This window comes from Simochromis diagramma, unplaced genomic scaffold (assembly GCF_900408965.1).
Source record: "Simochromis diagramma unplaced genomic scaffold, fSimDia1.1 OVJJ01000208.1, whole genome shotgun sequence".
NCBI classification, from domain to species: Eukaryota; Metazoa; Chordata; class Actinopteri; order Cichliformes; family Cichlidae; genus Simochromis; species Simochromis diagramma.
Window position 1 is genome coordinate 4320055 of NW_024386789.1, and position 144179 is coordinate 4464233.

General features: G+C 39.4%; 4 protein-coding genes across 7 annotated transcripts; all 4 read left to right on the forward strand.

Moving 5' to 3' along the window:
* The first annotated feature begins 634 nt into the window (after positions 1 to 634).
* On the forward strand, positions 635 to 21360 carry LOC120728560 (transient receptor potential cation channel subfamily M member 4-like). The gene is given in 29 exon segments (XM_040023576.1): positions 635 to 882; positions 1859 to 1920; positions 2004 to 2181; positions 2690 to 2870; positions 4312 to 4481; positions 4817 to 4994; positions 5215 to 5279; positions 5379 to 5618; positions 9288 to 9390; positions 9480 to 9601; positions 9779 to 10075; positions 10198 to 10299; positions 10403 to 10531; positions 11459 to 11588; positions 13878 to 14023; positions 16382 to 16494; positions 16581 to 16697; positions 16823 to 16863; positions 17004 to 17236; positions 17753 to 17868; positions 18116 to 18131; positions 18133 to 18246; positions 18415 to 18589; positions 18754 to 18919; positions 19010 to 19191; positions 19548 to 19680; positions 19771 to 19843; positions 20626 to 20719; positions 20892 to 21360. Coding segments are annotated over 29 exon segments (3804 nt in total). The 5' UTR covers positions 635 to 786; the 3' UTR covers positions 20924 to 21360.
* Positions 21361 to 29672: 8312 nt separating this feature from the next.
* LOC120728558 (transient receptor potential cation channel subfamily M member 5-like) lies at positions 29673 to 107583 on the forward strand. Of its 3 annotated transcripts, XM_040023573.1 has the most exons (32): positions 29673 to 30130; positions 66888 to 66949; positions 67038 to 67215; positions 67740 to 67920; positions 69638 to 69807; positions 70193 to 70370; positions 70864 to 70928; positions 71034 to 71267; positions 80155 to 80257; positions 80347 to 80468; positions 80590 to 80889; positions 81001 to 81102; positions 81216 to 81344; positions 94001 to 94130; positions 94300 to 94445; positions 94610 to 94722; positions 94798 to 94911; positions 95020 to 95060; positions 95152 to 95384; positions 95751 to 95863; positions 96172 to 96304; positions 96394 to 96574; positions 96761 to 96920; positions 97020 to 97201; positions 97555 to 97687; positions 97773 to 97836; positions 98706 to 98799; positions 106122 to 106240; positions 106403 to 106474; positions 106583 to 106637; positions 106720 to 106756; positions 106852 to 107583. In XM_040023573.1, the coding sequence occupies exons 1-32, from the start codon at positions 30035 to 30037 to the stop codon at positions 106871 to 106873; spliced, it is 4062 nt and encodes a 1353-aa protein (XP_039879507.1). In that variant the 5' UTR covers positions 29673 to 30034; the 3' UTR covers positions 106874 to 107583. The 3 variants fall into 3 exon arrangements, with proteins under 3 accessions (XP_039879507.1, XP_039879508.1, XP_039879509.1); XM_040023574.1 differs by lacking the exons at positions 66888 to 66949; positions 67038 to 67215; positions 67740 to 67920; ... (26 more) ...; positions 106720 to 106756; positions 106852 to 107583 and adding exons at positions 32897 to 32958; positions 33047 to 33224; positions 33699 to 33885; ... (22 more) ...; positions 56643 to 56736; positions 56890 to 57984 and having other exon boundaries at positions 29856 to 30130; XM_040023575.1 differs by lacking the exons at positions 29673 to 30130; positions 66888 to 66949; positions 67038 to 67215; ... (27 more) ...; positions 106720 to 106756; positions 106852 to 107583 and adding exons at positions 30171 to 32043; positions 35335 to 35504; positions 37068 to 37245; ... (20 more) ...; positions 56643 to 56736; positions 56890 to 57984.
* Positions 107584 to 117607: 10024 nt separating this feature from the next.
* On the forward strand, positions 117608 to 121594 carry LOC120728309 (putative carbonic anhydrase 5). The gene is made up of 5 exons (XM_040023104.1): positions 117608 to 117613; positions 117704 to 117802; positions 118956 to 119037; positions 119133 to 119296; positions 121322 to 121594. Exons 1-5 carry the CDS (start codon positions 117608 to 117610, stop codon positions 121505 to 121507), a joined length of 537 nt encoding a protein of 178 aa, XP_039879038.1. The 3' UTR covers positions 121508 to 121594.
* Positions 121595 to 131777: 10183 nt separating this feature from the next.
* On the forward strand, positions 131778 to 134854 carry LOC120728568 (carbonic anhydrase 4-like). Of its 2 annotated transcripts, none has more exons than XM_040023592.1 (9): positions 131778 to 131867; positions 132176 to 132248; positions 132329 to 132355; positions 132444 to 132614; positions 132838 to 132986; positions 133122 to 133217; positions 133413 to 133491; positions 133628 to 133791; positions 133905 to 134854. In XM_040023592.1, the coding sequence occupies exons 2-9, from the start codon at positions 132176 to 132178 to the stop codon at positions 134082 to 134084; spliced, it is 939 nt and encodes a 312-aa protein (XP_039879526.1). In that variant the 5' UTR covers positions 131778 to 131867; the 3' UTR covers positions 134085 to 134854. The 2 variants fall into 2 exon arrangements, with proteins under 2 accessions (XP_039879526.1, XP_039879527.1); XM_040023593.1 differs by lacking the exon at positions 131778 to 131867 and adding an exon at positions 131913 to 132024.
* Positions 134855 to 144179: the final 9325 nt, after the last annotated feature.

A 144179-nucleotide genomic window follows, 5' to 3' on the forward strand; every position in this document is an offset into this window, starting at 1 on the left:
AGTTCGGAGTGTGACTGTTTGAGATTGTGGACAGTTGTCTTTTATACTGATAACGAGTTCAAACAGGTGCCATTAATACAGGCAACAAGTGGAGAACAGAGGAGCCTCTTATAGAAGAAGTTACAGGTCTGTGAGACCCAGAAATCGTCTTTATGAAGTTATGCTTAAGCAAGTGGAATCCATGCACATATTGGGCTAACTTTCAGCTGAATAATAATTCTAGTAATAATTTTCTGACTGAAATTGGCCTTTAAAACAAATATATTTGCCTTTGCATGATTATTGCAGGCAAATCTCTGGCTTTTACTTCTTGTGGGAATGAGCACCACAGAGACGCATAACTAACAGTCTCTGTTGCAAATGTGTGATATTTTTAGTTTCTAATAACAATTAGAGAACCTAAGTTTGCTGAGCTGTCAGTCTGCTACAGTGGTGTCTAAATGTGTCATTGAGGGTGTTCAGTTTCCTCACGTGAGATGCCAGTGACCAGGTAAGGTGATGAGGAAGGATTGGAATAAACACTAGACAAACTCAGACTCCATGTCTGAGTAGTTTGTGGTTTTGACCGCATTTTCCTGTTTTCAGAGTTTAGAGGAACTGTTTGCCTCTGTGAAACCACACCCATACCTTAGTGCTGGCTGCACCTACTTTTATTGTGGACACTGAGAGACGTTAGTGGCAGGGAATAGGGTTTCAGCAGTAAGCCACAAGGTGAAGTATGGTCAGAAAAAGTCACTTTTAGTTCTTCTGCACACATTTCTCACTGAGCTCGACTGAAAGGGAAGCATGAATGACACTGGAGCAAACGTAGAAGGAGGGAGAATAGAAGAAGCCGGCAGAGATAACAACACAGACATTATCTGCCAGACTGAGAAGAGCCAGGTAAGTCAGCTTTCGCTAAAATCTTTCAGCTGCTGTTACGATATCATAGTGGCATGTCGGCCAAAAGAAAACAAAACAAAAGACAAAGTAAAGAACCAACAAAAAAACCCTACATTTAAAGATTTTTTTTTTTAAAGTGCGAGCTATACTTGAAAAAAATCCTCACAATGAAGTTCCAAGTAACAGTGAATGTGAGCCATCCACAAACTTCTTGGAAAACTACGCACAACAAGCTTTGTAAACGTGCCGGTGAACTAACATCTACTATTTCAGCCACAATTTGTTCATACAAAACTTGTCTAACTGGTTGGACGTAAAACAAGCTTTAATAAGTAGAAACAGGTTCAGTGCCACATTTCTATAGCAGTTCACTGACTGTTACTTAACAGAAAAAATTGGAAAGCTGACTTATGTCTACTAGTCTACATACAGCATCCTAAACATAAGCATGTAGTTAAGCACTTCATCATGTTTACTAATAACGTTGATGATGGCTGCATTCCATTCCATTTAGCTGCTGAGGTGATGCGTTCACATTAGCGATGAGTAAAGCAAAGCTTTTGTGAAACAATGAAGCTTTCAAAGCAACTGTGCTATAGTTGTATTAAGGTTTAAAAAGATTTCTCACACTCGTCTCCACACCGACACCTGCTATTTTTGCAGCCTGAACACTGAAAAAAGGCTACTTATCACAGAAAGAAATATATGCACTACAAATAATTATGATCAACATATATTTGGGAAAAATAATTGTTCAAGTAAGGAAAGAAAAACATTGAGATTGTTAAAGACAGCAATCAGTAGATGTAAAGACCAAGGCTAATTCAAAAGCTTAATAGAAAAACATGTTTTTTGGCTTGTGGGTTGTGTTCTACTACAGAATATGTGCATACACAGACTCACTGTTAAACTATGTTAAACTAAGAAATATGTAGATGTTCGTCACTATTTAACAACATTTTAAAAATCCTTTCAGAGTTGCTTCCCCAAAATCATCAAGAAACGAGTGTGCAGCACCTTTGTAGAAGATTCCTTCAGGTACTGTGACCTCAGCCTTTTGATAGTGACATGTCTGTATTTTAAGTTTTCTTGGTGACGTTTTATGCTTCCACCTCTCTCAGTAATGGTGCATTGTGTCAGTGCGGGGCTGCGAGAGATGACCATGCCTCTGTGGCTCTTGAAGACTATTTCAGCACAGCCATCGTGAACCAGTGGAAAAGTGTGCAGCACTCCTCTGAACAACCAACTGATGCCTTTGGAGAGGTGCAGTTTGCAGGAGCCAGCAAGAGGCACAGCTATGTGGGTTTTTTTTCTTCATTTTGTCCCATAACGCTTTATCTCTACAGTTTTTGAAAATGTGAGCACGTTATTAAAGGAAAATTCTTGTAAAGGTGGGTTAAATAAAAATCAAGATAAATCCGGAGCTCTGGTAGCCAGTAGTTTTCCTGACCTTCAACCTACTACTGCTACACCTGAGTAAACAAAGTCAGTAAAGATAAAGTGACAAGATTAAAACCCATAAGAACTCAATGTTGACACAGGTATCACTGCCACTTTACACCCTTTTTTTTTTTTTAAACATCGACTTTCCTATAGTTTGCCAGACAGTAAAAATGATTCTGGGCTCTTTTGGGTCACTCTTTCAAGTGTCATTTTTATTTTCTAAGTTTTAATTACAAATTAAAGGTTCAAACAACTTAGGCATCATTTTAGCTTTAATACTAGATCACAGTTTATTACTTTTCAAGTCTTCGTGCGTTGCTGACATGTGCTTGTTTCCTTTAATTCATTAAATCTCTAAACTTAGTTCCTGCGCCTGTCATGGAGCACTGAGCCTTCTGTGATGTACAACATATTGACAACTCATTGGGGTCTTCCTCTGCCCAACCTGGTTGTTTCTGTTGTGGGTGGAGAGAGCAGGACACAGGTGAAGACCTGGGTACGGGAGGTTCTCAGGCAGGGACTTGTGAAAGCGTCACAAAGCACAGGTAAAACTTTATGCATTACAAACTCATCTATGATGTTAACAGTATGATTGGAATGTCTGTGAGCCATTTGCTGAAATATTTTATTGTTGGTTAGCAGATGCCATCATATTTTCCAGACGGTTCCCTATGCCATAAAAATGTCTAAAATACTCTCAACACATGCCTTACCTGAACTTAGTTTCTAGATTTTAAAACTGATTTTAAAAAAGATGCCCCAAAAAGCAGATTCTGTTCATCTGGACGTAGCATTTTGAGCTTCGAAAACGCTTCCTTACCTGGATAATTGAGCATGCATCAAGATATACAAGTTGTCTTAATGCATCCATCCATCCATCATCCATCCTAAACATGAGCCTGGGTACGGCTTAAATGCAGCAATCTGAGCATCTGCTCCTGCACTGGCCACTGGAAGGAAAAGGACTCCATCAGAGGCCATGCAGCAAGCAAAATCTTTTCTCGGTGTAGAGCTACAGTTTTCAGTTACCTCTACAGGAAAAATAAAAACATGGATATGGGACAAGTTGACCAATGTGGCACAAGGCTTCATACACCAGAGAAGAAAGCTGGTAATTGAGCAGGTCCGACACCAATACAAAGTAAAAGGATCCACAGAAGCAAACTCACAGTCCAACAGGCTAACCTGGAACACAGTAAGCTCACCTGGAAGGATATCTGGGAAATGGAAGGAAGCAGACTCAGAGCCAGCAATGATGTCCATTCAACAAACCAAAACATCAGTAGGGAAGAGAAGGTCCTATGTGTGCTCTCTACCAAACTCCGGCAATTCTGAGGCATCTCCTTTATCAGCTGCAACACCAGCCTATCTCCAGGCCTTTACACCTGGAGGCTGGAACTGCCAGCAATGCACTCACTCATCCAATGTCTGAACTGCCAAACATAATTTCTGTTGTGAGAGCAGGAGAATGTCTGGTGACGTTATCAGCAAGAGTATGCACAACCCTCCTTGACCCTGGACGTGCAGGTAGACCTTGATCACAAACTGCTTCTTCCAACAGAGATAATAACAGCTTATCTCTGGCCAGACCCCATCTTGAGGCCAGAAGACGCTATGCCTCCTGGAACACACCTGGCATGACAGGTGTTGTTGTTGGAGATGTTGTGGGCATAAAATTAAATACACTCAAGACAAATAGTGCCTACCTGATGTTCCCAATAAAGTAGTTTCCTCCCCTAGCACTCAAGACACCAAGATGGAAGCAGTAATGATTGCTCAGTGGATTATAAGGTCTAATAAAGCATACTATGTTACTCCCTGGACCCTGGCCTTAATTTTTGTGCACCAATTGTGATTTTCACTTTTACATTTTACACTGCATTCCAACTTTTTCCACAAATGGGGAAACATTTAGTGACATGTCACAGTAATCTACGTAGTATACAGGTTGAACCAGGCCATTTACCATTTATCTGTTTCCCCCAGGTGCATGGATCCTAACTACAGGCCTGCGCGAAGATGTTGGCAGGTGTGTTGGACAGGCGGTGAGAGATCATGCAGCTGCAGCATCTTCAGTGTCCCTCAACAAGGTGGTAGCGTTGGGCATTGCTCCGTGGGGCCTCGTGGAAAAGCGAGAGCAGCTGGTCAAACCTCAGGTAGTACAGACATTACACATTTAAACATTTTTCAAAGCATTAAAAAATATCATGTTCACCTTTATTGTCCAAAAAGCTCACTTAAAAATTTGATTTATATTTGTCTTTTTAATTGTGTTTTTTTGTTTTAGTTGCTGATAATTAATACAAACAGCCTTTTATGTGTCCCAATTTTAAATGACTAAGATTGTGTGGATTTTAGTGCTCAAAGTAAGGTAAATCCATGCTTACCATGCTTCATTTCCATAGTCTTGGGACAAGACTGTATTTGCATCTTCTATTGAAACACATATAAGTAAAGAAACACTAGTATACCCGGTTTTCCGCTTCTGCAGGGGAGCTTTCCTGCAAAGTACAATGCCTCATACGCATCGCAGAACTCCTGCCCCCTGGACAACAACTATCAGGCCTTTCTGCTGGTGGACGATGGTAGTGTGGGCCGCAGAGGAGGAGAAACAGAGTTCAGAGCCAGACTGGAGGAATACATTTCCCATCAGCGCACAGGCATAAGGGGTGAGAGATGGTACCGTAAACTTTAAAGTAAAATATTATATTACAGATTATGAGGGAGCTTAAGCGAAGTTTTATCTGAATACTGATAACACGTTGTCAGCCCAATATTTTCCACTCATTTTTTTTTAGCTAAAGTTAATTGAGAGTTATTTGTGCTTAATTTAACAAAAACATTTGATCAAGATTGGAAGATGCTAAAAATTGTTGTATCTTTTTAAAGGAAGTGGCAGCATTGAAATCCCTGTCCTTTGTATGCTGATATCAGGGGAAACAGATATGCTGAAGGTAAAGTCTGCTTTATATGTTCATTATCACAACATTAATTGTGACTTACTATTTAAATTGTGTGAATCTTTATTTCATGGTTTTTGTCATGTCTGTCAGAGAATGGATCTCTCTTTAAAAAGCTGCATCCCCTGGCTGGTTCTGGCTGGCTCAGGAGGCTTGGCTGATTTCCTGAGTGATGTCTTGGAGAACCTGTCTTCAGCTCCAGCTGTGCCGTCCTCTGGTGAAGGCAACAGTGAGGCTCTTAAAGCTCCCAAGGTGGATCTTAAAGACAGAGTGGCAGAACGGTTTAAGAAGCATTTTCCTTCAGAGGCACAGACCGACAAATTAGTTGAGCAGGTGAGTGCTGAGAACAGATGCACTGCATTTACTCTACAGATGAGCTGGAGGAAACACTTTCTGTCTCTGCATATTTATCAACTACAGACTAGACTGTGGTGTATTTTAGCACTGATATTCAGAACTAAATCTAAGTGTTTAGCTTGATCTTACTGTCAGTGTGTCAGGATCACAATTCCAAGTTTATTCACATTATATTTTTTAGTGTAGTAATTTAAAAATTACTTTCTCAGTTTGTTACAAATTGTTGAAACTTCAGGCTGCTATTTGTTTCACCACAGTGACAAAAAGTTAATTCACTCACAAGCTGTGAAAGTTGTTTTTATAGAACCAAATCATATATGCAAGCTTATCAATGCAACTGATCAATCAGCACTAGCCCAAAATCAAAATCTAATAGCCTTAAAAAGTACTGTTTACAATAAATGAATGCATTTGTGTTCAATGTGTTTTAGAAACATGAAACGGGGTATTCAGGCTGCTTTTTCACTCATTTGCAGTCCAGTCTGACCATTTTCAAAGATGGTGTAGTGCAATTTTCAGTTAATAAAGTCTGCAGTTACAACTGTTTTTTTCTCATCTGCGCTGTTGCTGGCCAGAGAGCGACTGCCACTATCTTTCTCCAGTGCTGGCCTCATACAGTCAGCAGATAACATAGTTGAGCAGGCTACTCCAGGTCATATTGACCTTCACTATTAGTAATTATACAAAGGAAAAAAGATTTAAGATAAGGAAGCCATTCAGTGTGAGGCGTGTTTATCAAATCTGATCATTAAATCCATCCGCTAATGTTTCCAGTTCAGTAACTGTTTCTGTAAAAGAACCATTATCAGTGGTATTGCTAGGGATGAAGGTGCACACGCATCACCAAACATCGCACACACTCCTTTGTGCCGTTCTATTTTACCATGTCCAGATGTTTGCCATCAGGGACAGTGGATATGACTGAACCTGTGGACAAATGGATACAACAGAACATCTAACTTTGTTATTAGTACCTTTCAAAGTCTGGGATAAAACTCCAACGTAGCCACGTGTTTCCACACAGCCACCATAGATCAAACACTACTGATCTAAATTTTACAGCAGAGTGATAGATCAGCATTTTCTTTCTATACAGTGCTTTGTGATCTTTACTGTTGTAAGGTAATCAGTTTGTTTAAAACATTTTAAAACATCCTAAAGGGATTTACAAATATCATTCACTGTCCCCACATTAGTGATGGCATTGTGGAAAACAAAACAATCAATCACATTTAGCTCTAAATGTAAAAGTTCTTTGGATGCTCAAAGCATGTTTCAGGCCAAGTAGAATCCCTTAATTAAGTGACCCCAAAATCCCTAACCCTAACCCCTAGTCTGGGTTGTCAACTGTGCATGGACTGGTCCCTGCTTCCTGCTGGGTCTCTGAAGATTTCTGATCAGCAGCCAGTCTCAGTCTGGAGTTTCCAACCGTGGGATGAATTCTTCCAGCAGTACTCTGGCTACTGCACCTGTATCTCCTTTACTGGAAGGAAAAACTTCTAACTATTTTGAAAGCATATCAACCATCATCAATCAACATTTAACTTTCTGTTCAGTGAACTTTACTTGTGGGATATCAAAAGCTTATCTGTGATACCTGTAGAGTTTTGATGACTGTACATGAATTGTTAGTCACAGAAATCATAGAAAAATCATAGAAAGGCCAGGTCAGCCTTGACTTTCAGGCCCTACAGAGCAGCTTGTAATAGCATATAAGGAGAAGAACAAACTGATGGGGGTGAACAGGAAAATGATGCGTTGTCTGCTGTGTTATGCAGAGGGGGGGGGGGGGGCGCAGACTTTAAGATATTCCTGTGATCCTCTGCCCCGGAGCCATTAGATCCTTTGTCTAGTTAAGACATCAGAAATTGCTTTGGACTGAAGCCCAGAAACTCGCGCCACTCTTCCCCACCCTTTGGCCAAACGGAGAATGTTAGTAACTAATAAACATAGTGGACACTCAGTCACAGTCATTTCTTAGCATGGTGTGCAGTGTGCCCTTAATAAAATTTCAGGAAACTGGACAGGTGGAGGACATTGATTATTATTAATTTGCTTTTTAAATGTTTCTTTAAGTTGAATTTTCTGGTTCTACCTTTCCTTCACACTCAGAGGGGAAAATGTGAGTAATAAAATAAAGCTGTAAAAATTTGCCTTAGCTGAGATGAGTCAACATTACCTGTGTGGCACGTTGTTGACTTATCAGGTGTTGACACCCTGTTCCTGTCACGGCGCTTGGTTTTGTGTTTGATTTGTACTCCTTGATTATTGTTATTTTCTGTTCATATTATGTTTGTTGCTTTTAGCTTCTAGTTTCAGTCACGGTGTCCTCCCTGTGTTCCACGTTTCATATCCCGTCAGTCATGTCTCAGTGTCAAGGCTGCCATACATCATACATCATATTTCACTTTGACAGTGTCGCGTCCTGTGTTAGTGTGTTCAGTTTTGCTTCCCTTTGTCTTGTTTTGTCTGGTTAGTCCCACCTGTGTTTTTACCTGTTCCCCAGCCTCTCATTACCCTGCCTGTGTATTTAAGTCTTCCCCTGTTTGTTGTCGCAACCTCTACGTTGCTGTGGGTCGTGTGTAGTTCCATGTCCTCAGGTCAAACTGTCACGATCTGCGGAGGCAGACCGTGCGGTGGTGTGTGTGGTGGACCCAGGTGCGAACACACGAGAGTAGGTGAGTAAATAACTGAAAGCGAGCTTTATGTGGCTGGTGACAAGGAGTGCAGACACGGGAAACGCAGTGACACACTGACTATGATAACTGGAAAGTAAACTAGGAAAAACTATTTAGCAAGAAAACCATAACTATGAATACTAAACTGGCTGTGAAACATGGAGGGTGGGAACACGACGACGCGACACGACTACATGAAACACAGGTAAATACACTGTGATCAGGGAAGTGGCCCACATGGGAGCACAGCTGACACCATGAACCTACGACGGACAGGAGAAGTGAACGAATACGCTGACAATGAATACAGACTTTCAAGTAAAATGGGAAACATGGCGTTAGAATGACTGAACTAATAACCACGCAGACATGACACATGAACACTGGAGACTTAGTACAGGGGGAGATGACATAAACAACTAAGAACAAAACTAAACGCATCTAGAAATAACTGTGAACTAGTGCAATGAATACAAAAGTACATGTGACTCAATACTGGGTCGCTTGACCCAGGACCATGACACAAGCCACTAATGACCAGGAGTTTCTTAGTTCTAGTTCATGTTTGTGGTTTTTAGTATACATTTGTTTTGTTTTTAGTTTGTTTCTCCAGGCAATAAAAGTGCCGCCTTTAGTTAAGTATTCTTTCTCTGATTTTAGCAATAAACTCTGAGACTGAAATCTGAGTTTCATGTACGTGAACAGCTGACAATATTGTTTCCCTGCTCACGTGCACACTAAACTCAAACAGGAAACTCAGATTTGGCTAGCTTTGAGCTTGTTTTTAAACTAAATTCAGAGTATGATAGTATTAGAGTGTGTGTTGATTAGCTTATCTGTCATACTAGGAATTTATCCTGCCTAATCAGAACACACAGGCTGTGCAATTTAATCTTTTTCTAAAAAAAAATAATTTGTAATCATGTCTCTGTCATTCCTGTTCCCTTTTCCTATCTTCTGTCTCCAGGCTTTGAGCATTTACCAGAACAGACATTTGATTACAGTCTACCACGGAGAGCACGAGAGTCCAAATGACTTTGACACAGTCCTGCTTAAAACACTCGTGGGAGGTATGTAAGTAGGCTGTAATTTTGCAAAAGAGCTGTAACATACACTTTTTATCTTATTTTGATTTTTGTGTTGTCTTTGTGTTTTTCAGCAAGTAAGCAACATTTATCAGCTGATGCCAACCCTTATACTGATGAGCTGAAACTAGCAGTAACGTGGAACAGGGTTGACATTGCCAAGAGTGAACTCTTCAATGGAGACATCCAGTGGAAGGTGAGGAGGGAAAAAGACATCACATTGAAAGAAGAATTCATACAAAACATCACACTATACAGTCTATTGTAACACTTTTGACAAATAAATCACTGATTTATTTGTCAAATCTGATTTATTTGGCATAAAAAATGTGGACCTGTCCTAAAATATGATCTCCTTCCTCCAATTAAACAGTACAAAGATTTGGAGGACTCAATGACAGATGCATTGATCAACGACAAGCCCCAGTTTGTTCGGCTTTTCACTGAGAATGGCTTGAATATCCTGGAGTACCTAACTTTTGGCAGGCTGGAAACCCTCTATCGCTCTGTGCCAGATGGGACCTTGCTCTATCAGCTACTACAACAGTGCCTAGCAGAGCGGCTGGCAATAGTGGAGCGTCACTCACCATCAGAAAAACAGAATTCATCTACAAGATTGTTGAAAGATAACAATCAGGATGGACCAGTGAAGGAGGTCACCCTTTTTGAGGTAAGTTTGGGAATCAAAGAGATTCTGTCCTTTTTCATTAATTATGCTTAAATAGATTAATAAAGAATGTGAAGAACATCTGATACTGTTGTGCTTATTGTCCCACCCACGTGTTTCCTCAGGTGTCAAGGGTCCTGGAGCTGTTAATGGGTGATGTCTGCCAGCCTTTCTACTATCACACTTTGAGATTAGAGTTCACTTCATCCAAAGGGACAGCTCTGAGGGTACTCTGAACCTTTCAGAATATGCACACACTGTTCTTGTGGTTATAGGATCTCTTTTTCATGGTTGACCTGGTAATAAGTATTATTTCTTCATTCATCAAAGCGTGCCAGTAAGGTTCTGCGTGGACATTGCAAGTATCAGGACCTGCCCTGCCCTCATCCCTGGGCTTCGCTTTTCCTCTGGGCGGTATTGCAAAACCGCAGTGAGATGGCCATTTTCTTCTGGGAGATGGTAAAAGCTCTGCGACACATTTAAAAAATGTTCTACTTGTGTTCAGCTGGTTTAAAAGCCACAGTCAAGATACAACTGGTGTCTCCAGTGTTAATAGTTCTAGAGTTGTGCTTTTCTAAAGGGTTATGAGGCGATTACTTCATAGTTAACAGAAGAAAAAAAGGAATTGAAAAATCATCTTATACAGATTTACAGTATGTATGACAGAGTCCTTGATGTATGAATGGATAAATAGATTATTTGAATTTGTTATTTGAGTGAAACCGTAGTTTTTAGGTGAAGTTAAGCGATATTGGACATTTGTGAGAATGAGATGCAGCTAGTGCTATTTGTTACATGTGTGTCGTTAATTACAATGTGTTGTTAATGATTATTTTATGATCTAAGCATTGATTATATTAAATGTAAATCATATGATAACATATGACATATCACAATGTTAAATCTTAATCTAAAAGCAAATAATTACTATAAAATAATCAAATTCAATTCTGAACTCGCTAGATTTAAGCGTTTAGTTTTTAAATTAATATGGCAGCAACTGTTGAGTAGATGTTTTCTTACACACTGCAACTTTGTGATCAGAGTCAGCAGCTAGTGATGATAATCCTTTTTTTAAGCCTGCAGCCTCTGTAAATGTTACATAGTTGGGCATGAACTAGTACACGAGATGCTGCAGGTTCTACTCCAGCTTGCAGTAGATCTTGTGAAAAATCGCAGTAGAACTATAAATCTAAAATGCATATATATAGTGACTTTAAGTAAATTGCAACTTAGACTTCATGCAGCAGGTAAATGTGTTAATGATTGTCTGTGTGTGCTGTACCAGTTAGACTACTTCAACAGAACGAACTGAGATAATAATGCAGACAGTATTAGATACAATGAATTTACTTTTTGCACCTGTGTCTTTGCTTTACTTTCCAGGCAGGTGAGGCAGTCCTGAGTGCTCTTGGTGGCAGTAAAATACTCAGAGAACTGTCCAAACTTGAGGTAGAGAATGAAACCAAACTCTCCATGAAAGAGCTGGCCCAGAGGTTTGAGAACCTGGCACATGGTGAGACATTAGAAGAGACAATATTTGTTATCTACTTTCATAATAGTTTCATGAAGTGTCCTTTGAATTTTCCTTTTAACAGCTGATGTAACACAATTGTAGCAAAACCTATCTAACACTTTACACAATAGTAACGAAACATTTCATTACAGTAAATATCTTTCTGAATGTGCTGTAACTAAGTTTAAGGATATAGTTCCTCTAATGTCATCTTCTTCAATGCTAGAGTACAGAGCAGCTACTTAAACCTGACTCTCACAGAGGTGTGGGAGAGAAGTGTTTGACTCTTTAATATAAGTCTCAAATATGTAGCTTAAAGCAGATAACTTGGAGAGCTGGAGAGGAAATGGCATCTCAAACACTTTGAAGATCTTCATTTAGCCTGGAAAAAGTGTTTTATGTTCTGTAAAATCCCTCCATAAAGTGATGAACATAAGAAAATAAAAACAACTCCTGGTTTCTTTTCCGCAGTGTAGCCAGATTGAAAGAGTCACATGTCTCTTGAGCTGAATATTTCTTACATTTTTAATGAATACATAAAATTTGAAATTATTTAATTTTAACCATTTGAGAAAATATAAAGGTTCATAACCATTTCACATATGTAATTATGTACATCTATGTTGAATACTACAGATATATATTTGTACTTCAGCTGAGCATTTATTAGACCCCATTCCTACAAGAGTGTTCAAATATTTCCCACCATTAATTCATTCTTTGATGTTAAATATGATTATCCCATCTCTATTAATCATCTTTGAACAGAAACAGGATTATTGCAGGTTATAAATGATCTTCTTATATTCTCTGACAATGGACTCGTCTCTGTGGTTGCTAGAACTCAAGAGAAATTCGTTTAGAATTTCAGTTGTATCCAAAAAAGATTAACAAGAAAAGTAACTAATGGGGAGATAAAATCAACAGCTAACTTCAAAAATTAAGGCTCCAAATTGTTTGGACCTGCTGATTTTCTAGTATCCAAAAGTTCAATGTCTTTGAGCACATCTGATGTTGTCACCAGGCTTAAAGTAAAGGAGTGGCCGGCCACAGAATTATCAGAGAATGCAGCTGAGGAATGCTCATAAGAAATATTTACTTTCTTCAGCAGTGTGCCAGATATTACAAAATGTTCATTAAAACAACCAAGCATGTCAGCCTTCTCATAAATATGATGCAAGTGTTTATAAGGGCATGGGGGAAGCGCTGTGCCATTGTTTTCATAAATGTAAAGAGGTTTTAGAGATTGTTTGAAGTCTCTATAACAAAGTGATCAGCTTTGTCTTTTCTAATGGCAACTGTGCATGTATTGCACATTTTTTTACCAGCATATAATTTTAATTGCATGTTTGTATTGAACAAATATGCATGAGTGATTAACGCATTTATTTTATCCAGGCTTGTCTACAGTCTCAGTCTTTATTTTGGCATTAGCCAGGCTCTACTCTCTCATCTGCAGCTTGTTCACTACAACTCTCTACTCTTGACAGGCACATGTAAAGGTGACCATATTTCTCCTAGTCTTGGCTCATTTACACTGGCTTCCAGTACGTTCATGAATTGAAGATTTTATTTGTTGTTTTTAAGTCTCTAAATGGATTAGCTCCCTCGCACCTCTCTGATCTTTTAACTAAAAATACTCCAAACAGAAATCTAAAGTCAGCTGATAGCAGAAGCAGGCTAAAACACAGAGGAGACTGGGCCTTTGCGATTTGTGTTCCTAACCTTTGGAACAGTCTGCCTCTTCAAGTTAGGACATTTGAAAACGCATATTTACTCCCTAACTTATAATTGTGACTGTTTTTTGTTTAGTTCTTTATATATGTGTTTGGTTTACTTTGGTCAACCTGTGTTGCTTTTTAAAAGTGCCTATAAATAAATTGATTGACTGATTGGTTGATTTCCTTCTGTGTTGGACTATTGTAATTATTATCAGGTTGTCCTAAAAGCTCCATAAAAACCCTTCAGTTTATTCAAAATGCTGCAATGAGAGTACTGAAAAGGAATACTAAAAGAGTGCATTTGTCTCTCATAGGTTCTCTTCATTGGCTCCCTGTTAAACCCAGAATTAAATCCTTCTCCTTACATACAAGAGCTTTAAAAAATTGGCCCCATCATTTCTTAAAGATTTCGGAGTACTTGCTCATAGGGAGTTACAAGTTGGGGTTTTCTTTGTGTTAATATAGGGTCTTTACTATACGACATAAAGCACCTTTACATGACTATTCTTGTAAACTGGCACTATATAAATAAAATTGAATGCCATGTCTTGTGTCCACTTTACCTCAGATATTTTCAGCTCTTGCTATCGGAGTGATGAACGCCGATCCTTCACCCTGCTAATTAGGAAGTCTCCTGTCTGGGGTGGCAGTACTTGTCTTCAGATGGGTGTGAGTGCTGACGCTCGGCTTTTCTTCAGTAATGATGGCGTACAGGTGTGTTCGGTTTTTAACCTCTTTCTTTCATGTTTTTTTCCCCTGTCCTGTATGGCAGTTTAGCTGAATTGCAGAATCAGAATTGTTCACTGAAGGCCAAAAAGTGCCAAATAAAACTTCACAAGTACAGTATTCCAGCATTTGCTGTAATTGCCCACTTGATAGTAATATTTTATTAGAGCTTAATTAGGATATTCTTTATTTTGGATTACTACAAACATAACGGACAAGACCGGGGAATGGAAAAGAAAGGAAAGAAAGAAATTGAACTTGGGGAGAAGCAAACAAACAAACAAAAGCACCAACAAAAAACCAAACAGCAGAGAAACCACAGCAACAACCAACATATGCCAAAGTTACTGAACAGCACACAGTATTGATAATGTAAGATATTTTTAGAGGCAGCAGCAGCCCAAATGGTGTGTGTCTGTAAGTACCCGTGTGCACATCCAGGTAAGGAAATCGTGAACACCTGATTCTGTTCATCTGGACGTAGCGTTTTCAGTGGGAGGAACGTTTTGTCGCTCATCCAAGTGACTTCCTCAGTCTCAGCTGACTGCAGGTTTCTCAAACCTTATAAACAACACATCTGAACAATAACTGAAATTATCACAGCCACAGAAACAGCAATCTGAAATAACAACATTGCAGACGTGGAAGCAGAGCAACTACGGACGAAAGTTTTCAGCCTGTCTCAGCAATGCAAAGCCCCCAGCATCCAACATCAGCTTGGAGACGAGGAAGGCACTCGCATCACTTAGTAAAGACAACAACAGTCTCATCCTTCCAGCAGACAAGGGTAGGTGCACAGTATTGCTAAACCAGAAAGACTATCATGAGAGAAGTTTGTCACTGCTCAGTGATGAAAATACTTATGAGCCCCTGAAATGAGACCCAGGAAGTGGTTACAGGAAGAGGGGGATAGATTGCCTGAAGCTGTTAGAACAAGACAATGCTATTGACCGGACCTCATACCACAGGCTGTACCCAGGGGAATCTGCACCAAGTCTGTATGGTTTACCGAAGATACATAAACAGGGTGCACCTTTAAGGCCGATTGTCTGTATGATCAACTCAGTCACCTCTAACATCTCTAAGTTTCTGGCTTCGATCCTCAACCCGCTGGTAGGCAGCTCTGAACACCACATCCAGAACACTTTGGATTTTGTTGAGAAGGTGAGAGATGTCATTATGGAGGCAGATGAAACAATGGTCTCGTACGATTTTACGTCTCTTTTCACTTGTGTTCCAGTCAAGTGTTGGAGGTAGTTTGTAAGAGATTGCAGGATGACCCCAACTTGAGCAACAGGACCACTCTCAGCATCGACCAAGTCTGTTTGCTTTTGGAACTGTGTCTTAATCCTACCCTGGAATGCTACCAAGTCATTGGTTCAGATATGTGGATGACACCTGGGTGAAAATCAGATCTCAGGATGTACCACAATTCACAGATCACATTAACTCGGTGGACCAACACATCAAATTCACCAGGGAGGATATGAAAAGTGGCAGGTTAGCCTTCTTAGAATGTGAGATTTCCATCAGTAATGGGGGATATCTAAAAGCTGATGTGTACCATAAACCTGCGCATACAGATCGGTATTTAAGCTTTGACTCTCATCATCCACTGGAGCATAAACTGGGTGTCATTAGGACACTACAACACAGAGCGAACACCATCCCCACTGGCACAGCAGCCAGGGAGGCAGAAGAACATCACATCAAGGGTACATCTTTCGCCATCATACAATGCTGTGATTGCAGCCATTCCCCCACTTTCTGTGAATGCTACTCATGGCCATTGATCAGTGGCCTTTGATCAATGAGCTTTGATCAGTGGGTTTTGGTCAGTGGTTGTTGATCAATGGTCATGAGAATTTGCATATTAATGATCAAGGAACTGACCTCCCAGCCCATTGTTCCTTCAGTGGGCTGGTTTCAGTCATTATGCAAATCTACTGTTTATAAAATTGGGAAAACCTGCAGTCAGCTGAGACTGAAGAAGTCACTTGGATGAGTGAGGAAACGTTTCTCCCACTGAAAACACTACGTCCAGATGAACAGAATCAACTTTTGGGGAATAACGGAAACCAGTCCACTGAATGAACAATGGGCTGTGAGGTCAGTTCAGTATATATCTGCTTTGATTATACAGTTCAATCAATACATATACACTACCTATAAATAAGACTATGTAATGCACAATCCCTTTCATGTACAGTACAATAATTTAAATTACAAAAAAATTAAATACAAAGTAAAAATGGTAGGATTCTTCAGAAATAACACATCCTACCTTCATGTTGTGCCAGTGAGCTGCTGTTGATTGATAAGGACTCATTTTCTGTCTTCTTCCAGTCTCTGCTCTCCCATATCTGGTGGGGTGATATGAAGAGGAACACAGAGGTTTGGAGGCTCCTGCTCACTTTCTTCTGCCCCATCCTCTGCTACACCAGTCTGATCTCCTTCAGGTTAAAGGCTTATTCTTTTCAGATTAAAGGTTTGTAAATGTATTTTGATACTTTTTTAAACATTTGCTACATATTTTACCTCATAGAAAACAAGATAATCAGTTGGAAGAGGAGGAAGGAATTCCTAATGATGATGGGCCAGACCAGGACACTAACAGTCTCTATGGGACCACCGTCTTCTCTTTGGATGACATCAAGCACCTGTAATATTTCTACTTGCACTCTTCAGTGTTAATCTGTAGAACATCAGTTTGTTATTTTTATTTTATTGATTTGCATTAGCTAAAGTCTAACAATTAAATCAATTTTATTTTCGTTCTTACACCAGTGACCTTGACTCAAAAGATCACAGGAGTGGTACCATTAAAGGTGAGTCCTGTTTAAAGAGTCATCTTTGAATAAGTGTTGTCACTCACTACAAGAAGAAAGTCTGACATCAGAAATGATTCTTGTCACCACATGCTGTCATTTAAGTCACCTGCTATCTGCATTTATAATCTTTGATACAGGTGTACCTTACCGACCACCACAGCGTCCATTCATAGTGTCACGCTGGCGTCAGTTCTGGTTTGCACCGGTCACCTCTTTTCTGGGCAACGTCCTGATGTACTTCCTGTTTCTTTTGCTTTTCGCCTACGTGCTGTTGGTGGATTTTGATCCCCCACCACCCTCAGGTCCAGGTATTGCTGAGTGTGTGTTGTACTTCTGGGTATTCACCATCGTTTGTGAGGAGATCAGACAGGTGAGTGAAGAGACACGTCTTACTAGAACTTTATTTCCCAGAAAGGTTTGGTAGCTGTAGAAATATAAAGGGAAAAAGTGAACCCAGTAACTGAACTTTTTATTAAATTGCACATAGAAGAAGAACGATATAACTGAAGATTCGTATTGCAATACAGTGGTTAATATGCAGCTGTGTCACAAGCATTAAATTCAGAATGGACATTAAAATAGATTAATACATTTTAATATTTGTTACTGTATTCAAATAACTTAAGAAATATAGTGAAGATTAAATATAATAACATAAATTAAAATCTTATTCTTGTTGAATTTTTACCCAGTCTTTATAATAGTACATATTGTGAACAGTCAATCATTTTGGTTGAATCTCTTCCTTCCTTATTATGTTCCTTCTTTGCTTACCACATTAAATACACCTTTCTTTGAACAGCACACGGAGAGTAGTTTTCAGTATTTGGATATATGCCACCAGCTTACAGTTTAGTTTGTTGTAATTTTTGTGTTCTTCTTCTAGTCAATTTTTGTGGGGACGATGACTTGGCGTCAAAGGTTCAGACTCTATATTAAGGATCTGTGGAATAAATGTGACCTCACCGCCATCAGCCTGTTCATTATAGGACTAATCTGCAGGTATGGACAAGAAATACAAAAAAAAGACAGATTATTGAAAAACATGTTAGGTTTAAAAGACTTGTGCTTGGTTTGTGTTTATGGATGTAGTGTGGCATAAATAATTTCCTTAACCCCTGGTCATTTAGTCCCTTAAATTTAAAAATGTTTCTTCTTTAAAAACCAAATTTTACAGGTTAATATACAGGTTTGTGGCCTGGCGGTGCTGCTACCTCATTGATTCAGCTTTACTGTGCTTGTGTTTCAGGATGTTCCACTGGTCACATGAATTTGGACCGGGATGTCCTGTGTTTGGACTACAGGGTCTTCACACTTCGCCTATTCACATTGTGCCATTCCAAGCAGCGGGGCCAAAAATCAGCATTTGTAGGAAAGATGGTGAGAAAGTTACCATCAGTTGGCAATATACCAATTGTAAACTTATTATGTTTATATATGTATGTGTGCGTGTGTGTATATGTATATGTATATGTATATATATATATATATATGTATATGAATAAATAAATAATGAAGCAAACAAGATCACAATTTCCTCTTGTTTAGATGAAGGATGTCTTCTTCTTCCTCTTCTTCCTGGGTGTGTGGGTCATGGCGTATGGAGTTGCCAATCAGGCTCTGATCTACAACTATGATCCAAACCTGAATCGCATTTTTCGGAGAGTTTTCTACAGGCCATACTTGCACATCTTTGGACAGATCCCTGTGGAAGAGATGGATGGTACATGTGTTTGTACAAGTGGCATAAAAATAAGAAAATCTGTGTTATAAGCTGAAATCTGTTTTAAAATGCTGCAGTTTCCTGGAACCTACTTTTATCACAGCAATTTGAAATTGAGTGTTATTGTAATTTTAACCATTTCTTATTTTTCCAATTTATGACAGTGGGCAAGGGCTGGGATATCACTTGTACACACAATGTGACTTTGATTGAGAGCGGTGAAGAGCCGTGTAGAAATCATGAGAGTAACTGGCTGGTAGTGATTCTGCTAGTCGTATATCTCCTGGTCACCAACATCCTGCTCATCAACCTGCTTATTGCCATGTTTAGGTAAAGAACAAGTCTTTTATTATATCTGAAGGTGCGTTCACATACTGAATGGTTTGACTCAGTGGCTCTGATCTGCTTGTATCCACACAGCTTCACTTTCTCTAAAGTGCAAGAACACAGTGACACCTACTGGAAGTTCCAGCGTTACAACCTGATTGCTGAGTACCACTCCCGTCCTTCTTTGGCTCCTCCTTTCATTATCCTGTCACACATCAACATCTTTATTAGGAGAGTTATTCGCAAAGTGCCCTCTGTAAAGATCCACCACTTTGGTCAGTATTGGAGTCAGGAGACTTGGTTCCTATTAAATCAAGTTATTCATTTAATACAGTTATTGCTTAATTACTTTAAAGTAAAAGGTTTAATGAGTAATGAGTCAGAAAGCCACAGCTGATTGAATTTGATATTTGATATCTTCTAAATTTTATTCAGCACATTTTGCTACGTGTGATTTTTTTCTTAAACAGTGCCTGCCTTGTTATCACTCAGTTGCTCACTAAAAATGGCAGTGCCAGGTTACAATAATAGGTTCTTTGATTACTTGCTCACTGAACTCAGTTTAGCAGTGACGAAAGCATGAAAAATGAGTTGAAAGGTAATCATTTCAACCCTTGGTCTGTACTATCAGTGTTAGACTTGGAAGAAAAGGCAGCGAACCGATTATCAATGTGGGAAACGATTCAGAAGGAAGACTTCCTGACTGCTCGAATCAAGATCCAGAAAAGCAGCGACTCAGAAAGGCTCAAACGGATGTCTGCCAAGTGAGCACACCTTCATCCTCCACTGTAGCAGCATTATTTATTACTGTGTGACTCCATCATACTGAAGTAAATGTATCTTTGTTTATATAGGGTAGATGGTGTGCTTAAACATCTGAGTGAAAGCAGAGACTTCGAACACAGGCTACAGTCTCTGGAGAATCAGGTAAAACCGAAGCTCCAACTTATCATTTTGTACCATTTGAGTCATTCGTGATACATATGTGGAGCTGCTGTGAAAGAGCATGTCTGCAGAGTTAAACTATTCTATATAAAGGTTAAAGCACTTCATAGCAGGTGGCAGTTGGCATAATACATTAAGAGGTGTTTAAAAATAAAATAGGAAAGTAGGAAAATACCTACTGTACAGCCAAAAGTCAGTTTTAGGTTGGATTATGTGAAGTTGTTATTTTAGGTGACTCTAAGTAATTCTGTACTAAGTACTTTTATGGATTGAAGAATGTCACATTAGAGAAGCAAAGGCAGAACTTAAGCTAATCAAGTTAGTGCAATCAGTTGTAAAAATAAATGCACACACAAAGAAATGGTGTATTATATCATTTAGTGCAGAAAACAAAAACAAATTCCAAAATGATGTTTGAGAGGAGAGCCATTTAGGAACTAAACACTGACTGCCAGTGGCACACAGGGACCAGGTTTTGCCACTTTCATGCTTGGAAACAGGTCACAACAGCTTCTCCAATGCCTACAGGTGAGATCTGCCAAATAACAGGCCGAAAGGAAGGCATGGTGGAGTGAGTTTTCACCGAGAAAAGGAAAAAGTACAATTGCTGTCAAAGAACAAAGGCAATAGTTTTCCATGTGTGTCAGCTAAAATGTTTTACAAACTTCTCAAAAAACAAGCATTACATATTCTCATAGGTTTTCTCAAGTTGTCTTGACTCATTGACTCTTTTCTCAGATACACCTTCTTGTTCTTCTTTTCAGATCGAGTACTGCTCCAGTGCCATCAGCTGGGTTGTGGATACTTTAGCACAAGGAAGCACATTCAAACCTCCTCGACCCCCACCTGCATTACGTGGTACTTCACAGAACTTGTGAAATTAGTATGCTTACAAAACAACCTGCATACTAAAAGGCAAATATTGCTTTCTCGTACAAAACTCAGTTACTTCGACCTTATTTTAAAATGTATATTTTTTGCTAAAATTTGTCCCTCTCACTTCTTTTATTCTACCTGTTGTTTTATACAGATGTGCTACCCTCCTCTTCCAGCTCAGCTTGATTCAGTGACACTTTATATCAAGGATAACGCCTTCATTCAAGATCAGGAAAAGAAACAAGAATCGCGCACGCTCCCTTTTGACAACTTCTGTTCAGTCCGCCACCATGATCCTCACTGATAAGCACTGAAATGAAAAAGAAATTTATCGTGTGTGTGTGTGTGTGTAATTTGAGTTGGGAAATGACATGACCATCATTACTTTTGTTTTAAAGACACTTCTGGAATTTAAAATCAACATATTCTTACATAATCTGTAATAATGTCTATTAAGAATTACATTATGATTTAAAATTCAAAGCATTTATTGTCATATGTACAATGGAAATAATTTCTCTGTGCAATGTCAGCATGATAATACTTTTTGTGTCTGCATTATTGTTTTTTTTAAACAAAGCTTTCATACTTAATAAATGAATTCTTATTAGAAATACAAAAAATAACCTCTAGTTCAAGTATTTTTAAATATTTAGTTAGTAATATTAACTACCCTGGCTGCAGGCGTATCATTTGATGACAGTAGTTGCAGGACAGGGTTTGTTCTTTTGGACACAGCCGGGCTAGCTGTTTACCTCTGTTTCTAGTCTAGTACTAAACAAATTAGCTATTAGCTCCTGATATACATTTATATTAATGTGAAGAAGAAGAAAACCTTATCAGGTTTTGCTTATCAGCACATGACACAACCCAAATTCCAATCAAGTGTGTAAAATGCAAATAAAACCAGTATGCAATGATTTGCTGACTAGTTATAGACCAATTTCCAATCTTCCCTTCCCACATTTTAAATGTGTTTTATTTTTAGCTTGATTAGTATTTAGAGAACACAAGTTAAAGCATGTTTAGCTGTCTGTCTGCTATAGCGGTGTCTAAATGTGTCATTGAAGGTATTCACTTTTACCACATCAGATACCAGTGACCAGCTAAGGCAGGGGTCAGCAACCTTTAACACCCAAAGAGCCATTTGGACGCGACTTCCACGCAAAAGTAAACACTGGGAGCTGCAAATACTTTTTGACATCTAAAATGAAGATAACACTGTATATGTTTTTTTTTTTTTTTTTTTTACCTTTATGCTTTGTGTAAATAACTAAGGTGTGTTGCTTAAATCCATGAAGTGCTACAGAGAAAATTACTTTTTATTTATGTAATTAACACATTTTGAACTCTTAAAGAAATATAACAAAAGGAAAGACACCCAGCTGAACTAAAATGATCCATGTAGCAAACAAAAACTGTTGTGAGCCGCCACCCTTATATCGCCTTTGGCCTTTTGGAGCCTTGACCTGACTTTTAAAAAAATAATTGGAAAAAAAGCACTATGCTGCTGAAAAATAGATATTTGCAAAATTCTACTTAAATATGTATTTTACCTGGTTAATGTGTGTGGCGGGGCGTGGTCTGCAGCGCCGCTGCAGGGGAGGCGGATGCACCTGAGCGGCACCCGCAATCACGCTTCGCCGCCTTAACGTCTGTGCTATCTGTTAGTGAGGGGATTTCCGGCTCTTTCGGCTCGGCTCACTAAAAAGAGCCGGCTCTTCAGGTTGTTTTGTTGCTTTAATTAATTTATTATTAAAAATAATATAAAATTATGCACAAAAGGAATTACTAATGTTAAAAAAAGTGGTTTTATTTATATATGTTTATATATATAAATATATGTGGTGGCCCCTAGAGACAAAGCACGTACAAATTTCAAAACAGAGCTACCTAGATCACTTAAATTACACAATTGAAAGCATATGTGTATGGTTTGTGTATTTATACACAAGCACTCATATATATTCAAATAATTTAAAAAAAAATTTCATTTACCTGTTACTACCACACACCAAATCAGGTCGTTGGTACTTGCTGGCTTGTGTAGCCTCTAGGTAACAAAAGCTCAACACTGCGCCCTAGCATCCTGGAGCACTTCTGTTGTGTTTTGTACGTGCTTCAGAGTTTTTACGTGTTTTGGAGTTTTTACATGTTTTGGAGTTTTTACGTGCTTCAGGGTTTGTACGTGCTTCAGAGTTCATACGTGTTTTGAAGTTTGTACATGCTTTGTCTCTAGGAGCCACCGTAAATATACTTTTATTTATTCACTCCACATAAAATGTAATAAATAAATCATATAATACAAAAACCAACTAGTCACAGTTCAACTTTTAACTATATAAATGTTCAGCTTTTTCCTTTTAAACAAATTTAAAGTGAAAAAACACAAAACACTGCAAACCACAACACAATTAAATATAAATTAAAATATGAAAACTAAAAGAACATGCATATTCTCTGTCATATGGACCTGCATGAATAAACTTTGAATCCTTTATCATCCGCAACTGAAAATCGTTGTGGATGATTACCATAGACTGTAGAAACAGTCAATGATGATTACCTTTCTAATGTGACGTAGTTGTCCCTGGCTCTCTTTCTCTGTCTCTCCCTCCTGCTCTGTTCCTGTTAGTGATGGGTCGTTCCCGAACGAAATGGCTCTTAGAGCCGGTTCTTTGACATGAACGACGCCGGCTCCTTATCCCGAGCTGTCACGTGTTTTTTTTTTTTTTCTTTCTCTCACCCTGTCAGAGGATTTTTGTTTTTAAAGGTTTTATTATTCATATAATAATCAGCTAAGAGTGTTTATATTTCTGTTCTGTACTCAAACAGCTGCATATTCTTGTACTCAAACAGCTGCATATTTTAACTGCTGGCTCTCTACTCTATAACGGAAACTGTTTGCCTTCTTATTAAATGTCAGCAGCAGGAAACCGCCACCCAAGAGTAAGAAACGACCTTGTGGAGGATACAAAGTTCTTGAGAAATCACACCTGCTTGCTTGACAAGATAAGCATGATATTTCCTTTTTTTGTATGCTTCCTGCTGTGTATAAATAAAGGCAGCGAGCTGCTCCACGGGTGTGAATCTCTGTTGAGGTTTCACCCGTGCACGTTAAACTGCTGAAGTGTCTGAGTGTTATTTCATTACATCTGAGTGCTTGATAAAAGAATCTCTAACACACCCTCTCTTACACTCTCTTACACTCAGTAGCACAGGAACTTCCTGGAAAAAAAGTGCGAGAAAGAGGGTGAGAGAAAGAAAAAAAAAAAAAAAAACACGTGACGGCTCGGGATAAGGAGCCAGCGTCGTTCACGTCAAAGAACCGGCTCTAAGAGCCATTTCGTTCGGGAACGACCCATCACTAACACATCACTATTGCTAACCTAACCCAAAAACAGTAGTCTAGTCTAAGGCTACGTCCACACGTACCGGGGTATTTTTGAAAACGCAGATTTTTCTATGCGTTTGCACCTTTCGTCCACACGTAATCAGCGTTTTCGGTCACTGAAAACGGAGATTTCTAAAAACTCCGACCAGGGTGGATATTTTTGAAAACTCCGTTTTTGCATTTACGGACGACAAAAACGCAGAAAACGCAGCATCAAAGGTGTGCGCATTTTTTGACGTCACACTGTGCGCCACGTTATTGTTTCGGTGAAATGAATTTCTACAATACTATTACTGTTAATTGTACTCTCTGTAGTGTTTAAATGCTTACATATACACACACAGTTACTGTCCCTCCACACATACTCGGTTCTGCTTCTATGCCCCAGCTTTGTTTACTTTTTCCCACCGAGGCTTCTAGACTTCTGATTGGCCAACATTTCTGCACGGTTAGGAATATATCGCCACCTGTTGCTTTGGCATGTTCATAGCAGCGTTTTCCTTCATTTCTGCCTTTACATGTGGACGGGATTATTTTTCAAAACGAAAACGTAAAATCTCCATTTTCAAAAATACCCGTGTACGTGTGGACGTAGCCTAAGTATCACATTACAATTAAAAGAAACATAAAGAATACAAGGATTATAACTGAACAGAAGGCTAGGCTATCGATAATAATAATTTCTTATAGGTTACTCTACAATAGGCTGCAAATAGCCTGAATGATTAAAAAACCGATAATGTCATTATAATTGTATATCTTTATATAGAGAAGTAACCTCTCAGGTTCACAATGACATTTTCTGTGAAAACATTTTATTAGCCCTATACCTGAATTTGCATAATTTCATGACTCATGTTAAAAGTAGGTCTGCTACAGGCCTACAGTATAAACTTGTAAAGTGACTTACATATAATTCGTGTATTTTTTAAAAACAACTGACTAAAACTATAGTTTTTACAATATTTGCATGTCAAATTAACATAATTTTTTTTGTTATGAGTATTAAAGTATTTCACTGTTTTTGTTCCCAATATTTGTAGTTTTAACAAATAGATTTGATTATGATAACACATTGATGTTGTAAATATAACAAAGACATTCTGTTTAATAGTTTACAAAAATTCACTGTGATTGAAACATTTCTGTAGGGATTTTACATGGTTTTTATGTCAATTTCACTGCCATTTTTTACAGTGTAGGGCTAATCTGCAGGTATAGACAAGAAATAAAAAACAAGACATAGGGGATTTTTCCAAATATTTTCACAATATTATAGTGTGGTGTGACTAAAGCATGGCGGGATCACAGGTTGTTGCTTTGAGCCATTTTTTTTACACGCGGCTGCAGCTCACAAGCTGCCAGCCGCACATACACCACACCACAACCACCCACCAAGTCCCCGTGTTTTAACAGGCGGGCGTGGTCTGCCCGCCACATATAGTTAAATTATGTTTTGTCATTGCAAAACCATAACATTTTTAATGTGCTGTGTTTGTGTTTTAATGCACTTGTTTGGATATAATGTGCCATAAATATTTTCTTAATGCCTGGTTTAAGTCACAGGTTTATTTACAGGTTTGCCACCATTTGGTGCTGTTACCCCATTGATTCAGCATTACACTGCTTGTGTTTCCAGATGTCCTGCTGGTCACATGAATTTGGCTGGGAAATTCTTTGCTTGTATTACACTTTATCCTTTACCTCATTCTCATGTTTGCCATTCACAAGCAGCTGGGGCCAAAATCGTCATTGTAGGAAATATGGTGAGAAAGTTACCATCAGTTGGCATTATACCAGGGGTACATGTTTAATGATATACTGTGAACAACATGACAACTTCCTCCTCTTGTTCAGACGAAGGATGGAGTTGTCAATCAGGCTCTGCTCCACCCTTACAAGCCAAACCTGAATCACTTTTTTGCAAATCTTTGGACAGATCCAGTAGCGGTTTTTGATATGGGCGACACGGGCGGTTGCCCGGGGCGGCATCGTGGGGAGGGGGGGGGCGGCATCACGGGCATCGGCAAAAAATAAAAATAAAAAAATTGCTCATACTCATGCTGCCCCGATGTCATGCTAGCGCATACTGGGGATGACATAGGCACCGATCTTTCTATCGCCCATTTGCTGGGAGTAAGGGCGCCCTCCGTTTGCGAGGAGGCCTATTGCTTGCGGCACAGGGAGGAGATTTACAGTTTGATGATTTAAAGTCTCACACACAACCCGTCGAAAGGGGAGGGGGCCCTGCTGCTTCCAAATAGAGCACATTTCACTCATAATGTTGTCAATCCAAGCCCATTATGTATTCCTGATTTGAATCCTGGGTTGTGCGAGGTGCCAGAGGGAGTGTTCGCCCAGGGCGCCAAACAGGCTAGGACCGCCACTGGACAGATCCCTACGCAAGAGATGGATGGTACAAATGTTTATGCAAATGGCATAAAAATGTTGTTGTTACATTTTCAAATCAGATCTTCACAGCAATAAAAAACTGAATGTAGCTTTCTTATCTTTCTCCTTTAATGTCTGTTTTGTGACACTGAACAAGGAGCTGCGTATAAATCAGGATAGTAACTGTCTGGTAGTGATTTTGCTGGTCCTAAACCTCCTGGTCAGCAACATTCTGCTCATCAATCTACAGTGTTGGGGGGTAACGGAATACATGTACCAGCGTTACATATTTAAAATACAAAATATGAGTAACTGTAGTCCCTTACAGTCACTGTTTAAAAAGGTGATAATCAGAATACAGTTACTTTGTTGGAATAAAGGGATTACACGGCGGTCTTTCCCTGTTTCATATGTTAGACTATGACCTATTTTTGGAAATTCCACACCGGTGGAAACCCAAACAAAACACGCATTAAGAGACTCTAATGTCTGTGTCTCAATCTTGGGGCCCATATCACCCCTCCTTGCATCCGTGACGTGAAGAAATATTTTAAACAATTATTATTCAAAAACTTATTTAATATGAAGGCATATTCAATAGGCAGAGTGTTACAGGCGTAGCCCTAAAGAAAGTAGCCTCATGGGCAGTGTAGTCCGAGCTGTAGGGAGAATGTGTGGGACTGCTCCTCCCGTTATGTGTGTGTGAGCATGGGGGAGGGAGAAAAAAGGAGAGTCGAAAAGTACAAATTGTCACAGAGCAGAAATGGGAGCTGAAAGCATGTAAATATAATAATAACCACTGCAGCCAGAGGTCCCTTTACTACGGTTTGGAGCTGCGGATCTGTTTTATATACGCGTGGAATAGTTTTCTACATGAGATCGCTGCAAAAAGTGCAGCCTTACCTAATGTCCACCTACTGTTACTCATTTTATATTAAGATTTAAAAATCTAGTTGGTATTGGCATGGTGAGTAACCTTCAGTAATAGTAAAATAAATCCCACAGCAATAGTACATTCATGTAGTTGTAAAAAAGCATGATAATGTATTAAGTAATCCAAAGTATTCAGAATATGTTACTCTCATTGAGTAACATAACAGAATACGCTACAAAATACATTTTGAGGCATGTATTCTGTAATCTGTAGTGGAATACATTTTAAAAGTAACCTTCCCAACACTGTTAACCTACTCATTGCCATGTTTAGGCGTGTTTAGGCATGTAGCTAAAGAACCAGTCTATCAGTATTCACATACTGATTATTTTCACTTGACTAAGCTTGAGTCAAGTCAAGTCAAGTAGCTTTATTATCATTTCAACCAGTGGTACAGTACACAGAGAAACTTGACAAAATTCTTCCAAGACCATGTTGCTACATATATAGTTTATAACAAACAAACAACACAGGACTACATAAAGCGTAAGTGTGCAAGAATTTCAAAAACAGCAACAACAAAAAAAACAGTGCAACGCCAGACAGAATGGAACGATACAGACACAAGAAAGTCCAGACAAAACAGTGCAACAGAAAAGTACAACAATAACAGTGGGTTGTGCAAAAAATAACTTGGTGTATGAAGGTGTGCACGTGTGTGTGTATGAGACTGTGCAGATAAGTGCTTGAGGTAGTGACGTGTGTGAGCGAATCATTGTATGTGTCAGTCCAGTCACAGTGTTCAGGAGTCTGAAGGTTTGGGGGAAGAGACTGTTTCACAGTTTGGCAGTGAGGGCCCGAATGCTGCAGTACCTCTTGCCAGAAAACAGCATTGTGAAGAGTGTGTGTGAGGGGTGCATGGGGTCCTCGCAGGTCCACACAGCTACACTTTCTCTAAAAGGGTAGGAATATAGTGACATCTACTAGAAGTTCTAACGTTAGTGGCTGTAACTCAGGAGGTAGATTGGAAGGTTGGTGGTTTGATCCTTGGCTCCCCCAGTCTGCATGGTAGATATCCTTGGGCAAGATATTAACCCCGAATTACTCGTCAATTTATCCATCGGAATATGAATGTAAATTTATGGGTGAATGTGACATGTGCTATAAAGCGCTTTGGGTGCTATGGGACAGCAGAAAACTGTTATGTAAGAAATCAGTTCTTTTACCATTTACAACCTGATTGTTAAGTACCACTCCCATCCTTCTTTGTCTGCTCCTTTCATTATCTTCTCAAGCATGAAGTCTTTATCAAGAGGATCATCCTCCCACATGTCTCAGTATTGGATCAGGAATATTATTCTAAAAAAGTTATTGGTCATTGCACATCAAATGCTGTGTGAAGAAGGCACAGCCCATTAGGTTTGGGTAATTTCTTAAATGACTCAGAAAGGCTCAAACTGATGAATCCAAAGTAAGCACACCTAAGCAATAGCTACAGATGAGACCGGCCACACAACAGGCCAAAAGGAAGGCAGGATGGAGTGTGTCGTCACAGAAAACCCAAACTGCAATTAGAAAAAAAAAGGAGTGGTAGTAGGAATATGGACGGGGTGTGTTTGGAGCAACAAGCAAACATAAGAATCAAAACATCACAAAAGGTTACTTTAAGTCCAACATTAGGAAATGAAACTGCGTGTGTGTGTGTGTGTGTGTGTTTGAGTTGATTTAGTCATAGTGTTAAAGACACTGTTTACTATCTGCCGTATTCCTGAATTCCCAACATAGTTTCCAGCTACTGACAACTAAATATATCGACATTGTTGATGAAAGCAGTTGTATGAAATGTTTAGCCACATCAGTCCAACCTTTATTTTATTTGTCAATATTTAAATGTGATATACAATAAATATGTAAGTGAATCAAGTGTGTGTTTTTAATGTATAGTCCATAAGGAAAATAAATAATGGAATCCTGCAGGTTTAAAACCTGATACATGTTCTACTTTCATAATGAACCTTTGAAATCGTTTAACCAGGGCCATGAAGCAGCTGCAAATTTTCTTTTAAAAGTTACGATTAAGCAAATGGAACCCATGCACACATTGCACTAAATTTCAGCTGAATAAAAATTCTTATTCTAATAATATTTTTTTGACTGAAATTTGCGTTTCAAACAAATATATTTGCCTGCATTAATATTTAACACCACAGAGACTCATACCTAACAGGCTGAGTTGCAAATGTGTGGTATTTTTAGCTTAGCTCAAAGCTGCTGAGCTGTCTGTCTGCTGCAGTGGTGTCTAAATGTGTCATTAAAGGTATTCAGTTTTTCCACATCAGATGGGAGTGACCAGGTAAGAGGATGGGGAAGTATTGCAATGAACGCTAGACCAGCTCAGACTCCGTGTCTGAGTGGTTTCGACTGGAATTTCTTGTTTTCAAAGTTTGGAGGAACTGTCTTCCTCTGTGAAACCACACCTTTACATGTGTGCCTGCTGCACCTATTTTGTGTGCATGCAGAGTGACGACAGTGGCAGGGAATGGAGTTAGCAGTAGGAGACAAGGTGGAAACTCGTCAGAAATCAACAGTTTTAGTCCTTCCGCACACATTTCTTACTGAGAACGACTGAAGGAGAAGCATGAATGATACGGGAGCAGAAGAAGAAGGAGTAAGAATAGAAGAAAGAGATAGAGATGACAACACTGACAATATCTGCCAAACTGAGAAGAGCCAGGTAGGTCAGCTTTCACTAAAACCCTTCAACTGCTGTTGTGATGTCATGGCATGTTTGCAAAAACAAAACAAAACAAAAGAGAAAGCAACTAACCAAAAGAAAAAAAAGCTGAATGTTTAAAAAAGTTATACTTGGAATTTCCACTAAATGTTCCAAGTAATGGCGATGGTGAGCCACCCACAAACGTCTCAGAAACTTGTCTAACTGGTGGACCTTAAAGGAAGCTTTACTAAGTATAAACCGGTTCATTGAAAGGTTTCTATAGCAATTCAATAACGTTTACTCAAAAGAAAAATGGAAAGCACAATATAAGAGCCCAACTTATGTCTACTAGTATACCTATAGCATCATAACTACATGTATGTAATTAAGCATGTAATCTTGTTTACTGATAACATTAAAGATGGCTGCATTCCATTCATTCATTTAGCTGCCGAGGTGTTTTGCAGGCCTGTGGGGATCACATTAGTAATAGGCAAAGGAAAGGTTTGTGAAACACTGAAACTTTTAAAGCATAAGGTTTCAAAACAATCTCATACTCCTCTCTGCACGCACACCTGCTAATCTCACAGGTTGCACTATTCTCCACATGGCCACTTGTCACAGAAGCATGTATAGCAACAATTTTGATCGACATATGTTTTAGAGAAATAATTATACAAATAAAGGAAGAAAAATGCAGAAATTGTTACAGACAGCAATCAGTAGCTGTAAAGAACGATGTGTTTCAGCAAAGACCATTTTCTCCCTCAGTTAAGACTGTTTTAGTTGCTTAGTAATTCAGTGTGATGCACAACAAACCAATTTCGAATTCATTATATAGCGAGAAAATATTGTTTATATTTATTGTTATAACTACCCAGATTTAAGGCTGTTTTTTTCTTAACAAACAAACCACATCCCCATTCAAAGTTTGGAAGTGAATTTAACTTTTGTTGAATTATAAGCTTCCTGAGAGTTAACATCGACAGCGTTATGATTGATGTGATGTGATGATTCAGCGCATGAATCATCACATCTCACAACATAAAAGACATGCATCGGAGGTGTTTGGAGGTGGGGGGCGGTATGTTTGTGTCAGTGTACATGCATATGTGTGCATTTGTGTGCGTCCCTTGAGAGAAGGTATCCCTTCACCCGGTTAAGTGAAAGTCAGCATTCCTTCAGTCGATACAGGTGGCCTTGAAGAATAAGGGTAAAGAGTCCAAAAACACACAGTCCTGTTATCAAGGAGAATTTTGTTATTTCCATTAACCTCGGCCTTGGGGCCTTCCAGCTGGCACCAGTGGGGGTAACCGCATGAAATGAAGATGGTGGTTGTTTGAATTAGTACGAACAACTGCATCCAATTTTACAGTTGTCTAATGTCCGTCACTTGTCACCAGGTCTCTCAATTTCCTGTTGAAGAGCCGTGAGCTTCTCTAAGACCACAGTCTGAGTATTCAAGGCCCTCCCCGTCGCTTCGATTATAGCGGCCAGCCTTGTGGGGATTTGAACAGCCGTAACTGCTTTCTTTAATCTTCGATAAGCCAGGGCCGAGCCAGCTCCAATGAGCAAGAACCCTGTTATCATATTTCTGAATAGGTAGATGTGTTCGATGTCCTTGAGTGACAGTCCCGTCAGGCACAAGACGCGCCAGTTCCGCCAGACATCGATTGTGTAACCGGCAGGGAACGTCCCTCCAGGACAGTCGGGCTCTCTCGAACCCAGGCTTCTCGATGAGAAGTGCAACTCAGTCTGCAGATGTCTTGGTTAAATCCAGTTCTGCCTCAGTTTCTAAAAACAGCCAGACTCGCATCTTGATATCCTTATGAACCTTTCGTTGACCCTGACAAGCTTCTGCAGTATAAATCGAGTTCTTCATTTCAAATGCCACCAAACTTTTCAAGACTTTGGTGCATCACAAAGCACAGGTTCTCGATGAGAAGCCTGGGTTCTCCTCAATTGCATTAAAGGACCAGTTGATCAAATCCATAATTCTTCTTTAGGTTTAAGAGAACACTGAGACTGAGAGACTCTTTGAGGGTTTGAGATAGAAGAGACTAGACAAGACATGAGAAGCCAAGCAGTAAAGATAAAGGAGAGGGAGAAGGTGTTTAATTTCTAAGTCCCTAAGTGTAATGATAATGAACTTGCGTGCTTTTTTTTTTCTCCCAAAAAGATGGGAGTAAGAGCTGACAATTTCTGCCGGTTTTCTCCTTAAGCTTCATAATCAACAAAAATAATAATGAGAAACCAGGTATTGTTTTGTTATATACAAGTGGCTCTTGTGCCCCTTGTTATAAATAGAAGCTGTAGTATTAAAAACAATAATTTAGTAATAACAAGATTCAGCTCAAATGACACTGGTTCATACAAATGGAAATCCTGGCACCTTGGCTTACTTGCTTACATTCCTAGAAGCAGCAGGTAAGCAACCTGTCAACACTTGGCTGAAATACAACCAGAACCTCAAACATGATGTAATTGTTTTGAACTGCAGTGTTTCAAAAAACCTGAGCTTCAAACACTCAACACACTGTAAAAATGTCAGTACTGAGGGTCACATACCGAGCTTTCATTCCACTTGCATAATAGCAGATTATAAATAAATACCAATGAGTACCTAGGCCAATTTAAAAGTTTAATTAAAAAAATAAAATGTTTGACTTGTGGGTTGTATTATTCTACTACAGAATATGTGCATACACAGGCTCACTGTTAAACCAGGCTCAGAAATCCGTATAAGTCAATCACTATTTAACAACTTTTTAAAAATCCTTTCAGAGTTGGATCCCCAAAATCATCAAGAAACGAGTGTGCAGCACTTTTGTAGAAGATTCTGTCAGGTACTGTGACCTCTGCCTTTTGATAGTGACATGCTTGTAATTTGAGTTGACTCTCATAGTGATGTTTGTATCCCTCCACCTCTCTCAGTAGTAGTGAATTTTGTCAGTGTGGGGCTGCGAGAGATGACCATGCCTCTGTGGCTGTTGGAGATTATTTCAGCACAGCAATTTTGAAGCACTGGGAAAGTGCGGAGCACTCCTCTGAACAACCAACTGATGCCTTTGGAGAGGTGCAGTTTGCAGGAGCCAGCAAGAGGCACAGCCATGTGGGTGCTTTCATTTTGTCCCATAATGCTTTATCTCTACAGCCTTAGAGTTTTGGAAAATGTGAAAATGTTTTTAAAGGAAAATTCATGTAAAGGTGTAAAGGTGGGTTAAATAAAGATCCAGATAAACCTGGAGCTCTGGTAGTCAGTACTTTGAGTTTTCCTGACCTTCAACCTGCTACTAAACAAACAAAGTCAGTACCAGAGTAAAGAACAAGCCACTCCTTAACATATTGAGGAAAGTTCCTATAAAACCTTTAACACTGACTCTCCCATAGTTTTCCTGACAGTAAAAATTGGTCTGGGCTCTAATGGGTCATTTTCATTTTCAAAGTTTTAATCACAATTTAAAGGTTGAAACAACCAAAGCATCATTTTAGCTTTGATACTAGATCACAATTCATTACTTTCCAAGCCTCTTTGTGTTGTTGACATGTAATTGTTTCTTTTAATCCATCAAATGTCTAATCTTAGTTCCTGCGCCTGTCATGGAGCACTGAGCCTTCGGTGGTGTACAACATACTGACAGCCCAGTCAATATGGGGTCTTCCTAGACCAAACCTGGTTGTTTCTGTTGTGGGTGGAGAGAGCAGGACACAGGTGAAGACCTGGGTACGGGAGGTTCTCAGGCAGGGACTTGTGAAAGCGTCACAAGGAACAGGTAAAAACTTTATGCATCTGTCACTCTGTCAGTGCCTCATCTATAATGATTACAGTGTGCTTGGAATTTCTGTGAGATGTTTGCTGAAATATTTGATTGTTGGTTAGCAGATGCTATCGTCATTTCCAGATCGTTCCCTTTACCATATAAAAAATGTCTAAAAGAATGCCTTGCCTTAACTTTGTTTAGTTTCTAGATTTATAAAGCTGTAAAAGGAAAAAAAAGCAGATTCTGTTCACCTGGACATACGTTTTTCATCTATGAAAATATAGCTGAAACATTTCCTTACCTGGATAACTGAGCATGCATCGAGATATGTAAGTCATCTTAATGCAATCACATATCAATGATGGCCAAACCCCATCTTGCAGTCATCTTTGTAGAAGATATTATACATCCTGTAGCACACCTGGGATGTCAGGTATCGCTGTTAAGGACTCTGGAGATGCTGTGATCGTAAATAAAGCAGTTTCCCACTCAAGACATCAGGATGGAAGTAGTATTGTTTACTCAATGGATTATACTATAAGCTCTAAAAAAAAGCATACTGTCTGGTCCTAATGTTTGTACTGAAATGGCAATTTTCTCTTTGACTACTGTACCAAGTGCAGGTAGCACATGGTGATACTGATCTCCTGTCACTTGCTCTTCTTTTAAAACAAGTACAAGAAGCAATGAAAAAAATGTTCACACAAATATGCAAGTTGCTACATGGCTCACACTAAGTAAACATGATTATTGGATAAGATCCAGGACAGGGCGTAGCAGTGAGAAAGCAAACATGTTGCTTTTGTACTTACACTCGCCATTAAAACACGCTGCATATAAAAACATTTTTTATGCATCTTTTTGGTTTTTCTAGTATTTCTAGTGCTCTTAATTCTTTGACAGATAAACACACAGACCGAAACTCAGGCTCCAGCCAAACTTAACACAGTGACTGGGGAGACATAGGGAACATGGCGACAAGAGTGACGTGACATGTGGAGACAAGTTAAACTAAAGGCAAAGGAAGGCAAAGGACCAAAACCTAAGAATTAAATTAAAAAATTAAATGGACAATACGTAAACACTGGGTCACCAGACTCATGACCCTGACAGTGTTTTAGTGAAAATGATAAAAAATAATATGATACAGTTTCACAGCATAATACATTATTTTTGTTTGATTTTTAAGCCTATTCAAAGAAATGTAACAGATAGAAATAAATAAATAATAAATAATAGGTATGAAGTTGTGCAAAATGTAAATAACCCCAGTTATGGACAACATATTAGCTAATGGTATCACATATAGAGATATGAGATTTGCAAATTATTGTTAATTATTATTCAGGTGTTATTTTACACAGCTTTTTAACATTTCGGAATTATTTAGTGGCATGGCACAGTAAGCTACGTAGTATACAGGTTGAACCAGGAAATTTACCATCTACCTGTTTCCCCCAGGTGCATGGATCTTAACTACAGGTTTGCGTGAAGGTGTTGGCAGGTGTGTTGGACAGGCAGTGAGAGATCATGCAGCTGCAGCATCTTCAGTCTCCCTCAACAAGGTGGTAGCGTTGGGCATTGCTCCGTGGGGCCTTGTGAAAAAACGAGAGCAGCTGGTCAACCCTCAGGTAGTACAGACATTTACACGTTTAAACATGTGTTCACTTTTATTTTGCAAAAAGCTCACTTAAAGATTTGATTTACATTTCTCATTTTAATAGATTTTTTAATTGCTTGTAATTAGTATAAATATACGTCCCAAATTTAAGATAAGTAAGACATTGTCTTGATGCATGCTCAGTTATCCAGGCAAGTAAATCCCAAAAAGTTGATTCTGTTCATCTGGAAGTAAGGCTTTCAGCGGGAGAAACATTACGTCACTCATCCAACTGTCTTCTTCAGTCTTAGATGACTGCAGGTTTTCCCAACCTTATAAACAGTACACGTGCATAATGACTGAAACTAGCACCACTGAAGAGCAATAGTCTACAAGGTCAGTTCCTTGAATACAACCACTGATCAATGCCCATAACTACAATTCCAGTACATTATATTACTCTGTTTGTGTTGGGGGACCCGATCGTTGAGGTGGACCAATTTTTGGCAGTGTGTTTCGTGTATAAAAGCCATGGAGATGCGGTGTTTAGAGAAAATGCATTTCAATTGTCACACTAAGGGTTTTCACTTAGACAGCAGTTGTCATTCTTCTCTGCTGGACCAGCTGGAACTTTCTTTAGGTGCCTTTCCAGCTTTGACAAATGTCCAGCTGGGATAAACACATTTACTCAGGGCCTTCTTGATATGATTTTCTTGTGATTCCCTGTCAGCCTACCCAAAACTAGGAAGGGACCTAAAGAAAGCTCCAGCCAATCCAGGTGAGAAGAAGGACAACTGCCGCCTAAGCAAAACCCCTTAGTGATTCTGTATGTGTCAGGAGTATCGGAAGAGTTGAAACGCATTTTCTCCCAACACTGTGTCTCTGTAGCTTTAATACCCCAAAAAATGATGCGCCAAAAACTGATCCACCCCAAGAGTCGGGTCCTGACACAAACAGAGTAATAAAGTGGATGCTGTTAAGTGTCAGCAGGATTGCCATGATTTATACATCAGGGAAACCAAACAGCCTCTGGCTAAAGTGAATGGCACAACACAGAAGAGCTACCTCGCCAGGCCAAGACTCTGCAGTGTATTTAAACCTACAGGCCAATGCTGTGATTACAGCCATTCCCCAACTCTCTCTAGATGGTACTCATGGCCATTGATTAATGGTCATTGATCAGTGCTAATGACAATATGCATATTAATGATCAAGAAACTGACCCAATGTTTATTCAGTTGTGTTGGTATCAGCCATTATGCAAATGTACTGTTTATGATGTTGGGAAAACCTGCAGTCAGCTGAGACTGAAGAAGTCAGCTGGATTTGCAACGAAGTGTTTCTCCCTGCTGAAAATGCTACGTCCAGATGAACAGAATCAACGTTTTGGGTTAGTAAGATTGTGTGAATTTTATCATTGAGTGCTCAAAGTAAGGCAAATCTATACTATACTGATAATCTTGGGACCAGGCTGTATTTGTATCTCCTATTAAAACACACAAAAAAGATCCAAAGGTTTCAGGCTTCCATTACACTGTAGACAATTATCTTAATCAAAGAAACACTGTAATAACAGTTTTTTCTTCTTTTGTAGGGAAGCTTTCCTGCAAAGTACTATGTCCACAACATTTCCCGGGACTCCTGCTACCTGGACAACAACTACCAGGCCTTCCTGCTGGTGGATGATGGTAGTGTGGGCCGCAGAGGAGGAGAAACAGATTTCAGAGCCAGATTGGAGGAATACATTTCCCAGCAGCGCACAGGCATATGGGGTGAGAGATGGTACCATACTATGAGTACAATATTTTATTAAGATTTATAAGACTTTTATTGAGCTGAAGTTAAGTGAAATTTGTATCTCTTTAAAGGAAGTGGCAGCATTGACATCCCTGTCCTTTGTATGCTGATATCAGGGGAAGCAGACACGCTGAAGGTACAGTCTCTGCTTTATGTTTTGATTATCACAAAAATCTTGTGAATTAGCATTTAAATTGTGGAAATGTTTCTTTTTGATTGTTTTTGTAATGTCTGTCAGAGAATGGATCTCTCTCTGAAAAACTTTATCCCCTGGCTGGTTGTGGCTGGCTCAGGAGGCTTGGCTGATTTCCTGAGTGATGTCTTGGAGAACCTGTCTTCAGCTCCAGCTGTGCCATCCTCTGGTGAAGGCAACAATGAGGCTCTTAAAGCTCCCAAGGTGGATCTCAAAGACAGAGTGGCAGAACGGTTTAAGAAGCATTTTCCTTCAGAAACAGAGACTGACAAACTAGTTGAACAGGTGAGTGCTGACAACAGAAACATTGCATTGGCTCTTCGTCTGCAGAAGAGTTGGGGGAAAGACTTTCTTGAAACTTCAGGCTGTTATTTGGTTCAGCATAGTGAAAAGAAAAAGCTAACTCACTCACAAGCTGTGATTATGGGTGTTTTTATAGAACCAAAGCATACATGGTATGGCGTTATTTTTGTGCCACTATTCTGAGCGCACGTAAAAAAAATTGCAGGTGCAAGTGTTGCATTTTGAGGAGAAATTTATTTTGAGTGAAGAAAAGCTAAATTTGAGTGAACGAACTTCATTGAACTGTGGAAAAAATGTATTTCAGTGTTTGCTATTATCCATACACACACACACACACAATAGCAGCCCCACTCGCTCAGTTTTTGCTTTTGTGCTCGCTTGCAACTCAACTCTTTCTATACACCGTTATATTTGTGCCACAAAACCAGCCAATCACAGACTTGGATGCAAAAAAATCTGATTGGCTGTTCTGGTCTCCAATCAGCTCGAAGTGACGAAATGCAATATCCCAGAATCCATTTCGTCCAAAACTCAATCGAGGCAGTGGCAAGGGAACACAGAGTGACAGAGTTTGAAATATTACTCTTTCTGGGTCACAAAATAAACTTTTAAGATATTTTCATGCGAGAATGTTGCTGTGTAAACTTCAAATACCTGCTCGATTCATCAAGACATCACATATTTGCATAAGTGCTCTAAACGTTTTCAGAGATGCCTGTTACCCACCAGCTGACCGCATACCTGGACTGGCCATTGGGCATACCATTTGCCCGGTGGGCCGATGGTGATTTTTCATTTTTATGTTTGTTTGTTTGTTTTTGTAACGGTATAAACAATGAAAGATGGTGGATTAGCCAATTGGTCATGATCAACTCTGGGCTGGACCAATTACAATACATCTGTATTGAGGGGAAAAGGAACGTGATTCGTCCCGGACTTCAGCTAGAATTAAAAGTAAACACAAAGCTGGAGTTATTCTGTCTTTGGTGCACAGATGCCTCTTCTCTCATTCTCTCTCCTCCCTCTCCTGTTGCTACTTCAATCATGAAACTAATCAATGATCAGCTGATCGTCTCTCTTGTTTGTTTATCGCCCACTTTGCGCCAGAAAGAGGAAACCAGCGGATGTTGCGCTAAACAACAGCAGCACGTTCAAGCTTGATCAGCTGTTGTTAGAATTTATTTAATATTACTTTCTAGTATCAGCTGATGTTTGCTGGAGCCACAGCTGTAAAAGCTGCTGGTCATGATGTCGGTTTGGATATGTGGTGAGAGGGAAACATGAAGGTGATACAAATCATACATATACCAACAAGACAGTGTACATCACTGTCACAACAGCGTTTGTTTTAGTTCAAAGGCTTTATGGTTTTTCCTATAATACCCGGTGGTGTAGTCGGTGATCTTTTGTCAGTTCAGCTTTATATATTATGTTTAACCCAAGTGACCACCCGGTCAGCTGGTGGGTAACAGGCATCTCTGAAAACGTTTAGAGCACTTATGCAAATATGTGATGTCTTGATAAATCGAGCAGATATTTGAAGTTTACACAGCAACATTCTCGCATGAAAATATCTTAAAAGTTTATTTTGTGACCCAGAAAGAGTAATATTTCAAACTCTGTCACTCTGTGTTCCTCCGTCACTGCCTCGATTGAGTTTTGGACGAAATGGATTCTGGGATATTGCATTTCGTCACTTTGAGCTGATTGGAGACCAAAACAGCCAATCAGATTTTTTTGCATCCAAGTCTGTGATTGGCTGGTTTTGTGGCACAAATATAACGGTGTATAGAAAGAGTTGAGCGTGCACAGGCAGAAATGTTGAGAGCCCGAGCAACACATTGCGAGCCAGTGCAAATGCAAAAACTGAGCGAGAGGGGCTGCTATTGTGTGTGTGCATGGATAATAGCAAACACTGAAATACATTTTTTGCACGCAGCAATGAAGTTTGTTCACTCAAATTTATCTTTTCTTCGCTAAAAATAAATTTCTCCTCAAAATGCAACACTTGCAACTGCAATTTTTTTTTACCTGTGCTCAATTTTTTTTTTTTTACGTGCGCTCAGAATAGTGGCACAAAAATAACACCAAATACATGTAGCATATATGTATAATGCAATTGTTCAATAGCACTGGATCAAAATCAAAACCTAATACCCCCAAAAAGTAGTTTTACAATAAATTATTGTATTAGTGTTGAGTGTGAATGAAAATGTGATTATTTTTTGAAACATTAAGCAGGGTATTCAATTACAAAAATTATATAGCAGTGCTCAGCTGAAAATTAGCTGAAAACTTGGATCAATGCATGGCATGCAGTGTGTTTTTAAAATATCTAGGGAAACTGGAAAAGTGGAGGACAAAAAAGTGAGATGCCTAAAATTTATCCACAGAAGATCGGGAGGATCTGATAGTCACGTCCTTAAGAAATAAAAGTTTGGTTGATTCATCTGCTTTTTATGGGAGCCTCAGAATAAATGGTATTAGTAGAAAGATGGTCAAGAAAAGGCTGAAGTATACTAAATAATATAAAAACTGGACTGAAAATTAATGACAACAGGTCTGATGGCATGATGTGTCCTAATATGAAAATTTTGATTGACGTATCAATTGAATTAAAAGATGTATGGTGGAAGTCAGGAGAGAGGTACAATAGTGAATGTCTGCAGCCATCTATAAAACATGGTGAGCTCTGAGTCACAGTCACTTCTTTGCACGGTGTGCAGTGTACCCCTGTAAATTTTCAGGAAACTGGACAGGTTTGACCATTGAACCTGACATTGATTATTTTCAATTAGCTTTCTAAATAATATTAATATTTATGTTAATATTATTATATTATTATATTAATATTTATATATTAATGTTAATATTATAATATTTGTGCTTCTACCCATTTCTTTACACTCTGAGAGAAAAATGTGAAATACTGCTATTAATATTCGCCTTAACTAAGATGAGCGGTTCTGTGTGGACCGTTCTTTACTTATCGGGTGTTGGCACCCTGTTCCAGGATGTGTGTTCAAGAATCGCTGATTTTAGCAATAAGCTGTGAGGCTGAAAACCCAGACTTTCACGTACAAGAACAGCTGACCAGACTGAACATACTCAGAGTTTATTGAACTAAGTTAAGCGCATGCATGAGATTACACAGAAATTACTGATGGACTGTGATATTTGTTATTCAGTCAACAACATACTGTGGAGTAGATCTGCCCTCAAGTTTGTTTCTTAGTAAACAAAAAACTGCTTGCTACAGTTTATGATCAGGCAATAATGATACTAACAACAACAACAGCAACGGCAACAGAAACAACAAAGGCAATAATAATAGTGATAAAGAATTTGGTTATTCAAGACTGAACTGCTTAAAGACCATCCATCCATCCATCCATCCATCCATTCATCCGGGGCTGGGTCGCGGGGGCAGCAGCCCAAGTAGAGAAGCCCAGACCTCCCTCTCCCCAGCCACCTCCTCCAGCTTATCCGGGGGAACACCAAGGCGTTCCCAGGCTAGCCGATAGATATAATCTCTCCAGCGTGTCCTGGGTCTGCCCGGGGGCCTCCTCCCCTCCTCGTTAATGTTGCAAATATAAGCATTTATATTCTGATCTTATGTTAGCCTTCACTGATAGATTGTGACTTCATGACATTCACCTTTCACATTTAACTAAAAAAAGACCAAAGAAAAGAAAAATGCAGGGCAGCTTTCCAAGTCTTTAATGAAGTTTTATAATAAAACGGAAACACATTATAAATGTATCAGAATGAAACATTTTAAATAAGGAATAGGTATACAGATCATGTAGGGACACAATAAGCCACTATAAACAGATCCGTCTGTGAAGGTTCTCAGTCGTCCAGGTCATCGTAGTTTAAGGAGCTTGGAAAGAAAAGCGTCTGGGCATTCTTTAAGTTGCTTGAAGACCTTTCACCTCTCGTTCGAGAAGCTTCTTCAGTTCTAGGGTCAAATGGTGGAGAGTCCCAGATTTAAACCCAGTGGTAGTTTCCCCCCAAAGAGGGACAAAGGACCCCCTAATGATCCTCTACCTAATCACATGAGCCGAGGTGTGAAAACGGGTGTGGGTCACAATTAGAGATGGACCGATCCGATATTACGTGTCGGTATCGGTCCGATACTGACGTAAATTACTGGATCGGATATCGGAGAGAAATAAAAAATGTAATCCGATCCATTAAATATCAAAAAAGCACCTCACAAAACTTGCGACAAGGTGTAACTCGGCTCATAACCGTAGCACGTTGGAGCAGTGTGCTCATGTGTGTATTTGTAGCCTCACTACCAAACTGGCATTTCATCTCCGAGGAAGTTATCCCAGAGAGAAGTAAAGCAAGTGTGTAAGTTCATCTCTGAATGTTTGTAAAGCATTCCCACGTTAAGCTTAACAACCGATATATGGAGCCACTGCCTCTTCTTGCTGCTACTTCAATCGTGAAACTGCTTAATGATCAGCTGATCGGCTTTTCTGTCACGAGTCCGTCTCCCTTGTTTGTTTTTGGCCCACTTTGCACCAGAAAGAGGAAACCAGTGGCTGAACAACAGCAGCACGTTTAACCTTGATAAGCTGTTGTTAGAATTTATTTAATATTACTTTCTACACCAGGATCTTTTTCTACGCAGCTGACGGCTGGTAACTGTGCAGCAAAGTTTCGCCAGGGGGGCCGATAGGGCATTAACAGGGAAAAGGGGGCACAAAGACATACTTTTCTTTCTTATTCTCATTTAAAATGTCTAGCTTTTAATAAATAATAATCTGAATCTTACACCCAAAGTTTTAATCTTATGTAAAATATATAGAAGTCCATTACTGTATATAGTAACTGTTAAGTCTAATATACCCTAGTAAGCTATAGTACTTTTTCCTTCGGGAAGATACCATCTGTGCAGTCTGCAGTTCTGTTGAAGAAAGATGTTGAATCTATTTAATCATTCTTGAAAAATAATTTTCAATTTTTTTTCCACACTGCATCAAATTAAAGTTGATTACGTCGATTAAGCATCATGAGGTGGAGGGTGGAGGGTGGTTCCCTATTTTTTTTTTGCTGGGAGTTTGCAACCCTATTAGTTAGGTTGCTTAATATTTCTGCTAAGTACTCTTTAAAATACCAGAATAGGAAGGATGGAGTAGGTTTAAGTTTATTAGATTGATCAGTATTGCTGAACTATGAAATATTTTGGGTGCAGTGTATTTTTTTGCATACAGGTATAACAGAATAGCTTTAGTGTTGTTGTTTATTTAAACTTGAGTATGAACTTATACAAAATACAGCAATATATTAAAAAAAACAGTTTTATTGATTAAAAAACACACTATATCAAATTCATATCGGTATCGGCAGATATCCAAATTTATGATATCGGTATCGGACATAAAAAAGTGGTATCGTGCCATCTCTAGTCACAATCAGCCAGGGTTTCTGGTGAGCTCATTGTGAAACCTAGCCCCACCCTATCATGTGATTTTCTGAGGTAGGATTGCCCAGGATGTAAGTGAGCATTAAGGCGTCTTGGAAGGGGCAGTCCCACAGAGTTTAAATCTGGGACTCTCCACCATTTGACCCTAGAACTCAAGAAGCTTCTTGGATGAGAGGTGAAAGGTCTTCAAGCAAGTTAAAGAAGTCCAGTCCAGGTCTAGATGTAAAAAGGTGGGAACTGAACAAAGCCGAAGTGGATCTGGTCGGGTCATAAACTGTACTTAACAGTTTTTTATTTAATAAAAAGTTGAATTTGGGAAGATTAACTCCAGAATCTTTTGCTTTAACTATCACATGTCCATAGTAAACTGTGTTTGACCTGTTTCTTGCAGTTTAATAAAAAAAAAAAAAAAGAACAAGTCTTTTCTTTAATCTTTATCTAAAACATTTTGTAATCATGTCTCTGTCATTCCTGTTCCCTTTTCCTATCTTCTGTCTCCAGGCTTTGAGCATTTACCAGAACAGACATTTGATTACAGTCTACCACGGAGAGCACGAGAGTCCAAATGACTTTGACACAGTCCTGCTTAAAACACTCGTGGGAGGTATGTAAGTAGGCTGTAATTTTGCAAAAGAGTCATAACATTAACTTTTAATCCATATTTTAATTTTTATGTTATGTTTGTGTTTTCCAGCAAGTAAGCAACAATCATCAGTTGAGGACAATCCTTATACTGATGAGCTGAAACTAGCAGTAACGTGGAACAGGGTTGACATTGCCAAGACTGAACTCTTCAATGGAGACATCCAGTGGAAGGTGAGGAGGGAAAAAGACATCACGCAGATGTTGCACTGAAAGAAGAATTCATACATAACATTACATTATACAGTCTATTTAAACACCTTTGACTGAAAAACTGTTTAATTCTGATTTTTAGAGAAATATTTGGCATAAAAAATATTGACCTATCCTAAAATATGATCTCCTTCCTCCAATTAAACAGTATGAAGATTTGGAGGACTCAATGACAGATGCGCTGATCAACGACAAGCCCCAGTTTGTTCGGCTTTTCACTGAGAATGGTTTGAACATCCTGGAGTACCTAACTTATGGCAGGCTGGAAACCCTCTATCGCTCTGTGCCAGATGGGAGCTTACTATATCAGCTGCTACAGCGCCGCCTAGCAGAGCGGCTGGCAATGGTGGAGCGTCACTCCCCATCAGAACAACAGAATTCATCTTCAAAAGTGGCGACAGATAACAATCAGAGCAGACCAGTGAAGGAGGTCACCCTTTTTGAGGTGAATTTTGTAATCAAAGATATTCTGTCCTTTCTCATTAATTATGCTTAAATTGATTCATTACAAATGTGAAGAAAACCTGACACTGTTGTGCTTATTGTCCCACCCACGTGTTTCCTCAGGTGTCAGAGGTCCTGGAGCTGTTAATGGGTGATGTCTGCCAGCCTTTCTACTACAAAGCTTTGAGCTTACAGTTCTCTTCATCCAAAAGGACGTCTCTGAAGGTACTCTGAACTTTTCAGAACATGCACACAGAGTGTACTTGTGGTTATAGGATTTCTTTTTTTTTTTTTTTAATTGTTGACGTGATAATGAGCATTCTTTTCTTCATTCATCAAAGCGTGCCGGTAAGGTTCTGCGTGGACGTTGCATGTATCAGGACCTGCCCTGCCCTCATCCCTGGGCTTCACTCTTCCTCTGGGCTGTACTGCAAAACCGCAGTGAGATGGCCCTTTATTTCTGGGAGATGGTAAAAGCTCTGAGACAAACTGCAAAAAGGATTTTACTTGTGTTCAGCTGGTTTGAAATCCCCAATAATCAAACTACAGCTTGTTTCTGCATTGTTATTAGTTAAGGAGTGGTGCTTTTCCAGAAGAAAAATATTAAATTAAATTAAATTAAATTAAATTAAAAAAATCCTCTTATACTGATTTATATACTACAGAGTCCTCGGTGTATGAATGGATGAACAGATATTTATTTGAATAAAATCATCAATTTTCAGGTGAAATGAAGTGACACAGCTAGGTGCTCATGGTAACATGTGAAAGTTGTTGGAGTCAGTTAATTACAATATATTTTTAATGATTATTTTATGATGTAAGCGTTGATTATGTTAAATGTATATCATAATTTTAAATCTTAATCTATAAGTAAATTATTACTATATAACAATCAAATTCAATTGTGATTGTGCATTTTAACATGCTACATTTAAGCATTTACATTTAATTACAGCAAGCCCAGGGCTTTAAGTAGGATTTAAGTGGGCTTCTACTTAAAGTTTCTATCCAGCTTGCAGTAAATAAAAAGCAGCTACTGAACTAAAAATATAAAATACTTTTATATAGTACCTTTAAGTGAATTGCAAGTATCACCAGCTTAGACTTCGTGCAGCAAGTAAATATGTTAATGGCTGTATGTGTCTGCATTACCACTCAGACTACTTCAAAAGAAAGAACTGAGATAATGAAACAGACAATATTAGATACAATGAATTAACTTTTTGCACCTGTTTCTTTGCAGAAAGTACATAATTTGCTGCTTTCCTTTCCAGGCAGGTGAGGCAGTCCTGAGTGCTCTTGGTGGCTGTAAAATACTCAGAGAACTGTCCAAACTTGACGAAGAAACTGAAACCAAACTCTCCATGAAAGAACTGGCCCAGAAGTTTGAGAACCTGGCTCATGGTGTGATTATTTATTATCTAGTTTTGTAATAGTTTTATTACATGTCCTTTGAATTTTTCTTTTAACATCTGTTGTAACGCAATTGTAGCAAAACCTATCTAACTCTTTACACAGCAGTAACTAATAATTTAATTGCAGTCTTCCCGAATGAGCTGTAACTAAGATTAAGGATAAAATTCCTCCACCGTTGTCTTCTTTAACCCAGAGTGACTCCCACAGAGGTTAATTATCTTGTCAATGGTTTTACATTCCTAGGAAATGGCATCTCAGAACTTTTTAAGCACTTTGTTTAGTTTGATGCTCTGTAAAATCCCTCCATAAAGCTCTTACTATTCATGAGTTATTGAAGAAAATACTGAACTCCTGATTTCTTTTCAGCACTGTAGCCAGTCTGACAAAGAGTCACAGCTCTGTTAGCAAAGTATTCCTTAAGCTTTAAAGGAATACGTAAAAATTTAAATTCTCTCATTTTAAGCATTAGAGAAAAAAAAAAAAAGGTTCATAAACATCTCACAGACATCAATATCTGTGTTGAATACTACAAATATTTATGTAGACGTTTTATCCTCAGTTATTCCTTTATTATGTATTCATTAGACCCCATTCTTACAAGAGTGTTCAAAGAAGTTCAACCATTAGTCAAAGTCAAAGTAAACTTTATTGTCATCTCTGCTATATGTAGTGCAGTTCCATTCAGTGCAAAAAACAACAATAAATACAAGAAGAATAAGAAATAAATATACACTTTAAAGTTAGGGTAAAAAGGATCAATAACAGTCTAAGTTTACAATTTACAGTTGAGTGATTCAAAGTGACCTTGAAGTGGTTTAAAGCGACCAACATGGGCAGGATTCCTGAGAGTGGGATTGTCCAAAGAGCAGCATCTGCATTAATTCATTCTTTGATGTTTTCTATTAATTGTCTATGTACCACAGGCCTTTAAGGTGACAGTAATTAAATGATTGTTCTAATAGTCATTACTTGACCCAGCTAATTGTTGGACAACACCAACCTTCCTATTATCTCAAAAATTATTGAAAGGGTAATTGTAAAACACTCATCTGCAAAGCAATGCTTTGTTTAAAGATAAGCTGTTCTATCCATCTGCTGGTGCAGAGCCCCAGTTGTCTCGGGACCGCGGCTACCGACCACATATGCTTTGCCTAGGAGCTTGGAAAGAAAAGCATCTGGACTTTTTAAAGTTTCTCGAAGGCGTTTCACCTCTCGTCCAAGAAGCTTCTTCAGTTTTAAGAACAATTGGTTGAGGCCCAGCCCTACTGGGAGTGTCCCTAAGAGGGAAGAGACAGTAAATGGGGGAAGCTCTATGTCAGTTGTATTACCAGACAAGGATTTTATTGTCTCACAAAAAATGAAAGGGGTTTGGAGATCATTTCAAGGCTCCACAAGAACATGCTCAGCTTTGGCTTTTCTACTGGCGACTGAGCCTGTATTGCACAGCTGCCTGAAAAGCAGCTAATTAGTATGCAGGTTAGTTCTCCTGGCCTTTGCCAATGACACATTTCACTCACAGAGTAGCTTAACTAGATCAGGAGAAAACGAGCAGAATTTTTTTTTCATGTCTCGTTTGCAATCATCCATGTCTTGTTCTTAAGAATTCAAATGTTTCTGACTGATTTTCACTGATATCCAGATGATACCCAGCTTTATCAATCCATGAAGCCAGATGACACAGTAATTAGTTTCAGGAATGGCTTAGAAACAAAAAGACTTGGATGATGCCTAATTTCCTGCAACTAAATTCAGACAAAAGAGAGGTTATTGTTCTTGGCCCTAAAAATCTTGGTGTCTAACCAACTCCTTAGTCTGAATCTGATTGCCGGGGCCTCCAGTGACACGTGACAGTCTTTTTTACCAGCACATTAGACAAATATGCTGGACTAATTTCTTGCATTTGCACAGTATCTCTAAAATTAGAAAAAGCTTTTCTGAAAAACAGATACTGAAAAACTAGTTCATGCATTTATTACCTCTATGTTGGGCTATTGTAATTCATTATTATTAAGTTGTCCTAAAAACCTTTCAGATGAGTACTAACCAGGGACTAGAGAAAGAGAGGCCATGCCTCTCATATTAGGTTCTTCATTGGCTGCCTGTTAAATCCAGAGTTAAATCCCTCTCCTCACATGCTTGAGCTTGAAAAAATAGGCCTTGTCAAAGATCTCAGAGTGCTTGCTCACAGGGAGTTGCAAATTGAGGTTTACCATACAACACAAAGCACCTTTAGGTGACTTGTAAACTGACACTATAGAAATAAACTTGAATGTCATGTCTTTTGTCCACTTTACCTCAGATATCTTCAGCTCTTGCTATCGGAGTAATGAACACCGTTCCTTCACCCTGCTAATTAGGAAGTCTTTTGTCTGGGGTCACAGCACCTGTCTTCAGATGGGCGTGAGTGCTGACGCTCGGCTTTTCTTCAGTAATGATGGCGTACAGGTGTGTTTGGTTTTTAACCTCTTTCATTCGTGTGATTTTTCTCCCCCTGTCCTGCACGGCAGTTTAGCGATCAGAACTGTTGTCTGAAGGCCAAAAAATGGCAAACAATTTTCACAAGTCAAACATGTTGGCATTTGCTATGGGTGACCAGAAAGAAAAGAGAAAGAAAGTGAAGATTGGAAGAGGGTTAACAGAAAGAGAGGGAGAGAAAAATAGATGAGAAGAAGAGGGATACAGAGGGATGGAATAAATAAAAAACAGCAGAAAACCATAGCAACAACCAACATGTGCATGAATAAAAATGACAAAGTTGCAGAGCAGCTTACAGTACTAATGATATAAAATATATTTAGAGGTAGCAGCCCAAGATAGTGTGTGTCCGTGAGCACCTGTGATCACACCTGTGTGTATGAACGCGCTTGTGTTCATAAGTGTCTTAACGCATTTTGAATCATCCAGGTAAGGAAATCCCAAAAGTTGATTCTATTCATTTAGTTGTAGCGTTTTCAGTGGGAGAAATATTTTGTCACTCATCTAATTGACGTCTTCCGAAACTGGCACCACTGACTGACAGTGTATGACATGAGTACAGAGTTCACCCACAGAGAGTTGGGGAATGGCCGCGATCACAGCAGTCCTCCTCTATCCCTGGTCCTCTGTAACGTTTTTAACCTAATATGCTGTTGTTGTTGTTGTTTTTGCCGCCAAGACTGACGTCATCTACAGGATTTTCCTCTCTCATCCCAGCCCCGTTAATGTAATTTCCAATAGTACATGGGCATTCAATCTGAAGTTGTATCAAATCTTTATTTTAAACATATAAATAACAAATGTTAATAAACATAAAAACGCTATCCAAAAAAGCTGTCATATTTGCATGAAAAAATATTTTCCATTTTCTGTTTATTAACGCTTACTTATTTAGGTCATTGTATACAATGACCATAGATTTGATTGTATACAATCAAGTCTATAAATATACACTATCATTGAATGAGACCATGTAATACACAACAGTACAATCATTTGAATTATAAATGAATTCAGTACAAAGTAAAAATGGCATGATGCTTCAAAAAATAACACATCCTAACTTCATGTTTAGCCAGTGAGCTGCTGTTGATGGATAAGGACTGCTTTTCTGTCTTCTTCCAGTCTCTGTTGTCCCAGATCTGGTGGGGTGATATGAAGAGGAAAACAGAGGTCTGGAAGCTCCTGCTCACTTTCTTCTGCCCCATCCTCTGCTACACCAATCTCATCTCTTTCAGGTAAAATTCTCTTTTTTTTTCAGATGAAAGGCTTGGAATTTTATTTGGTATTTTTTAAACCTTTACCTCTTATTTTACCTCATAGAAAACAAGATAATCAGTTGGAAGAGGAGGAAGGAATTCCTAATGAGGATGGGCCAGACCAGGACACTAACAGTCTCTATGGGACCACCGTCTTCTCTTTCGCTGACATCAAACACCAGTAATATTTCTACTTGCACTCTTCAGTGTTAATCTGTAGAACATCAGTTTGTTGTCTTTATGTTATTGATTTCCATTAGCTAAAGTCTAATAATTAAATCAATTTTATTTTTCTTACAGCAGTGACTTTGATTCAGAAGTTCACAGGAGTGGTACTATTAAAGGTGAGTCCTGTTTAAAGAGTCATCTTTGAATAAGTGTTGTCACTCACTACAAGAAGAAAGCCTGACTAAAGAAATGATTCTTGTCTCCATATGCTGTCATTTTACTCACCTTCCAATCTGCATTTATAATCCTTGATACAGGTGTACCTTACCGACCACCACAGCGTCCATTCATAGTGTCACGCTGGTGTCAGTTCTGGTTTGCACCGGTCACCTCCTTTCTGGGCAACGTCCTGATGTACTTCCTGTTTCTCTTGTTTTTCGCCTACGTGCTGTTGGCTGATTTCAAGCCCCCACCACCCTCAGGTCCAGGTGCTGCTGAGTGTGTGTTGTACTTCTGGGTATTCACCCTCGTTTGTGAGGAGATACGACAGGTGAGTGAAGAGAGACATCTTACTTAGAACTTTATATCCAGACAATTTTGGTAGCTATAGAAAATGTAAAGGGAAGAATTGAAAATAATAACTGAACTATTGCCAAAGTGCTATTGCAATACTGTGGTTAACATGCTCCTGTGTCACAAAAAAAATATTAGATTTTAATGTTTGTTACTGATTTCATATAACTTAATAAATGCACTGAAGATTATAAGAAATCACATAAATTCAAATCTTATTCCTGTTGGATTTTTACTTGGTCTTTAAAATGACAACAGCACATAGAGAGTGGTTTTCTGTATTTGGATACATGTCACCTGTTTATAGTTTGGTATAGCTTTTTTCTACTTGTTTTAACTTTTATCTTCTTCTTCAAGACAATTTTTTTGGGGACGATGACTTGGCGTCAAAGGTTCAGACTCTACATTAAGGATGTGTGGAATAAATGTGACCTCACTGCCATCAGCCTGTTCATTATAGGACTAATCTGCAGGTATGGACAAGAAATAAAAAATAATAAATGTTAATACTGGATTATTGAAAAAAAAAACTTGAAAGAAGCTTTGTCATTGCAAATTGTAACATTTGTATAAGTGCTGTCCTTAGTTTGTGTCTATGGATGTAACGTGGCATAAATAATTTCCTTTCATCTTCCCCCTGAACTTTTCGTCACTTAAATTTAAAATATTTTCTCCTTTAAAAAACAAATTTTACAGGTTTGCCACCAGGTGGTGCTGCTACCTTACTGATTCAGCTTAACTGTGCTTGTGTTACAGGATGTTCCACCGGTCACATGAATTTGGCCGGGATATGCTTTGTTTGGACTACATGGTCTTCACCCTTCGACTCATTCACATTTTTGCCATTCACAAGCAGCTGGGACCAAAAATCATCATTGTAGGAAAGATGGTGAGAAAGTTACCATCAGTTTATGGGGCACCGTTTGTAAAGTGAAACATGCTGAAATTAACGGCAACATTTTTCCACACTTAGCTCAGAACCTTACAAAAACATGTTTTTTCGAGTAATTTTTTTCAACATTTCCTAAAATATTTGTAACTTTTCACATTTAAAACACAATTTTAAATATTAAATTTAAATGTTAAACATTACATCTAAATGTTAAATATTAAATCTAAATATTATATTTAAATCTAAATGTTAGAGGAAACTAAATATTTAGCTAACATGCAAATTTATTGTAAGGATCAATGGGAATACCAAAATAAATAAATTTCTACATGAGCTTTGTGAGATTTGATAAGTATCTGAGGCTGAGACCACAGGACAGTAAAACATGATTGTTGGGGTTCATTTCTGTACTAAACAGTCATTTCAGGATTAACTAATTGTTATTTACTAACTAATGTTGTTCATGAGACTAAAGTCATCTCACTTTGGTAATATAATTATAATATGGCTAATATTATAGTTATTATATTAATCATTATTGGGTTATTACAGCAGTGAACTCTGTGTCAAATACTGAGCTTCAGTAAAGATTCAAGTTGCAGTTATTTATATTTCCTATCACCTTAAAACTTCAGTGAAAGACTAGTATCTTTCACTGTGTATATATAGATGTATTATATATAAGAGACAAATATTGTTCGTTTAATATGTTGGCATTACTAAATTTGGCTCAATCCTCATATATATGTATAAAAAGCAAATATACGAGCTGTGATAACAGTTTCTGATAGAATGAAGAGTAGACTGATATATTGAATATTCCTTTATTGGGTGAGAAAATCAGACCATGTCATAACTGCTTTAAGTCATACAGAATAGATATCAGAGCCTTAAACAGGCTGACTTCTGCTAAATGGGTCAAACTGGGCAGAAAGTATACAAACACATAACATTCTTATAGAATATGATGTAACACTATAGATCAACTTACCTCAAAATATATAAAGCATATAAACAATTACAGCAATATGATACAACAAACACAGCAGTACTACTAATCCAAAATACTCAAAGCTTCATAGAACTGAAACAAACATTTATTTTAGGTCGTTAAATCCTCCCAATTCTTTCGATCTTTGGGCTGAACGAAGGACAATACTCGGTGTATAGATGCTCAACAATCCTTTATTCCATACAATTCAACACTTTAAGAGCACGAACCATCCGGATGGGGAGACATGCATGAAGAGGGTCACAGCAAATCTCAAACTGGTGGAGGGTTACTCAAGCTCTTATAGCCTCTTTTGGCCCCCACCTAGTCGTAAAAACCTAAACATTCACATTCTTTCTAACTCCTAGCGAGCCTGACTTATGGCCTTGGCTCCCTATTTTGTCTGCCTTCAACAACGGTGGTGAAGGGGGTGAAGCTACCGTGGAATGTGCTCTCTGTCTCCTCTACTATCAGAAAAAGCAAGGTCCTGACTCTCTGAAAACAGTATTTCTTGTAACTCAGCAGTATAATGCATCATAAACAATATCATTCATTCACACTGAATCAGCAGTCTAATGTAATAGAAATCAATTTAACAAATGTAATAGTTATCACCTTCTTCTAATTCAGGAGAATACTGCAAACTAAAACTACATAATAATTTCACAATCTTTAATTAGAGGTATAACATAGCATTAGATAATATTATAATCCCACAAGGTCCATTCTGCTGCTGATTCATACTTTAGGTTTCTGAATATTAAACTTGTTTCTGCCTTTCATACTGTGTAACCTGAAGGCCCTGAGTACTTTCTCCCACACTGACAAATGATAAAATTATTTGAACATTACCTAATAAGACTGATTCAGGACAGACAATTAGTTATTTTGAACTTTTCTAGCAGTCTTTCACAAACAGGGAACAGTCTATCTATTCTCTCCATGTGTCAGCTGCTGCTGGCTCTTCCTCCTCCTCTTCCTGCTTCCTGCTTGTGCCGTGATATTCAGGACCGCAAACCGAGCAGCATCACTGACTTTCAGCTTGTTGTGTTTGTGGATATATGACTGACTTTAATTATCCATAAAATCATCACATTCTCTGTAAGATTAAGGTCGACTATTGAACAGTGTATATTTTAAAGTAAAGGCTTTAAGTAAATGCTGAAAGTACTAACATCGCTAATGTCACATAACTCTGCCGACATGTGGCCAACGATAATGTTTTAATATTCTTCATTATTCAACATTTGCACATAAATAAGTGACATATTGTTCAGTACTTACTTTTAAAAGTTTACTCTTCGGCCGCCTCGCTTCCACCGTTTTTTTTTGGCAAAATTATGCACACCCACCATCGCGCTATGAAATCTGGGATATGTTGGGCCACGAAGTCTACACCGCCACATCCCTTAAATTCAGGGAAATGAAGGACGCATTTGAGGGCCGCATTTCGAGCAGCCTTTGAATTGGGACAGCCTTTGTCACGTCGCTGTAACATAATTGGCCTTAAAATGCGGCCTTTAAGGCTGCAGACCCTAAATTGGGATACAGCCTGTGTCTGCTCTCCCCCGATGGTCACTTCTAAATGCCATGAGCTGTTTCACTTCTTACCTACGAGCACGTCCAGCGATTTAGCTGGACTTGTGCTGCAGCGATTGTGAAGTGGAGACTGCAGCTGCTGAGAGAGCACTACTGTTGAACCTTTGGATGGCCGACAAAACGGATCTTCCAATGTTTTCAGCTAAAGCGCTGGACGTGCTGGTAGGCAAGAAGTGAAGCAGCTCATGGTGTTTAGAAGTGACCATCAGGGGAGATCAGACACAATCTGACCACTACCGGCACACTTTTGCACCGGAGGGTTTTCGTAAAGCTTTTATTTTGATATTTTCCGTTGAATTTGCATGTTAGCTAAATATTTAGTTTCCTGTAACATTTAGATTTAACATTTAACATTTAGATTTAAATATAATATTTAGATTTAACATTTAGATTTAATATTTAAAATTGTGTTTTAAACATGTAAAGTTACAAATATTTTACGAAATGTTGTAAAAAAATTACTCAAAAAACATGTTTTTGTAAGGTCTTGAGCTAAATGTGAAAAAATGTTACCGTTAATTTTTGCATGTTTCACTTTACAAACGGCGCCCCACATTAGTTGGCATTACAACTGCGGTACACTCATTATGTTTACATATATAATGGCTACAACAAGATCACAATTTCCTCTTGTTTAGATAAAGGATATCTTCTTCTTCCTCTTCTTCCTGGGTGTGTGGCTCATGGCGTATGGAGTTGCCAATCAGGCTCTGATCTATTCCTACGATCCAAACCCGAATCGCATTTTTCGGAGAGTTTTCTACAGGCCATACTTGCACATCTTTGGACAGATCCCTGTGGAAGAGATGGATGGTACATGTGTTTGTGCAAGTGGCATAAAAATAAGAAAATCTGTGTTAAAGCTGAAATTTGTTTTAAAATGCTGCAGTTTCCTGGAACCTACTTTCATCACAGCAATTTGAAATTGAGTGTTATTATAATTTTAACCATTTCTTTGATTTCTTACCTTTCCAATTTATTGCAGTGGGCAAGGACTGGGATATCACTTGTACACACAATGTGACTTTGATTGAGAGCGGTGAAGAGCCGTGTAGAAGTCAGGATAGTAACTGGCTGGTAGTGATTCTGCTAGTCGTATATCTCCTGGTCACCAACATCCTGCTCATCAACCTGCTTATTGCCATGTTTAGGTAAAGAACCAGTCTGTCATTATGTTTCTCTGGCTGCATTCACAAACTGTGAATGGTTTGACATGACTCAGTGGCTCTGATCTGCTTGTATCCACACAGCTACACTTTCTCTAAAGTGCAAGAACACAGTGACATCTACTGGAAGTTCCAGCGTTACAACCTGATTGTTGAGTACCACTCCCGTCCTTCTTTGGCTCCGCCTTTCATTATCCTCTCACACATCAACCTCTTCATCAAGAGGGTCATCCGCAAAGTGCCCTCTGTAAAGATTCACCACTTTGGTCAGTATTGGATCAGGGGTGTTACTCTAATAAGTTATTGTTACTTAACTCTAAAAAATCAAATGCTGAGTGAGGAATCCACACATGATTAGAATTAGGTAATTTCTTAAATGTCTTCTAAATTTTATTTGGTAATTGTGGGTTTTGGTTAAACAGTGCCAGCCCTGTTATCACTCAGTTACTAACTGAAAATGACAGTGCCAAGTTAAAAGACTAGGCTTTTTGTTTACTTGCTCACTGACCTCAGTTTAGCAGTGATGAAAGCATGAAAACTGAATTGAAAAGTAATCATTTCAACTCTTGGTCTTTTCTATCAGTGTTAGACTTGGAACCAAAGGCAGCTAACAGATTATCAACGTGGGAAACGATTCAGAAGGAAGACTTCCTGACTGCTCAAAACAAGATCCAGAAAAGCAGCGACTCAGAAAGGCTCAAACGGATGTCTGCCAAGTGAGCACACCTTCATCCTCCACTGTAGCAGCATTATTTATTACTGTGTGACTCCATCATACTGAAGTAAATGTATCTTTGTTTATATAGGGTAGATGGTGTGCTTAAACATCTGAGTGAAAGCAGAGACTTTGAACATAGACTACGGTCTCTGGAGAATCAGGTAAAATTGAAGCTCCAACTTATCATTTTGTACCATTTGAGTCATTCATGATACATATGTGGAGCTGCTGTGAAAGGGCATGTCTGCAGAGTTAAATTATTCTATATAAAGGTTAAAGCACTTCATAGCAGGTGGCAGTTGGCAAATTACATTAAGAGGAAGTTGAAACATAGGGAAAATACCTACTGTACAGCAAAAAGACAGTTTCAGGTTGGATAATGTGAAGTTGTTTCCTGGCTGATGTAAGAGTTATTTTGTGTGATGGTAAGTAATTCTTTAGTAAGTACTTTCATGGTTTGGAGAATGTCACATGAAAGAAACAGATGCAGAACTTAAACTAACCAACTTAGTGCAATCAGTGGTATAAATGCGTGCATGTGCAAAGCAATTGTGTAGGCAATACCATCTAGCGCAGAAAAGAAAACCAATTTCTAAATGTGTCTGAGAGAAGAGAGCCATTCAAGAACTGAACTGAGGGCTTTTATGTAGCACTGGCAAACAGGGGCCAGGCTTTGCCACTGTCACTGCTTGGAAACAGGCCACAATAGCTTCTCCAATGCCTACAGATGAGACCTGCCACATAACAGGTTGAAAGGAAAGGATAGGATGAGTTGTCAGAGATAGGAAAAAAATAGCTTTTTTCAAGTGGTTTTTCTTGAGGTTTAAAAATGGCTATTCTCTCAGATACAGCTTTATGTTATTCTGCTCTTTATTTCCAGATGGATTATTGCTCTAGTGCCCTCAGCTGGGTTGTGGATACTTTAGCACAAGGAAGCACATTCAAACCTCCTCGCCCCCCACCTGCATCACGAGGTACTTATGATTACAAAACAACCTGCAATATTCCAATATTGCTTTCAATACAAACTCAGCTAGCCTAATCTTATTTTAAAAATATTTATATTACTTTTTTGTGCTAAAATTGGTCCCTCTCACTTTTATTATTCTATCTGTTCTTCTACACAGACGTGGTACCCTCCCCTTGCAGCTCAACTTGATTAAATGATGCTTTAAATCAAGGAGAACACCTTCACTCATGTTCTTTTGACAACTTCTGTTGCAGTCTGCCACCATGAGCCTCACTGAACTGTTACCAATGCTTATAAAAGCAAAAAAAAAAAAAAAAGTACTTAGCCTATGCCATGTATTTTATATAGATAGATAGATAGATAGATAGATAGATAGATAGATAGATAGATAGATAGATAGATAGATAGATAGATAGATAGATAGGTAGGTACTCCTGGAATTTTAAAAAGTATTCTGATGTAATCTGTAGAGTTACATTATGAGCATCACAATACTTTTATTCAGTTCAGTTACACTTTAAATATATGAGTTGTATTGCATTCTTGTTCTTTAAATATAACGTTTTCATACCTAATAATAAATAATGTTTACTAGAAATACAAAATAATAACCCTGTTTCAACTATTTTTAAGCATTTAATTAGTAATAATAATTAAATGCCTGGCTGCAGGTGTATCATTGGATGTCAGTAGCAGTTGCTAAAAGGCAGGGTTTGTTTCTTTTGGACACAGACGGGGTTGCTGTATACTTCTATTTGTAGCCTAGTACTAACCTAGTTAGCTAATGGGTCCTGCTATACATTTACAGTTATGTGAAAGGGACAATGCACACTCTTTTTACCTATCAGCACATGACACATCCCCAATTTCAAAAAAGTGTATAAAGTGTAATAAGTAAATAAGCAATGCAATGATTTGATGTCTTGGTTAGTTATAGACCAATGTCCAATCTCCTTCTTATCTGAAGCATTCTTGAGATAGTGGTAAAACAGCTACAGCAAGTAATCATTTGCCGGGCAATTATAAATATGAAGTTTAACTTGGGTTTCAAAATTCGTCACAATACAGAAAAGGCATTGGTGAATGTGTTGATATGTAGATGTTAATGTAATGATAAGGTTTACCAGCAGGGGGCACTGTATTTAAGAAAGCTCATGAATGCCTCCAGGGGAGCACATAAAAGAAGACTGGTCTGTGGCGTGACTGGATGAATGGTGTTAATAAAATGTTTGGGGCAGTAGCTCGCAAGAGATAAATGGATGCTGTATTATTTTTAACAAGCACTACGAAGACAACACAGTGAAGGATAAAAATCATCTGGCTTTTTCAGTGAGCACAGCGCAGACACATAAGCTCTCTACAGAATGCATTGTATTTTTGAGCTCCAGTAACATTCAGAGAACACAAGCTTCAGTGGTTTTTAAGTCTGTTACTGAAGGTATTCCCTTTCACCCCATCAGATACCACTGAGTGATAAGGGGATGAGGAAGTATTGCAAAAAATATTGCAGCTCAGACTCAGACTCAGCTCAGACTCCAAGGCTGTGGAGTTTGTTCTACTGACTGGCTCTTCCTGTTTTCATAGTTAGGAGGGAATATATCACTGCGGTAAAGTGAGCCGTCATTTGTGAGCCGCGGTCAAGCCAGCCGCCTCTTATCCGCCGCATAAATTTCCTTGCGCTTTTACACCAGTCTTTACGGTAGCGCCTTTTCGCTTTATGTGCCGATTGAAAGCCTATACCCGCGCACACGTGCGCGCGCGCGAACAGTCGCACGCACATGCGCGCACACAAATTACAATGAAACAGCCCAATACAGTCAATACAATTATGGAAATGTCAGAAATTCATTAAAAATCATCCTGAGTAGTTGAGGTCCAACTTTCAACACATTCCTCCTCTGGGACACCTACTGTACCTGTGTGCCAAGTTTCATCCAGATTTACTGTAGAATTCCTCAGAAATTAAAGGAAACTTATATTCAATTCAATACAGTCAATACAATAGAATTATGTCAATTTTCAAAAATTCATTAAAAATCATCCTGAGTAGTTGATGTCCAACTTTCAACACATTCCTCCTCTGGGACACCTACTATACCTGTGTGCCAAGTTTCATCCAGATTTACTGTAGAATTCCTCAGAAATTAAAGGAAACTTATATTCAATTCAATACAGTCAATACAATATAATTATGTCAATTTTCAGAAATTCATGAAAAATCATCCTGAGTAGCTGAGGTCCAACTTTCAACACATCCCTCCTCTGGGACACCTACTGTACCTGTGTGCCAAGTTTCATCCAGATTTACTGTAGAATTCCTCAGAAATTAAAGGGTACTTGTATCCAATGCAGTCAGCCAATACAATATAATTATGTCAATTTTCAGAAATTCATGAAAAATCATCCTGAGTAGTTGATGTCCAACTTTCAACAGATTCCTCCTCTGGGACACCTACTGTACCTGTGTGCCAAGTTTCAGCCAGATTCACTGTAAAATTCCTCAGAAATTAATGGAAACATTTATTCAATCCAATACAGTCAATACACTACAATTATGTCAATTTTCAGAAATTCATTAAAAATCATCCTGAGTAGTTGAGGTACAACTTTCAACAGATTCCTCCTCTGGGACACCTACTGTACCTGTGTGCCAAGTTTCAGCCAGATTCACTGTAAAATTCCTCAGAAATTAAAGGACATTTATATGCAATTCAATACAGCCAATACACTACAATTATGGAAATTTCAAAAATTCATTAAAAATCATCCATAATAGTTGAGGTCCAACTTTCAACACTTTCTTACTCTGGGCGTCCTACCGTACCTCTGGGCCAAGTTACATCTCAATTCACTGTAATCTTTATCAAAAATTGAAAGAACAATTATATGTCAATGCTGGATGTGTGTCCTTTCAAAGTGACACTAAATAACAGAACTCAGGCACATCAGGGAATAATCCAAAAGGCGGATTTATTAAACAAAAACAACATACAAAATATCTCTAACCCATACTACATGTGGGCGACCGTGGCTCATGGGGTTGGAAATCGCATCTGTAACCGGAAGGTCGGCGGTTCGATCCCCGGGCTCTCTGTCCTGGTCATTGTGTCCTTGGGCAAGACACTTTACCCTACTTGCCTACTGGTGTTGGCCAGAGGGGCTGATGGTGCGATATGGCAGCCTCGCTTCTGTCAGTCTGCCCCAGGGCAGCTGTGGCTACAACTGTAGCTGCCTCCACCAGTGTATGAATGTGAGAGTGAATGAATAGTGGCATTGTAAAGCGCTTTGGGTGCCTTGAAAAGCGCTATATAAATCCAATCCATTATTATTATTATTATTACATAACCTAAAAAGAAACAAAGGGACACTTAGAAGCACAAGAAAACAATACTGAAAGGGCAAGAGACACAGCCCAAACATAATCCACAACTAAAACGCCAAAAGAACAAGTCATCCCACATAGCAGACGGGTCTTGCCTGGATCTGGTGTCAAGCCGGCACTGCTGGCTGACTTCTGGCATGGTAAGATGGCACTGTTCATGTGATGGCATGCCACATTTGGCCTGATTGGGTGAATGTGACATGTTGTATAGAGCACTTTGAGTAATATGGGTGAGATTAACATAGTGCTGTATAAGAATCAGTCCATTCACTGTCTGAACAGAGTTTCGTCATGTTACTTTTGCACTATTATGTTCCAGCACATGTTGTTATTACATGGCTTACATGGCTAAGGTACACATTAGGCTGACATCTGGGGCCAGAGCTGAAACTGTTCTGGGCCAGCACAGGGCCAGCGGTGTGTCTGCAACTGGCCTTGTGCTGGCTCATGTGTGGGCCACCTCTGGTAAACCAGATCTGGGCCACCATAGGGCCGTCATTCTTTGCGGTACGCAGGCCATATGTAAGCACATTGTGTGGGACAGATCCAGGCCATACCAATTTTGCTATGTGGGAGGAATTATGTAAAAATAGAAACATTATAAAAATGAAAATGAACATGAAGTAAAATGTACTGAAAAGAACATCAGTATGGCCATCATTATTTGCTTGGAAAGTCTAAAGTTCCATGGCTTTGAACAGCCAGAGAACGCAATGCCCAGCTTAGAGCGACTAAAAGTAACTTCTTTTAACATTCTGTCATTCTGCTTCCATATCAAACATCCACTAAAAATAGTCATTTGAAAAAAAATATTCGCCACTTTTCATCAGTTTGAGTTCCTCTGTTTATAGCAATTTTTAGAAAAGAACCCAATACCTTTGTCACTATACAGTTGTACAGTGAGATACAGAGCATCTCCTACTCATTGCAAACATGCTGGGAGGGTGGCTCTATCCGCCTTAGTGCAGCTGCTGTACCTAATCCTTGGTGTGCTGAAGGACTAGTCTCTCAAAGCATTTCATGATTACCGGTGTGAGGGCCACAGGGCAATAATAGTTCAGGCTGGTGATGGGAGACTTCTTTGGTACTGGGATGATTGTGGCTGATTTTAGACAGGATGGGATGGCTGCTTCATCCAGTGAGAGGTTGAAGATTCTGGTGGAGATGAGGGTGAGCTGGTGGGCACATGGTCTTAGCACTTTACCACGTATTCCGTCTGGACCGGCCGCTTTCCTGGGGTTCACTGCTAGGAACACACATCTGACATCGTGCTCCTCATCCTCAGGAACCAGGTGAGGATGAGGATGGGAGCAGGGCTGAGGCAGATGAATGCTGCTGTTGTGGTGTTTCAAAGCGGGCGAAGAAGCTGTTTATTTCCTCTGCTAGTTGCACACTCAGGTTTTCTGTTTTCACAGTTCTGCCTCTGTGGTTTATGATGTCTATTATTCCATGCCATGTGTTGTTGCTGGACAGGTGGGACCCCTTTTCAGGTCAGCTCGAGCAGACCTGTACAGAGCTCTGTCAACAGACCTACAGGGAGTGCAGAATTATTAGGCAAGTTGTATTTTTGAGGAATAATTTTATTATTGAACAACAACCATGTTCTCAATGAACCCAAAAAACTCATTAATATCAAAGCTGAATGTTTTTGGAAGTAGTTTTTAGTTTGTTTTTAGTTTTAGCTATTTTAGGGGGATATCTGTGTGTGCAGGTGACTATTACTGTGCATAATTATTAGGCAACTTAACAAAAAACAAATATATACCCATTTCAATTATTTATTTTTACCAGTGAAACCAATATAACATCTCCACATTCACAAATATACATTTCTGACATTCAAAAACAAAACAAAAACAAATCAGCGACCAATATAGCCACCTTTCTTTGCAAGGACACTCAAAAGCCTGCCATCCATGGATTCTGTCAGTGTTTTGATCTGTTCACCATCAACATTGCGTGCAGCAGCAACCACAGCCTCCCAGACACTGTTCAGAGAGGTGTACTGTTTTCCCTCCTTGTAAATCTCACATTTGATGATGGACCACAGGTTCTCAATGGGGTTCAGATCAGGTGAACAAGGTGGCCATGTCATTAGTTTTTCTTCTTTTATACCCTTTCTTGCCAGCCACGCTGTGGAGTACTTGGACGCGTGTGATGGAGCATTGTCCTGCATGAAAATCATGTTTTTCTTGAAGGATGCAGACTTCTTCCTGTACCACTGCTTGAAGAAGGTGTCTTCCAGAAACTGGCAGTAGGACTGGGAGTTGAGCTTGACTCCATCCTCAACCCGAAAAGGCCCCACAAGCTCATCTTTGATGATACCAGCCCAAACCAGTACTCCACCTCCACCTTGCTGGCGTCTGAGTCGGACTGGAGCTCTCTGCCCTTTACCAATCCAGCCACGGGCCCATCCATCTGGCCCATCAAGACTCACTCTCATATCATCAGTCCATAAAACCTTAGAAAAACCAGTCTTGAGATATTTCTTGGCCCAGTCTTGACGTTTCAGCTTGTGTGTCTTGTTCAGTGGTGGTCGTCTTTCAGCCTTTCTTGAACTGAACATAAGTTCCCTGCAATTTCTGAAGAATATTACAGTAAATCTGGCTGAAACTTGGCCCAGACGTACAGCAGGTTTCCCGGAGGAGGGATGTGTTGAAAGTTGGACCTCAACTACTCAGGATGATTTTTAATGAATTTTTGAAATTTCCATAATTGTAGTGTATTGGCTGTATTGAATTGCATATAAATGTCCTTTAATTTCTGAGTAATTTTACAGTGAATCTGGCTGAAACTTGGCACACAGGTACAGTAGGTGTACTAGAGGAGGGTTGTGTTGAAAGTTGGACCTCAACTACTCAGGATGATTTTTAATGAATTTTTGAAAATTGACATAATTGTAGTGTATTGACTGTATTGGATTGAATAGACGTTTCCATTAATTTCTGAGGAATTTTACAGTGAATCTGGCTGAAACTTGGCACACAGGTACAGTACGTGTCCCAGAGAAGGAATCTGTTGAAAGTTGGACCTCAACTACTCAGGATGATTTTTAATGAATTTTTGAAAATTGAGAGAATCCTATTGTATTGACTGTATTAGATTGAATAAATGTTTCCATTAGTTTCTGAGGAATTCTACAGTAAATCTGGATGAAACCTGGCACACAGGTACAGTAGGTGTCCCAGAGGAGGGATGTGTTGAAAGTTGGACATCAACTACTCAGGATGACTTTTAATGAATTTTTGAAATAAACATAATTGTAGTGCATTGACTGTATTATATTATTATATAAAGCTTGGTATCAACTTTTAAGAATGATTTTTAATTATTTTTTGAATATGCAACCAGACTGTCACGATGGCTGTATTGGGCTGTTCCACTGTAATTTGTGTGCGCGAGTCTAGGCTTTCAATCAGGATATAAAGCGAAAAGGCGCTACCGTAAAGACTGGTGTAAAAGCGCAAGGAAATGTATGCGGCGGATAGGAGGCGGCTGGCTTGACCGCGGCTCACAAATGACGGCTCACTTTACCGCGGTAATATATCTGTGTAGCCACACCCTCCGTGCTGACTGCACCTAGTTTTCTTTGTGCACACTGAGAGACTGCAGAGGATAGGGTTTCAATAGTGGGGCAATGGTCAGAAAGAAAATGTTTTAGTTCTTCTGCACAAATTTCTCACTGAGAATGACAGAACAGGAAACATGAAAAACACAGGACCAGAAGAAGGAGGTAGAGAAGGCGACAATACCTGTGAAAACAAGAAGAGCCAGGTGGGTCAGCTTTCCTTAAAATCGTTCCAGCTGTTGTTGTGATATCATGGTGGCATGTTGGCAAAAAAAATTACCTCAAAATCGACCAACAAAAAATTCAGTTACCTTATTCCATTTACCACAGCTGCCAACCCATTTTACATTTTCAGCTCAGTTTTTAAAACCTCACGATCTACCTACAGCCCAGCCCATTCAGCAGTAAATGAATGTGTAACCTCGTATTGTGGATGGGTTATCTTAGTTGTTCTCCAGACTTAAGTTTGATCCGTTTACAGGCTCCTGCCATGCAATTGCATTTGTCCCTTGCCATTGGTAACCGTCGGGTTAACTTTTGTCGAGTGGAAAAAAGTTAGCGTTCATCTACAGCTTCGCTGTGCTAATGTGTTTATATCATGCTAACCATTGAATGTCGCAATGTTGGCAAAGAGAGGAAGTGACGTAAGATTTGCGCATGCGGGGTACCGATCGGGTTTCCGGTACGGATCGGGTAGTGACAAGCACATTATTATTATTATTTATTTATTTTTAAAAACTTTATTTAACAAACAATGAGTATACAACATACGAACAGATGAAGTATACAAAACAACAGAACATGAACACAAAAACCCAAGGGTAAAAGAAAAAGGTAACAATTATAAGAATACACACAAAAATTCACATACATATATTGTTTTGAGAGCCTTTTTGTTGGTGGAGTCTGATATTGATTGTATGTACATTTCCACATCCTTAAAATAATGACAGAAATATGGTGTTTTGTTAGTAAACTTACATTTATGGATAAAAAATTTAGCTAAAAGTATTAACAAATTCATCATAAAAAACCATTTATCATACTTCTTGGGGAACTTAAAGAAACAGAACAAAACATTTTCCCATCGTAAAGAAAACTCCCTTAAAATATGGACAATAACAGACCTGCTAAATTCCTTCCAGAATCTCTGTGTAAAAGAACAGTACCAAAAGAGATGTGTCACAGTTTCTGGATGATCCCCACAGAAAGTACAATTAGTATTTATGTCCCTTTTAAATTTTACCATGTAGTGACTGGCTGGATAACATTTATGTAGAATTTTAAATGAGACTTCTTTCACCTTATTTACAATCAAATATTTATGGGGGGATCATCCAGACTGTCTTCCACTTGATATCTGGAACAAATCGGTTCCAATAAGATATATTATATATGGGAAAGAGACGATATCTTCTTGGAATAAACTACGTATTCTCTTATTGCTGTTACCAAGTTCCTGTGAAAAGCAGATTTTTCCTATTGGTGACTCAGCTGGATCAGAGAGCGTGACTGAGGTAGAGATTGAGCTGTCAGTGTTTTTATATAACATTAAAGTCCCTGAAGGTATGGCACCAAGCACCATTGAGAATTCCTGAACACTGATTGGAAAATTATATAGTGCAATAAAATCGTCATAAGTAAGTAGTTGTCCCTCTTTACTAACCAGCTGAGCCACCAATAGGATCCCATTTTGGATCCAAGTTTCCAGGAAAAGTGATTTATGGTTATATAAAATATCTCTGTTGTTCCAGATAAGGTATTTGTGAGGTGAGAAGTTGTGTTTATAAATGAGGGTCCACGCTAAGAGGACCTGCTTATGGAAGGATGAAAGCTTTACAGGGAGTTTCTCACCATTGTAATTACAATTTAAAATAAAATTAAAGCCACCAAAACGAGAGAAAATATGATATGGTATAAAGTTCCAGAAAGAGGTAGGGTTTTTAAGAAAATGTTTAGCCCAATTAATTTTGAAAGTGTTATTTAAAGTAGAAAAGTCTAAGACGTTAAGCCCACCTGATTCGTACTTATTCATCACAACAGTTTTTCTAATATAATGCGTACGGTTTTTCCATATAAAATTAAAGAGCATACGGTCAATATCTTTACTAATTTTCTTATCCAGATGTAAGGAGAGAGCAGCATATGTTAATCGGGATATCCCTTCAGCTTTAGTAATTAACACTCTACCTTTCAAAGACAAGTCCCTTTGCAGCCACTGGTTGAACTTTTTTGACAAGCACATTATTATTTAGGGCTTTGGAGTTGACGTCACGCCGCAGTGCATTGTGGGATCGCGACGCCATGACAGAAGGCCACAAATCAAAACAAATTGTGTTGGAAGCAGGACTGTCAGAACCATGCTTAAAATCAGCGCAAAAGACAAAGGGCTGTATCGCGACCGATTGCGCCCAGACGCCAAGAGATGGTACTTGAGGGAAAAAAAGCGTGCATCGGTAGCCCAACTTCAATAACTCTACAAACGGCGCTACTGTTTAGTTTTCTGTCTTTATTTATGTCAAAAGCTATAGCAGAGCTGTACGTTTTAATTTTTCAGAAATCCCTCAGTCAGAACGTGGTATATCATCTTTAGATGGAAACTAGCGAGCTAACTTTGAACTCCGTTAAATTTCATAAATTCTGTTATCAAGGATGCCTGGATGTTAGACCTAATTGTTACACCTGGTACAGCAACTACACTGATCATTTTATTATATATATGTATATATATATATATATATTTCTGTATATATTATATTATATTATAATATATATTGAAAGCTGAGGTTATTCTGAACTGAAAAACATTCACTTATAGTATGATTTGTGACCATTTTACAGACAAAATTACCAAATAATTCCAGGTGCCCTGTATGATACATGGGTTAAAGGGTTAAGGTTGTTTTTTCTTTTTTATTGAGTTGAAGTTAAAACTATACATGGAAGTTTCTCCGCTTGAAGTTCCAAGTAATGGCAGTGACCCACTGCCAAACTTCTTGGAAAAACCTGTCATGCAACATCTGTGCAAGCGTGCAACTGGTGGGAGTTAAACCCAGCTTTACAGTTTTTCTTAATCTCTGTCATAACACAGATAGATATAGATGTAGATAGATATTTGTTTTTTATTGATGAGTGAGCATCAAGGGTCAATGATCCCTAATTCCCTGACCATTATTGATCACTGTTAAAAAAAAACTGCTTTCAGAGTTGGATCCCCAAAATCATCAAAAAAAGAGTGTGCAGCACCTTTGTAGAAGATTCTGTCAGGTACTGTGACCTCTGTCTTTTGATAGTGACATGTCTGTATTTTGAGTCAGCTCTCACAGTGATGTTTTTATTCCTCCACATCTCTCAGTAATGGTGCATTGTGTCAGTGTGGGGCTGCGAGAAATGACCATGCCTCTGTGGCTCTTGGAGACTATTTCAGCACTGCAATTGTGAACCACTGGGAAAGTGCGGAGCACTCCTCTGAACAACCAACTGATGCATTTGGAGAGGTGCAATTTGCAGGGGCCAGCAAGAGGCACAGCCATGTGGGTGGATTTCTTTTTCTTTTTTTTGCACAATTCTATATCTCTAGAGCAGGAGTGGGCAACTCCAGGCCTCGAGAGCCGGTGTCCTGTTTTAGATAGCACTCTGGGTCAACACACCTGAATCAAATGATTAGATCATTAGCAGGCCTCTGAAGAACTTCAAGAAGTGTTGAGGAGATAATTTAGTAATTTAAATCAGCTGTGTTGGATCAAGGTCACATCTAAAACCTGCAGGTCACCGGCTCTCGATGCCTGGAGTTGGCCACCCCTGCTCTAGAGCCTTAAAGTATTTGAATATGTTTGCATGTTCTAAAAAGCAATGCCTGTAAAGGTGATTGAAATAAATATCCAGACAAACCCTGAGTTGTGGTGTGCAAATGAGCAAACAAAATCTGTACTGATCAGATGTCATATTTATTTGAGCATCCTTTGTTCATTACTTTTATTACTTTCATTACTTCTTAAATCCTGTGCATTGCTGACATGTGCTTGTTCCTCTTAATCTGTCAAATCTCTAAACTTAGTTCCTGCGCCTGTCATGGAGCACTGAGCCTTCTGTGATGTACAACATATTGACAACCCATTGGGGTCTTCCTCCACCCAAACTGGTTGTTTCTGTTGTGGGTGGAAATAGCAGGACACAGATAAAGACCTGGGTGCGAGAGATCCTCAGACAGGGACTGGTGAAAGCGTCACAAAGAACAGGTAAAAACTTTAGGCAAGGATAGATGAAAATCATCACATCAAATGCTGCTATGACAGTCTTCCTGACAAACTCATGTGTGATGTTCACCGTGTGTCTAGAATATGTGTGTGCTGTTTGCTTAGCAGAAGCTGTCATAATTTTCTCAATGACATTTAAAAAAAATAAAATAAAAAAAATCTAAAAATGTGTCTTAAGTGGACTTCCTTTATTTTTAAGACTATAAAACTATATAGGCTGTCTTGATATAGTCATATATTGAAGTACCAACTATTCAGTTCAATTTCATTTAGATGGTGCCAAATCACAACAACTGGATTTAATAGGAAGCCAATGAAGAGAAGCCAATAAAGGAGAATTATGAGCTTGTTTTTTTTTTTTTGAATGATGGTTCATGTTTTTATTTTGCCTCTTGTTGTTCTATGTTTTAAACATTTGCAATAGAGTTCAGAACAACACAACCAGAGACTTCAGATGCAGGGCCATGAATACTAGCACAGTGGCAGGTTTAATAAAAATTAACGCTGTCAGTCCCTCTCTCAAAACAGTAGACATATCTATCTAACAAATGATGCTGCCAGGTCTTTCTTGAACATACTCATGGTGGTTTGAGCGTGAAAAAATGTAGTCTCAGAAGATCAGTCGCCATGCTAACAACTTCTGCTGTAGTTCAAACATGCTTATGTTTACGGAATAAGGATATATCAACATCAAGCCTCAAAATACGTAAAAGGTGGTTGAAGTTTTTGAAATAAACAAGGCCAGGTCCTGATCTTTACCTGACATGGTCAAATAATACAAATGAAACTCAGCAGCAGAATTTAACTTTGGAAAAGAGCATCCAAGATTACCAACACCAAGTGGAGTGGCCAAAATCCTGTAATAAGAAAGAACGGGCATCAGTCAGCGCAGACCTGACCAAAATTGTGGGAAAACTCAGAATAACAGTGGAGAACTAACTAGATAGGGTGATCTGATCTACTCTTATCGAGCACAAAGTTTAGGACAAACCGGCCAAGAAAAAAGAAAACATCGGTCACCTCCAATGGACGTCCATGGTTGCTATGTAAAAAAATTTCTCTGAAAACAAATGAAACTGGTCTGGACAAAGTGAATCCTCCCAAAAACATTGCAACGTGTAGGGGGTGTGATGATATCCAAGGGAAAAGATGCCTCAAACATACTCAACGGTCTGACTGACATGTCAGTGCAGAAGGCCGGTATACCAGGGTCTGGGGGATGATTAGAACACACATAGACCAGGTCTGATCGTATAGCATCAAACCCAGTCTGCTAAAAGGGAAGGAAAAGACCTCCATGTCTTCTTCCTGGACCTAGCCATTGCTTTTCATTCTGTCCCCCATTTGTTACTTAAACTAGAGAAACCAGCTGAAGGAGGAAATGATGAAAGGACTTACCACTATCAGAATAACTTCTCTTTATTATATCTTTGACCCCAAATCCAAGCAGTGACTAATGCTTTCTCACACCGATTTTTAATCTGTTCCACCCAGGTGCATGGATATTAACTACAGGTCTGCGCGAAAGGCTTGGTCGGTGTGTTGGACAGGCAGTGATTTGCAAATTATTGTTAATTATTATTCAGGTGTTATTTTACACAGCTTTTTAACATTTCGGAATTATTTAGTGGCATGGCACAGTAAGCTACTTAGTATACAGGTTGAACCAGGAAATTTACCATTTACCTGTTTCCCCCAGGTGCATGGATCTTAACTACAGGTCTGCGTGAAGGTGTTTGCAGGTGTGTCGGACAGGCAGTGAGAGATCATGCAGCTGCGGCATCTTCAGTCTCTCTCAATAAGGTGGTAGCGTTGGGGATTGCTCCGTGGGGCGTAGTGGAAAAACGAGAGCAGCTGGTCAACCCTCAGGTAGTACAGTTTACACATTTCTCAAAGCATTAAGAATATCTTGTTAACTTTTACTATACAATCTTTTACTGTAAATCTTGCTTAAAGATTTGATTATATTTATTTTTTTGAATGTTTTAATATTAGCTGTCCATAATCATATAATGCTTATATTTCATGGGCACTAATTTCAAATTAATAAGACTATGTGGACCTAATCTTTGAGTGCTCAAGGTCAGGTAAATGTATGCTAATTGTGATTCATCTGGATAATCTTGGGACCAAACTTTGCATCTCCAATAAAAACACACCAAAAGGATGTGCAAGTTTCAGGCCTTTAAGACACCGTGGAAACTGATCAAGGCCAGGAAGAAACACTGGAATAACTGGTTTCCTTCCTTTGCAGGGAAGCTTTCCTGCAAGGTACTATGTCCAAAACATATCACAGGACTCCTGCCCACTGGACAACAACTACCAGGCCTTCCTGCTGGTGGATGATGGGAGTGTGGGCCGCAGAGGAGGAGAGATGAGTTTCAGAGCCAGACTGGAGGAATACATTTCTCACCAGCGCACAGGCATATTAAGTGAGAGATGGCACTATAAAATAAAATATTATTTTAAGAATTATAATAATATTTCTTAAATACTGGTGACCTGTACAGACTGGTGACTGTACAGGTCACCAGTCTGTCACAAGGGCAGGGCTAGCACAAAGAGAACAATTTGGACTCACATTCACACTTTTGGGCAATTTCGAATCACCAGTTAGTCCTAACCCCACTAACTGCATGTCTTTGGACTGTGAAAGGAAACTGGAGCACCTAGAGAGAACCCATGCAAACATACAAATGCCACATAAGAAGGTCCTAGTCAAATGGTGGATTCAAACACAGGACCTTCTTACTTTAACGCAACATTGCTAACCACTGTGTTGCCAATGTTTAATCAAGTAAAAAAAAAAAAAATCACAGGGTGCGCCATCTGTATCTTTGTTAGTTGCTGTGCCACTCTCATTAAGTTAGTAAAAACATTTTACCAAGATTGGAACGTCTTAAAAATTGTTGTATCTTTTTAAAGGAAGTGGCAGCATTGACATCCCTGTTGTTTGTATGCTGATATCAGGGGATGCAGACATGCTAAAGGTACAGTCTCTGCTTTATATGTTGATTGATAATCACAAAACATGTTGCGACTTGATATTCAAATTGTGTAAATATTTCGTTCGTGGTTTTTGTAACGCCTGTCAGAGAATGGATCTCTCTCTGAAAAACTCCATCCCCTGGCTGGTTCTGGCTGGCTCAGGAGGCTTGGCTGATTTCCTGAGTGATGTCTTGGAGAACCTGTCTTCAGCTCCAGCTGTGCCGTCCTCTGGTGAAGGCAACAGTGAGGCGGGTCCCAGCGTGGATCTTAAAGACAGAGTGGCAGAACGGTTTAAGAAGCATTTTCCTTCGGAAGTACAAACCGACAAACTAGTTGAACAGGTGAGTGCTGAGGCTTTTACTTTGCAAGAGTTGGAGGAAAGATTTTCGGTAGCACTTTTTATTACACCTCGTTAATAACTATTACATATATTATAAGTAATAACCACCTAATATCCAAGTAATATCATGGTAGCAACTGTGGTTACAGTTGAGTAATAGTTCCCTGAAATTTACATGAAAGCATAATGAACATAATAAATAACTGTGCCGTGAAAGAGGGTCTTCTAAACTCTTCTGCAAATCTAATGTATTCATATGTATTACTCTTTTAAACTTAATTATTGACATTTTGCACTAGGGGTGGGTTTTTATAATCGATTAAAATCGATTCTGGCTTGGATAACGTAAAATTGATTCATTAAAATCCTGAATCGATTTTTTAATATAAATTTATTTTGCCCAAAATGCCAGAATCTCTGGTGAAATCTCACAAAATTTCAACAACCACCAAACAGCTAAAACAGTAAATGAGAGCAGGAACATGGATTCTGCACAAAGACTTAGACACACAGCGCAACCGGCGGATCAGAATCAGTTAGATGTCGCCTTTCTCACAGTAGGGGCTGAAAGCCGACAGCTCGCTGATTCTGATCTGTCAGCGGGTCCGCGCTTTGTGTTCACGCCCTTTATGCGCTGATTCTAAAGCTGTTAGTTTGATGTCTCTCCAAACAATATTGACCGAACCAGCAGCAAAAGAAGATCCAAACTAAGCTTCACATAAACATCGTCATGAATTCACTCTGACTTTTGCTGTTTTGCTTCGACCACGATGCACAGCTCTCTCTCTCTCTCTCTCTCTGTACTTCAAGAACAGTTTCCCGTCTAAAAATCTGTTTTCTTCATTATTTGCTTGCTTATTACGCACAAGTCCACCACAGCGCTGTTGGCCGACGTTTTTTTTTCCCCCCGTTTTATATACTTCTGAAAAGAAAACCTAATTTCTGTCGTTCAATAGGCTTCTGAACAAATGTAAACTTTTTAAAATTATGCAAAATGCAAAACGGTTAGCCGTGTCTCTAATAAAACCGCTGTAACTTAAAATTGCTTGAAAGTGTAACTGTATTTTGCTGTATCTGAATAGTTTTCTTATCAGATAGAGAAATAGAATGAGTAAAATTAACATGCCTGGAGGTTGTCATTTTAACGAGTATTTGATGGAAAACGACAATGGTTGAGTTTGCATTCTCGAGTCACATGATAGCAGAGTCCTCGTAAGCAATTTTCGACTACGTGTACGTTACACATGTTAATTTTTAAAATTATTTTTATTATTTTGCTAGCTATCAAACTCGCTGGTGAAATGATTGAAATGCACTGAGTGTGATGCAATACTGCAGCGCTAATATAGCATTTAGTTATGACATGGTGATTTATGGAATATAGTGTGAACTTAGCTAACATTACTTAGCATGGAGTTACTTCCCTCAAGACAAAGCTTTAAACATTAGCCTGATACATAACTAGCCAACTTAAGGCTTAAAAGCGAAGTTATCACCAAGTAAATAGAATATTGTTTATATCTCTGTGTATTGGTGCAGCTTTTTCAGGTATTAACTCTGTGCCTTTGGCAACACCTAGGGGGAAATAATGGTAATATCATCCATTTGGGCACAAAGAATAGACACATTTTTTGTGCTACCGAAGTTCCCCGGCTTTCATTCAAAATCTGTTTATTGTGAGCACCTACACAATAAACACCATAAACATTGTAAATGGCTTCAAGCTCACGCTGAGGCCTGTAGGGGACTATCAGCCACTGAGACATGAGACACATTTATGTGTTTTTGTATATAAATGTTTCACATAAGAAAGAAGCGTCAATATCTGATAAGAAGACTTAATAATTTGGGCTTGCTGTGTATTATTTTTGTGGTGTTCTTGTTTTGTTTTTTTCAACAGTAGGTGAATATCTCTAACAAGTTGATTTGTTTACATTTGCACATCTTAATTTTTAAGTGAAATGTGTGTTTTCAGTTTATACACTGCATTCATATTAGTCAACCTGTTTTAACAAAGGAGGAACAAAGGTGTTTAAGTCAACCTAGGGCGATTTGTTTTTATTTTCACATGGTCTTACTGAGGTGATGCGAAGTGAAACATGTTTTTGGTAATGTCCTGGAAAAACTGGACTTTGAAAGTGCTTAAAAAGACCTTGAATTTGACCCTGGAAAAAAAGACGTATGAATCCTGCTATTAATATGTTATTGTTACAGGCCCCACTATGATGGGCGCGTAGCCAGATTACGATCCTGTAAAACAGGAGAGAAAGTGAGCACAGGAGACACGCTGCCGTTCGCCTGGTCAGTCTTGCCAGAATTTATTCATACAACACAAGCATATCTGCTCCACTCTTTTGTTAACTCAATTTCACAATAACTGCTCATTCCCTCACATGGCTTGTTTTCCACCAGTACATTTCAATATTAGTCCACACTACTGGCATAAAACAACAAAGGGTTTAAATGAATGAAACAAATGACAACTACACCTCTTTTCCCATAAATGAGATAAACAAAATAATTCACATCATCATGGTAGTGTCTTATCATAGAAAGGAAACTCTACTTTCAACATTACTGCACTATTTTCCTTGCCAGCATTTTTGTTGGCCGTACTCTTATTAGCGCTCTCGCTTCATATGTCTTTTTCAGACCAGTTAGATTCTAACACTGAAACAGCAAGTTTACACATGACTTCAGGCGGGCTCAGAACACTTTACACACGCGTTATACAAAACATTTGACATGAACACAAAGCTACAAGTTTATCAGGAACTGTAAACCCAACTGGGTTGGTGCTTCTTATTATTATATGGAGTATTATACGCAGTTGCAACAGCTTCCTAGCGTTACCCAGGCATATAGCCTAGCTATAACATCTTACAGAGCTAAAGTAGCTCACATAGTGACAGTATAATACATCACATATCACAGACCCGTCTTATGTCATGAAAGTTTAAGTATCACAGTGTCCAGCTGTGTATTTCTTTATGTTTTTGACCACATTACTGACCTGTAAAACAGGAGAGAAAGTGAGCACAGGAGACACGCTGCCGTTCGCCTGGTCAGTCTTGCCAGAATGGAAAACTTACGGCAGCTATGCACCCGACTCAGTTCCCAAAGCACGCTGCTGCCCCCTACTGTCCAAAGTGTTATACACTCTCCTGGCAACAGGGAACTTACATGACATTGTGGCTTTAAATTACACTAATAAACCAGCAAAATAAAACATGCAAAATAATCTCCATATATCACGACACTTAACTCACAATTGTGACCACATTTCTGTGTGGATCACATTATTAAATAGAAACAGGCAGCTACCTATGGAGTGCCAGGACTGCCATAATGCATTAATTAAATACACCATTAAATAATTAATTAAATGTGGCAATAATTAATTAAAATTGGAATTAATTAATTAAATAGTTATGACACATGTAATTAATTAATTATTGACACATTTAATTAATTATTTATGTATTTCACATTTTAATTAATTGACACATTTAATTAATTAATTGACACATTTAATTTATTATTTATGTATTTCACATTTTAATTAATTATTGACACATTTAATTAATTATTGACACATTTAATTAATTATTTAATGATATATTTATTTATTTCATTTTGGCAGTCCTGGCGCCTGGCTCTCATCATGAAATAATTTTATCTGTCAGCCTCACCCATCAAACTCAGGGGGCGGGGTTAACGCTTCCCATGCAGCTTCTCTAACATTTGATTGGTTGCCGTGCAAAGTAAGTCAAAACAGGTCGATCCTAGATAATCGATTGCTTGTGTAGACTTGGGGCAGCCAGGTATCCCAGAATGCAGATCAAATCACAGGCAGCAATGGTGGTGGTGTAGTTTTAAAATACCCAGTTTTTCTGTCACCAGCTACACTTTTAACAGTGTTTTAGCCGCGAATGTCGCGACGTATGTCTGGTCAGGTTGTCAACATAGAACATGTTTGCAAAAGTGCTCAGATGTTTTCAGAGATTTCACTAGCTCTGCTAACAATTAGCATGCAGAGTGCACCCAGGGGGTTACGTTAACCGGTTTGTTTACATATTCCACTCTCCGTGTTCCACATGTTGCATTCGCAGATTCTCATTTTCACCGAACGATCGTCTCTTTCCGCCTGGTCTTGTGTCTCTGTGCTTCTGTAACATAAAGAACGAGCTGACATTTTTCTCACGAAACCAGCGATCAGCTCAACCTGCATGCAGTTTACCTGCATGCATCCTCCTCCTCATCTGTCAGCTGTTTAACACCTGCTGCTAATTCAAGAAACACACCTACGTTACCTGGTGATAGTCACAGTTTAACCGGGCAGCCGGTGCTCGATATAAAGCAATGTCAGCACATTTTTCTGCACAAGATAAGTAAATATAGTGTTTTCCCCGAGTGCAGAGCTGCTGGAGCTTGTTTCCTTACAGAGCACTTTATAGGCGAAGCAGCTTCATCAGCGGCTGATGTCCAATCACCGGCACACAGCTTTGAAACCTCAACTGAGTTTTAGCTCTCAGTGGTTAAACGCTGGACTTCATTCACTCAGGTTCTGTCTGTCGGGTCACGTTTACTTCGCTGTTTTATTTACAACTGAGCAAATCGGTTTGGCTGAGGTTAAAGTTACGTTTCATAACTGCATAGTTTCACAGACGTTTAATGGTTCACTGGCACATGTGTTAGACTGAACTATCATCTAAATATCATCTGTTTTTTAATAGTTATTCAACTGTATTCTAAGCACCAGCTGTCTGTTAGAATGTGATTTTTTTTCTCTCTCTGTTGGCAGAGGTATAAAAAATGCGCAGGAAAATCTGACGTGCATGGCAAACTTCACCGACGATATTTAGGGAGGAATAAACACACAAACATAAATGAACCATTTGCCTGTCTCCATAATTGAGAGCATTTTCTCTTCTTATGTCAACACTCTCTCTCTTTTTTTTTTTTCTTTTTTTTTTTTTTTTTTGCTTTTTCGGTCATGTTATGTTTACCTGTCAAAGGCTTGTTACAAACTATGAAACACATCGTGCAGACTTCTGGATGTTAGAAGAAAACTAATACTGCTCATGAAGGAGACTAAAGGCAGGAAGGTGTCCTTTAAAACTAAACATGTTAATAGGACCTCCCTATTTATATCATAGTTTATGATATAGCACATAAGTATTTCAGTAATAGCCTGCTGATTTCAGGTGAACACTCGCTCACGTAGGCGTTATCTGTGATACTCCTTAACTATAATTTATCCAAGTTAACTTCAGTTGACCATTCAGACAGTTCTTTTGCAATAAAAAACATAAACACCCATGCTGCCGGTAGGTTTCCTCAGTGCCAGCTGTTAACATTATAGCTGCTTATGCAGTAACCATGGTAACCACGGACTGAGCGGCTGGATCGACGGAGGTCAGACAACAATTTTACATGTATGATCTTAAAACAGGACACAGCCACTAAACTTGCTGGCCTCATATCAAATGTGAAGGCAGACTGAGTCTATGTTTGATGTTTGTTTATATCTAATCTTCCTTTTCAAACATTTAAAGAGCAGCGAGTCTGCAGCTGAGGGAATACAAACTCAAACTGTCGGAACAGGTTTGCTCGTTTCTTGGATTCATTTGGTGATTTATTAAATGTATAACTGTTATTCTAATCTGCTGCCGAGTCTCTTACACTTTTCTTTATGCTGTATATTTTCACGTCTCTGGAATAGTTGGAAGTTAGATAGTCAGCTGGGAAACTTTGTGTTAACTCATGGAGCTGAGGATATCGTGGATATGCTGACCTCGCTCCGTGGTGTACAGGGCCGTTTACCCTCATGATTAATATTCGCAATAAAAATATTAGCCGAACATCATGAAGTCTGTATGTGTTTCATAGTGTCGAACAACCTTTGTACAGTTAAAGCCAGCAGTTACTACATGACAGAAACACCAACGTTATCTCTTTTATGCGTTTATACACAGGTCACGCTGATTACTGAACAAAAACCCAAAGATCAGATGTTAAACAGATTTATTTGCTCTCTCTCCTCCTTAAACATGTTTTTAATGTTAGTTATAATTCAGAATTGGCGACTGAAACACGTAGGACACATAAGAACATCAGGAAATAAAACACCGATAAATATAACCTCAGTAAAAGAAGTCAGCGGGCGTTACTACAGCTGTGTACCGGGGCCTGCGCTTTGTCGGTGGGATTGCTTGCGAGGCGAGCGGGTCTATCCCACGCTTTGCCGTGAGACTGGGCAGACATCTCCGAAATCATCGAAGCACTTTTGCAAAGAGGCTGTATCTTGACAAACCGACCAGACACATGAAGATTAAACCACTACATTCTCGGCTAAAAAAATATTAAAACGGTATTTGGTGACACACAAACAGGGTTTTTCAAAGTTCAGTTCTGTTAGCTTCCACATGCCGGTTGTTGTGTGCTAGAAACAATGGCCACCAGGCCAAAGCAATGGTTTTGACTCGATCAGCATTAACCCCGCCCCCTGAGTTTGATGGGTGAGGCTGACAGATAAAATTATTTCATGATGAGAGCCAGGCGCCAGGACTGCCAAAATGAAATAAATAAATATATCATTAAATAATTAATTAAATGTGTCAATAATTAATTAAATGTGTCATAACTATTTATTTAATTAATTAATTCCAATTTTAATTAATTATTGCCACATTTAATTAATTATTTAATGGTGTATTTAATTAATGCATTATGGCAGTCCTGGCACTCCATAGCTACCAGCAATATTGACAGGTAATTATTACACTTCTTTACGTTAGCTTTATTATGTTATTAATGTGTTATTAAATAAAAACAGACAGCTTTGCATTTTGCAGCTCTGTTTTCTGCTTATTTTTCAGAAACTACCAGATATATTGCCAGGTGCCACATTGCCACATGTCTTGAAGTTAGTTTTAATAGGTTATTTATGTTATTAAATAGAAACAGGCAGTTTTGCATTTTGCAGCTCTCAAGTCAAGTCAAGTTTATTTATAAAGCACATTTAAAAACAACCGAGGCTGACCAAAGTGCTGTACAATAAAATACAAATATAAAATACAATAAAACACAAGTACATAAAACACCTCACTGATAAAACAATAAATTAAAACAATAAGTTAAACCTCGCTAAAAGCCAATGAGAAGAGGTGAGTTTTAAGAGCAGTTTTAAAAGTTCCTAGGCTTGTAGAGAATCTGATGTGAGGAGGTAAACTGTTCCACAGTCTGGGTGCAGCCACAGCAAAAGCCTTCTCTCCCCTAGTCTTTAGTCTGTACATGGGAACATCTAAAAGCATCAGGTCTGCTGACCTCAAAGATCTCCTGGGGCGGTAAATGCTAAGAAGCTCTGCCAGGTAAGGAGGTGCAGTACCGTTAAGAACCTTAAAAACCAGCAGTAAAATTTTAAAATCAGTCCTAAAAGCAACTGGGAGCCAGTGGAGAGAGCAGAGGACCGGAGTGATGTGGTCTCTCTTTTTGGAACCGGTCAGCATGCGACCAGCAGCGTTCTGCACCAGTTGGAGGCGATGCAGACAGGAACGATCTAAACCAGCATAAAGGGAGTTACAGTAGTCCAGCCGTGAAGTAATAAAAGCATGGACCACCCTTTCTAGATCGTTCCTGCACAGGTAGGACTTGACTTTAGCTAAAATCCGTAGATGATAAAAAGATCCCTTGACTACGGAGCTGATTTGTTTATCAAATTTAAAAGCACTGTCAAAAGTAACACAGAGGCTCTTAATGGAGGAAGTACATTCGGAAGTTAGGGGTCCCATAAAATCAAAGGAAAGGTTGGGGTCTTTAGGAAGCCCAAACACAATGACTTCAGTTTTACTTTCATTTAGATGTAGAAAGTTAAGAGCCATCCAAGCCTTAATGTCAGACAAACAGGAGAATAACGGCTGCAGAGAGTCCTTACAGTCTAACCTCAGAGAGAGGTAGATCTGAATGTCATCAGCAAAGGTGTGGAAGGACACATTATGTTTGCGCAGCACATCGCCCAGAGGGAGCAAATACAGAATAAACAGCAGGGGGCCTAGACTGGACCCCTGAGGTACACCACAAGCTCTGTTTCCTGATCCACTACCAGAGGTAATAACAGAACTGAGCCACTTACCAAGCTCCTATATAATGATGTCAATAATTGTATAACCTTAATCTAAATTGCAATAGTGTAAGTATAGTTGTGCTGAAAATAGATAAATCTATTATTGTTGAATGTGAATCAAAAAAGTGACATCATAGGTGAAAATAAAGGAACTGTGGTCAAAGTGGAGCAAAAAGACTCTTCTGAATGGGTTTAGAGCATCAAGAAAAGTGTGTTTTTATAAAAGTTCTAAAAATTGTTTGCTTTCAATCAAACATGAATAAAAACAATAAAATCATACCTCAGTATGACCAGGGAAGAATACAAAAATAGAATAAATATCAAAACCTGTATTTAAAAAATCCAGAGCTGTTTGCCAACTGAAGAAGCAAAATCTCCACAAGCTCACAGCTTGCCAAAATAGCATAAAAAGTATAATAAATCCTAGTCCTAAAGTCTGGTTAAAAGTTGCAATGGGCAGGCAGCATTATCACACATGAAGAAATCTCTACCGTTTCACTCTCCAGATGCTGAACTCTGGAGGTAATCCATTTTGGCATGTGTGTTAGTTATTTATGGTTAGATTTTTTTGTTTGTTTGTTTGTTTTGCTCTGCTCTGCTTTGAAATCATTAGCCAGAAAAGTTACAGAGAGTGCATAAAACTGACTGACATGAGAGATGCTTTCAAGCAGGTGCTATAACATCTGTGGAATGTACTTCATCTCCTACATCTTGTCCCTGTCATCTTGCAACTGTTTTCCAACATTCCTGTTTCCTTTTCCAGGCTTTTAGAATTTACCAGAATAGAGGTTTGATTACGGTGTACCACGGAGAGCATGAGAGTCCAAATGACTTTGACACTGTCCTGCTTAAAACACTTGTGGGAGGTATGTATAAGTAGACCATAATTATACATCATAACAGCTGCAACCCCTTTTTATCCTTAATTTAATTTTTTTGTATTTGTCTTTTTTAGCAAGTAAGCAGCGCGCATTAGTTGAGGCAAACCCTTATAGTGATGAGCTGAAGTTAGCAGTAACGTGGAACAGGGTTAACATTGCCAAGAGTGAACTCTTCAATGGCGACATCCAGTGGAAGGTGAGGAGGGGAACAGATGTGTAATATCAAGTTTGACAGATAAGTCAGTTTAAATGTGATTATTTGGCATTATAAATATTGACCTGCCTTAAAACATGATCTCCTTCCTCCAATTAAACAGTACGAAGATTTGGAAGACTCAATGACAGATGCGCTGATCAATGACAAGCCCCAGTTTGTTCGGCTTTTCACTGAAAATGGTTTGAACATTGTGGACTACTTAACCTATGGAAAGCTGGAAAGCCTCTATTGCTCTGTGCCAGATGGGACCTTGCTCTATCAGCTACTACAGCACTGCCTAGAGGGACGGCTGGGAAATATGGCATCTTCACAACCATCATCAGAACAACAGAGTTCATCCTCAAAAGTGGCAGCAGATAACAATCAGAGCAGACCAAGGAGGGAGTTTACCCTGTTTGAGGTGAGTTTTCTAATCTAATACGAGGTTATGCTCAAGCAGATCCAGAAAGAATGTGAAACAATTCCAAAAACATATCCTTGTGCTTACTGTTCCATCCACCTGTTTCCTCAGGTGTCAGGGGTCCTGAAACACTTAATGGGTGATGCCTGCCAGCCTTTCTACTATAAAGCTTTAGGCTTACAGTCATCTTCATTCAAAAGGACAGCCATGAAGGTATTCTGAACTTTTTAGAATAAGCAGGCAGTGTACTTGTAGTGACAGTATCTCTCTTTTACATTTGACCTGATAATAGGTATTTTTATTCTTTTTTTTTTTATTCATCCCAGCGTGCCACTAAGGTTCTGCATGGAGGTTCCAAATATCACCAGCAGCGTTGCCCCCATCCCTGGGCTTCACTCTTCCTCTGGGCTGTACTGCAGAACCGCAGTGAGATGGCCCTTTTCTTCTGGGAGATGGTATAGGCTCTGAGACAAACTTCAAGAAGTATTTTACTTGGGGGGGGAGATAATTTTTGAGCCCCCTGCTGAAGTTGTAAATTTGCTCACTTCCCAAAAAAATTAACAGTCTTTACTTTTTAGGGTGCCGCATTTTTGGGCTAAAAGGCGCACTTACAATCCCTTAATTTTCTCAAAAATCGATAGTGTGCCCTGTAATCCACTGCGCTTTATGTATGAATTCTGGTTGTTCTTACTGACCTTGAACCAATTTTATGTGGCACACGGTGCTCAAAAATCTGTCAAAAATGTTTTAGTGCGACTTTGGTGCTACGAAGCTGCACCGCTTAATGGATTGTCAGAACATTACGGCTACCGTAGTCTGGAGCCTCGTGGAATAATCTAGGTTCAAACTCCGCTTCAGGTCCCAAAGTCAAACGAACACTGCAGCATCACTGAGAGTTAAAAACTGTCTAAATTCTTTCATGTTTAATAGAATGATCAGTGTTGCTGCTTTAACAGTTAAGTTTAACATTCAGACATCCATGAAAGCAGAAATTATTCAATTTAACGGAGTTAGCAATTAGCAGGAGGTTAGCTTGCTAGTTTCCACCTAAACATGATATACCATGTTCTGACTTAAACACAGCTATGTTAGCATAACATAAACCCAGCGAAGCTGGAGGAAGAACGCTAACTTTTTTCCACTCGATAAAAGTTAACGTGAGGGTTCACGATGGCTAGGGACAAATGCAATCACATGGCAGGATGCTGTAAATGGACCAAACTTCAGGCAGGAGAACAACTGAGCTAATCCATCCACAAGTTAGTTATCAATATACTGCTGCATGGGCTGGGCTGTAATTACATCTTAAGGTTTTAAAAACTGAGCTTTAAAATTATTAGCAGTAATAAAATAAAGTTTGTCCCGAACCTTCGGGAACCCTAACATTAACTTTTATTGAGTGGAACAAAGTTAGCGTTCATTCTCCAACTTCACTGTTTATATTATACTAATATAGCTGTGTCGCTAGCGTTCACGTAGCACATCATTATATATAGCTAGCCAAACTTCAGTAACCCTACAAATGTCACTGGTGTTTACTTTCCTGTCTTCATTTATGTCGGAAATGATAACAGAGCTGTACGTCTTAATTTGTTTCAGAAATCCCTCAGTCAGAACCTGGTATATTATATTTAGATGGAAACTAGCGAGCTAACTTCTAACTCTAACTTAATTGTTACACCTGGTAAAGCAGCAACACTGATCATCCTATTAAAGATGAAAGGATTTAGACAGTTTTTAACTCTCAGTGATGCCGCAGTGATCGTTGGACTTAGGGACCTGCAACAGAGTTTGGGACCAGGCACGGCTAATGATGTCAGACTTAAAGACTGGATAGTAACAGCTGTTGGTGCCATTTTTTTTTTTTTTTGAAAAAGAAAGAAACAAAATGACTATAATCTGTCCTTGGTATGGCTCCATGCAAAATCTACTCTATGGGTTGAAGATGATCATGAAAAGCCTAAAACTACACAGGAGGAGCTTGTTAATAATGTGAAGCCAGTTGGGATTACAATCACCAATAACACTATTGAAAAGATGCTAGGCTATTATGGATTGAACTCTTGCAGCACCTGGAAGGTTCCAGCTCAATAAGGTGCTGTATAGACCTATATTAATTTAAAAGGGAACATCTAAATGATTCAGAGAAGGCTTGGAAGAAAGTGCTGCGGTCAGATAAAACCAAAAGCCATCTGATTTGAGCTTTGTTTCGAGGAAGAAAAATGCTGTTCATTGCCCAAAGAACATCATAACTACTAGTGGTGCAACGGATTGATCCGAAATCCGAACCGATCCCACTCCACAGTTCGGTACGCACGTGATCCGAAGATTTGAAAAAGAAAAAAAAAAAGTATGTGTATGGTGGCGTGGTGGGTCTGTCAATCAGTAGTTATGGCCAGCGCTAGCGCTAGCATTTAAGCAGCCCTTTGCTGCCCAATCCGACCGGGCTAAAGCTATTACAAAAGCTATTGGGGTGTTTAGCTGCAGATGGGAGGCCGTATTCTGTTGTGCAAAACAAGGGATTTAAACTGTGATGAACGTGCTTGAGCCACGCTATGATATCCCATTGCGCGTCCACTTCAGTGTGACAAGATCGTTCCAAGCATGTATGAGCAGGAAAAGTTTAAAGTTATGGCTGAACTGTCCCAGGCATCTTCTGTTGCCCTAACTACAAATGGGTGGACCTCCAGGGCAACGGAAAGCCACGTGACCGTGAGTTATATCACAGCGGAGTGGTAGATACAAATCCCTGTACTGCCCTATAGATTACATTGGTAAATGGTAAATGACCTGCATTTGTATAGCGCTTTTCTAGTCCCTAAGGACCCCAAAGCGCTTCACACTACATTCAGTCATTCACCCATTCACACACACATTCACACACTGGCGATGGCAAGCTACATTGTTCCCGCACTGACAGAGGCGAGGCTGCCGGACACTGGCGCCACCGGGCCCACTGACCACCACCAGTAGGCAAACATGGGGTTAGTATCTTGCCCAAGGATATTTGGCATGCAGCCAGGAGGCAGCCTGGGATCGAACCACCGACCTTCTGATTAGTGGCTGACCTGCTCTGCCACCTGAGCTACAGCCACCCCTGTAATCTACAGGGGTGGCTGTATAGACATTAGATTAGATGAACCTTCATTTATCCCTCGGGTGGGTTCCTCCGGGAAATTCAGTTTCCAGTAGCACAGCACCGACAGAAGTTGCAGAATGTGAGCAGAAATATACCATATATACAAATATATAAATACAGAGTATACAAAATGGATAAATAGAATAAATAGGAATAAGAATACAAGGGTGTGGCACATTTCAAGTATTGTGAGTCTATTACTGTTACGGCCTCCGGCCTCAGGTGGCCCCGCCTTCCTCTAGGTAAATCAATGTGTTCCAGGACTCGTGTGTGATTGGTTACTGGGAGACCCGTGCCAACCCTCTCTTATGCAGAATGAAGTGTGCCAGACCACACGGACGATTGGCTGCCCCGGGATCCCATGATGCTCCAAGAGGCAATCAGTGGCTGATCGTACCCACCTGTGGCTACAAAAGGCTGGAGGACCTTCACTCAGTGGCTGCTGCTTAGGACTGAACATGCAGTTTGCCCTTCGTGCCTCCCTCGTCGATCTTTGTTGAACTTATCCATATTGCTGAACTTTGTCGAACCTTGGTGCATGCTTTAAACTTAGCCTGATTAGAGTTTTGAGCTGCTAGCTGGCTGTGAGTAGGATTTTGTGAAGCTGGCTTGCCTTAGTTAAAACCCTAGCTTTTATTTTGTGTGCGGCCAGCCTGCCTTAGTTACCCTTTAACTTTTACTCGTGACTGTTCTTTCTTTATGTAATAATTGTCTGCCCAGTGGTCTGTTGCACAGCCCTGTCGGTTTTCTGTTTAAAGTTTGTAATTAAAACCTTTTGCTTTACTCAGTTTTGTGTTGGGGGGCTCGTGTATGTTACTCCCTCCCTGACGCCTAGCAGAGGGGGTCGTAACATAAGTGGGGGCTCGTCCGGGATCCCTCATAGGGGGTCTTTGTTCCTGGGAGTGGGGGTAAAAAAAAAAAAAAAAAAAGAAAGAAAAAAAAAAAGGGGGGGTGTTTGTTTTATCACTAGAGATTAAGCACTATGTCGGCTGCGTTTTGTTTACAGCACTTTATAGCTGCCCCATCTCTTGAGATTATTAATAGCTGTCGCAAAAATGATTTGCTGCAAATTGTGGACCACTTTCAGCTGCAGGTTTCAAAAACCCTCCGTAAGTGTGATATAAAAGCCTTAGTGGTGGACAAGTTGGTGGGAGCTGGTGTGCTTCAAGTGCCTGTTTCCCCTGTGGTCTCTGGTGTGCCAAGCCAAGCTGCCGTAGTTGAAGAGGGCCAAAATGGTTCTAGTGGGGATGGTGAGGGGGATGAGCGGGGAAAAACGTCGCCCACGCTTCCTCGCTATGACCCACTCTCTTCTGGGAGTTCAGAAGGCAGAGAAGGAGCTCGGCTGAAGGTGCGGCTGGCACGTCTCCAATTGGAGGCTGAGGAGAAGGCTCAGAACAGGCGGGTTCAGCTCGAAATAAGAAGGCTGGAAATAGAGGCAGACAAAGCCGTTAGGCTCCGAAAGCTTGAGCTGGAGTCTCAGTCTCAAGCCTCATCTGTCTCTGCTGACAATTCCGGTCCCACCTCCTCGTCCGCTTCTGCTTTTAAAATTAATAAGTGCATTTCTTTAGTTCCCACTTTTAGAGAAACTGAGGTTGATACATACTTTGCAGCATTTGAACGTATCGCTGGCGCGCTGCAGTGGCCTAGTGAGATTTGACCTCTTTTGCTACAGTGCAAACTGTCCGGCAAAGCCCAAGAGGTGGTGGCTGCACTTTCTTTAAAGGACAGTTTAGATTACGCGTGTGTTAAAACAGCTGTCTTGCAGGCATATGAGCTAGTTCCCGAGGCCTATAGGCAGAGGTTTCGCCAGCAAAAGAAATTGCCAACTCAAACTTATGTGGAGTTTGCAAGAGAAAAGGGGGTTCTCTTTGATAAGTGGTGTGTTGCTTCAAAAGCGAGTGACTATGACGCTCTGCGCGAATTAGTTTTGTTAGAGGATTTTAAGAAGTGCATTCCTGAGCGTATTGTGCTATATTTGAATGAACAGAAAGTGACGTCACTCGCATCTGCTGCTGTTCTTGCTGATGAGTTTGTACTCACTCATAAAGCCTCGTTTACTGACAGTGAGAAGCCACGGGTTAGCCCTGTGCAACAGCGCCACCCAGCTAAAGTGTCTGGGTCTAGGGAAAACCGTGAATGTTTTTACTGTCATAAAACTGGACATGTGATTGCTGACTGTTTAGCCTTAAAACGCAAAACATCAAATGCTCAGCAACCCAAAGGGGTGGGTTTTGTAAAAGCTGAGGCCCGTCATGAGGTCCATGGTTGTGGTGGTAGGGTGCCAGACCCCTGTTTCGAACCATTCATTTTTGATGGCTCAGTATCGCTAACAGACAATCCATCTGAGTTAAAACCTGTGCGTATTTTAAGGGACACTGGAGGTTCTCAAACTGTCATCCTCTCAAGTGTATTACCATTTTCTGCTGAAAGTGAATGTGGTTTTAATTCTGTTCTACGGGGGATAGAGATGGGTTACGCTCCCAGACCAGTTCACAGAATTTTTATTAAATCAAACCTTGCTACAGGATTTTTCCCTGTTGCTGTTTGCCCGGCCTTGCCAATAGAGGGTGTGGCTATGCTGTTGGGCAATGATATCGCAGGAGGGGTAGTGCTCCCTCGTCTGGAGGTCTTAGACAACCCCCTGAATCAGAAAGCCTCTGATGTTTCTATGCACCCTGGGCTGTATCCAGCCTGTGCAATTACTCGAGCACAAGCTCGTAAAGATACTGATATTGCCCTCTCTGATTCTGTGTTGATGTCCTCATTTTCCAGGGAGAATGATGTGCCCACTAACAGAAACAATGTTCTGTCACCCCCAGACTCTGTGAAACCTGAGGAGCCTGATCCATTTCCTAAGGTCTCTTTGCTGCCCTTGACTAGAGACCAGCTATCAGCAGCTCAATTAGCTGATGAAACACTACAGAGCTGTTTCAAACGTACGGTAAGTGCTGAGCAAGTCGAGAAAGAGCAACAAGCCTATTTTGTAGAACATGATGTTCTAATGCGTCAGTGGTCTCCACCCGGTGCAGAAGGTGCAGATTGGAGTAAGGTCAAGCAGATTGTAGTTCCCTCTGTGTACCGGCAAAAGATCCTGGCCCTTGCCCATGAAAGCCAGTGGTCGGGACACTTGGGCATCACGAAAACATACCAGCTACTGTTAAAGCATTTCTTTTGGCCTGGTATGAAGCGTGATGTTTCTAAATTTTGCAACAGTTGCCATGTATGTCAGGTTGCAGGTAAACCTAATCAGGTCATACCCCTGGCTCCGTTGTGTCCCATTCCTGTAGTGGATCAGCCATTTGACCATGTCATAGTAGACTGTGTGGGTCCACTACCTAGAACAAAATCAGGAAAGCAATACCTTCTCACAATCATGTGTGCAGCTACCCGTTTCCCCGAGGCTGTCCCGTTACATAAGGTTACAGCAAAAGCAGTCGTTAAGGCGTTGACAACATTCTTTTCAGTGTTTGGCTTGCCAAAGGTCATACAGACCGACCAGGGCTCAAACTTTCAGTCTAAGTTGTTCAACCAAGTGGCTAGCACTCTAGGTGTCAAGCATGTCGTGTCCTCTGCGTATCATCCTGAATCGCAGGGTGCATTAGAGCGGTGGCACCAGACCTTAAAGACGATGCTACGCAAATGCTGCCTGGAAAGTGAAAAGAGCTGGGATGAGGGTGTTCCATTTGTGTTATTTGCTGCCCGTGACGCTGTTCAGGAGTCACTTGGTTTTAGTCCTTCTGAACTGGTATTTGGCCATAGGCCACGGGGACCCCTCAAAGCTCTGAAAGAGGCGTTTTTGAGCCCACATGGGGTTTTCAAAGTGAATGTCAGCAGTTATGTGAAGCACTTCCGTGAGCGTTTGAATCAAGCCAACGCTCTGGCTAAACAGCACCTTGCCGCTTCACAGGGAAAGATGAAACGCCATTATGATAAGGCTTCTGTTAAAAGAACCTTTCAGGTGGGTGACCAGGTTCTTGTGCTCTTGCCTGTTCCAGGCTCAGCCTTGTCTGCTAGGTATAGTGGCCCCTTTAAAGTTTGTGAAAAGAGAGGGGAGACAGATTATGTAATTTGCACTCCCGACCGCAGACGCAAAACACGCGTCTGTCACATAAACATGTTGAAACTGTACCATCCTCGGTCAACACCAGAGCCTGCTGGGTTCTGTGCTCCTATTGTAGCCTCAAGCCACCTAGAGGAAGGAGGGGTGGACGAGGTTGATGGGTTAAAACTATGTTATCCCACCTGTTCTAGACCCCGTCTGCCTAACTCTGAAATGCTAAAGGCATTGCCGAGTTTGCTTGAGCATCTGTTTTCAGAGCAGCAAGAAGACAAAATTGCCTTGATTAGGGAACACACCTGTTTATTCGGGGATATGCCAACTTCCACTACGGTGCTAGAGCATGACATCGATGTCCAGGGAGCTAAACCTATTAAGCAGCATCCTTATCGAGCCAGCCCCCATAAGCGCTTGCTCATGAAACAGGAGGCTGACTATCTGCTGCAACATGGCTTAGCGAAGCCCAGTCAAAGCCCCTGGAGCTCGCCTTGTATAGTGGAATCTAAGCCAGATGGCTCGCCCCGTTTTATTACAGACTTCCGGAAGGTGAACTCTGTGACTGTGGCTGACTCACATCCTCTCCCAAGAGTTGAGGATTGTGTGGACAGTATTGGGACTGCTCAGTATGTCTCAAAGTTAGATCTTCTTAAAGGTTACTGGCAGGTCCCTTTAACTGAACGTGCCTCTAACATCTCTGCCTTTGTTACACCTGATGCTTTTCTACAATACACAGTCATGGCGTTCGGCATGTGTAACGCTCCTGCCACCTTCCAGAGGCTAGTAAATAAAGTCCTCCGTGGCCTGTCCAACTGCAGCGCCTACCTAGATGATCTAGTAGTTTACACTGAAACATGGCAAGATCATTTGGAAACGTTACAGCAGGTATTTCACCGTTTGGCTCAAGCTACTCTAACTCTCAACTTAGCTAAGTGTGAGTTTGCCAAAGCCACAGTGACGTACTTGGGCAGGGAGGTGGGACGTGGACAGGTCCGGCCCATAGATGCCAAAGTGGCAGTGATTAAAGAGTTTCCCACACCTACCACCAGGCGTGAGTTGCGTAGGTTTCTAGGGATGGTGGGCTACTACAGAAACTTTTGTAGGAATTTCTCCTCTGTAGTCAAGCCATTGACTGACCTACTCAGCCCAAAGGTTGAGTTTGGCTGGTCAAGTGAGTGTCAGGATGCTTTTGAGAGTGCAAAAGCCCTCCTCTGCCATACTCCTGTGTTAGCTGCACCTGATTTGACGCGACCATTCAATCTTGAGGTTGATGCCAGTGCTGTCGGGGCTGGGGCAGTGCTGTTGCAAGAAGACTTGCAGGGTTTGAACCACCCCGTTTGTTACTTTTCCCGCAAGTTCAATAAAAATCAGTTAAACTACTCCACCATTGAAAAGGAGACCCTGGCTTTGTTGTTGGCTCTTCAGCACTTTCACGTGTACCTGGGGTCCAGCATGTTGCCTCTTGTTGTGTACACCGACCACAACCCACTTGTGTTCCTTGCTCTTATGTTTAATCATAACCAGCGCCTTATGCGCTGGGCTTTGTTGTTGCAGGAATACAACTTAAGTATTCGCCATAAAAGGGGGTCTGAAAATGTTTTAGCTGATGGTCTGTCCCACGTGTAAACATGTTTTACTGTGTTTGTTCTTTGTTGTTGTTCACACTCTGCAACGTCCGCTTCTGCCCAACATAGTTGGTGTTTTAAGGGGAGGGGTGTTACGGCCTCCGGCCTCAGGTGGCCCCGCCTTCCTCTAGGTAAATCAATGTGTTCCAGGACTCGTGTGTGATTGGTTACTGGGAGACCCGTGCCAACCCTCTCTTATGCAGAATGAAGTGTGCCAGACCACACGGACGATTGGCTGCCCCGGGATCCCATGATGCGCCAAGAGGCAATCAGTGGCTGATCGTACCCACCTGTGGCTACAAAAGGCTGGAGGACCTTCACTCAGTGGCTGCTGCTTAGGACTGAACATGCAGTTTGCCCTTCGTGCCTCCCTCGTCGATCTTTGTTGAACTTATCCATATTGCTGAACTTTGTCGAACCTTGGTGCATGCTTTAAACTTAGCCTGATTAGAGTTTTGAGCTGCTAGCTGGCTGTGAGTAGGATTTTGTGAAGCTGGCTTGCCTTAGTTAAAACCCTAGCTTTTATTTTGTGTGCGGCCAGCCTGCCTTAGTTACCCTTTAACTTTTACTCGTGACTGTTCTTTCTTTATGTAATAATTGTCTGCCCAGTGGTCTGTTGCACAGCCCTGTCGGTTTTCTGTTTAAAGTTTGTAATTAAAACCTTTTGCTTTACTCAGTTTTGTGTTGGGGGGCTCGTGTATGTTACTCCCTCCCTGACGCCTAGCAGAGGGGGTCGTAACAATTACACCGTTGGATATTAACTAAAACTATTGCACAGTGAAAAGACACTACAGCTTACTTGTTCCCCCCCTCCCTTGTCCCGGTTTCCCCTCCCTCTCCCCTCCAGCGAGGAGTTAAACAGTTTAATGGTGTGTGGGACAAAGGACTTTTTAAGTCTGCTGGTCCTTGACTTTGGGAGAAGCAACCTCTCACTGAACAGACTCCTCTGGTTGTTTATGTCCGTGTGCAGAGGATGGAGAGGATGCCCAGCATGGTCCACAATGTCCATATTGCACCTTAATTTGTTTTTATATAAGTGCGTGGAATGAGTCTTCTGTTGAACGTTTTTTAATAGACAAAAAGTACTTGAGTAAGTAAATGGCGAGTCAAATTTTTGTCTTTTTTTTTTTCTATTTTTGCTGATCCAAAAATTGATCCGATCCGTGACTTAAAACCGTGATCCGATCAGAACCGTGAGATTTTTGATCCGTTGCACCACTAATAACCACAGTTGAGCAGAGAGGAGGAAACATTATGCTTTGAGGCTGTTTTGGGGCCCTAAATGACCTCCAGCTGACCACAAACTTCATGAGGGTGGCTCCAACATACTCCAGTGGCCCCTGCACTCTTGGATGGCAACATGGCTTTTGCCATAGAATACCACTGGTGCCCTGCTTTTCACAGATGAGAGCAGGTGGTCTAAGGAGTCATATTTATGGAGGGATGCACAAACCTCCACAGGCTAGGCAGTAGGGTTGGGCGTTAAGTAAAAAATTTCCAACCTACAATTGTCAATCAAACAATCGACAGTGTGCATTATATTTGCGCATGCAGACTTTTTGATGGGCGGAGCAATGTAATCATGCATGGACTGATTTGCGTGCTTACAACACAGAAGAAGTCCAAACATGGACGAACTAATTGCTAAAAAAAATATAAAGTCGCCAATTTGGGATTTCTTTGGCTTGACACCGGAAGAAAGAAGTAAACCTAATGATGTAACCAAAGCGATGTGCCACTTGTGCAGACATAGTGTGAACAAAGGGCTCAAATACAACTAACTTGCTGTGATGGCATCAGCCACACAGGGGTAAATTAGTCCAATTTTCACTTTATTAGTTTGCTTTGCAGTTTTCTTCATTAATCATTTGGTTAAACCTAACACTGGTATTATGAGGCGCGCACATAGTAACATTGTGTGGTTTTTCTAAAATGTTTTGTTATATTAATTATGTTTCTCTTTCTTTGAGTTACCTGGGTTTGGGCGGTGGCTGTTTCCTGTCTGGGCAAAAGGCGTGGCTGAGGACTCTGGGGACAAAATGCCTGCTCAGCAGGACCAACCATGGGCTTACCAGGAGCAGGGGTGTTTTAGGTTTAGTTAGGTTATTCTGTGCTTAGTTAATATTAGTGTGTGTTTTGTTTTCCCCCCCTATTGTGTTCAAATGGTTTGGCCAAATCATTATAAAAGCTACCCTCATGTGTCTTTGTAATTAGGTCAGTTTGTGAGTTAAGTTGTGTCTCACTTTGTTTTGTTTAAGTTTCTGGAAATTACTTTTTGTAGAGTTATATTTAGTTGACCTGTTTTATGGGCCTGCTAAGTATGGTTTTGAATTTTGTTAATTTTGGACTTTTTGAGGGTTAAAATAAAGAAAACCCTTTTTGAAGATATTTTTTTGCCTGTGTCCTCTTTGCTTTGGCTGCTTGGTCCCTCACACTTGCATATGTTTTGTTTTTTTTTCTTTTTCTGAACATAGGCTACTGCCTTTCTTTCGGTTATGTGTTTGAGTAAATGAATCTCTGAATTGGGGCGCACACTAAGGAAGGTGCATTTGCTCGCAGATGAAAGAGGGGGCTTTTAAAACAGCGCTATTATTATTATATTTTTCTGTTGACTGCTTCCATTAGCTCCATCATTATTAGCAAACTTACTCATGGGCAAATAAATAAATAAATCGCCCTTGTAAAAACAATCTGAGCCATCGTCGATAGTCGATATATTCAGCACATACTGCACTTACTACCTTTTAGGACTGCCACAAATGATTATTTTGATAGTCGACTAGTCACCGACTATTTTTGAGATTAGTCGACTAATCAGATCATCATTCATTGGACGTGAAACGTACAGCTTAGTGCACCAGCATGCATCTGCTCTTATATAACTATCATTAGCTTACAGCTTGAAGTTCTTAAGGTATGTGCTGACTAAAAACAAAGACAAGTTGATAGTTTATTAAATTTTAATGAAATTTGCAGATTCTCTTGGTGGCGTTTAATAAACTCAGCCGTCTGCTCTTTGCTCCCTAAAATATAACAGGACATTGGAGTAAATTTGTGACCATCCCATACTTCTGTTTAATCAGTTCTCTGTTTGATGTTTATTCAGCTGTGTGAAAACTATAACTTAACTAATCTCAGCCAAACCGATTTACTCAGGAACAAATAAAACACTGAAAAAAGCCCAACAATAACATTTTTAAATTATCTAAGTGACTTATATATCATGTTTAACCTGAGTAGCCAAAGATCGCGGGGGTCTGAAAATGATTTGCCAAGAGTTCGCTGTTCTCACCGGCTCTAATGAGCCTTGAACCCTGGCTAGCTATCAAGCTGGTGGGTAACAGACGTGTCCGAAAATGTCGGAGCGCTTTTGCAAATATGTGGTGTCTTGATAAACTGAGCAGATATTTGAAGTTTGCACAGCTACATTCTCGACTGAAAATATCTTAAAAGTTTATTTTGTGACCCAGAAAGAATAATTAGGGTAATATTTAAACTAAGTAGCTGCCGCCATTGTTGGAAACTGGGCCGCGCTATGAATTCTGGGATATGCTGGGCCATGAAGGATACACCTGACCTGATTCCCTTCCGCTAGAGATCGGGTAGTGACACTTTCAAATCTGGGGAAATGAAGGACGCATTTTTCGGCCGCATTTGGAAGCATCTTTGAATTTGGACAGCCTTCATCGCGATGCTGTAACGTAATCGGCCTACAAATGCGGCCTCCGAAGGATGCGGACCCTGAATTTGGACACAGCTACGATCTTGGGGACTGCTTCTTCTTCTTCTTTGGGGTGTAACGGCAGCTTACACTCTTGAATCCTACTTATTCCTGCGTCTTTCAGGATCTTGCAAAGCTTCAAACGATGCGTCGACTATTTAATAAGTCGTCAACGATTTTGATAGTCGCCGTAATCATGACTAGTTGACTAATCGTGACAGCCCTACTACCTTTAGGTATTGGGATGATATCCTTGGACTCATTACCAGATGTTATGCTGGTGCAGTGGATAATATGGTGATTATAAACTGGCAGTTACTGGAGGATGAAGGAATTGATACCACTGAGTGGTCCCCATGCTAACCTAGGATCCTGTCTCCCTGGACACATTTTCTTTAAATTCAGTTAATAATTTTAATTTCCATCAAACATTTTGGCGTCCTTTCATTCCTAACACATTACTCAGTCCAAATCAATACAGATATGAGTTTTTCCCTATTGAAATCTAATGAGTTTTCAAAGTGTTCCTCTAAGAAAAACAATCAGAAAATATATAATTGCTTGCTTTCCAGGCAGGTGAGGCAGTCCTGAGTGCTCTTGGTGGCTGTAAGATACTCAGAGAACTGTCCAAACGGGAGGATGAGACTGAAACCAAACTCTCCATGAAAGAACTGGCCCAGAAGTTTGAGAACCTGGCTCATGGTGAGACAATAACTACAACTGTCTGCTACTGTTGATGTTATAATAATTAGATATTTCAAAACCATTTCACAAAGAGCCCTTTGATTTTTCCTTTTAAAAGCTTATGTAACACAATAATAACAAACCTATCTAACTCTTTGTCATGTGTCTTGTGTCTACTTTACCTCAGATATTTTCAGCTCTTGCTATCGCAGTGATGAAAACCGCTCTTTCAGCCTGCTGATTAGAAAGTCTCCTGTCTGGGGTCACAGCACCTGTCTTCAGATGGGTGTGAGCTCTGATGCTCGGCGTTTCTTCAGTAATGATGGTGTACAGGTGTGTCTTATCTTTAATTCATGTTGTTGTCATGATTTCAAAGATGAATCAGATGAATTTTACAAAGGAAATATAGCATGATATTTGTAAAATAACACAACACTTCATGTTGAGCCGGTGAGCTGCTGTTGATGGATAAGGACTGCTTTTCTGTGCTCTTCCAGTCTCTGTTGTCCCAGATCTGGTGGGGTGATATGAAGAGGAACACAGAGATCTGGAAGCTTCTGCTCGTGTTCTTCTGCCCCATCCTCTGCTACACCAACCTCATCTCTTTCAGGTAAAATTTTTAATTTAAGGTTTGTAAATTATTTTTTAATATTTTTTTAAACATTTGCCACTTTTTTCCCCGCAGGAATCAATACGATCAGCAAGAGGAAGAGAGGATGCTTTTTGAGGATGAGCTGGATCAGGACACTGACAGTCTCTATGGGAACACTGTCTTCTCTTTCTCTGACATCAAGCAGCAGTAATATTTCTACCTGCACTCTACAGTATTAATCTGTAAAACATCAGTTTGTTATTTATTTGCATTAGTCTACTAATTTACTTTAAAATGTTTTTTTTAATATCTCAGTGAAGTTGACTCCGAAGGTCAAAAGAGTGATGCCATTAAAGGTGAGTCCTTTTCAACGAGTCATCTGATTCTTGCTCCATATGCTGTCATTTTTAGTCACCTGCTTATCTATGTTTATAATCTTTGATACAGGCGTACCCCAACGACTGCCACAAAGTCCATTCATAGTGTCACGCTGGTGTCAGTTCTGGTTTGCACCGGTCACCTCATTTCTGGGCAACGTCCTGATGTACTTCCTGTTTCTCTTGCTTTTCGCCTACGTGCTATTGGTGGATTTCAAGCCCCCACCACCCTCAGGTCCAGCTGCCACTGAGTGTGTGTTGTACTTCTGGGTATTCACCCTCGTTTGTGAGGAGATCCGACAGGTGAGTGAAGAGACACATCTTACTTAGAACTTTGTTCGCCAAAATGTTTAACTGTATAAAATGTGAAGTGAACAACTGAATGCAGCAATATGCACTTAATTGAAATCTTTTTTTTTTAATTGCACATAGTAGAAAGAGACAATATGTGTGTCATTGGAACACAGTGGTTAACATGCTGTCGTCTCACAAGCATTAAATTGAAGATGGACACAAAAATAAATAAACAAAATTAATACGCTTCAAGGTGCATGTATAGGCAGGTATATAAAAACTATTATCATACTAAAGTATGTTGATAGTTTTTATTATTGTAGTTTTTGTTTTCTGACGATCTGTTAAGTTTATTTTTTTTTCATCTTCTTCAAGACGCTTTTTTTGGGGACGACCTGGAGTCAAAGTTTCAGACTCTACATTCAGGATGTGTGGAATAAATGTGATCTCACTGCCATCAGCCTGTTCATTGTCGGACTGATTTGCAGGTATGGACAAGATATAAAAATGATATCTTAATCTTAGATTGCCCATCAAAAACTTTCCACAACACTACATACAGTTTAGTTTGTCATTGCATGATTGTAACATTTATGAAATCACAGTATTTGTTTTGTGGTACTTGTTTGGCTTCTTAAGTGTGTCTCAAATAATTTTTTTAATACTTAGTTTTTAGTCACTTAAATTTAAAACATTTCCTCAGTTAACAACCCAAATGTCACTGGTTAATTTACAGGTTTGCCACCAGGTGGTGCTGCTGCCTCACTGATTCAGCTTTACTGTGCTTGTGTTTCAGGATGTTTCACCGGTCACATGAATTTGGCCGAGATGTCCTGTGTTTGGACTACATGGTCTTCACCCTTCGCCTCATTCACATTTTTGCCATTCACAAGCAGCTGGGGCCAAAAATCATCATTGTAGGAAATATGGTGAGAAAGTTACCATCAGTTGGAATTATACCAGGAATATGTGTTTAATAATACAATGTGAGCAACAACATGACAATTTCCTTGTTTAGATGAAGGATATTTTCTTCTTCCTCTTCTTCCTGGGAGTGTGGATCTTGGCGTACGGAGTTGCCAATCAGGCTCTGATCTATTCCTACGATCCAAATCCAAATCGCATTTTTCTGAGAGTTTTCTACATGCCATACTTGCACATCTTTGGATACGGCTCTTCCATCGAGGAAGAGATGGATGGTACAAGTGTTTGTGCAATTTGCATGAAACGAAGAAAATTGTTATTACACTGAAATCAGTTTTAAAATGCTGCTTTTTTCTACTGCAGCTTTTTAAAATTCATCACAGCAATTAGAAATTGAGTTATTTTTTTATAATTGTAACCCTTATTTTAACCTTTCTCCTTTTATCTCTATTTTGTGACAGTGGGCCGGGAACTAAACTGCACAGACAATGTGACTTTGATTGAGAGCGGAGAAGAGCCGTGTAGAAATCAGGATAGTAACTGGCTGGTAGTGATTCTGCTAGTTGTATATCTCCTGGTCACCAACATCCTGCTCGTCAACCTAGTCATTGCCATGTTTAGGTAAAGAACCAGTCTGTCATTATGTTTCTCTGACTACATTCACAAACTGTGAATGGTTTGATTTGACTCAGTGGCTCTGATCTGCTTGTATCCACACAGCTACACTTTCTCTGAAGTGCAGGAACACAGTGACATCTATTGGAAGTTCCAGCGTTACAACCTGATTGTCGAGTACCACTCCCGTCCTTCTTTGGCTCCGCCTTTCATTATCCTCTCACACATCAAAGTCTTTATCAAGAGGATCATCCACAAAGTGCCCTCTGTAAAGATCCACCACTTTGGTCAGTATTGGATCAGGAGTCTTAGTTCACAATAATACAATAAATTTATTAATTTAATAAAGTTATTGCTTTATTATATTGAAATAATAAGTGTAACAGGTGAGAAAGCCACAGTTGAATTGGAATTGGATACTTTGTTAAATATCTTCCAGTTGTTGTTGTTCACAAATGAGTTTTTATGGGGTTTTTTGATCAGTTGCTGCCATGTTATCACTAAGTTACTCACTAAAAATTGCACTGTCTAAATGAGAATGGGCTCTTTGTTTATTTGCAAACTGACCTCAGCTTAGCACCGATGTAAACAAACAGTAAGTTGAAAGGTAATCGATTCAAACCTTTGTCTTTTCTATCAGTGTTAGACTTTGAACCAAAGGCAGCGAACAGATTATCAACATGGGAAACGATTCAGAAGGAAGACTTCCTGACTGCTCGAAACAAGATCCAGAAAAGCAGCGACTCAGAAAGGCTCAAACGGATGTCTGCAAAGTAAGCAAAGCATCCTACTCCACTGTAGCAGCAAAATGAAATTGTGACTCCATCATTCTGAAGAATGTTTATTTTTTTGTTATAGGGTAGATGATGTGCTTAAACGTCTGACTGAAAGCAAAGAGTTTGAACACAGACTACAGGCTCAGGTAAAACAGAAGCATTTTTCTGAAGCTCTCACTTTGTCATTTAATACCCTTTGACTCATTCCTCATACATATGTAGAAATGCTGTGAAAGAGCATGTCTACACAGTCAAAGTATTTTATATAGAGATTAGGGAGTATAATGACAGAAAGATGGAACATGGGGGAAAACACCTACTATAAAGCAGAAAGGCAGTTTAAGTTGGGTTTATGCAAAGTTGTTTGCTGGCTGAGGTCAGAGATAATGTGGGAGATGGTAAGTAATGCATATTTAATATTTTGGAGAAAAAAACAGCCAATAGTTTTGGTTGCACATTAGTTAGAGTGTTAGAAAGTGACAAATTGTGGTCTTGTAGAAATGAAAGGTGAGTTTTAGTTTTAGTTGGTAGGTGGATTTTGGTCACTAGATGGAGCCAGGCAAGCTGTCTCTATTTCATCTGTCTTTGAACTAAGCTAAGCTAGGCTTTGCTGCCCTCATGTATGTCTTTGATGATGCAGTTTCCTTATTCAAGATGATTTTCTCCAGTAGGAGACAAAACACCTTTAAGCACAAAAACATTTTTACTCTCTGAGCTTTCCAATTATTAAAATAGTACTTTATGTTAATGCTCAAATGGGACTACATAATATTTATTTGATATAAATACTGAAATTAAACAGATTATTTCAATCTTTTTTGTGTTTTGTTATAGACACAAAGACAAGACATGCAATAAACAGAAAGTTTGAACACATATATCTCTGCCATTATTCATTATTGATATCAATAAAAAATAAGTCATCCTTTTCTCACTTGGTTTTCATTTAGATTTAAGAATAACTATTCTATTCTGGACTTTTATGATATTCTGATATTCTGCTCTTTCTTCTCAGATGGAGCAATACTCAACTGTCCTCAACTGGGTTGTGGATATTTTAGCACAAGGAAGTACAGTCAAACCTCCTCGTGCCCTGCCTGTGTTACGAGGTACTTCCCAGAACTTATGAAATCAGTTTTGCTTACAAAACAGCCTGCATGTTGAAAAAGTCACACTGCTTTCACTCGGGTTTTATTGCAGTAAGTAAGCAGATAACATGTCATCTTCATTGCTTTAGTTTTAAAAGCGCTTACTAAATCTTTTACATTGTAGTCGGATTTTCTGTGATGTTGTCTATCAGGGGTCATATTGAGAGCACGTTAATACTTTTTTTTTGCTCCGTTACACTGCAAATATGGGCCGTATTTTTATGTGTGCATTATTGTTTTCTATTTAATCAAGTTTTTATGCAGTATAATACATTTATTTTTAATATGACAACAAAGGAATTTGTTGCTGAGAGTTTGGTTAAAAAAGCATGCCACAATTCATGTGGTATGCCTTTTGGACAAATGAGACCAAAGTATTGATATTTGGATTATTTAAATAATTTCAGAGATTTTTTTTTATTAGATCATTATCTAGTTATTATGTCCTTGTAGAGAAATTCTTAGAAGTGAATGATGTATGCCTGTTTCACGTGGCTGCACTATACAAAAAAGGTTCCTTGTCTTGTCTAATTCTTGGCACAAAATCAAAGTGCAGAGTGAGCAAATACATTCCAGACAGTCAGGCCTGTCTGGTTTCATAACGTAGTAGGTAACTTGTAGGTAAGAAAAGAAACCAAGGGTAAAATCTAGGTTTCTTTCGAATTCTCGTTTTATGCAGATGACACAGTGATCTATTGTTCATCTACTTGATTAGTACAAACACTTGAATTTCTTGAGGCAGTCTTAGATGTTGTTCAGTCTCATTAAACTTACTTTGTTTCATTTTCTTTTCCCTTTCCTTCCCTTTTTGCATTACTGTGATCTGCTCCTTTTAAACATACCAGGGCAGCACCTAAAGAGGCTGTATACTGTTTGTTATTGTGCTTTATGTTTGATCACTAGTTGCGAAAATTATGTACATCACTGTTCTCTGTATGCTGCTGCTAAGTGCTAATTTCTGAATATCCCCATCTCTGTATATAATTGTTTTTTAATCTAAAAATGTCTGGTCGAGGGCACCAGTTTAGGTCACTGAGATGAGCAGGTGACCATATGCCATATGGCTGAGAGCAGAGGTGGGACCAAGTCATTGTTTTGCAAGTCTCAAGTAAGTCTCAAGTCTTTATCCTCAAGTCTCAAGTCAAGTCTCAAGTAATGTCAGGCAAGTCAGAGTCGAGTCTCAAGTCACTGGTGTAAAAGTCCGAGTAAAGTCACAAGTCTGAAATTTTGAATTTCAAGTCCTTTCGAGTCTTTAAAAAAAAAAAAACGAAAAAATAATGTTGCAGTTATATGCTAAATGTAAATATTAGACCATGTAATTTTTAAATCTGTGTTTTTCTCAACACATGACAAAATAGTGAACTTAGAAAATATACACAAATTGTGAAATTGCACCTCTTTAAAATGCAGCTCAATTAAACCTAGCTCCAAGAATAATTTTCACCAACAGTTCTGAGATAAGCTGCATGTTATTCTTGGATGCGGTTGTAGGACCGGCTTTAAAATCGCATGACAAAAATATCATACATAAATAAATGATTTTTTTTTTTTAAATATCATTTAAAAAAAAAAACTGCATCACCAACGTAGCCTGGACAACATTTGCTAGTTAGATAAAGTCAGCTATCTCATTGTAGCATATTTATATGCATATTTATAATTATACGCTTCTTGGAGTGAGTGCATACACTCGTGAAGTTTAGTAACTTCAGGTCACTGCAACAAGCCCAGGTACAGTTTACCGACGGATGGGTACAGGACCTTGAAATGCACCGTGTAGAACGAAAGACCATCGTACCTATCATAAGTTTACCAGTCTCACAAATCGTCTTCATAAATACACATTCGTTAACCGTTTATTAATAGGACCTTTGAGCTCAAGGGTAATTAATTAGTAGTGGAAATAATTTCTGGTACGCGTTACAGAAATGTAGCAGTGACAATAATATTGTATGTTGTAATCGCACTGGACAATTAGTGATACAAAGCAACTGTTTTATCCTGTGAATAAAAGTATATGTTTTTGTCAATGTACCATAATAACAGAAGCGAAACGCAATATTGTGTCAGGACAATTCACTATTTATGAACAATAAATAAAGGAGCATAGCGCGACAATTTCTGTTCAGCGCCAGACTTGCTTGTAACCTATATCACCAATTATGTTATGAAAATGACGCATTAACTACTAAAAAACACTGACCTTCGTGTAAATGCTTGGAGCAGACTAACCTGTGAGCTGGAGGGTTCTGGGACGTTATATTTGGTCTTTGAATGGCTGCAATCCAGGCCATCCGTCGCGTCTTTGTTACTTCGGAAACATGGCTTGAACAATTTCTCTTCAACGACGTAATCCGATAACAACCGATCTCTTTACCCGTCGGCTTCCCGTGGCTGTCATGCGACCGGCTATTGCAGTTAATAATACAACAGCTTCTTGACATTTTTGTGTTTCTTTTTATCGCTGTGTGACTGATTTCAATTGAAAGCCTGCGTGCGCTAGTACCTCTTGCCATGAGTTCCCAGAATCCTTTGCGGTTTACCCGTGAATGACGTCACATTTTCAATCTCTATATAATATGCATGTTAAATTTTATATTTGGGGTGAAATATCAAGTCTTTTCAAGTAAACCGGTTCAAGTCCAATTCAAGTCCCAGGTCATTGGTGTAAAAGTCCAAGTCAAGTCACAAGTCTTAGAACATTTTTTCAAGTCAAGTCTAAAGTCATAAAATTAATGACTCGAGTCTGACTCGAGTCCAAGTCATGTGACTCGAGTCCACACCTCTGGCTGAGAGCACCTGGCCTGGGATCAAATCTGACCCGCAGCACTTTGCCACATGTCTTCCCCTTACTCTGCTTTCCTGTAACTCTTCACTGCACCTATCTAATAAAGCCAGAAAAAAGCCATGTGTCTGTATATGTAAAAACCACAACCAGTCTACGCTTTGACAATATTATACAAATGTTTGTCTCCAGGGTCAGAATGGAGTTGTGAATAGACATTTTAAAATATCCTGTCCCCTTTGTGCTGCAGTAATCTACATAAGAAGTTCAGACTGCACAACTGATTATCAGACTCATGATGGGGGAGTTTAAGTCCATTTTTAAAAAGTGTGAGAATTGTGAGCTCTTTGGGCCAGTTTGACTGCTTTTATTACCACTCTTGTAATAATGTTTGCTTTTTGTGTTCACCTGTCTGGACTGGACTGCATTAGCTTTTTCTTTGTGTATTTGCTGAAACTTCTGCTCCGCTCTTTGCCAGGTGTGTCTGTAAAAACAGATTTAAATCTCAATGAGATTTGAATGAATAAAGAATAATAATAAAAATACTTTTGAATGTGATCATTTTAGTAAACTTGATGAAAGAACCTATTATTTGTCATTAATAAATACATTTTAATTGTGTGCACAATGTGGGATTGTAATAGTTGGATCTACTATGCACATAAGTGTCGTGGATAGTGTTAAAGAAGCATGCTGGTGCTCAGTTTCAGTCTGCCATGGCTCCATTGAAGGTCACATAGTGGAACAAGCCATTGAAGGAGCCTTCACTGTAAATAGCTGCGTCACCTGTCAATAACCGGAGGAGGAGCAACTCACACTGAGAGGCACTGTCATCGCTTTCAGCCTGGCTGCTCTCTGCAGTATTGTAGCTGACTGTGCCACTGTGAGTGTGGACTTTATAACACCGTTCTCCTCCTGCTGGCTCCAAAGTTAAAAAAACAAACACAAGAAGACTAAAAAAATGCTACTTTTGGAAAGTAAGCATATGTTCAAAGTGCTTTCCTCTCCATTTCCTTGCATGTACATGCACGTCTACACGATCCTTACGTATTCTCATTTGCTTCAGCAGTGGCAAGAAGAAATTAATTTTGCTGTGTACACTAAAGTAAATAGCAGATACTGAGAAGAATACTCCAAAAATGTGCGAACCATTAATCTAAAAAACCCACACATAGTACATTTATCAAAGTTCTGCTTCTTTCCTGAATAGTTTGGGAGCTATGACAACAAAAGCTGTGTATAGAACCATAACTTTATCTTCAAATTATTTAATTGTTGTAATTTCTAATAAGAAAAAAAAAAATCTTATTTTTGCCCCCCTCCTGCAGTTCAGTAGCCCCCTCCCCCATCCACCAAATGCATACACTCACCTCTCTAATGCTCTGTGTTAAGGGCATCAGGAGCATTCTTCCTCGCCATGTGCCTCTGTCACTCAAGTATACACAGCCACACACAGTCGTGTTTCCACTGTGTCCTCTGTGTTCCCAGCACAAGGCTGGCACTCTGCTCTCTGTGAGCACACTTCTTTTCAAACTGTCTCTCGGGAGTCTGGGAAAAAGACCTGAACACTGCCTAAATCTGCTGCGCCTTAGCAGCTTTTTGTCTTCCATCAACTGTTTTGGTTTTTGGTGGAAGAATAGAGTAACAAGAATAAGACAGTCTTCAAATTCCAAAGCTGCATTTCTCCCAAGATGGCACCTGTAAAATTTTGGGTGGTAGGTCTCCTGCTTGTGCTGCTGTGCTCATCCCAGGTCCCTTTCTCTGCTATTGTAAGTGCCCAAGACTTGAACGAACTGGAGGAAAGCCTCCATGATAGAAATGCTAAGGAAGCTGAAGCTGAAGAAAGTGAAACGGCTGAGGTTGGTGAGGGGAATGAAGAAAAAGATGAAGACTCAGATGATGATGAGGTAGAGACTGATGAAAAGGTGGAAGAAGAACAGGAGGATGAGAAGGAGACAGCAGAGGAGGAAGATGACAATGCTGATAATGAGGAAGAAGATAATTCTGAGGAGAACGGGGATGTTGAGAAGGAAGAAGAAGGTGAGGCTTCAGATGAGGATGATGCAGAAAAGGAAGAATATGAAGCAGAGGAGGATGAAGAAGGTGAGGCTTCAGATGAGGATGATGCAGAAAAGAAAGAATATGAAGAAGAATATGAAGCAGAGGAGGATGAAGAAGGTGAGGCTTCAGATGAGGATGATGCAGAAGAGGAAGAATCTGAAGAAGAATATGCAGCAGAGGAGGATGAAGAGGAAGAGGTGGAGGCAGATGCAGATGAGGAGGAGGAAGTCCCAGCTAATAATGAGGAAGACGACGAGAAGGAAGCAAGGCAAGAGGGTGATGATGAAGAAACTCAAGGAGAGGATGTAGATGAGGATGACTCTGAAGATGAAGATGGTGAATCACACTTTAACAAAAAAACATGCACACATTTTGAAACATATTAATGGGTTACCAAAATACTAAATGGTGCAGTATTTAAAGTTACAACAAATAATGAGATTTTTTGGAACCCCGTGAGTGACTCTGTACTCTACAGTAGCTCTGTGACATTGTTCAGCTTACTAGGGTTACTTTAGGAACACTGTCATACATATCAGTCCTAAAATGGACTGGATTATCTGTGCAACAGCAGGAAGGCAACAGTATCTAAACCATCTATTTTCTAGTGGCCAGTGTAGCTTTTGAGACTTCAAACAAGCACCAAACATTGAATACTTTGAGATTTGTCCAAAAGAGGGTGTTATAAAGGGATTTTTTTTTTTAAAATTTCAGTCATTGCTTCATGCTTGAAAAAAATGACAACAAATTATATTATGGAAAAACAGCACCTGTAGGAATTTTAGCTTTGTTTACAATAAATCTACTTAGACTATTTTGTAAAAACAAACATGTCACATGTGATAGGTTTGTAGCATAAACCTATTCGCTGGAACGTTAAGGACAATTCAACTACACAGCAAAAAGCATTAAACACCAAGTAGGCAAAGTTCTTCGTGTTACTCATATATGAGGGAGAGAACCACGACAAGCGCCGTTCCTTCGCTTGACCCCAGTCGCTCTCGTCCGCTCCCCCGTAACATTGCTCTTTTATTGAGGTTACATGAATATACATAGGTTCATTAACATATGACGTATACATACACACAAAGAGTACCTTGCCTGTGCATTGTGTAAGTATGTGTGTGTGTGTGTGGAGTCAGTGTGTGACCCCATAAATGACTTCCCTAAACCTGCCGGTCTGGAAGTCTGGCAGTTCATCTAAACAAAAGGTACTTAGACTAAAACTGACATAGCTACGTTTATCCTACCATAAAACAATAAGGGAAGGTATGCCCTCTCCCATGCTCCCAGGATGTGGGTGTGAATGCCTGAACACTCTGGAATGCACACCAAGCCCTTGCAGACTATTAAGGATCAAAGCTCTACCAACATGACATTGATTATAACACTCTAAGCATATATGAGTAGATATTTCTAAGCATAAATGACAATCAACAATACAAATCTAACAACATGATGTTATGACAAAAATACAATACAAAAAAAGAGACCATCTGTGCCATATTATTGCATCAAGTAGAATTAAACAGTAGACACGTAACTTGTAAATAAATGGCAGTAATCAGTACTCACTAGAAAAGGTCTTTTTGGATTGTGTGTTAGTACAGAGGCTCAAAAGGCCCAAAGTCACTGTACTCTCAGTGGTTAACTACAAAAAGGCTGAAAAAGTGATGAATGAAGTGGTAAATTACTCCCAAATGAATTGAAATCATTAGCACCAACACAACAATTTGGAAACCCATGTGAATACTTGGGTTTTGATACAGTGAATCAGGAATGCATTCACAGTCTTTCACTTGTTCAAAGGCCCCTGCAGGCCAGGAGAAACAACATTTTCTGGTCTGATGAAAACAGCATGTCTGGAGGAATGTCTGGAGGAAACTAGGCATTGCTCATCACCCGGCCAATACCATCACAGTGAAGCATGGCGGTGGTAGTGTCAGACAGTGGGGATGGTTTTGGTAGCAGGAACTGGCAGTTATTGTAGTAATTGTTGCAAAAGGTGTTAGTATTGAACAAAGGTTGTGAATACTTATGTAAAACTTATATAATTGTATTTTATTTTGGATAAATTTGCAAGAATTTCCTGCAAAATATTTTCAAGACAAATAGGGTTATAATCATATATTTATTTAGACAATTTAATGTTCTACAAGATACAGTTGGCTCTATTCCACAGCGTGTCTTGTCCTGTCTTCCTCCGCTCACTCCCAACCAATCACTATAGCTACCTCTCAATTTTCTTCCTGTTAGTTTTTTCCAGTCCACTGTCACCAAAGCACTTGCTCACAGAGGGTCATCTGATTATTGGGGTTTTCCCTGGTCCTTACAATATAAAGCACCATTGGGCAACTGTTGTTGTGATTTGGACGTATAAATAAAACTGAATTGAAATTATTAGAATACAGTTCCTGATTCTGTGAACCATTTACAGATGAGTCTGAAGGTAAAGACACAAAGGACAACCAAGGTGACTCAGATGAAGAGGAGGGAGTTACTGACACTCCACAGTTCCACTCTGGATCGTTGTGTAGTGTTTGCTCCATTTGTGAGGTAAAAAAAACAAACAAAAACATGTAATGGAATTAACAGACTTTTTTGTGAATCTACCCAGTAATCACACATCATTATAAGTCCTGTGTTGTCGATTTGCCCTGACTATATACCATATGCACGACTAATCACTCTACGTTGTGGTTTCTTCCCATCTTGTAGCATTGCTCTAATAACTGTGCCAAGTGCCCGTGTGAGGAAGGAGATGAGTCAGATCACTGCGAGCACTGCCAAGTAAGCATCTTGACTTAAAAAGGATTATAACTGCTGTAATAATACACAGCACTTCATTTTGCCCTGTGCCTCTTTGCGTTAATCGGTTTTATTTGTTTTGTTTTCCAGGGTTGTTCAACTTGCTACATTTGTCCCATTCTTTGTGACACAGTTTGCACACCGGGTAATTGCTAGTTGTGATTCTGTGGGGGTACTGTTGTGTGTTCACAGATTTCATTAACTTTGGTTTGACTTAAATTTTGTAGGTGGTTTTGTTGATGAGCTGACTGGATCCCTCTTTCAGTAAGACTATTCACATTTAAAAACACAGAGATATTTTTAGATTCATTATTGTTGTACTGCTGCCTTTACACGTAGTTTTCCTTTTGTTTCTGCAGGACTGTTGCCTCTCTGCTCTGAGCTCCCTGGGAGTTATGTCCATTTGCGTTAATGTGAAACTGCTCACCAGACTTCACCACATCCCACACAAGCTTTTTATGAATTTTGCAAACAAAAGCAAAGACATATTTATGATTTAAATGATACTTAATTCTTTGTTGTAAGAAGAACAGAAAAAAGTCAGTGTGCACAATTTTTCCACACATGATTTCTTCTTTCACTCCTTTCCCCCCACTTTTTTTTTGTCTTTTTATTATTTCTACCAAAGTCCCAAAATTTGATAAAGTCATCTTTTTACTTATGCCAAAGACATTATGTGATTGTAAGGTTTTGGAGTTTTTCTAACTGTAGGTTTAGGAATTTGGGGAATTATTCTTTTTTATTGTGAGAAAGGGCACAATTTGACATTTAGCTTCACAATTACATACCAAATTGAAAAACAAAAATAACTGTTCTGGTTTCAGAAATCCAGCTGGATCTAGAGACACAGTTTGTGCATGGTGTTAATGGAACGCACACACAGACACGCACACATGCACACAGACATATAGGAGCTTGTCATGAATCATGCAGACAAAAAAGATATATAATATATACATTACCAGTCAAACATTTGGACACACCTTCTCATTTAATGGTTTTTCTTTATATTCATGACTATTTATATTGTAGATTGTCACTGAAGGCATCAAAACTATAAAGGAACACATGGAATCATGAAGTAAACCAAGAAATGTGAAATAACTCAAAACATGTTTTATGTTTTAGGTTCTTCAAAACAGCCATGATTTGCTTTGATCACTGCTTTGCATATTCCTGGCATTCTCTCGATGAGCTTCATGAGGTCGTCACCTGAAATGGTTTTCCAACAGAGTTCCCAGAGATGCTGAGCACTTGTTGGCCCTTTTGCCTTCACTCTATGGGAGTGGGACCAAAGAGCTCAAATTTGGACTCATCAGACCAAAGCACAGATTTCCAATGGTCAAATGTCCATTCCTTGTGTTTCTTGGCCCAAACAAATCTCCTCTGCTTGTTGCTTTTCCTTAGAAGTGATTTCTCAGCAGCTGCTTGATTCGCACAGTCTGCTCTGAACAGTAGATGTAGAGATTTGTCTGCTACTGGAACTCTGTGTGGTATTTATCTTGGCTCTAATCTGAGGTGCTGTTAACTTGCAATTTCTGAGGCTGGTGACTCGAATGAATGTATACTCAGCAGCATAGAGGACTCTTGGTCTTCCTTTCACGGGCCGTTTCTCATGTGAGCCAATTTCGTCGTAGCACTTGATTGATTTTACAATTACACTTGGGGACACATTCAAAGTTTTCTTGACTGACTGACGTTCAGTTGTTAAAGTAATGATGGACTGTTGTTTGTCTTTACTTAGCTGATTGTTTCCTGCCATAATTTGAATTCTAACAGTTGTCCAATAGAGCTGTCAGCTTTGTACCAACCTGACTCCTGCGCAACACAACTGATGGTCCCAATCTCATCAAGAAGGCAAGAATTTCCCCAAATGAAGCCTGACAAGGCACAGCTGTGAAGTCAAACCATTTCAGGTGACTTCATCATGAAGCTCATTAAGAGAATGCCAACGGTTTGCAGCGCTATCAACAAAGCAAAGGGTGGCTACTTTCAGGAATCTAAAATAAAGGCATATTTAGAGTTGTATTTTTTTCTTTGCAACATAATTCCATATATCATGCTTTATATACTTGATAGGAATATGTGTGACTGCACTAGAGGAAAAAAGGACCATGAACATTATGACAAATTGCAATTTCTCATGTTGTGTCCTTTTTGAGTTCTCGTGCTTGCTTCCTGTTAGAGTACAATTTAATGCAAAACACTGTAAAAAGAACTGTTTTGCCATTATCCAATAAAACATTTAGTTCTTTTAATAAAAATGTGTTTAGCATAGTTGCTTTTTGCATCATCTGTATCCTTTAGCTTCTGCGATTTAACTGTTACAGTCTCTAAATGGTTCACAATAAATTGGGTTCAGAAACGGAAGTTGTGAGTTAAAGATTTTGTAAACAATAAAACCCGGAAGCCAGTAAGGCACCGGTGCAAATGTCAGATGTCATGACTTATATTTCTCAATAGGTAATTCAGGCACTTAGTCTTACATAACACACATAAAGGTATAAAAAACAGATTATTAAAAAGGAAAAATGGTCCAAATCAAAGTTCAAACTTGATACCAACATTTTAAAAATATTTTCCAACAAGTAAACATGCAAATGTGTCAATCAAACAGGAACTCTGTGATCCATGTCTTTTTTGTTAGCGGTTTGTTGTCTTTAAGATCAAACCAAAACAACTGTGCTTGTTTTGTCAACATACTGCCACAGACTAAGAGGCAGTACTCATTGTGACAAATGAACCAAAGTAAACAGGAAAAATTGATCTACTGTACTCAGAAGTAAACATCAGATGATTAAATAATACAGTGGGGCAAAAAAGTATTTAGTCAGCCACCGACTGTGCAAGTTCCCCCACTTAAAATGATGACAGAGGTCAGTAATTTGCACCAGAGGTACACTTCAACTGTGAGAGACAGAATGTGAAAAAAAAAATCCATGAATTCACATGGTAGGATTTGTAAAGAATTTAGTCGTAAATTAGGGTGGAAAATAAGTATTTGGTCAATAACAAAAATACAACTCAATACTTTGTAACATAACCTTTGTTGGCAATAACAGAGGTCAAACGTTTACTATAGGTCTTTACCAGGTTTGCACACACAGTAGCTGGTATTTTGGCCCATTCCTCCATGCAGATCTTCTCGAGAGCAGTGATGTTTTGGGGCTGTCGCCGAGCAACACAGACTTTCAACTCCTGCCACAGATTTTCTATGGGGTTGAGGTCTGGAGACTGGCTAGGCCACTCCAGGACTTTCAAATGCTTCTTACGGAGCCACTCCTTTGTTGCCCGGGCGGTGTGTTTTGGATCATTGTCATGTTGGAAGACCCAGCCTCGTTTCATCTTCAAAGTTCTCACTGATGGAAGGAGGTTTTGGCTCAAAATCTCACGATACATGGCCCCATTCATTCTGTCCTTAACACGGATCAGTCGTCCTGTCCCCTTGGCAGAAAAACAGCCCCATAGCATGATGTTTCCACCCCCATGCTTCACAGTAGGTATGGTGTTCTTGGGATGCAACTCAGTATTCTTCTTCCTCCAAACACGACGAGTTGAGTTTATACCAAAAAGTTCTACTTTGGTTTCATCTGACCACATGACATTCTCCCAATCCTCTGCTGTATCATCCATGTGCTCTCTGGCAAACTTCAGACGGGCCTGGACATGCACTGGCTTCAGCAGCGGAACACGTCTGGCACTGCGGGATTTGATTCCCTGCCGTTGTAGTGTGTTACTGATGGTGACCTTTGTTACTTTGGTCCCAGCTCTCTGCAGGTCATTCACCAGGTCCCCCCGTGTGGTTCTGGGATCTTTGCTCACCGTTCTCATGATCATTTTGACCCCACGGGATGAGATCTTGCGTGGAGCCCCAGATCGAGGGAGATTATCAGTGGTCTTGTATGTCTTCCATTTTCTGATGATTGCTCCCACAGTTGATTTTTTCACACCAAGCTGCTTGCCTATTGTAGATTCACTCTTCCCAGTCTGGTGCAGGTCTACAATACTTTTCCTGGTGTCCTTCGAAAGCTCTTTGGTCTTGGCCATGGCGGAGTTTGGAGTCTGACTGTTTGAGGCTGTGGACAGGTGTCTTTTATACAGATGATGAGTTCAAACAGGTGCCATTCATACAGGTAACGAGTGGGGGACAGAAAAGCTTCTTACAGAAGACATTACAGGTCTGTGAGAGCCAGAGGTTTTCCTTGTTTGAGGTGACCAAATACTTATTTTCCACCCTAATTTACGAATAAATTCTTTACAAATCCTACCATGTGGATTCATGGATTTTTTTTTCACATTCTGTCTCTCACAGTTGAAGTGTACCTCTGGTGCAAATTACTGACCTCTGTCATCATTTTTTTTTTTCTTTTTTTTGGTCCATTTGGTCGATCTTTGTTTTTATTATTTATTATATTTTATTTTGTCTGTCATCATTTTAAGTGGGGGAACTTGCACAATCGGTGGCTGACTAAATACTTTTTTGCCCCACTGTATAATGTATTTTTATGTAAATTAGTAAGGTCAGGTGCGATCTTTCTGTGCTTCCCAACTACTTAAAAAATCTTTGCTCATTTGTCAGTGAATTGACAAAGAAAATAAGAAAAATAACGACCAACAAATTGTAAAAATCATAAACATTGTCATGTCAAGATCAAGTCTTTCACTGATCCACACAGTCATTTGTCTTAATAAACAATCATTGTCACTGTGTCAGTTTACTCCATACATCGCCATCATCTTTAATGTTTTGGAAAAAGGTGTTGTGTGTTTGCTGTATTTCTGTTCTGCATAAACACAAAGAGAACTGGGCTTAACAAAGCATAGGGATGAGTGTGTGAGGACATGAAGGACAGAAAACCTTTTTGTGTAGATTCACTTACCAAAGTGATGTGTGTATACACACTGGTTGACATTAAACATGACCAGGTAACAGACATGCCGTCCGTGTGATAACAAATTGTAAATCTCTGTACCTTTACCTATCAATATTTTGTAATAAATTGACATATGAATGAAATTTGACAATTGGTTTTTAATAAATTTGTCACCACTTTTGGCTGACTAGTGTAAATACTGCGGTTTGTAGGAATCATGTCTTAATTTATTTGCTGATCTTAACATTTGTCAATGTTTTGTGTATAATAGTTTTATTTTATTCGATAATAGTTTGTGGATGGTCACATGATTGGGGTTGTATTGAATGCTAATAGGCACCTGTTGGTAGGATGAATCTTTCAATGTTTTTTTTTTCTTTAAAATATAAAGTTTGCACTTTGGAATACGTTTTTCATTTCCCTTTTCAATAATAGAGATTTAGTGGTATTGTTTTTTGTTTTTATCTCAGTATCATTATTTTTGATTGATGTGTCACATGAATGGATAGGTTAAATCTCCATGTCAGTGACTTTAATTTGTTCCTGGGGGCCCTACAACTTTCCAATGGAATGTTTTAAATAGTGTCACAGGAAATACAGGAGTGATATCAAATTCAAAAATGTCATCTGAATATGAAGCTCATACCATCAGCTTTGTTTGACCCGAACACTGTATATGGGGGCTTGGTTGTCCAACTCAGTGATTAAAAAAATGATAGTACAAATGATGAACTCTATACAAAAAACAAAGTGAGGGACCTGTCACTGCACCAAATCAGAGTGTTTTGAATAAGAACTTTCTTATATTTTCACCTTTGTCTCATCTAGAAGTAATAGAAACTAAGGGTGGTTTTTCTGGATTGTAAAAAGAAACCCGACAAACAGCTCTATTTCCTATGAAACATTTTGTAAGCTGAGCATCTGAAAATTCTTGTACATAACAAGATTTGTTTGTGCTGTGCTTTAGAAAAAATGTATTGCAATTGGAATGAATACATTTTGTTGCAGTATGCACTGTTTTGGGGTTTTGTCTTGTTTCGTCCATTTCTTTAATTATTCCATCCTCTGGGATCAAATATATGATTTCATATACACATAAGCACCTAAGTGATGCATTGCAGTAGAATGAATATAGTTAAACATACTGACTTAACCAGATAACTGGTACACTCCTATTGATGCGTCTATTTTGAATACCACATTCTGAAAAAGTGTCTTCAACCATGTTGTGTGTCTCCCCTATACTGCTCTTTGTTTATACACGGGGGTGTCCTCCCATTGTTTAGCATATTATATATATATTGATAAATATAGATAAGTATCTTGAAGTGTACTGCGGCAGTTTCTTACCCCTTTCTCACTGATGGACTCATTGAAAGCGGACAAAAGTTTTTAATCTGAGACTTGAAACCAACACATCGCTTCATAAGACTTGGAACTCTGAGACTGGAAGAGTGAAGGTAGGATGATTTGTCAAACTTTTAACCCTGAGTACAGTAATGAACAGTTGTCTGATCTTCAAAGCTTCTTCATGGAGTTTTGTAAAAGAATGAGGATCACAAATCTTATCCAAGTGATCATTTTAGGGCTTTTTGATGCTCATTTTAAATCTTAATCTTTATAGAATAAACTAAATTTCCACTGAGAACAATACTGAGATGCTTCCCCTTCCTAAAATCTCAAATCTAAAGTGGAAGGATTTATTTTTTTTGTTATTGATATACTGAGTAATAGCGACGGTCATTTATGTAGTATATTATAGAACTCAAGAAAGACTTCAAAGCCACCTCTGTCATAATTAAATATGTTTATGTTCTTTATAATCTAACTAAAACTGCATAAACATACAACGTTTTCCAAGTTACAACAAGCTATACCATTTGTAGTGGAGTGCACATTGAAAGGAAATGAAGTTAAAGTGAGTGGAGGTGGACTTAGTGGAACATATACAGGACTTCACTTTCACTTTCACTGGGGTGATGTAAAAAATCCAGGCTCAGAGCACATGATTGATGAGCACAGATATCCAACGGAGGTACAATGTTTTTTCATTGCTTGACATCTAAACTCCTTTTCTATATTTTGCTTTGCCTTATAAGTTGTTGGACTTTCTTCCAGATGCACATAGTCACTCAGAAGGATCATCTCACTGCCCCTCCAGAGCATCCAGATGGATATTCTGTACTTGGGTTTTTTTATAAATGTCTGTATGCCCCAGACTTCTCGCTGCTATTTTTAAATAGGCGACACTTATAAGACTGGTTTACATTGATGGCTTTTAAATATTAACATAATTAGCATTCATACATAATGTAGAGTTGAAGTCCACAGGAGTCAGAGCCATGGGTGAACTTTACATCATACCTGGCAAACCTCACCGACAAGGGTTGGTCTTTTCTTCCACTAGAGTTCCAATGGCTTTGTTTAAAAAAAAAAAAAAAGAATATTGAAAACAGTAGATTAGAAGAATGGCCTGCCATTGTTGTTGCAGTTATAACAATAGTTAAAGGAAATTTGTGTTTGACTTCTTTGTCTGTATGTGGAATTTTTTTTGAAGTCAAACGATAAAAGTTTGTAAAGTCATGAAGCAGAAGAGGGTGAGACAGTAGCTGACAAACCATGCCTCTTGACTTTTGTGAACATGCACTGAAGTGAATATAAAATGCAAATCACTTTATAATTACATTTATTTATCCTTTTAAATTCAAGTCTCTTTCATTCTAATCTTTCCACAGGGAGCAAGGTTCGTTTAGACCATAGCATCTCTATTGATGACTTAATTGGAAATGTAAATTTGACAAAGTTCTACCGATAGACGGGTTCCCTGACAACGCCTGCTTGCAACGAAGCAGTCGTGTGGACAATCTTTCACGAGCCAATCCACGTCAACACTGAACTGGTGAGTTCTCTTTAGCACAAGAGGAGCAAAGATCGTGTAAGGGGATCTGCAAATATGAATGTTCTCTCCACCTTTTAACACAAACACAACTAACTAAACGGTCCAAGCTGTATGAGAAAATGCTGAAGAAAAAGCTTCTTATATTAATTTATGTATTAGATATCAGTTAATTTATCACTTAATTATAGTGAATAGCTTGACCTGTAAATGACTCGTGGCAAATGAAATTCTTCTGTTATCCAGTCTGTGTTGGAATCACAAACATTTGCAGAAGAAAACTGAAACATGCAGCCAAGCACACGTGACATACCGATGGAACACACTGGTACATGCTGGTGTCTGCTTTGATTGTTCTGTTTGATAATCATGCCTTTTTATTTATGTTATTTCCACTGACTGTACCAACAAGGAAAAATGTTGGGCAAACTGCACGTGACTGTGTGGGATAAACAGATAATTCTGAGTCATGCAAATGTAACAGAATGACACGTGAAGTCTTTCTTTTCACCTTATCTGCCTAATGGTGGTCAGCTGTCTGCAGTTAGTGAGGCGTAGGCCCTATACTTGTCTGGCGACTCAGCAGATGCATGACTCGTTGAATTTAACTTAAGGCATCAATGAGTATGTAAATCTCTTACAACACTTTTGTGTGCATAGTCTGTAAGATTATAAAGCACCTCATTAGCCTGGATTTGACAGGCATGATAGGAGGATGACATCTGAGAGTTTATTTTTGTGGAAACAGAAGAAATACACCACAGTTATTAGAGTTTTGTATTTACTATTTTTTCCCCTATTTTCTTTTCTTTCTTTTTTTGATTTGCTTTCTTTCAGTAAGATTTCAAAACAGATTTGCTAAAAATTATGAGGATCATTGTCAGGGCAAGATTTAAGATGTCCAGAACCTGGATTACAATATGAATAAGGCAGCTAGTTCACAGTCTCAGTGACTAAATGCACCAACGCGTCATTAGGTGGGGCATTTCCTTTTTTTTAAAAAAAATATTAGACAATTTTGTGCATTATTATTATTATTTATTTAATTTTATTCTGAAGTGTAGTTTGTATTGTTGTTTCAGAAAAATTTTCTTTTCAGACTTCGTTTTTAGTGTGGCTTTACAAATCTATAATAACCCCAGTAGCCTCTTCCAAGTACCAGCTACTTTTTATGACATCAGGTCTAATTTTGTGCTTTTTTTGTGTTCATATGTGAGAAAATCTGCCATAGCTGATCTTGTCTGGCAGGACAGCAGAATGACATAAACAGTAAACTGACATAACAGCAAAATGCCCCATAATAAAGTAGGCTTCACAAATTTGCAAATCAAAATCTCTTTACATATTTTTTAGAGTAAAGTGCTCTAAAGCCTCACAAGAGCTAAAGGTTTTTAAAGGATGCCTCTGGTTGCAACTCATCTTGACATGAAAAAAGTGTCTTTGTTCAATTTAGGCGTGCAGATAAAACAAGCAGTAAAGACATTTATTTGAAAGTTATTTGACTGAGCTATGGAGATGCAGTCTGATGGTGCTGTATGTTTGACACAGTTCACAACCAAATCCCCACAGTAGCAGTAGAAGAAAGCAGAAGGGTCAAAACAGCAAAAGCCAAAAATCACTGCTGGATGCCAGTGATCTTCAGGCCCTCAGGCTTTGTGCATTTAAAACAGTCATGATTCTGTTACGGAAATCACTGTTTGTGAACATGGTTCTCCATGCCATACACAAATGTAAGTTAAAACTCTGTCAGAAATGCTGCTGTCGTCTCTGGACCAAAGTTAACTTCAGATGGACTGAAGCTAAGTGGGACACTGTTCTGTGGTCAAATAAATCAAAATCTGAAATGGGACAACTTAGATAACATGGATGCTGCAGCTGCTAGACTAAAGAAAAGAGCGACCAACTGGAACGGTATTTGCACCCAGTTCAAAAGCCTGCATGTCTGGTTGTACAGGGTTACATTAGCACTTATGAAATTGACCTGCAGATGCGGAAGGGCAACACAGGTACTAAAATCTTGATATGGGTTTAAAAGTGACATATTCTTCCATCTGGATGGCATCTTTTCCAAGAAAGCTCTGACATATTTCCAATTACTATATAGAGCCATATACTAAATCTATTACAGCAGCTTGACTTCATAATATAGAGGAGTCTGGGTGCTGTGGTCTGGCTTGAGTCTAGATCGTTTACACATTAGGAGTATAATGAAAAGAATGGCCAAAGCTTACCCCTTACAAAAGTCCAGCATTGGTTTCCTCAGTTCCCAGATGTTTCTGGACTATTGCTATAAGAGGGGAGGATGTCACATAGTCTTGTGTCATTTTTTGAAGATGTGTTGCTGCCATTAAATTCAAAATGACCTTTTTTTTTTTTCTTAAAATTGTATATTTTCCATGTAAAACGTTTGATATGTTGTCTCTTTTCAGTTATGATTAAAAAAATATGTTTCCTTGTTCTTACACCAAAGTACAGGCTCTCTGAATGTGCACTACTCAGTCATACTCTAGAAGTAAAGAAGTGTTTGTGCTGCCAGGGCACCAGCAGATATTAACAATTTCAAAATGAATTTTTGATTGTAACATTACAGTGGATGAAACTTTGGTAATCTGTTCTCAGATAAAGAAGTTTTCCATGGAAACAAAGCTGGTTAATATCTACCGACCTACACAACCTCTTCATAAACGTCACGTGTATGCCTCCCCTGGAACTCCTCCGACTCCCCGTAAGCTGCAAAACACATGAATGATTCATGCATTTTTATAACTCCAATTGGCACATTACATATATGACCATTTTTCCATTCTTCAGATGAATGGTGTTATGATCCACATCACTGTGGTATGTATCAGCACATTTAGCTGTAGAGTTTTATGCAGGTTATACTCCATTTTGATTTTGACTTGTCCTAAAAATGTTTTCTGCAAATAGCTGTGACTCCACCTTCTTGGCACCTTCTGCCCGGCTCCCACTGTAGCGGTACATATCAGTCACCCATCAACATTAACACAAACAATGTTGTGCCAGACAGCAATCTTGATGCGTTTTTTTTATGCACAATTGTTTTGGATATGATTGATGTAAACATTCTTATTTACATCATTACAAGATGTTACATTACAATGACAATCTATTTCACAGAAATCAAAGAATATGATTGTTATATTCTCTTCTTTTGTTCTCAAACAACTTCCAGTGAAGTGTGTACTGGTGAGAAATTTGATGGAGGAGTCAGGAGGAGGTTTGGGGCATGACTATACCATCCTAGAGTTCCACTTCCACTGGGGTGACACATCAGATACATCTGAAGGCTCAGAGCATACTGTGAACTCAATAAGATACCCAATGGAGGTAGTGACAAAGATTAAGCTTTTTTTTTTTTTTTATAACCAAACACACACCTGTTTATACTTCATTCCATTAATTCTTTTTGTTGTCCAGATGCACATTGTAAGCAAGAGAAAGGATTTAACCCTGGATCAGGCACTACAGGCACCTGATGGCTTGGCAGTGCATGGGGCGACCATGGGGTTGGGAAGGGTATCTGTAACTGGAAGGTTGCTGGTCCGATCCCCAGGCTCTCTGTCCTGGTCGTTGTGTCCTTGGGCAAGACACTTTACTCTACCGCCTACTGGTGTTGGCCAGAGGGGCCTATGGCGCGATATGGCAGCCTCGCTTCTGTCAGTCTGCCCCAGGGCAGCTGTGGCTACAACCGTAGCTTGCCTCCACCAGTGTGTGAGAGTGAATGAATAGTGGCATTGTAAAGCGCTTTGGGTGCCTTGAAAAGCGCTATATAAATCCAATCCATTATTATTATTATTTTTTATTGACGTAAAACTTGGACAAGTGAAACTGTGAACAATAGTATATGTGCTGTATTGCTATCAAACACCTTTGAGTGCTTGTAATAAATGTACCAAACACGTACATGTCAAACAAAGCTAAATCTATACTATACACAAATTTCTGACGGCATCTGCAATGTGAACAGGGCAGAAATAATTCCAAATAATAGTTTCCACTGACTGACAGGTGCCATCACGTACAACATTATATCAATATTTCATCTAAAGACAAACAGTTTCCATTTTAACCTGCTCCACGCACAAAGTTGTGTTATCACTGTCCCAGATACTCAGTGTTGTTGATTGACAGTGCAGTTCATGCTGGTGGCTGATGACAGTTTTTATTTCAAGGACGGAAATCCATTTCTGAAAGTTAAAGTAAAACATTTATATTTTCTGCTCATTTGACCTAAAAGATTATCAGAATTCCACAGAAATCTGAGAAAAGTGAACAAAAAACCCTGAAGTGATTGATAGGTCTATAAAAAGAAAGCATAAGCTGTCTGTAAACACTTTGTCTTAACCCTCTCAGGCTCAAATTAAACTTTTTGTTGCTAATGCACAACCAAGTCCTGCAGTGGTACTTCTGAGTAAAAAAAACTCATAAAATATGTATGTGGGGTAATCAGGCTGTTAGTTTTTAACTGTTGCAAATCGGCAACGCCTGCCTCGAGAGGGTTAATATCCATTTTCTAGTCCACCCATACTACCAAGAGAACCTCTCATGGGAGCACTGTATCAGGAACAGCAACGGTGTGTTTTTTAATGTTTTAATTTTTTAAGTTTGTTAAACTACAACCCATATGTTTGAGTTTCTTTCTAATTACCCAATATAACTGTCTCGATAGACACATCCCACATCAGCGCTAACATCTAAGACAAACGCCTGGAAAAAACTGACCAGCTATCTCTCAAAGATCCACAAAGTTGGTGAGCACAAATGTACTTTGTTGAATATAAAATCAAAATTCTGAATGAGGACCTAAGCAGACCACTGCAACTTGTGCATTTTCGCTTCCTTGCAGGTACAACAGTGAAGGTCACAGACGATATCTCCATTGATGACTTGCTTGGCGATGTGAACCGCCATGAATACTACCGCTACAGTGGCTCCCTAACCACACCTTTATGCAGTGAAGCAGTTGTCTGGACAATCTTCAAAGAGTCAATCAATGTGGACTTAAACCTGGTAAGTTATACGTAATGTCAGATATTTTAAAAAGGTAATTCAGCCTTGAGGCCTTTGCATAGTATGCCAGATGAAGAAAAATGGGAGTAATAATACAGATGTTTGACATTCCTATGTACAATGGTTAAAATTACTATATTCCCTTTGTACTGAATTGTGTTTACACAATGAGAAGGCTGATTGTTATTAAGAGGCACCTAGACAGGGAACAAATGCTTTTTGGGGGTTGTTGTAGCTCAGGAGGTAGAGTAGGTCATCCATTAATCGGAAGCTTGGTGGTTTGATCCTTGGCTTCTTCACCCTGCATGCTAAATATTCTTGGGCAAGATACTAACACCAAGTTGCTCTCCAATGCACCTATCCGAGTATGAACGTGTGTGAACAGCAAAAAGGACTTAATTAGAAAAAGCATAGAAAAAAGTGTTTGTGTGAGTGAGTATGAATGAGGCAAGTTGTATAAAGCACTTTGAGCACTATATAGAAACCAGCCCTTTTTTACTTTCTACAAAATTGCACATTTTTTCAGTCTTAAGCAATTTTTAAACATTTTAACCAACAGCTGTATCTTGAAATGAACAGTAATACTGATGGTAGAGAGTCGGTAATGTGTATTCCACGTGACATTACGGTCAGCCACTTCAGCTGAGAGTTTATGGATTTAGACGTTAGCATGACGTTATCTCATGAGTTTCCATCTAAAGGCGACATACTCTGTTCTGATTGAGGGATTTCCAAAAAAATAAAAGGTACAGGTCTGCTATCACCTTGCTAAGACATTAAATTGATTAAATCACTGATCACGAAGAATTTATCATATAAAATATTAAAATATCTCTCCCCTGGGCAGTGATGAAACAGTGATTTTTTTTTTACTAGTTCCTTATTATCTATAGAGATACCACAACACACTATAGATTTAAAACAAGTTAGGTTTATTCAGTGCAAATATTATTAGTTAATAGTAGGAATCTTTAGTGAATGAATATTAACAACTTTAAACTTTTATTGTGTTTAACTTTACTAGGTAAACTATGTCATTACATTTAAAGTTCACTGTTCAGTCCTTTGGACAGCTGGTTTTGTGAAAATCCAAAATGTCTCCCTTTTCTTTAGTGGCAGGTCATGATCTCTAGCCAAGTTTTAAGCATGTTTAATCCCAGAAAAGCAGAGAGAAGCTATGGTATGTTTTATATCATTAATGTTGGCAACTTTATATCACAAAAGAAACATACCTAAAAACAGAATGTATCAGAAACACGTGATCCTTGGCCTTCAGCTGGAATAACTTTCATGCATACCAACATGCATATATCATGTAGGAAACTATTCTTAATTAATAAATGCTGACTACATTTCACTGTAAATATTGATTTTTTTATGTTGTCCTTGACTTGGTAACTGTATTGAACAGTTTTTAGGAAACTTGTTAGACTTGAAATCGGTGACCAAGATCGAGTATGATTGTGATAGTTGACCTTAACAACACACACTGAAAAGCCAAGCGCATCTACTATCATAAAATTTTTTTTAAGAAAATACCATACTTTTTTCATAGCAATAATGTGAAACAAGGGGATGTAATGAGTCATGATAGAACTGCACCACAGCACAATAAGCTATGATAGACTACGTTCAAATAGAGTCAATATAATGTTGGTTCAGGTAAAGTGATTCATCTGCTCAGTTTCCTCTGGTGTGAATGAAGCTTTCACTTATCTGTGAAATCAGCTGCTGTCAGTATATCACTAATCAGTGCTGGGCAGGAAGAGAAAAAACACGTGACTGTCTTCAACAGTTCAACACATTCTTTGGCAATCTGTACATGCGTCAGGTGAGGTCACCTTTTCATCAACCCTTATGAGGCTTCCACGACAGGCGCCAGCAGTTAGCAGATTACATAACAGGTTACACTTCTGCACCAATAAACCAGGAGCATGTATTCCAGTGCAGGAACATAGACATCAAATAATGATGTGAACATTAAATATGTCTTAAAAGATCTTTTTTTCCCTTTAAACCCACCAGATGAAGATGTTCCCTAATCAAACAGGATATTTCAATGTGTATCGACCCACACAGCCCCGTCATACCAGAACAATCCTAACTACAGCTGGCAGTGTTCGTGGGAGAAGTGGATCTGTAGCCAGTACTCCTCGACATCTGTTATGGTTTCTGCTGCTGGTACGCAGCATCGGTGTCTATTTTATATAATTTGGATCAGCCAAGAACTGCTGTGAAGAAAATACTGTGCTGCACTTATTAGGTTCTTTATATGTTAGCTTGGAAAGTGATTTTTCATTGGTGACATTTGAATATGTAATTTTCATTACTTCCATTGTATTATTATTATTGGTTGATTTTAGGGTGAGCAGAAATGCAGCTTATAAAACTTTGAGGGGATTCATGTCATACTGCCATGATATTAAACCTTGAAACTGAGATTACCAAACAAAAATATTTCTGCAGTTGCTATAAAATAGCTGTTTCTTTTACTTCATCAAAAAATATCTCATGAGGAAAAAAAATCACTATTTAAAAAAGCTTTTCTTTAGTAAAGGTGATATGTTTGCTATACAAAAAGCAAAGTATAACAGTATATTTTTAAATCAAACACTATTCTTTAGCAGTGGAAAATGTATTCTTCTAGCCAGTTTAAATAAAAAAAAAACACCCCCCCCCCCACTTGTTTCAAATTGAAATGTGTGATTCTTGTATGACGCTACAGGTCTGAAGCTTCATGTCTGCTAGGGTTCATTTCACTTACATGCTTGATATAATATATATAAAGTGAGGAGGGAATTTAAAGCTCCTTCAAACTCGGGTCCTCTACCAGAGGCCTGGGAGCTTGAGTTTCCTGTACCTGTGGTTGACCCCAGCCTCTATGGATCTTGTGCTTAGATCTTGTTCCTGTGCGGCCATGATTAGCAATAAATACAACTGAATTGGACTGAATTGAATTGGTGCCATGTAAATGTGAATCTGATCCATTTATTTATTTTGTAACCGTTACAATACATGGCTCTATGTTACTCTGAAGTTGCTGTTACTTTTAATAACAGCAAGATTAGTATGTCAGCCAAACAAAAGTAACGAGGGAGTGCCGTCTTTTGTCAGTTTGACTTTTATGTCAGCAAAAACTACAGTTGATCAGGAACCAGTCTAGGTGCCCCATGTTACTTAGACATAGATAACCTGCGTAATCTCTACTCAATTGCATTGAGCATGACCTTTAGCGTATAGTGGTGTAACCTAAAATGCATTTTGCGCTGATATCATAATGGCACAAAGTTAAAAGAAATGTGTCATCTTTAAGTACCAATACAGTTGGAATATCACAGTATGTCATCCTATAGCTGCCCTTTATCCTTTAAGTTTAGGTCCTCTACACAGTGGTTGATTCTTTCTATATGAAATTACTGGTATGTACTAGGAACTGATCTGATATCTCTGTGCTGGTGTTGTTTTTACGTCATCATAACTGCTGATCCAGGAACAACATCACAACTGACAAATGACGTGGTCTGAGTGTTCAATTAGCATTAGCCAAGAAGTTAGTTAATGCTTTTAAAAGCAACCATCAGCAAACCAAGATGAATTACTTAAATTTGGGTAACAGTTAACCTAACTCTTTGTTCTAGGGCTTTAGGCAAACCAAAGCATTATTTTCTTTCCCGCCACATTGCAAAGTTACAACACCGCAACAATGTGGTTGATCAGTTGGTCGATCAATTACAATGTTGATCCTGGACCAATAAAACAATAAATCACATGATAGGGTTGGGCAAGGTTTACAATGGGTCCAATCGAAACCTTGGCTGATTGTGACCCAAACCTGTTTTCACACCTTGGCTCGTGTGATGAGGTAGAGGATCAATGACCCTCTTGCGGACACTCCTATAGGGCTTAAAATTTGGAACATTAATTGCACTTAGAACTGAAGAAGCTTCTCGGATGAGAGGTGAAACGTCTTCAAGAAAACTTGAAGTCCAGATGCTTTTCTTTCCATGCTCCTTAGACCATCCCGGACCAACATTATCATGATGATACAAAAATAGCAACAACATATCATAATTAGATATCTCCATATAAGCACAAAACACACCTCTAGAAGTTTAATATGAATGAAAAAATCCCCTTTTTCCAAAACAATCATTTTCTTTGATTTTGATATAACTTCACAACTACATAGGATTTGTTTCCAAAACCCAGGACCAGTATTCTGCTCACAAACCTTCTCAGAAAGTAGTTTTAGCGTTTCACAAAGGTTTCTAGTTTAAAAACCTTCTGGTCACGAGAAAACATAAGCAGGGACATGCAGAGGAAAATTATCAGTGCAGCTCTAAGCAAGCTATGGACTGAAAATAGTAACATATGATATAACACATTATTCCAATAGGTTTGACTGGTTGATTAAACAAACAAAAAAACAACAACAAAACTAGAAAAGTTGCCTGTGAATGCCAAAGTGAAAACAAACAGTTTCACAGACTTTGCATGTGCACAATGTGTGCTTATGTAATCATATTTTTCGTGGTGATAAATCAAAGTACTTGTCACCATGCAACAATGATGGAAATAAAAGAATTCACCTTTAACTTGAAAAATACTCCAGCAGAGCCAGACTCATCGAGGAAGAAGAAGGAAGGACAAGAAGACAAACTATGGGAGAAAGAAGACAACATTTAATGACATGCAATATGTGCTGTTGTAGTCAAAAGTTGCACTCATCATGGGCAGTGTCATGGTAATTTGGGGCTCTTAATGACTCTTTTGAACTGTTCCTTTTCCAGGGTGGAATCATGTACAGCATTCATTTTTAATAACCACCAACAAACGTCTGGCATAATTCTGACTGGATATTTGATCACTCTTGGCAGAATTAGTTATTATCTTTTAACATGATTAGTTTTAACAGAAACAGATTTCATTTCATGTATTTATTTATTTATTTCACTCTTGGTTCAACAGTTTCAACAGTTTATCATTCCGTACACACAAACCTTTTTAGATTTTTTTTTAATCTGAAAAAAAGGGGAAGAAAAAGACAAGACATTTTTTTTAAGTTCTAAAAATGGCCTGTCTTTGTATAGCGCTTTACTTAGTCCCTATGGACCCCAAAACACTTTACACTACATTCAGTCATCCACCCATTCACACACTGTTGATGGCAAGCTACATTGTAGCTACTGACAGAGGCGAGGCTGCCAGACACTGGCGCAAGTAAATCATGTGTCACTCTTTTACAACTTAAGTGTTGTTGCTGGTTCGATAATTATTCTGAAATGATTGTTAGCTCACCGTTTTGGAAACAAAAACAAACATTTTCTTGAATTCTATTTTAGCTTAATCAGGATTTGTTTCCAAAACCTAATATTCTATTGACAACTCTTCTGTGAAGAGTAGCTGTAGAGGTACAGGGGGAAGAGAGGCCTCATCTACTAATAGAAAGGTTGGTGGTTCGTGGCTTTGAGTGCTTCAGGAGCACTCAAAGGTAGAGTAGAAAGGTGCCATATAAAAACCAGTCCATTTTCCATTAAAGTAGTTTGAATTAGTATTTTGGACTGTATTGATAAAGTTTCTTAGTACAATGTGTATCTGAACATGAGAAAATAAGAGTGGCTGTGATTAATTTCCATAGCTCCCAGAACTCTGAGCTGAAATAGTAACCTATGGACACATTCTTTTAAGAGGCGTTGGTTGATCAAATTACAGCATGTTTGAGCAACACATTTTGTGTTCCCACAAGGAGGAAATTTCAGTCCGAGATTACTAACAGAGTTATAAGAAAAACTAGAAAGTAAAAGAGATAAAAGTAAAGAAAATACATTTTAAAAAAATGTGTCGAAGGGACAAAACAAGGCTAAGGAAAATGCTCAGGAGAAAAGCAGATCATTTTAACTTTTTTTGATGTATCAAAGTTTTCTATCTACAAGCACCTTATTGTTTTCTTACTAGTTTCCTTTTTGCACCACAGAAAAACTAAGAATGAAGTACTTAGTTTTTCACTTAGCACATCCAACCACCATTATAAACTATAAATGTCACCAGTCTTATTATGTCCAGTGTTTATTTTGTTCAATTCAATTCAATTCAGTTAAAGAGAAACCACAACAATCAATGATCCCTTATGAGCAAGAGCTTTTACTACAGTGGGAAGGAAAACGTCCCTTTTTACAGGAAGAAACTTCCAACAGAACCAGGCTCAGGGAGGGGCAGTCATCTGACATGACTGGTGGGGCTGGGTGGATGAAGACAGGATAATAACCAATATGCAAAGAGGTGCATAAACACATAATGGGTTGAAAAGGTATCTGATTGACCTGACTAAATCCCAATTTCAAGAGTCAGATGTTTTAGTTCAAAATGCATTTTTTAAAATCTGTTTTTATTTCTCATGACCATTGCTACACACGGACAGTGCCTATTCCATCTGAAAACAGTTCTGTTGTTTCATATTTGTAGATGTGATAAACTTGTGCAACCAATGAATGATCAAAAGGGGGAAGTGGAAAATGCTGAGATTTGGCTCTTGTCTGTGCCAAGCTTACCTGGCTAAATGGAAGGTTTCCTGGTTTTATGTTTTGTCTACTTATAATCTTTTAATACAGGAAATACTCAACAATACAAGGAATGAATGTTCCGACTGTATCCTTTTTGCATTGTTTTTTCATTTAGGGGAATAACAACAATAGTCTTTTTTTATTCAATCAAGCCCGTAGTTTGTTTTTTGTTTTTTTAAACAAAGGACTTCCTTTATGCTAAAACCCAAGATCAAATTAAGCATGAGTAATACTGAATTTTCATAAGATGTTCTTTTGATCTCATCAAAATGTAAAACTGAACAACTTAGCATGAACAACAGTCTAAATTTCTAGACTTCCCCTCTGCCTTGCTTCCTCCAGATTTCTTGTGAGGAAGATAAATGAAAAATGTAACATTTAAAGACACATCAACCACCTGTGGATTTTCAAAATCAAGTGTTAGAGGTACTTCAGTCATGTTAACTTCAGTGCATGTTTCAGAAATATATAGGGTCTCTGACAAGTGCTTGCCCATAAATTAAAGAAATAATCTGTGACCATAACTTGTGTCTATAAATAATTCTTTGCTGGTTATTCTTAATCTATAAAGCCACTAAGAATGTGATGCACTGTACTGTTATTTGACCTCTTAGCAAAGACAAAGTTGAACAAGTTGTTCAAGGGATCTTGAAAACACAGATATACAGTGGGGCAAAAAAGTATTTAGTCAGCCACCGATTGTGCAAGTTCCCCCACTTAAAATGATGACAGAGGTCAGTAATTTGCACCAGAGGTACACTTCAACTGTGAGAGACAGAATGTGAAAAAAAAATCCATGAATCCACATGGTAGGATTTGTAAAGAATTTATTCGTAAATCAGGGTGGAAAATAAGTATTTGGTCAATAACAAAAATACAACTCAATACTTTGTAACATAACCTTTGTTGGCAATAACAGAGGTCAAACGTTTACTATAGGTCTTTACCAGGTTTGCACACACAGTAGCTGGTATTTTGGCCCGTTCCTCCATGCAGATCCTCTCGAGAGCAGTGATGTTTTGGGGCTGTCGCCGAGCAACACGGACTTTCAACTCCCGCCACAGATTTTCTATGGGGTTGAGGTCTGGAGACTGGCTAGGCCACTCCAGGACTTTCAAATGCTTCTTACGGAGCCACTCCTTTGTTGCCCCGGCGGTGTGTTTTGGATCATTGTCATGTTGGAAGACCCAGCCTCGTTTCATCTTCAAAGTTCTCACTGATGGAAGGAGGTTTTGGCTCAAAATCTCACGATACATGGCCCCATTCATTCTGTCCTTAACACGGATCAGTCGTCCTGTCCCCTTGGCAGAAAAACAGCCCCATAGCATGATGTTTCCACCCCCATGCTTCACAGTAGGTATGGTGTTCTTGGGATGCAACTCAGTATTCTTCTTCCTCCAAACACGACGAGTTGAGTTTATACCAAAAAGTTCTACTTTGGTTTCATCTGACCACATGACATTCTCCCAATCCTCTGCTGTATCATCCATGTGCTCTCTGGCAAACTTCAGACGGGCCTGGACATGCACTGGCTTCAGCAGCGGAACACGTCTGGCACTGCGGGATTTGATTCCCTGCCGTTGTAGTGTGTTACTGATGGTGACCTTTGTTACTTTGGTCCCAGCTCTCTGCAGGTCATTCACCAGGTCCCCCCGTGTGGTTCTGGGATCTTTGCTCACCGTTCTCATGATCATTTTGACCCCACGGGATGAGATCTTGCGTGGAGCCCCAGATCGAGGGAGATTATCAGTGGTCTTGTATGTCTTCCATTTTCTGATGATTGCTCCCACAGTTGATTCTTTCACACCAAGCTGCTTGCCTATTGTAGATTCACTCTTCCCAGTCTGGTGCAGGTCTACAATACTTTTCCTGGTGTCCTTCGAAAGCTCTTTGGTCTTGGCCATGGCGGAGTTTGGAGTCTGACTGTTTGAGGCTGTGGACAGGTGTCTTTTATACAGATGATGAGTTCAAACAGGTGCCATTCATACAGGTAACGAGTGGGGGACAGAAAAGCTTCTTACAGAAGACGTTACAGGTCTGTGAGAGCCAGAGATTTTCCTTGTTTGAGGTGACCAAATACTTATTTTCCACCCTAATTTACGAATAAATTCTTTACAAATCCTACCATGTGAATTCATGGATTTTTTTTTCACATTCTGTCTCTCACAGTTGAAGTGTACCTCTGGTGCAAATTACTGACCTCTGTCATCATTTTAAGTGGGGGAACTTGCACAATCGGTGGCTGACTAAATACTTTTTTGCCCCACTGTACATGATATATTTGGTATTCACAAAAAGTTCAGAATGCACGCAGACCCCCAAGTGTTTAATGGACTGCAATAAATTAGTTTGTGAAACACTTGAGCAGGCAGCATTTGCAAAGGTTAGCAGGTCACTTCCTCCAAAAACATCCATATATGCTTCCATATATGAGCAAACATACAAAAAACACATGGGCAGTGATTAAGGCAGCTGAGTGTTGCCGCTTTAAATGATGCATTTAACACTGATTCGTAATCTCACAACACCCTGGCAACAAAACACTGAAGTTTAAATCTGATATTTTGATGTATCAAAACTACAAACTTACATTGTTCCCTTCAATGAATAGAACAAGTCATAATTTCCAGCACGGGTCGAAACATGCTTAATCCAACAAAAGCTGAAAGAAGCCACATCATATTCTAGGACGTTAAAATGGGCAATGAGCCATTAAAATATCATAATCTCAAAACACACCCAGAAACTGGATATATATAAAAATAAAAACAAAAAACAGTAGCTTCAGGATTTATTAGAACAACCATCATAGATGATATCAGAGTTGTGAGCAGAAACATATATGCTGGCTTCATGCCATCATGAAAAGCTGGTCAAGATACATAAAATGTGTAAGACCACCAAAAGAACCTACATTGCTGATGGGACTGTCTGCACTGGACAATTGAACAATGGAAGAAGGTGGCTTGAGCTGATGAATCAGGTTTTGCTTTCTAACATCCCCGTCCCACCAATTATGAAATAATTATTAACACAAGGCATAACTGTGAACTGAATGGCTTTGATTAGTCTTGACAGAAGAGTGAAGCTATGACAAACAGGCTGCTGTGGTTCCTGGTTACATGTATGCAGGAAATATCAGCATCACATGTGTTCACTAAAAACCAGTTGTGGGAAATTTGAAAAACTGAAAAAAAAAAAAACCCATTCCATTTTAATGACAGCAACGACTCTCAATCACATGCTGCTGTCTTCCTGTTACTGATTTGGATGGGTGATAACACACTCGAACTGTCTATCAATACGTCTATCGTATTGCAAAGCTTTGTGTGTTCAACCAGCTTCCCAGGATCTTTCAAGAAGAAGAAACTGTAGCAGAGATCTAAGATTACTTGTTAGTGTAATAACCCACATAGCATTCTGGTTAGTTGCAATGTTTGTCATTTAATTAAAACAAAAATGTTGGCATTGAAAACACTATTGATGGATCGATACTCAAAACCCAAGCTGTCACCTGCACTGTCATGCATTCACACCTATCACCTTTCAAGAAAAACACAAAAGAAAAAAAAATCATGCAGATCAACATAGGAAAGCATAAATGCTCCTGAATGATGGAAAGCATGCTGTCTGTAATTGTCTACTGGGTGTCTAGGAACAGTCCTACCAAGGCAAAGACTGATATGTTGTTTTAGCAGTGAGTCGCATTAAATCGTCTTATTATTCATGAATCGACACAATCACACGAAAACACAAATAGAACATGATTTAAAAAAAACCCGATGATAAAACAATCTCCCTCTTTGTCAAACGGTTTTCATTCTTGTTCACTGCACAGTTCCACCCCCGTTCTCTGCGGCCTGCTGGAGCGGGGGGCTAGGAGGAGGAGTTGGCTGTCCGACTGCGGTCTGGAGTGTGGGGCCTCCCTGCTGCTGCGGAGTCGGGGCGGTCTGCTTCTCCCCACCGCAGGGAAAAGGGTAACACCACCTGGGTCTGGGTGCAGTTCCCCCCTCCAGGGGCAAGGGTACCTAGACCCGGTACGTAGAGTACGCTTGGGGAGTGTGATCGTGTGTACAGCGTCTCTTTATGTTTGTCTCCACGTTGGTTGAGTGTGGAGTAAGTGCATATGAGAGCATGAGGGTGGGAATGGATGTTTGTATATGTGTGTGCCTGTATTTCTGTGTCTATATGTCAGGTTGGGTATCAGACGCCACCTCTCTGGGGACATCTCAGGCCCTCCAAGGTTTGGAGGCCTATCTCCCCCCACCACCACTTCCCCTGGCGGACTCCCTCAGACATCGGTGCGTTGGTGGTTCTTTGTGTCTGGGGATGGGCGTCCAGGTACACACCGGCTCACTCCTTGGTGGCTGCTTATCGGGGCCTGGAGCCTGGGGCTCGCTCGGGCCACTTCGGAGGTGGGGTGCCCCCGGCCTCTCGGCCTGGGGCTCGGTCACTCAGGCACAGCTGGCTGCCGGCGGAGCTCACGGGCGCGTCACTGCAACCCCCCCTGGCTTCTGCTCCGCGGCTGCTGAGTGAGCCCTCATCTGGGACTCTCCTCAGCTCTTTCTGGGACAGTGGCGCGGCTGCCCCTCTGTTGGTCTTCCTTGGTCTCTTGTGTTCTGGGGGCCTCTGGATGTCTGGAGTTTTGATCTCCTCCATACCTGCTTCATGCCCTGGAGGACGGGGCTGTGGCCCCCCCACACCCTCTAGCAGATCATTACATGAAGGAACCTTTTAAAAAAAAAACAAGCGCATCCATGCTCACAGGTGTACACACGGGTGATCACACCCACAAACTACACCCTTTTTGGCTCCTACCTCAAAGCACACTGTGTTCTGTTGATCTTACCTGCTGCACAATAATGTTTAATATTTAGTATTTACTGTCATATTCCCATATATCATTGTGATGTTGTTTATTCTATTACTCTTGTTCTCTTCTGCTTGTTTTCTTTTTTCTTTCTCAACAGGTGACCCAGGTGATTGATATATGCCTTTTTTTTTCTTTTTCTTTTTTTTCCTGCCCATTCTGTTGGTTTTTGTTTTTTGCCCTTCTCCCCCGTCCCTCTTCTCAGCTGTTTCTCTTTCCCTCTTTCTTTCTCCCCTTCTTTCCCCCAGTCAAGTCTGTCCCGTATTCAGTAAGTGAAAATAAAATAAACAATAAAAGGTGAATCAAACGGACCATTACGGCAAGGCTGGGATGGTCAATTTGGTAAAGTAAATCCGTTGGACATCTTTCTTTGCCTTTAGACAATAATTCTGATGGCAAAAGAGCCAAACGGGACAGGCAAAAAAACAAAACAAAAACAAAACAAAAAAACCCCCAAACAGTTCCTGCTTGTGTAAAACAATAAATGAAAAAAGTGAGATCATTAATCATCACGACGCAGTATTAAGGCCACATTAAGAAAAACTATCATTTTGATCATTTTGAGATTGAAGTCGAAACTATTTTGAAGAAAAAGTTTGCTGTACCCTTTCCAAGATGCCTTGTTTGGATTAAATTTATCAGCCGTCTTGTTATAAAACATGCATCATATTTATTGCAGGAGGCTGTAATAACCTTTACGTAACCTTTCTGTCCAAAGTTGTGTGTTTTTTCCGTCTGCCCAAGGTGCAGTTTTCTTCATATTTTCACCTTTTTATAATGACACCCACACTTTGTGAATGTGCCAAAAGAAAAGGTATTTCTTTTCTTGTTACGCAAACCGATTCTGAAGTACGATTCCGCTTTGTCTTGAAATAACGAGTGTAATCTAGAATTACGACTTTAAACTCGAAATCTCGACTTTATTCTCAAAATGATCGATAATGTATTTTTTTTTTCTTAATGTCGCATTAATACTCCGTTGTACTTCCGCGAAATTATTGCGGAGAGATAAAGACCAACTCACATGTCACATGGAGGCGGTGTCCAGCCAGCTGCAGGATGCACTGAGGGAATAAAAAGAGGGAGGGTGAGGTGAGCTGCATCTGAAAACAGGCTGAACGGAGGCACAGGTGCATCAAAGGTAAGACACTGTGCTGCTCAGGTGAAATGGACAGAAGCAAGAATTAGGCTACAGTTAGAAACCTGCATTTGTTGCATTCTTTTCTCTATTAACTGCAGCATTTGAAATTTTAGCATTAGTTAATTTTTAGAATTGAATGGTGAAAGTTTTTATATAGGTAAATTTGTCATTCCATACAGCAACATTTTAATTCATAAATTCATTCATTTATTTCTGTGTTTTACATTTTTTCAAAGTATTTTAATTTAATTTAATGTATTTTTTAAATATGTGCGATTCTAAACAATATGGCTTTTTGCTCTTTTCAGATGGAGTGGTTTAAAGTTGTTGCGTTTGTTGTGTGCGTCCTACCCACCGCTCACTGCGCATCGGACTCTATAGGTGTGTATTCACTTAAGAGCTTTTTGTCTACATAAGGGAATCTGAATGTCCTGTTTTAACCCCATCTTTTTTTCATCCAGCCTGGTGTTATCACCTCCCATCCTGCAGTAAGTACCCAATATCTCCATTATCTATTCCATGTTGCCCACTGGGTGACCGCTCTCCGGTGACTTTATGTGCCCTTTCTGCTTATAGATGACACAACCTGGCCAAGAATTTCCCCCCACTATTGCAGCGGCAGCCGACAGTCACCCATTGACATTGTCTCAGCATCAGCCACACCGAACAACAAACTGAGCGAATTCACTTTTTTGAAGTATGACGACACCTCTGCAATGACATCCATAGAAAATACTGGCGACACAGGTAAACACCGGGTGTATGGCCACAAAAGTGTCATCTCGTGTTTTTTAGATAATAATAATAGTAATAATAATTTGAAAAAGAAAAAAAAGACAACATGTCTTACTTGGATTTCAGCGCCCCCCTCTTCTCTACAATTAAACTGCCTTGGACCTGTACATTTCCTCTTACTTCTTTCAGGTTAGGTGTAACTTCACCATGTTTTTGTTTTTCCTCCTTCTTCCAGTCAAAGTGACCCTTAAGAGCGGAATTAAGATTTCAGGAGGGGACCTGTCCGAGCAATACGACAGCCTGCAGTTTCACTTGCACTGGGGTAATGGCTCCTCTGTGCCCGGCTCAGAGCACACAGTAGATGGAAAGCGATATCCTATGGAGGTACAGATTTTTTTAACGTTTATTTTGTACATTTATCTTGTACATGTTAAATTGTAAAAATAAATAAATAAATAAATAAAATAAACAAACAAACAAACATCTGTATGATCTTTATGAATTTATGAATTTTCCCAGCTGCATATTGTGAACAGCAAGTCATCCTACAATGGGAATACAAGTCTAGCCGTCAAAGACTCCACCGGACTCGCAGCTCTTGGTTTCTTCATTGAGGTGAGAGAAGCAGCGCACAAGATGATGCAATGCCTGCTGTGTTATTCTGTTTTGGAATCACTGCATTGTCATTGTTGTGTGTGCCTGTGTGTGTGTGTGTGTGTGTGTGTGTTTGGGGTGGTGGTGGGGGGTTGTTGGTATTCTGTTTACACATCTTAGATGGGTATGACAATGTAAAATAAACTTTTTTTGCAGGTAATGCCAGGTAACTCAACTGGCCAGCCACAAAGCTGGCGCAATTTGACCTCTTACTTGGCCAACATCACACAAAAAGGTAACATTTTTGGTAACACCCCCCCCCCCCCCCCCCCACACACACACACACACCAAAAAAACCCAACAACCTCCTCTCCTGTTTCTGCCTCTAAATTCTGTAATTTATAGTTCCTTCATGTTGTTTCTGTCCTCAGGCCAGAAAGTTTCCATTGCTGCCGGGTTTTCCTTGGATGACCTGCTTGTTGGTGTGAATCGCACTAAGTATTACCGCTACCTCGGATCCTTGACAACCCCAGCTTGTAATGAGGCGGTGGTCTGGACCGTTTTTAAGGAACCAATTAAAGTCAGTAAAGATCTGGTAGGTGTTATTTCATTTCTTCCTTGTGTCTCCTAATTGTCATTGTTGCAAGCACCAATGCCCTGATAGTGGTTCATGGAGTTAACTGGAAACAAAAAATGTCTCATGACCAGATTGACCTCTTCAGCACCACACTGCACTTCCACGACAGCATGTCACCACTCATGACAAACGTCTACAGAAGCCTGCAGCCTGCACAGAAAGTCTGGACTCAGAGCATCAAGGCCTCTGCCTCCACAACCTGCTTCTCCCTGAGCTTGCTGCTTCTCAGTCTTACATTGGGCTGGAGTTGAAGCTAAAATAGAAAGAGGACATTGTCAACAAACGTGCCTCCCTTCAGCACATGCGTTCTTTCCCTATTTAATTAAAATGGACTTTTGCTGATTTCTAATGTAGCTCTTTATGTTTCACATAATCACGAAAAGTGCGAAGAATAATTTATTAAGGTGAGGGCTACTTATCTCTGCTATTCTTGATTATGGCTACCTGCTACAAAGCTTTAACCTGTTTAAAGATTTGCATCTGTATGCTTGCACCACAAGTTTACTTTAAGCAATGACATGCACAAGTTTTCATTTTGCGAGGCCAACACGGTCTGAACAATTGAGGCATGTTCCACGTCTGCGTTGAGCTGCCAGAGCTACACTTGACAAAGAGATGCACCTGCAGTGTAGTTCTGGTAGTTATGAAATCCAGCATTATAAGAATGTGACACGTGAACATATGCCTTGATGTTGGCACGTGCACATAGTTTAGTTTACCAAACGGTGATTGAAGGATCAGGGGACTGTCTTGTCCTTGTTATTTTTTGTATTTATTTTAAACTATTGTAAACTTTATTTTGGCTCCATCGGTGCAGCCACTATTGCAGTTGAAGTGGAAAATGGAAAAAGAAAACATGCTGATTCTTTTATGAAGGCTTTGTGTGTAACTTTCCCAGAGAATAACTTATCAGTGATGCACATTGTTTGTCTTTAGTACTGAACTGTATTGCTTGAACATGAAGAAAACTGTCACTTTCCTGGTCTTATTAAATGACAATTAAAATTATTCATGACTGTTTTTGCAGTTTTACTGTCTTTTTTAATTCTTGGAAGTTTCTAGAACTTTTGAAATGATACATAGCTGGGTGGAGTCCTCATCTGCATTTGCTACACTTAAGTAGGGCGAGTTGTCTGAGCTTTTGAGAGCTTTCTAGTTCACAAAAAGTGCCTAAACAATGTACTTTAACACAAAAGTCCACATTTTTATTCTCTGGTGGTTTAAAACCTGTGAAGATGCCAATGTTTTGTTCACACTGTTATTAACCTTACACAACCTATGCCATTTACTAACAAAAAACAGTAAACAGACCTGTTTAAACTCAATACGTTTAGAGGATTTGGCTGTCTTTTGAAACATGTGCAATGGTTAACTAGTCATATCATCAGTGAAGTTGAAGAAAAGGGGAAGGCCTTTGAATTAGTGTGCACAATGGCTAATTTGATTTTAACTAAGTGAAACATATTTCTTTGAAAAAAAAAACTTTCAGAAAAAGTTTGTGCTTGGTCTCCTGCATCTTGTCCCTGTTTTCTTGTAACTGTGTGCCCAACATTCCTTTTTCCCACCTTCCATCTTCAGACTTTTACCATTTACCAGAATAGAAGTTTGATTACAGTCTACCATAGAGAGCACGCAAGTCTAAATGACTTTGACATTGTATTGCCGAAAACTTTGTTAGCGATGGACCGATCCGATATTACATGGTGGTATCGGTCCGATACTGACCTAAATTACAGGATCGGATATCGGAGAGAAATGAAAAAATGTAATCGATCCGAAGTATCACAAAAATCACCTCACAAAACGCGCTACTTGGCGTAACCCAGCTTGGCGCATCAGCGCAGTATGTGTCACGTGATAGAGCAGCTGAAGTCTGCCAGACCTGTCCATTTCATCTCAGCGAAAACTATCCCAGAGAAGTAAAGCAAGTGTGTAAGTTCATCCCTGAATGTTTGCCTAAGTATTTCCACGTTAAGCTTAACAACTGATATATTGAGCCGCAGCTGGACTGGCCATCGGAGTTCCATACTGAGCTGAAAAGGAAGCGATTTGTCCCATACATCAGCTAGAATTAAAAAATAGACACAAAGCTGGAGTTATTCTGTCTTTGCTGCGCAGTTGCATCTACTTCTCTCATTCTCTCCCCCTCCCTCTCCTGTTATTACTTCAAAGATGAAACTGATCAATGATCAGCTGATCGGCTTTTCTGCCGCAAGTCCCGTCTTTCTTGTTTGTTTATCGCTCACTTTGCGCTAGAAAGAGGAGACCAGCGGATAAACAACAACAGCACGTTTAAGCGTGATAAGCTGTTGTTAGAATGTATTTAATATTACTTTCTACTATCAGCTGATGTTTGTTGGAGCCACAGCTGTAAAAGCTGCTGGTCATGATATCTGTTTGGATATGTGGTGAGAGGGAAACATGAAGATGAAACCAGGAGATGTCCTTACTGAATCATCAGAGCTGAACAGGTGATGGAGAAACAGGTTCACCTTTTGGGTGACATGAATGAGTTGAAGGGAAGTTCTGAACTGTTTCTGAGAGACAAATAACACCAGGATCCTTTTTTTTTTGTGTGTGTCCCGTTTGGATCTTTAGCCATCAGAATTGTTGTCTTAAGGCTAAGAAAGATGCCAAGCGGATTTATTTTACCAAGTGGATCATCACGGCCTTGCCATATTGGTCCATTTGACTGACCTTTATTATAATTATGAATTTATTTTATTTTCGGTTGCTACAAACGGGACAGACATGACTGGGGGATAGGACAGGGAGAAAGAATGAAAGAAAGAGAGGGAGAGAAAGAAAACCAAAGGGGAGAAGAAACGGTGAGAAAGGGGGGAAGAAAGAAAGAAAAACAAACCAAAACACCTGGATCACCTGTATGGAGAAAAAAAAAACAGAAGAGAAAGCAAACAAAAAAAAGAGCAACATAATAAAAACAGCACCATCACAATAAACTAGCTAGCAGTAGATAACAGTAGATACTAAATAATAAGTGATATTGTGCAGCACGCAAGATAGACAGTGCACAATGTGCTTTGAGGCAGCAGCCAAGAAAGGTGTAGTCCGCGTCTGTGAACACCCGTGTGTACACCTGTGTGCATACCTGTGTGGATCAGCATGCTTGTATTCCAAAGGTTTCTCCATGTAACGATCTGCTAGGGAGTGTGGGGAGCCATAGCCCCGTCCACCAGGGTATGAAGCAGGTATGGAGGAGATCCAGGCCCCAGATATCCAGAGGCCCCAGAGTACAAGGACCCAAGGAGGACCCCCAAAAGGGGGGGAACCGTGCCACCCTCCTGGGAAGAGCTGAGTAGAGCCCCAAACGAGAGGTCACCCAGCAGCTACGGAGCAGAGGCCAGGGGGGGTTGCAGTGGCATGCCCGCGGGCTCTGCCGGCAGCCAGCTGTGCCAGAGAGGACCGAGCTTCAGGCCCAGAGGCCTGAGGGCATCCCATCCCCCGGAAGGGGCCCAGCCGGGCCACAGGCGCCAGGCCCCGCCAATCGGCCACCAGGAGTGAGCCGGTACATACATGAGCGCCCAGCCCCAGACAACAAGGTCCAACAACACACCAACGTCTGAGGGCATCAGCCACCGGCAGGGAGTGTGGTGAGGGGAGATAGGCCTCCGTACTTTGGAGGGCCTGAGATGTACCCAGAGAGGTTGAGTCTAAGACCCAACCTGACATATAGACACAGACGAACAGGCGCACGCAGACACAAACGTGCATTCCCACCCCATATGCACAACCAAATACTCGGCACTCACCCAACGTGTAGACAGACACAAATAGACACTGCACAGACAGTTGCACTCCCCAAACATACTCTATATCCCAGGTCCAGGTACCCCCCGCCCTCAGAGGGGCAAGCCGCACCTAGACCCAGGAGATGTAACCCTTCTCTCTGGGGTGGAGGCCTGGTCATCCTGATATTCTTGCAAAAGAGTTTATCAATTCAATCACCCCAGAGATATTGGTTTGTGAATTTTGGAGAAAGAGTAACACATCATCCGCATAAAGGCTGATTTTATGTTCCACGTTCTTGCATTTTATGCCGTTAATTACTGAATGGTGTCTAATTGCTGCTGCTAGTGGTTCAATAAAAATTGCAAACAGTGAAGGGGGAAGTGGGCATCCCTGTCTGGTGCCCCTCAAGAGACAGAAGCTGGAGGATGTCTGGTCATTTGTTCTGACACAAGCTGTTGGGGAATTATATAATATTTTTAACCAGTTTATGAAAGAGGATCCAAAACCAAATTTGTGTAAAGTTGCAAATAGAAATTTCCAGTTAACTCTGTTAACTCTACCTTTTATGAAACCAGTTTGGTCAGGATGAATTGAGAGGGGGGTTATTTTCTCCAGTCTCTTTGAGAGAGCTTTGCAGATTATTTTAAGGTCTACATTTATAAGGGATATTGGACGATAGCTTGAAGGATATACAGGGTCTTTGCCTGGTTTTAGCAGGAGATTAATGTTTGCAGAATTCATATTTGATGGAAGTCTGCCCTTTTCTTTGATTTCCAACAATGTTCTGTAGAAAACTGGTGCTAGAATCGTCCAGAATTCTTTGTAGAAATCTGCAGGAAAGCCGTCTGGACCTGGAGCCTTATTATTGGGCATACTTATCAGGGCTTCCTGGAGTTCGCCTGGTGTAAGTGGTGAATCCAGTGCCATTGCTTGAGTGTCTAATAATTTTGGAAGAGTTATGTTGTCCAAAAACCGATCAATTTCTTTTTTAGATGGGTTTATTTGTGGTGAATACAACGTTTTATAGAAATCCCTGAAAATGTTGTTTATTTGTATCGGTTCATATACAGTGTTCCCAGATGAATCTTGAACAGCACATATAGTTGTTTTTTCTTTATTTATTTTTAGCTGGTTTGCTAGAAATTGACTGGATTTATTACCATGTTCATAATTTTGTAGGCGTAGTCTTTGTACTAAGAATTTTGTTTTTTTATCAATTATCTCATTTAATTCTAGTTTTGTTTTGCGTATTTTGTTCAATGTTTCCTGATCTTGGTGGGACGCGTAGGCTTATTCTAGTGATTTGATGGTTTTTTTCTAATTCCTGAATATTTTTGTTTTCTTTTTTCTTTTTATGTGATGAGAAAGAGATTATTTTACCTCTCATCACAGCTTTCCCTGCTTCCCATAGAACAGAAGCTGATGTTTCGGGAGTGTCATTATAGTCCAAATATGAAGTCCACTCTTTTTTAAAATATTTAATAAAGTCTTCATCTTTAAGTAGTGATATATTAAATCTCCAGTTTTTACTTGGCGTAGTATTATTCTTGTGCATTAGTGTTAAAGATACAGGACCATGATCGCTGACAGCTATAGGGTGAATCTCAGTGTCTGAAATGTTACTCAGCAGTGAGCTGCTGACCAGAAAATAATCCAGACGAGAGTAGGAGTGATGGACATGTGAGAAAATAGTATATTCCTTACTGGTGGGGTGAAGGGAGCGCCATGCATCGCAAAGACCAAAGTCGCTCATATACTGTTTGATTATATTTATGGACTGCCAGTTACGCTGAGTTCCTGCTGTATTGAGCCTATCCATTTCTTCATTTAGTCCCAGGTTGAGGTTGCCTCCAAGAACAAGTGTGCCATCTAAGTGTTCAGAGAGTGCACTGAAAAAACCGTGAAAGAATGAGGGATCATCAACATTTGGACCATATACACTTGCAATACATAGCTTTTTATCAAGTATAGATAGTTTAATGATTAAGAATCTGCCCTCTGGATCTATAACTGTATCGAGTACTGTGAAATTAAAATTTTTATGTATTAAAATTGCTACTCCCCTTTGTCTAGAATTATAACAAGCTGAGAACACATTAGGAAACTCAGGTGTTTTAAGTTCATTCGAACCTCTAAGAGGTCTGTGGGTCTCTTGTAAAAGGACAACATCTGCCTGTAGTTTTTTGAGTTGGTTAAATATTTTTAACCTCTTTTCTCTGGAGCCAGCTCCATTTATATTCCATGTAATGAACCTCAGTGTACCCATAGATGTTTGTGTATAACTAGGGATGTATGCTGTGTGCGTCGCTTAGACAGGTGGAGAGAATACATCACTTGTTCATAAATAAAGAGAAGGAGAGAGAGAAAAAAATGTGTGGTGAGATGCTCCCTGAGTCTGACTATGTGTGTGCATATTTACTAATATGAGTAGGCTTGGCTTAAGTGTGTGTATCCAATACAACTGTGTGCGCTGTCTGACTGATGTAAATGTGCTGCCGTTGAGCGCATGGTGCATATGTGTCGAAATAAAGGATGTTGTTTGTGGATGAGTGTCGAAGCAGGTGATCGATGCAGTGAAAGAAATAAAGAAAGAAACCAAGGACAAGGGTGAGCAGAGTCTCTAAACTCTCCCCGTTGTTCTCCAGGGTGTTGGAGATTATTTAGACAAATATTGTTAGTTATAAGACAATTGATAAGTGTATTTGCTAATACTGAAGCTTAAATGAATTTGTTCAAATCTAAACTACCATTTGCTTTAATTTTCCGCCAAAATCTCCGTCACTTCCGTCACTTACCTCCACCTCAAGATATTGGCTGTCTCAAGATATTCCTCACCCATCTAAGCGAGACACACAGCGTACATCATTAGCCACAAACACACAACTATGGGCATGCTAAGATTTGTCACATGGAATGTGCATGGAGCTGGCTCTAGGGAAAAAAGGTTAAAAATACTTAACCAACTTAAAAAATTAGAGGCAGACGTTGTTTTATTACAAGAAACCCACATGCCTGTCACAGGTTAAAATAAACTTAAAACACCTGAGTTTCCTAATGTGTTCTCAGCCTGTTATAATTCTAGACAAAGAGGAGTAGCAATTCTAATACATAAAAATATTAATTTCACAGTACTCGATACAGTTATAGATCCAGAGGGCAGATTCCTAATCATCAAACTATCTATACTTAACCAAAAGCTATGTATTGTAAGTATATATGGTCCAAATGTTGATGACCCCTCATTCTTCCACGTTTTTTTTAGTACACTCTCCGAACACCTAGATTGCACAATTGTTCTTGGGGGCGACCTCAACCTGGGACTAAATGAAGGAATGGATAGGCTCAATACAGCAGGAACTCAGCGTAACTGGCAGTCCACAAATATAATCAAACAGTATATGAGCGACTTTGGTCTTTGCAATGCATGGCGCTCCCTTCACCCCACCAGTAAGGAATATACTTTTTTCTCACATGTCCATCACTCCTACTCTCGTCTGGATTATTTTCTGGTCAGCAGCTCACTGCTGAGTAACATTTCAGACACTGAGATTCATCCTATAGCTGTCAGCGATCATGCTCCTGTATCTTTAACACTAATACAGATGAATAATACTACACCAAGAAAAAACTGGAGATTTAATACATCACTGCTCAAAGACGAAGAGTTTATCAAATACTTTAAAAAAGAATGGACTCTATATTTAGGCTCTGGGAAGCAGGGAAAGCCGTGATGAGAGGTAAAATAATCTCTTTCTCATCACATAAGAAGAAAGAAGAAAACAAAAAAATTCAGGAACTAGAGAAAAACATCAGATCCTTAGAAAAAGCCTATGTGTCACACCAAGATCAAGAAATATTAAACAAAATACGCAAGACAAAACTAGAATTAAATGAAATTATTAATAAAAAGACTAAATTTTTAGTACAAAGACTTCCCCTGAAAAATTATGAACACGGTAACAAATCCGGACAATTTTTTGCTAACCAGTTAAAAAATCAATAAAGGAAAAACAGCTATATGTGCTGTTAAAGATTTATCTGGGAATACAATATATGATCTTAAAAAAATAAAAAAAATTTTTAGGAATTTCTATGAAACTTTATATACACCACAAATAAACCCATCTAAAAACGAAATTGATCAATTTCTCGACAACATAACTCTTCCAAAATTATTAGACACTCAAGCAATGGCACTGGATTCGCCACTGACGCCAGGTGAACTCCAGGAAGCTCTGATAAGTATGCCCAATAATAAGGCTCCAGGTCCAGACGGTTTTCCAACAGATTTTTACAAAGAATTCTGGAAAATTCTGGCACCAGTTTTTCACAGGATGTTGCAGGAAATCAAAGAAAATGGTAGACTACCACCAAATATGAACTCTGCAAATATCAGTCTCTTACAAAAACCAGGCAAAGACCCTGTATTTCCTTCAAGCTATCGTCCAATATCCCTTATTAATGTAGACCTTAAAATAATCTGCAAAGCTCTCTCAAAAAGATTAGAGAAAATAACCCCCCTTTTAATTCATCCTGACCAAACTGGTTTTATAAAAGGTAGGCACTCATCAACAAATACACGTAGACTACTTAATTTAATAGACTACTCATGCAGTAAAAACATTGAAACCATAATATTTTCTTTAGATGCAGAAAAAGCATTTGACAGAGTTAACTGGAAATTTCTATTTGCAACTTTACACAAATTTGGTTTTGGATCCTCTTTCATAAACTGGTTAAAAATATTATATAACTCCCCAACAGCTTGTGTCAGAACAAATGACCAAACATCCTCCAGCTTCTCTCTTCTGAGGGGCACCAGACAGGGAAGCCCACTCTCCCCTTCACTGTTTGCAATTTTTATTGAGCCACTAGCAGCAGCAATTAGACAGGCTATAACAATTAAGGGCATAAAATGTAAGAATATAGAACATAAAATCAGCCTTTATGCAGATGATGTGTTACTTTTTCTCCAAAACTCACAAACCAATATCTCTGGGGTAATTGCATTGATAAATTCTTTCTCAAGTGTCTCAGATTATTCAATTAACTGGTCAAAATCAACAGTTCTTCCGATTAATTGCTCCTTCCATAATTCTTCTCCTTCCCCACTGCAATGTGGAAATATAAAATATTTAGGTATTAATGTCTCTCCTAAACTTTCAGAATTAACTAAATTAAACCACATCCCACTTTTAAAGACAGTAGAAGGCGACCTGGCTAGATGGAAATCTTTACCCATATCACTCATGGGAAGGGTCGCCGCTATAAAAATGATGGTCTTGCCAAAAATAAACTATTTATTTTCAATGATCCCAAATAAGCCATCACAAGATTGGTTCAGATCTCTAGACTCGTATATTTCTAAATTTCTTTGGAAAGATAAACCCCCACGTATCAGCTTAAAAACACTACAAAAGACCAAGGATAAAGGAAGATTAGATCTGCCTAACTTTAATCACTATTTTTTAGCCAACAGGCTTCAGTTCATCTCTAAATGGTTTAAACACACCCTCTTAGATGAACCTTGGATAGATGTAGAACAAGCACTATGTAATAACCTAGAAATTTCAGACCTACCATTTATCAGCTCAAACATCAAACGACATGAATGCTTTAAAAGCATCAACATCAGCTCTTCTCTGACAGCATGGTGGGAGTTTCTAAAAATGACGGAGTCGTCATTAATCCCATGCAAACGTACACCTATCTGGAACAATCCGGACATATTACAAAACAATAATATGATAAACTTTTCAGATTGGAGTGGTAAAGGAATTAAATACTTGGAACATATATTGGAAGGAACAGACTTTATTTCGTTTGACAGACTAGTTACACAATATGGGATCAACAAGAAACGATTTTTGGAATATCAACAAATTAAATCCATAGTAAAAAAGAAATTTAATCCCAGTGAAGCTGAATTACAAACACCACCAACTGTGGTACAATTTTTTAGTCTAAAACCCCCCAAATTATTGTCTAAAATATACAGAACACTTTCGAAAATAGATGAATCAATATCCCTCCCTATTGCAAAATGGGAAGCAGATTTATCAATCAACTTAGACCCAAACCTTTGGTCTCAGATATCCTTAAAAACCTTTCAATGGATCAGAAATCCCAGTTTGCAATTAATACAATACAAAATATTACACAGAGTGCACTATGCTGGTCATAGGATGTTCAAGATGGGCTATACGCCTTCCAACAACTGCTCACACTGCACAGCAAATACACCGGACAATTACATCCACGCTCTTTGGTTCTGTCCACCAGTTCAGAAATTTTGGCGTGAGATATGTGAAGACTTATCAAAGTGTCTGAAATGTAACATTCCAGCCTCCCCTTTAATATGCTTGCTGGGCAACTTGGATGAGGTCACTGCAGAAATAAACACAGCCCACGTTGTTTTCACTGCCCTATGCATTGCCAAGAAAATGGTCCTCATTAACTGGAAAAATAAAAATAATCTTAATTCTAACCAATATAAAAACCATCTAACAGATCACATTAGTCTTGATACAACCTCTGCCATCACATTTGATCAATCCCTTTGGGCTCCTTTGATCGGCTTCATCACCTAGTGGGGG

What these genes read in the sequence shown, in the direction of transcription:
- LOC120728309 (XM_040023104.1), top strand. An exon ending in CTCAAAGATCCACAAAGTTG is followed by an intron (nt 119,038 to 119,132) that starts GTGAGCACAAAT and finishes GCTTCCTTGCAG; the next exon opens with GTACAACAGTGAAGGTCACA. An exon ending in TCAATGTGGACTTAAACCTG is followed by an intron (nt 119,297 to 121,321) that starts GTAAGTTATACG and finishes TAAACCCACCAG; the next exon opens with ATGAAGATGTTCCCTAATCA.
- LOC120728558 (XM_040023573.1), top strand. Translation starts at nt 30,035, where the DNA reads ATGAATGATACGGGAGCAGAAGAAGAAGGAGTAAGAATAGAAGAAAGA. An exon ending in CCCTTTTCTTCTGGGAGATG is followed by an intron (nt 81,345 to 94,000) that starts GTATAGGCTCTG and finishes CTTGCTTTCCAG; the next exon opens with GCAGGTGAGGCAGTCCTGAG. An exon ending in ACCAACCTCATCTCTTTCAG is followed by an intron (nt 94,723 to 94,797) that starts GTAAAATTTTTA and finishes TTTTCCCCGCAG; the next exon opens with GAATCAATACGATCAGCAAG.
- LOC120728568 (XM_040023592.1), top strand. Translation starts at nt 132,176, where the DNA reads ATGGAGTGGTTTAAAGTTGTTGCGTTTGTTGTGTGCGTCCTACCCACC. An exon ending in CTGCGCATCGGACTCTATAG is followed by an intron (nt 132,249 to 132,328) that starts GTGTGTATTCAC and finishes TTTTTCATCCAG; the next exon opens with CCTGGTGTTATCACCTCCCA. An exon ending in AGAAAATACTGGCGACACAG is followed by an intron (nt 132,615 to 132,837) that starts GTAAACACCGGG and finishes TCCTTCTTCCAG; the next exon opens with TCAAAGTGACCCTTAAGAGC.